Source organism: Chenopodium album, chromosome 6, assembly GCF_948465745.1.
Source record: "Chenopodium album chromosome 6, dcCheAlbu1.1, whole genome shotgun sequence".
NCBI lineage: Eukaryota > Viridiplantae > Streptophyta > Magnoliopsida > Caryophyllales > Amaranthaceae > Chenopodium > Chenopodium album.
The window spans coordinates 38,427,030-38,571,208 of record NC_137839.1 but is presented as its reverse complement, the minus strand read 5'-3'; the positions used below and the strand labels follow the sequence as shown (position 1 = coordinate 38,571,208).

Below are 144,179 nucleotides of genomic sequence, written 5' to 3'. Positions count from 1 at the left end.
TGACGCCTTCAAATTCCAACATTGCTCCGTAGTGTGGCCCCTTCCTTGATGGTACTTGCAATGGGCATTGAGATTCCATTTGGCGCTCCTTTCTTCAGGTTTTGGCTCTGGAAATGGCCCAATAGGTGTGATTAAGCCTTGACTGTAAAGGCGATCAAAGGCAGCATCATAAGTCATTCCTAAAGGAGTGTAAGTTCTTTTCTTCTTGGGCAATGGAGCATCAAGTGCTAACACTTCATTGATATCAACTTGGCTTATATTGTTGGTAGTATTTTTGTGCTTAGAAGACGAAGAAGAAGGATGGTAGTTCTTCTTGTTTTTCCAAGTGTTATTATTGTTACTACCAGCAGTCTTTATTAGCTCATCCTCGATATTGATGCCGATGTCATATATAGCTTCGAAAGTGTTCAGTGGAAGAAATTTGAGATGTTCCCTATATTTATGAGTCAGATTTTGAATAAAGAGGCGAACCATCTCTCTTTCTTTGGGAGGATCTACCAAGAGTGAAGTTGTTTCCCTCCACCTGTTCAGGTAAGCAGTGAAGCCTTAATTCTCTTTCTGTTTGAGAATGGAGAGTTCACGTTCAGAAGTTTTGGTTTGAATGTTACACTTGTAACGATTCATGAAACTGTCGGTGACATCTTTCCAAGTTGCAGTATGCTTCGCATCTAAGGAATAAAACCATTGTTGGCAAGCATGTTCTAAGGAGAGAGGGAACACCGTAGGGAAGAGTGTTACGTCCAATCCCTTAAGAGCCATGGTTGCAGAGAACGCCTTCAAATGTAATATTGGATTGTCAGTAGGCTTGAACTTTGGAATATCAGCAATGGAGAAGTTTTCAGGGAGTCTGTCCTTCACATCCAAAGGATTCGGAGGCCGTTCCACATAAGTGAAATCCTCAGAAATCTTACTCATTTGTTCCTTCAGTTTGTCAAGGGTGGAAACAGTGACCTTGTTTTGTTCCATGGTAGTGACCCTAGTGGTAAGGGTTTGCATCATGGAAGACAGTGCCTCGATGGATTTGTTGATGTTCTCAATATCTTCTTTAGTGGCCATTGTAAGGTGATGAGTAATGGAGATGGCAAAGTTTTCTTTGAACGCCTATTAGATCTGAGAGATTGTTGCGGTAATGACTCGAACCGTATTAATCTATCCCTGTTCCTTGACCAAGTACTGTGAAATAAAATAATTCACTTAATTGTTTGACTCATTGCTCAAGATAGGAAAGGAAGGAAAAAAAAAGACATTTGAAAACAAGTGAGAAAACTCCACTCATTTTTTTATTATGACGAAAAAAAAGGTGCATGACCTAATATACGATCATAAACGACCTGGTGCACGACTCTAGTCGGAACATAAAGAAAGTGTGTGGACTATACTTGACTCTTGAGTGACTAAGTGATGTCATAAGACTCGTGGTATGATCGTAAGGCTAGACATGTGAACAATAACCAAAATGACAGACGCGATGACCAAATTAACACGGAAGACTTAAAAAAAGCTGATTGGACTTATTTCAAGGGCACTGTGACACGGAAAACTGTACCGTGTCACATGACAAGATGTCGTGACGCGGTGGGTTTTTTTTTTTTTTTTTGCTGCAGGTCCACCGGGCCACGGTGGACTGTGCCGTGGCATGGGAATGTTTACCGCGCCACGGGAAACTCCACCGTGGACATGTGAACAATAACCAAAATGACAGACGCGAGGACCAAATTAACACGGAAGACTTAAAAAAAGCTGATTGGACTTATTTCAAGGGCACTGTGACACGGAAAACTGTACCGTGTCACATGACAAGATGTCGTGACGCGGTGGGTTTTTTTTTTTTTTTTTTGCTGCAGGTCCACCGGGCCACGGTGGACTGTGCCGTGGCATGGGAATGTTTACCGCGCCACGGGAAACTCCACCGTGGACATGTGAACAATAACCAAAATGACAGACGCGAGGACCAAATTAACACGGAAGACTTAAAAAAAGCTGATTGGACTTATTTCAAGGGCACTGTGACACGGAAAACTGTACCGTGTCACATGACAAGATGTCGTGACGCGGTGGGTTTTTTTTTTTTTTTGTTGCAGGTCCACCGGGCCACGGTGGACTGTGCCGTGGCATGGGAATGTTTACCGCGCCACGGGAAACTCCACCGTGGACATGTGAACAATAACCAAAATGACAGACGCGAGGACCAAATTAACACGGAAGACTTAAAAAAAGCTGATTGGACTTATTTCAAGGGCACTGTGACACGGAAAACTGTACCGTGTCACATGACAAGATGTCATGACGCGGTGGATTTTTTTTTTTTTTTTTTTTTTTTGCTGCAGGTCCACCGGGCCACGGTGGACTGTGCCGTGGCATGGGAATGTTTACCGCGCCACGGGAAACTCCACCGTGCCACGGTGGATGTTGACGTGGCACGGGAAATTATTATTTTTTTTTGGAAATCCACCGTGTCACGGTGGAAATTTGCTGTGACACGGTAGAGTTCCCCGTCACGGTGGAAAAAACTTTTTTTTTTTTGTTTTGCTAATTACTAAGTGAGTACGGTCCATTGGAAATTGTTAGTCATAAAATAATCCACCATAGACAAAGAAAGATCGTTAAGGTTAGGATCAAAACGACCAAACATGAAACACGTAGGCACAATGATGCAAAGAATAGTTCGCAACCTAAGGTCAAGTTCTATGTTCGACTATGGTCAAGTTTATTTGGTGTCAATAGGGTACCATGGTTAAAAGTTTGGACGCATTAGCAAGGCAGCCTCCCTTGAGGGTGGGCGGCTCCGCGAGTTCGTGATGAAATCGAACTCGACTCCATGGTTTGGGTGGATTTAATAACTCGGATGAACCCTTATTGCCATGAGCGTTTTTGGGTTGATAGAGCTTAAATCCCCCGGGGCTAAGACGTATGTAGAACACATACGTTTTTTCAGAAAAATCAAAGAAAGTTGACTGTGAGAAGAAAAAATAAGCCACCGGACTGATTTTAGGACCGCCATGACACGGCAAAAATTCGCGTGCCACGGTACTGTGCACAGTCAGACGGTGCACTGTACCGTGACACGGCAGATTTTGCCGTGGCACGGCAGTCAGAAGATCTGACTGGTGCCCTGTTTTCCTTCGTGCGCAACCAAGTTATTCAATTTTTCCTACGGGACAGACCTAAATGCGACGTTAAAACGTCTATGCATATCCAAAAATGCCAAATTAATCACAGGAATATTTTTTTCAAGAATCTTTCAAGTCTCATCCACTCATCTTAATTAAATACCGATCATTCAAATCGATAAATAACCAAGAATCCTCCCCAGTGGAGTCGCCAAATTGTAGGCGTCGTTCGAAGTGCGCCTACGTTAAAGCATGTGTGAATATGCTTGGCACTCATAGGAAGTGGGAATTGACATTACGATTAGGGACAACGATTAGAGATAAATAAAGTAGGGAGCTGCCAACAAGTTTTTAAGGAACTTGTAAACCGTTCACGGATCATAAAAGGCAACCACGAATAAGGGGCAACGATAGGCAACAACGATTGACCCGTGAAGGTTACACCCCATTCATAATCCATGAGATTACTAACTCCATATGGTTCGGAACCACGAAAGGAGGATCGGGGATGATGGTACGAAGTGAGTCATGGAGTCACATTCGCCCGTATTGGCCTCTACTCGATTCTTATAGTGAAAAGTGATTCTTGTGATCTCAAAGGCATACAAAAAAAATATTCAATTCGCTCCAAACTATTATTTAGCTAAATTGGTTGAAAATTTACGCACACATTATTCTAAAATATTGGTGATCACTTTAATTAATAACAAGATTAAAAGGAACCTAAACCGGTTGTCCAAATTATCTTATTAGGCGTGATTTTCAATTACATATTCCCTTTAAACATGCAATATGGTGATCATAAAATATAATAGAATAAAAATAAATATTGGAAGCAATTTACAATAATTCCAACAATATAAAATCGTTAGAAAAATAATAGAAATAAAAGGAACATGATTCTTACTTTGATTCTGTTTGTTTGCAACTACAACATAATAAACGAGTTAGTAACTTCAAGGAAATAATAATACAACAACAATTAAATTAAATTAAACAAAGTAGAGTTGATTTGGGACCAAACCCTCAAACAACGCTACCTTTCACGCCTTCGCTTAAGGACAGAACCACGAGTAAAGTATGGACTCCTTTGAACACTTGAAGAAGGAATTTTGAAATAAAAAGGGTAGGCTAGTGTTTAGGCTAAAGCATAAAAGAGAGAAAAATAATCTAGAGAATTAATTGATGCCCAGTACATCATAAATGAGGGGGTATTTATAGGGAAAATGTGTTGAGGGAGCACACGGAACCCTAAAATGATAAAAACCCTAAAAAAGTATCCTGTGACACGGGAAGTCCCACCGTCAGACGGGAAACATTCCCGTGACACGGTGCAATTTTGGTGTGACGCGGGAAATTTTCAGAAAACGGAGAAGAAAACGCGTCAAGGGTTTACGCGGAAAAGACACGGAATGTCCCATGTCACGGCAGATTTCCCGTGTCACGGGAAATTCCACCGTCAGATGGGAAGGATTCCCGTGACACGGTGGGTACCTGCCATGGCGCGGGAATTCCCAGCCCACTTTTCCGTTTAAATACATTTTTAACCCTAATTTCATTCGTCATTTTAAGTGTCGATTGATAATTTCGGGCTTTTTCTGACTTATTATTATTTTGGCTAAAATAAGAAAATATTTAAAGAAAATAAATAAAAGGTTTGGGCCAAAAATTAAATAATAAGTTTAGGCTGAAATTAAAACTATGGTTTTACCAAACATTAAGACTAATCCATGGACTGTTCAAAAATATGAATTTAATCAAATACGATTTTTTAAGCACTCTCGGGATTAAATACTGAACCTGATTAATAGTGGCGGTGAAAGGTTGTTCATCATCGGGTTTGGTTTTGGGGAGACATTTTTAGGTGTCTACTGTATCCTATGCTTCACGGGTTGTTAGTGTTTTTGTTGATTTTTTAGCACTAAAGACGACCAATTGAAGCCTATGGATGATGAACCAAGGTTTAAAGCAAGAAGATGATGGAAAGAAGCCAAGGCAAGGGAGCCTAGTCAATAAAAAGGAGAAAGCTGTCGTGGAGAGGCCTCTCCACAGAGTGGCGCGACCTCTCTTAAGGGGCGACCTCTCAAGTTCAGTGGAGAGGCCTCTCCACCTCGCTGCTGTAGTCGTTGCCTCCTTGGCAGAATGTAAGAATTTTGTGGGGAGAGGCCTCTCCAACATAGGTTGCGGCCTCTCCACCTGGAGAGACCTCTCCATGTCAGCGGAGAAGCCTCTCTACCTCGATGCAAAAGTTCTTGCCTCATTCGGCAGATTTAACATAGAAGAGCGACCTCTCCACCTGAGCAGCTCCCTATCCACCTTTTTGGAGAGCCCTCTCCATCCTGCTACGGAACATTCTGCCCCAATTTCTCTAAGTTTGGAGCGGCCTCTCCAAAATATGGAGCGGCCTCTAAAGGATTAGGAGAGGCCACGCCTGATGTGTCTCGCGAACTTTCTATTGCAGAATTTACTATGCAATTGGGGGTTATAAATTGTTTTTGGGGGGTCATTTTTACATTTCTTCTTCTTCCCTTTAGTTCTCTTAGACCCTTAGTTTCTCTAAACCCTCTTTAATTAGTTTACATCTTCTCAAACTCAATCATTGTAATTGTTAATTGAAGATTATTCTTTCGAATTCAACATTTCCTCAACTTTGAAGCATTTTATGTAATCTTTGTCATCTATCTCTTTTTCTTTATTTTTTACTTTTTACTTTGAATTGCTAATTTCTTCCTTAATCTTGTTTAATTGTTGATGCATGTTCAATCTACCTTGTTATTATCACTTTTCTCAACTTGTTAGATTAATGCTAGAATTAGAATTTTGTTTTGATGTTCTTCACCATGATTAGTGAGTAGTGTTAATTAGCTAGGGGTTAGGTGAAGACCCACCCAAGCCATGGGTTGATTGATGTTTGTGCTTGGATGTTCATTTTGGGTTGATGGTTAAAGAATTGGTTAATTGCATGTGTAATTGGATGGCCACTTATTGTTCATGTATTCTCTTCTATGCTTGCATTGAGATATGGTGTTTAGTTGTGAGCCTTTTCTTATATTATTATGCTAAATTCCTCTTGATTACGGTTCCTTGTTTGAATGATGTAGTAATCTTAGTAGCAATAATTTGGTGAGAAATCCCAATTACTTGTGCCTTAATGCTTTCTTGGACTGATCGAAAGACAAACATGAGTTAGTAGTCTACTTCCCATCGTTAAGACTTGGTTGGCCTATCTTGTTAGTTAAGTTTGGTTTAGGAATACTTAGTGTTGTGGCTTCAAAAGGAGGAAATGTTTAGTGCCCTTTTTATCACCCAATTTTTGTTCATGCTTGCCTATTGTTTTGATCCGTTGGTTTGGTTGGTGTCGGTTCCTATTTCCCCTAGTGTTTGTCTCTATAGTAGTTATTTAATCAAAACCCCCCAAATTTGTGACCGAGCTAGTTTACAACCGTTTCATACTCTTGGTGTTCTTGACCCATTCCCTGTGGATACGATCCTTTACTTACCCTAACTTGTCTTAGGTTGGTTTAGGTAGAAATATTGTTTGGGTTTAGGGTGATTATCCAACGACCGATTAACCCTCTACTAGTTACACACCTATTGGATGTAAGTGGATTTTCAAATTGAAAACCGACAAAGATGGAAATATATTCATTTACAAAGCTAGATTGGTAGCAAAATGTACAGGCAAATTCATGGTATTAATTACGATGAAACCTTTTCTCCGGTCGCAATGCTTAAATCTGTTCGGATCCTCCTAGCGATTGATGCATATTACACTTATGAAATATGGAAGATGGACGTCAAAACCGCCTTGTTCATTGGGATTTTGGAAGAAACTTCATACATGACACAACTTGAAGCTTTTGTCAACCAAAACAATGCTGGGAAAGATTAAAAGCTTAAAAAGTCCATCTAAAGTTGGAATATGCGTTTTAATGAAGACATAAGTAAGTTTTGTTTTATCAAGAATCCAAATGATTCTAGTGTTTAAAAGAAGGTAAGTAGGAGTGACATCGCCTTGCTTGTCTTATATGTCGATTACATATTGCTAATTGGAAACAACATGTCGATGTTAGAGTCTGTAAAGGCTTGGCTTTGAAAATGTTTTTCAATGAAAGACATGGGAGAGGCTCTTATATATTGGGTATTAAGATCTATAGGGATAGATCAAAAAGGATGATTGGATTGAGATAGAGTACTTATATTGATAAGGTACTGGCACGACTCAACATGGAGGAGGTCAAGAGAGGTCACCTACCCATGTCATATGGCATAACCCTGAGCAAAAAGCAGTGTCCAAAGACTCCTGATGAGCGAGAAAGGATGAATCAGATTCCATATGCTTTGATAATCAAATCGATCATGTATGACATGATATGTACTAGGCCAGATGTATCTTATGCCTTGAGTGCTATGAGCCGATACCAATTAGACCTAGGAGAGGCGCATTAGACTGTCACCAAGAATATCATAAACTACTTGAAAAGGAACAAGGATAAATTCTTGGTATATGGTGGCTTTTTAGAATTAGTTGTTGAAGGTTATACCAACGCAAGGTTCTAAAAAAACAGAGACGATTTCAAATCTCAATTTAGATTTGTGTTTTGTTTAAATGGAAGAGCATTTAGTTAAAAGAGTGCCAAGTAGAGCACAACTGCAGATTCTACAACTAAAGCCGAATACTAGGCAGCTGCCAAAGTGGCTAAGGAGGTTGTTTGGATTCATAAGTTTGTTGGTGAACTTGATGTTATACCCTCTATCAATGGTCCAATATCCCTCTTATGTAACAGCAATGAATCTATTGCTAAAGCCAGAGAGCCAAGGGAACATCAGAAGGTCCAACTAGTCAAGCGGCGATTTCACATGATAAAAGAATGAAAATCAGAGGGTGAAATCAGAATTTGCAAAGTTGGAACGGATCACAATGTAGTCGATCCACTTACTAAACCTTTGCCTGAAGTGAAGCACAACAAGAACATTGAGGCAGTGAGAATCAGGCACGTAGGAGATTGGCTTTGATTTCCCTGTTTAGTGTTCTAATTAATTTTGAACATTTTAATGTAAGACATTAAGATGAACCGTTAAGGTTTTGGAGTAATTTGCTCCAAACAAATATTCAATTTGCTCCAAACTATTATTATGCTAAATTGGTTGAATATTAATGAAACATATAATTCTAAAATATTAGTGATCACCTCATTAAACAACAAGATTAAAAAGGAACCCAAATCGGTAGTCCAACTTATCTTATTAGGCGTGATTTTCAATTACATATTCCTTTTAAACATGCAATTGGTGATCATAAAATATAATAAAATCCACATTAATATTGGAAGCAATTCAATAAATTTAACAATATAAAATCATTAGAAAAATACTAGAAATAAAAGGAACATGATTCCTTATTTTGATTTTGCTTGCTTGAAACTATAAAACAATAAAAGAGTTAGTAACTTCAAGGAAAGAAATAAAACAATAATTAAAATTAAATTAAATAGAGTTGATTTGGGGCCATACCCTTAAACAGTTCTACCTTTCACACCTTGGTTTAAGGACAGAACCTCGGGTAAAATACGGACTCCTTGGAATGCTTAAAGGAAGTATTTTGAGAGAATAAGGTAGGCTAGTGTTTAGGCTAGAGCATAGAAGAGAGAATTAATTGATGCCCCGAACAACAGAAATGGGGGGGTATTTATAGGGAAAATAAGAAGAGGGGACACATGGATCCCTAAAATGATAAAAAACCCTAAAAAAAATATACTGCAACACGGCATAGAATCCTGTGACACGGTGGAAACTGGTGTGACGCGAGAAAATTTGTTGTGACGCGGGACAAAAAACATATTACAGAAGATAAAATACATTTAGGGATTACGTGGAGAAAACATGGAGCAATCCCATGTCACGGTATATGCACCGTGGCATGGGAAAATATGTCGTGGCGCGGCAACATTTCCCGTGACGCGGCACAGTTTTCCCTGACGCGGGGGATCCTACTTCTATTTTTACGTTCAGATACATTGAAACCCTAATTACGCCCAGCATTTTTAAGTGTCGTTTCATAATTTTGGGCTATTTAGGTTTATTATTTATTAATTGGGCTGAAATAATAAATACTATGAAATGAATAAAAAGGTTTAGGCCAAAATAAAAATTAGACTATTTTTTGACTAAACATTATGACTGATTTTATGAACTGAGTTTGCTTGAATATGAATTTTAAGCACTCCCAGGATTAAATACTTAACCCGACCAATAATAGCGGTGAAGGATTGTTCATCATCGGGTTTGGTTTCGGGGAGACATTTTTAGGTGTCTATAGCTTTTAGTGTATAGACTTATTTTAAAGCGTTCCCAGCACCGCCCTTAGGTATAATCCCTCCTCTGCCAGTAGGGCCTAGCTTTCTTTTTCCCTTGCTTGTTCTTATTCGATTATATGTTCACATTGAGGACAATGTGAAGTTCAGCTTGGGGGAGGGATTACTTTTTGCTTTGGGTTCTTTATAGAATATGCCTCAATGATGATTTATAATATATGTGTAATTTTAAAAATTGAAAAATTTGTTTTTGAAAACCCATTCACTGATTGGTTTGGAATTGAACTTGTTTGTGGCTAGAATGGTCTCCCCGCTCGACCAATATGGATAGCTTGAGTACCTATGTGAGACTTTTGAGCCATTGTTGACTGATACATCTTATTTCAGTCATTCTTTTTTCATGTGTTTTAGATTTTCCTTCATATAATTTGATTCATGGATTTGCTTTGCGATTATTTGAGACTTATGATGCAATGTGGAAGAGTGATTGAAGTTCCTTTTAGATAATTAGAGCCAAAACTTTCTAGGTGCTTGATGCTTATTCTATTTTCTTTTTATTTTACAATAACTCTTAAGATGAACAAATTTGAGCCATGATTCCCCTTCTTTGACGCCTTACATTTTATGCCTTAGAGCCTTTTCGTAGGTTTATTTGATAAAGAATCAATGTATTATTTATCCCCTCTTAAGTTATGTTTGGAAAATAAAAGAGAAAGAAAAAAAAAAGAAGTTAGAAAAAAGAGCAAAAATGAAAAAAAAAAAGTCAAAAAAATAAGTTTGTGTATGCTCTAAGTTCAAAGAAAAAAAGAAGTTGAAAAAAAAAAGAAAAAAAATGAAAAAATGAGAAAAATGTGAAAGTTCCATGAATTCGAGTTGGAAATCCAGAATAAGAAAGAAAGACAATATTTGTCATGGAAATCTATGTTGTCTTGTGATGAAAAGTGAGAATAAGGGCATGCTTACATTGTGTGTTGTGCGGAGGATATAAGGTTGGTTTGAACCGGACATTTGGCTATGTAGTGGGATAAGGATTTTTGTTATTGTCAGCACCACATTCCCAAATGACATCGTCTAACCCCATATAACCAAGCCTACCCTTATTTAGGATCTCATGACTTCCATACTTGCATCATCGGTTTACAAGTGGACTAAATCTATAAGAATATCTTAAGAGGACAATTTCATGAAATCGATGTGCATAATTGCAATTAAGATGAGTGATTTCTTATTCAAACCGTTGTAAACACATGAGAGGCTTGTTTGTTTTATTTGCACAACTAAAGTGAGATGCTATTCATATATGACTGAGTTGGTTAGGGGAGATGTGTAGAAAGATTGATTGTCAATTCTGAGTGCTTGAAGTTTATGGTGGTTTTAAAATCAATAACTTGCATTTCTTGATTTTGACTTGGTTTTGATTTGTTCGCACATATACTCTTGCTTGAGGGGCTATTATATTCTTCTTGTGTTCCATGTTTCAATGCTTGAGGACAAGCATTGGTCTAGCTTGGGGAAGTTTGATAAGTTGTATATTGAGCGTGTTTTTAGAGTCCATTTAGGTAGTTGTAGAGTCTAGATGAGTTATTCATAGCTTATCTTAGCTTGATTTGGTTTGGTTGTGATCATGTTATGCTTTTATGGGTAGTTTTGTTGTTTTTGATGTATTTCAAGATGAACGAGACTAATTTGGATGGTCACAAGAGTTTGTTATGATGGAGGAGTGATTTCCCATGTCCACCCTGACAGGACAACATTGCCCCGGCAGCCAAGGCAAAGGAAGGAGAAGAGAAGAGCAAAGTAGTTCATAGATGTATCTTACTCCCATCGCCTTGGCAGGGCAAGGTTTCCTTGGTAGACTGGGAAAGTGAGGTTATCAACATTATAAGCTTCGAAAGTAAGATTTTCTACTTGTTTCTTCTCGCGCCCAACTGAGCAACATTGCCCTGGTTGCCCGGGCAGAGTTTCGCGAGGTGTAATTTTACTATTTTCGGGATTTCTTATGTTAAGGGATATAAATTCCCCATCATGAACCCCGATTAACAGACAAAGTTATTATTTTCTAGGTTTTAAATTCTCATTAGAACCCTAATATTCTCTCTAGATCTAGATTAATTTGCACTTTCAAGTTTTTATCTTTGTTCATCAACAAGTGGTACTTTTCTTCATTCAAGTATTTGATATTCATCTTTACTTTCTCTTTTACTTTTAATTGCCTTTTAATCATGTTTTCTTCATTGAATATTGTTTTTGTTTTCATTAATATTTGTGAGTAGTTTTCTTATTCTAAGATCTAGCGGAACCCGAATTTGATTAATGCATGATTTAATTCTTTAAATTCTCTAATAACAATTGTAATTGATATGCTTAATTGATTATGCTTATGCCAATACTAGATTAGGGATAATTGGTATTGTTATTAATCCTTTGTTTTAATCACAACGGGATTTGGATTTTGACGGATTTGAATAAATCAATTAAGGTTTGAAATTCATCACGGGAGTAGTTGAATGGATGATTTGGAAGTCAGAGTAATGTGGTCAAGGTCTTTAATTTACGTGATTCCACGGAAGTAGGCTTGATTGTGATTAGAAAGCCACTGATAACTCGGGAGTGACCATTGGTATTATTCAGGGATTACTTTTCCTCTTTAATCAATTAAATTATGTGTTAAGGGTAGAACGACTATTGCATTAATTGTATTCGTGGTGATGCTTGATCTTGGATGTTTTTAGCATTGATTTGTCATATTGTTTTTATTTAATTGTTTTAATTAGTTCTTTAGTTATTGATTCTCACTTATTTGATTTGGTTACTTGATTAGTAATTGCTTGAGTATATTAAATTAGTTGAACCATAGTCTCTTGGGATCCGACCCTTTCTTGCCCATCTACATAGTAGTGGTCTAGGTAGCTTTATTTTTGTTAGGTACGCGACACGCCTTTCATGTTAGCTTTTAATGCTCCCACTCAGAGAGTCCAAAGGAAAAAGAGGGTTTACACGCCTTTGGGAATGATCTATGATGCTGCTTATGATAGCTTGCATAGTCAAGGATTGATCATGCCTTGGGCCCTTTCTAGAACCTCGATTAGAGAACCAAACTTCTAGCTATGATCACAATGCTCATTGCAAGTTTCATCAAGGAAAAAGGTCATACTACTTAGAAATGTTGGAGGTTGAAGGATGCGATCCAAGACCTGATTGATGCTAATCAGCTTCCTGTCCCTTCAAGGGGCAAGAAGCCAAATATTCAAACAGGTCCTCTATTTGATGTTTTGGCTATCACAGAAGATGAACTCACCTTTGATCTGTCACTACTCATTCAACTTGTGAATGAACCTGTAACACCCTAGAAATTCCTTTCCTTTAAATACACACTTTACTCTTTTTAAAATACGTTTTAGGAATATCTAAGACATTACCGCCACCGTGAAAACGGCTAAGGCAACTATCAAAGATACACAGCGGAAGACTTGAAAACCAAAACTAATTAAATAACCCAATTTAAAAACCAAACCAACGAAAGTAAAGTTGAAAATCAACAAACCCAAAGTCAAATAAAATCCACTACAACTTGGAACCATTTAAGGCCCTTATTCAAAACCGAAACAACCAAACCTTTGTGTTAGTCCATAAAGTATTATAATAAAATATTTAATGCATAAAACGCATCATATCCTAATGGAAGCTAGCATGATTCTCTCTTCACTCATGCCCCGTCCTGAACATGCTTCAATACCTGAAAAGTGTATCTCTACTTGCCCCCACTACTCCCCATTAAAATGGATCATCGTAGGGCCAAAATAAAGACATGGCCAGACACAAACAATACACACAATCAGCAAAGCTGAGTACATAAGCGTAATTAAACACACTAACATGCATTCTCATATCATCACACACACTTACCTCATTGCACCTATTTACAAGCACACACAACAATCAACAAGACACTCTAACTAGACACTAAATAATTCATTTAGCGTTGATCACGCATCGAACGGGTTTCCAACTATACCTATCCCAAATAAATTGGGGTTAACTGACACGGGAGCTAACCGTGCCAGCAACAAACCTGTGCCACACATAGGTGGCGGAATTCCAGCGCATAATAATAAAAAGGAATATACAACGTCCTGTACTCCGTTAGAAGTTATGATCAAATATAAAGTCACATAACTCCCCCCATATGTTCATACTCAAGGTATATACGTTCCAAGAGTTTTGGTGCGTAATCTCTTTCACTTTACGTTATTTACACATTATTAGACTTGGTGATGACTCTCAAGGCATAATAAGTCAATCAACAATAATTATTCAATCAAACAAATATACCAATTTAATTCTTGAATCATTAGTGACCACATAATATTTAATGTTGAACCCTTTTAAATTCTACCTCAGTGTCGAAGACACCTTAAACGCATAAAGCGCCAACAATCCTATACCTCGGTGTTAAAACACCTTAAGTGCACAAAGGCACCAACATACAATTTATTCCTTGTGTACATAGACACTTATATAGTTCCTTTCTCATGCTTAAAGCATCAATAAAAATTATATGAACCATAATAAAATTTCTTTTCAATATTCCAAACATAATTAAACAATTATTTTAATTAAACATGCTCTCTATCATGCCATAAATAAATATGTAGTCCATATAATCATGCCAAAATATAATTTTTCCAATCCATAAACCTTCACAAATAATTCATGCTTCACAATTCAATCACCAACACCAATAATTCACGATTCAATACATAAACCTTAGCATGATACTACTTGTAATTGATTGAAATTATACCTAGCATGATTCTACATCATCAAAATATGCTAAGTACGCGAACGTACCTCAAATAAGCTCTTAAAATAATCGAGTGCTCTACAACAATTCTCGAACCAAGTCTCCTACATAAAGGGACAATAATACTATATTAATTACCCTTGTATACACAATTTCCAGCAACTTAAACTCGCTTTAAATAACTTATAATAATCTGAAAATTATTTAAAAACCCCTAATTAAACTCCTTTTTAATGGATAATAACACCCTTTTATTAAAAATCACAATTATACTACTTTAAATGAAATTCCAACATTTTAAACTAATAAAAAATCCTTTAAAACTTCATCAAAATATATCTTTATACTTAAATTATCCATAGAAACATTAAATTATCTCTTACCCCTTTTAAACTCAAAGATAAAATTTAAAGCATAAAAAAAAACTTCGTTAAAAATCAAAAACTGCTCGAAATCGTATTTAGAGGCTGAATTTGGCCACGAGAAGGTGGTGCTCACTACCAGTGGTAGTGAGTCGTTCTTAAAACGTTGTTTCTACTCGAAAAACACTACTATTTTATCAAAATCGGAGGAGTTTAGAACCTGATCGGGATTAAAACGAGATTAATATTAACGAACGGAAATCTAATTATTGAAACATGAATTTTGCGTGTTCAAAATAAATCTGGAATTAAGTTAAACTAATAATTAGTTATAATCACCAAAATTTCAAAACATCATTACTATAAAATCCCTAAATCAATTATTCATAAAAACCCTAAAATCATGATTTTCAATAATTAAAATTCCTAGGTTATAAAATTTACAAAATCTGAAAATTATAAAGTTCAATCATCAAAATACAATTTAATAAAATCAAAACCCATAAATCAATAATTATAATTACACAAATTAACAAAACAAAGGAGAGAGAAAATAAGACTAACCTTTTTGTGTGGGAAATTTTTGGGGATTCATGGGGTATTTATAGAGTAAAAAGTGTAGGGTTAAGTTTGGGCTTATAAAAATGTGGGCTTGAGTTATGGGATAGGGCTTAAGTTATAGGTTTTGGAATGGGTTATTCCAATAAGAGTATGTAGGAATAATTTACATTGCCCAATAATTAATAAATGTTTGGCCCAAAACATATTTTACTTTTATAAAACTTTATATTTAAAATACTTTAACCCTTTAGAATATTTAATTAAAATACTTGAGCCCTTGACAATACATTTTATTAATACTTAAATACTTTATAAAAATACATAAAAATATGGGGTATTACAGATCTTTACAAGAAGTTGTTTTTGTTTCAATCTATGAAGAACTGAATGGACTTTGGGATAGTGACGTTGAAGACGTCTATCTCAAAGATGTAGCATGTTTATCTCTTGGCACTAGCAAAGATGTTTGGGGTGACCTTGAGGTTGATGTTCTCACTAGGAATGGGAGGCTGCAACAACTAGTCCACCTCCACCACAAGCACAACCAATAGTTGATCCCATTGACCATGTGAGCAACGATGTGATCAAGCAGCTACAAAAGAATAAGGTGGAAATGAATGTATGGAAGATTTTGGCTAGCTCCCATGAGCATCGAAAGGTTGTGATGAATTCTCTAGTGAAGATAGAAGTGGATAGTGACATGACTCCCCAAGGGCTAGTCAGCTTTCTTACTACTGAATTGCCAATTACCAACAATATGATTTCCTTTTCTGATGAGGATCTGCCCCAAGAAGGGGATCAACATAACAAGGCCTTACACCTCATTGTGGTGTGTAGGCAAATGAATTTTCCAATGAGCCTAGTTGATAATGGCTCAGCAATCAATGTATGTCCACTACGCACTATAAAGAAGTTGGGCATAAAAAATGAAGAATTGATCCCCTCAACTTAACGGATTCGTGCTTATGATAATACTCGCCATCAAGTCGTGGGTACTATCATGTCAAACATAACTACTTGAGCCATTGAACATCGCACCAAGTTTTAGGTGGTGGACATTAAGGCCTCTTTTAATCTGTTGCTAGTTCGTCCTCGACTTCATGAGCTAAGGCGATCCCGTCATTGCTACACCAAAAAGTAAAAGCCATAGTTAGAGGGATTCGAATCACCATAGATGCCTCTCCGATCCCATGCGTTTTCAAGTTATCGACACTCCCATTGTTCATGTCAAACATGATGAGGAAGATGAGGATCTTTGGGGGTTTTCTCTAGACGATGTTCTGATGATCGAAGAAGAGGACGGAGAAGTGTCACCTCGATTTTGATCCCTATTCAAATATAAAAATCAATGAAATCATGAAGAAGCAAAGGAATTTCCCAAATATGACTCTTGGACTTAAGAATAAGATGGCTGAACTCTGTGGTCACCTTAGTGCACCTAAGAAAGACACCTTTGGCTTGGGGTTCAAACCAACAAAGGAAGATATGAAACAAGCTCTCTCAAAGATGAAAGCTCGCAACAATGCTCGAACTATGAAGACGGAAATAAATGGCTATAGATCCTTATCCCTTCACTCTCAATGGCTAGTACATCAAATAAGGGGAAAACTTCCCATGCTATGAATTCCCTAAGCCATTCGTGAGCCAGGTTTCCAGATGTTCTTCGATTGTGATTTCATCGACGAAGGCGATGAGTTCTCAATAGTTGAGAAACTAGTTAGTCCAAGATCTGATGATATGAACATTAATCTTCTTTTTGGGCTGGAAAATAATGAACCTAAGCCTATCAACAATGACAATTTTGAGCTTATTCAAGCTGTCATATCGAGCAAAAATTTCGACCCCTATGTGTTAATTGTCCTAGTTGATGGTGTTCTAAAGGGATAGCGGAAGACGGTGAAGATCAGTATGTCGAGTGGAGAAAAGCTGGAAGTGACCACTGGCGAATTGAAGGTCCTATGTTTGATGAATCTGAATCATCTAGGTATGAGTCTGAGTCTGAGTCTGTTGACAAGTCTTTAGGATCCCTGGACGACCCCCTTTTTTCTATTAAGTCTTCTTCTGTAGTTCCTCCTAGTGTTGAGCCTCCTTTAGAGTCTCCTCCCTCTATCCCAAATAATTTCGGCGAGGTCGCAGCTGACCTTGCCCTCTTTGACGTAATGACAATGAATTCAATGAAATGAGTACCAATGCTTACGATGCGTGTCATTCTCCTAACCCTGATCAATAATTCTTTGCTAATAATAAAAATTTCAAAGAAATAATAAAGGCAATGAAAGAACACGAAAATAAAACGACAATTTTTGAAGATACAGAAATAGTTAATATTTCCAATGATACGATTATCGAAGAAGTTATATTTCGATTAACACTAAGTTAAGACGAACGAAAATTAACTTTCTTAGTGAATTTGTTGAAGTATTTTCTTGGTCATACCAAGATATGCAAGGTATTAACAGGGATATAGCTCAGCATACAATACCACTCATTACAGATATAAATCCTATCAAACAAAAGCTACGCCATATGAAACCGAATGTGGCTCTTGATATCAAGGAAGAAATCAGAAAGAAACTGGCAGCAGGTTTCAACAAAGTGTCCAAGTATCCAGAGTGGATAGCTAATGTGGTCCCAGTTCTAAAGAAAGATGGAAGGGTCTGAATGTTTGTTAATTACAGGGATCTTAATAAAGCAAGCCCAAAAGATGGGTTCCCTCTACCTCACTGGACTTTCTAGTTGACAACACAACAAACCATGAATTCTTATCTTTCATGGACGGTTGCGTACGCTGTATATAATCAAGTACTTATGGCTGAGGAAGACATGGAGAAACCACAATCATCACACAATGGGCTACATATTACTATACGGTAATGCCATTTGGGTTGAAAAATGCCGGTGCCACCTATGAAAGAGAAGCTACAACATTATTATATGATATGATGCATAAAGAGGTAGAGGTCTATATTGATGATAGGAACGTCAAGTCAAAAGATCGGCCAGGCCATATCATTGCATTTCCCAAATTCTTTGAAAGGCTCAGCAAGTATAACATGAGTTTGAATCCAACAAAGTGTGCATTTGGAGTCACATTAGAAATGCTACTTAGCTATGTGATCACTTCTCGGGAAATTTAAATAGATCCCACAAAAGTCAAGGAAATCATGGCCATGCCACCACCCAAGACTGAGAAGGAGATTTGAGGTTTTATCGGAAGGTTGAAATATATAAGTAGGTTCATGTCCAAACTCACTGCGATATGTGAACCTATATTCAAGAAGCTAAAGAAGAACGTTTTAGTTACATGGAATGACAATTGCAAAAAAGCTTACAATAAGATCAAAGAATGCCTGGTAAATCCACCAGTTCTAGCACCAACAATACCTGACTTTCCTCTTCGACTTTACCTTACGGTCACAAGAGAAACGATGGGGGAAATTCTAGCACAAGAAATCAAGAGAAAAGAGAACGCAATCTATTATTTGAGTAAAAAGCTTCAAGGTTATGAGACCAGGTACACACCACTTGAAAAGTTGTGTCTCGCACTCGTGTGGGCCGCACAAAAATTAAGGCATTACATGCTCAGTCATACAGTTCATGTTGTGTCAAAGATGGATCCTCTCAAGTACCTGGTCAAAAAAGCAACACTCAATGACAAATTATCTAGATGGATAGTCAATCATCGTACTCAATTTGACTTGAAATTCGTACCACATAAGGCAATAAAAGGTTTTGCAGTTTCTGACTTCTTAGCTGATTTCCATTGAAAGAAGCTGATAAAAAAGAAGAAAAGTATGATTTCCATGACGAGGATCTACTAATGACCGAGGATGATAGCTGGACGGTCTATTTTGATGGAGCTTCTAACTGAAAGGTTTGTGGTGTATTAGTCTTGCTCGTATATCCCAATGAAGATCACATCCCAATTTCCATAAAGCTCGACTTTGATGTCACCAACAATGCTGTAGAATATGAAGCATGCATCTTAGGATTAGAAACAGCTGTGGCCCTTGGAATTAAGAAGCTCAAAATCTATGGCGATTCATCACTCATCATCAACCAAATCTTCAAGAGATGGAAAGTGAGTAGTGAAAGTCTCGCTACGTATCAAGCTCATTTAGAAACTCTCACGGAGCAACTAGATGAAGTGGAATACACATATTTGCCTAGAGAAGAGAATCAGGTTGCCGACGTACTAGCTAAATTATTGGCATCAATGGTGCCAATTCCTAGAGAAACATTTGAAAAGCCATTGACCATAGAACGAAGATATGAACCGGCTTAAGTTCATGCGCTTGATGATGAACATGATGTAGGAGTTTATAGGTACTACGCTGCGGAAAAACATGAATCATATTCAATCAAGTACCAATCCCAAGATCACATGCATAACACACAAGACACATAATCATACCTTTGACGCATGAATTCCACGAAGCTATTCGACAGGCAAATCAGGGAGAGAATAGAGCCCCAAGCGTTGCTCCTCTACTTAGTCCACGAGATTCGAACGAGCCGTCCACCAATACTAGATTGGTCGAGTGATTGAGGAAAACCGCGATCACCACCTTTACGGACAATCGACCACCGCACGAACCACCACCACCGCGACACACCACCGGCGCCTAGGAGGAGGAGAGAGCCGTGAGAGAGAGGACTATGAGAGGGGTTGGGTTTCGTGTTTGCTAATTAGGGTTTGATCACACTGATCAGTTAATTTCTTCCTTACATGCAAACCTAGGCACCTAGTCTATTTATAATCTCATTATAATTAGACTAGGGCACGAAGCCCAAAACTCTCATATAATCCCCATATGGCCGGCCACCTAGAGTGATGAGGCCCATGACGGACCTCGTCCTCTAATGCTCGATCTAGCCCCTTTGTGTGACCTTATAGGATCCGTCCAATAGGGCTTTGGGCTATTTTACTAGTCCAAAGATCGTTAGTACCTCTAGCTATGGCAAAACGACGACCGAAATTTACGAACTTAATTATCTCCACAATTTAATCCAATTATATATCTAGTAATTGCACACGACGAAGACATAACTCCTTCAATCTCCCACTTGTCCGAGACAAGGGTGCAATATTCAAATTCCTTAACTCAATATATGTGTCGATTTGATAATATGATTGCATCACATGTCGAGATCATATTAATCTACAAATCGTTTCTTGAAATTTGAGTTAGAATTACAAAACCAAATGATTACTGTGTAATACATTTGAACGCGGCCACGTATTTTCTGAATTCTCCCTCTTCAAGCGGCCATGACACATTTCCTAATTTAATAGGTAGACTCTATCCAATCTTGTGGTAACATGACTCCCACTCAACTTCTGAAATAACCGGGAAACACCCTTTATAATCTCCAGTTACGGCTAGACGTTTGAGTGTACCACAGTCACAACATCCATTGAATGAGATCAATGTTCCACTCATGTCAAAGGAATCCACTAATATATACGGAAGCTCTATACTTGAACTTCAAAGTAGGTCAATAGTTCGATCATGCATCATTCATGCATATCCAAGTGATTGACCGAGCATCACTATGCCCCTATAGCCCATGAAACTGCACTATCCAATCAATCTTACATGCTAGTTCATTTATTGAAATCATTTATGTCCACTTTAATGATTTCGAACTAGGAACTTTAAATAATATATGAATTTTGTTCACCTGTGGGGTTTCAATTCACCAGGTCATCAACCTGATGAGCCCATCTTTTTATAATTATTTTGGACATTTTATTTAATTTCCAAAACCATAATTAAATAAGAGAAATAATAATTTCTATTTTAAACATAATTCTGCAAATTGATACATTTCTCATGTAATATGTTTTCTCAAAACATATACAACTTAAATTACATAACTTGCTTCAATCCTAGGACTTTAATATGACTCTCATACCTTAGTCCATGGAAAGGGTTTTGTGATTTCTCACTCATAATAAAACTTTGCAGAGCATGACCTTCCGCTAGTCAATGATCTCATAATTGAGGCGATATCTCATATCCTTTTGTTTGGATTTGTGATGTGACTTTGGCTCCTTTGTTCTTGGGCAAAGGTGACCTATTAGTCACATGACATTCTAATCCGAACTTCCTCTGTAACTATCTCACTATAGTTTAATACACATATTCTGACATTAAGTATGCAACAGTGCTCTGCTTTGAACTCTTCAAGCTCACTGTCCTTTTCCATCCAGACACAAATATGCAATTAGATCACCATCTAGAATCATCTTGCCTGTTTGGAAAACTTGCATTCGTGTAACCTTTTGACAACTTGCTTAAATTACCATTTAACACAACAGCTAGAAGAATTCCTTTTAGTGCTTCTCAAGTACTGAAGGATATGTTCCTTGTAATTCTCCATATGCTTATTCTGATTTTGCTTGAAATCTGCTACACATGCACAAGTCATATGCAACATCTTGCATTGTACATTTTCATGGCACATATAATGAACCTTTTGCAAAAGCATAAGGTACACTATCCATACAACTCAACTCTATTAGCTTTTGAAGGCATTGAGTCTTACTGAGTGTATTACCATGAAACATGGGAAGATATCCTATCTTAGAGTCTTGCTTCATGAACTTGTCAAGATCCTTATCAACATAAGTCTCTCGATTCATTCCAATCATTCTCCAAGATTCACTTCATGGATTTTAATTCCCAATGTGTACTCAACATCTTCTAAGTCTATCATATTGAAATAATCTTTCTAACCATTGCTTGACTTATTCAAGCATTGATATATCATTTCACATGAAATGTATGTCAACTACATACTAGACTAAAAGACCAATTGCTCCCACTAAACTTCATGTCTCTACAAGAATTCTTTTGTTCTACTAAGGAAATCAAAGTGTTTGACTGCCTAATCAAAACGAATGTTCCAACTCCCTGGTGCTTACTTCAATCCATAAAATGAATTTCTGAAGTTTGCAAAACTTTCTAGAAATTTCTGGATTTCAAAACTCTTAGGATGTATCATATACATTCTCATCATCAAGAACATTTCATGAAAGTAATTTTGATATCCATTACTAGAGTAATCCGAATAGGCTTACCCAACTAATAGGTTTGACCCTATTTGTAAGACTATTATAGACTAACACATTTTTACAAACATGGAGTCCATACTGGATTTCATGGCTTTAAGCCATTTCCTGAGTTGGTATTTATCCAAAGCTTGCTTGTAGGCCATGGATTCTAACCGTTCTAATACGAAAATTTTAGAATCCACCTTTTCTCAGAATTTCAACAAACTGTTTGTTTTGATCCCAAGTAACCTACGATAGGTATGAGCGACAATAGAATTATTCTCTTCAACTCTTTGAAGCCTTTCATTCTAGTGGGACGATAGAAGCCTCGCTAGTGGAATTAGCTTTCTTCAACACATGGCTTATCAAATTAGCTGATTTCATATGCCTTCGTCTCTGATGTAGTGTTATCCACATCCATTTGTTGCTCGTCTCGATTCTCATCGAGATCTAACTTTACTCCCACTTTGCTTTGTAGGAAGACATTCTTTCTATAAAGACACTATCGCGAGCAACAAACACTTTGTTTCTACGCGATTGTAGGAATAATACCTCTTAGTTTCTATGAGAAAACTCATGAAGAACTACTTTTCTGATTTAGGGTGTACTATGTTATCTTTGTAAACATTTTACATTGATTTCATAACCTTTAATACTGTTTAGAAAAGATAACTTTTGGAACATTTCCAAATCATAATTCTTATGACATCTTTTCTTTTGCTTTGGTTAAGTTTCCTGTTTAGTATATTCGCAATTGTTGTTGTTCTAATGCATATCCTCAAAACGATATTTGTAAATCATTAAATCTTAGATCGAACAATGGCAAGCAAAGTTTGGTTCCTTCTTTATAAACATACATTTTAATTGTAATGTTTCTGGATTGTGAATTAATTCAACAATTCCCTTTAGATGATCATTCCTTTTTGAGTTAAATATTTATCACAACAATCATATTGTGGTGTTAATTGCTTATCTCAAACCGATTTTAGATTTCATTTTGGAATTTTGAACTTTTCAATTGTTCCAAGCTTTACTTTATTAAGTAATTATCGATATATTTACTTAAATCGTTAGTAAAAGCGATGAAATAGTTAAATCTCAATTTTGAACTTATTGATTCACATACATCATATGTATGAGTACCAAAAGGTCATTTTAGCTTCTTTTACCCTTTATACTAAAAGGCAACTTGGTCATCTTAACTTTTATCAAGCATGACTTCTAATTCTCAAGTGATTCATAATCATATAAGAATAAGAGTCCATCCATTACTTAGGATGTGCAAATGGTTAGTGTGATCTAACTTTACTTGTTATAAGTAAGTGTTCTTTAAATCATCTAAATTTACTTTTGTGATCTACTTATATCAATGTCATAAAACAAAATTAACTCATATCTAGCAAAATGAAAACAATTTATTACCTTGGTCATGGATCAACACTTGTCCAAGCCAAGTAAACCAAATTCAGTATTCAAAACAAGAAAACCGAAATATTGTCTCATCAAAACTAGAAATTGTTCTAAAATCATGATAAACTAATCAAAAATTTAAAACTATGAAGCTATCTCTGGCCACTCAAACACTTCTAGTGCACCTTCATGCTCCATTTCCATGCTAGCTTCACTTGTTTGCAGTTCCTGCGCAACATCACTATGTTAAGCACTGCAACTTGGTATCTCATACCTAAGTGAAAGTTAAAATGTTTATAACATTATACCTGAGGTTGATGCTCCATTCTTCTTGAGGAAGTCATGGTATTTCTGGCAATTTTGCTTCCAATGCCCCTTTTTCTTGCAGTAAAAGCATTCACTTTCACTTGTAGCCTTGGGCTTTGGAGTCATCTTAGGCTTTTCAGGAGCCTTGGCAACTTGCTTTCCCTTGCTCTTGGCACTAGCCTTTTGCCCCTTCTTCTTGAACCTCTTTCCCTTTTGAATCATAAGAACTTCCTTCTTAGGTTCCTTAGGGATTTGTTTCTCAGCACTAACCAGCATTGCATGCAATTGATTCATAGTCTTTGCAGTGGCAGTCATGTTAAAATTCATGATAAACTGGTTGAAACTTTCTGGTAGTGAATGGAGAATGATTTCTGTTGCCAAATCATCACTGTATGGGTGCCCCATTTTTTCCATACTTTGAATTAGGCCGATCATTTTGAAAACATGATCATGAACTGTGGCTCCCTTCTCCATCCTACAATCCAGAATCTCACGATGGAGCTCATACCTTTCAACTCTAGCTTGTTTCTTAAACAAAGCTTTGAGTTCTTGCATGATTGAATAGGCATCCTGGTCCTCAAAACGCTTTTGAAGACTAGGCTCCATGGTAGCAATCATTAAGCAAGTGATAGGTATAGCTCTGTCATGAGCTTCCTTGTGCTTCTTGATCTCTGCAGCAGTTGGATTTTCTGGCAGAGGTCCTGGTAATGGGGTATCAATGATATCCTCTTTACCCTTAGATTTCAGAACAAGTTTTAGCATTCTTTCGCAAGTGGAAAAGTTCTCCCCTGTCAACCTATCCTTCTCAAGGAATGGTCGAAGGTTGTAAACATTGTTGTCATTGTGATTACGGCTGCCCATCTATGTCAAAATAAGACAAAGTTTAATAATTATGTTTAATTTAAAATTAAAGTACCATAAACGCATTCATTTGGTAACTTTAAAACACTTTATTCAATAATTAATTGATCCCAATTGAATTTAAGTGATTCCAAGATCCTTTATTTGTGTAATAATTGACCGGACTGAGGCCCTACCATCAACCATTACATTTTCAAGGTGAGTAAACTCTTTACTGATTACAACTCTTGTAACTCTTGGTTGAATAATTAATCATCACATGCTTAATTATTACCCTTAGCTTCAAGGTTCTAAACTCTTTAGGTAACCTTGTTGAGTATAACCAATTAAAAGTGTAAAACGTGATTTACCCCCACTCCCCTAAGATATAATATGACACCCAGCTGAGGCATGACCTATCATAAAATATCAAAGGTTTCATCGGGTTTTAAATTGGAAAAGCTATCTCAATATTACTGGGACCTAGATTTATTATGTTGTGATTATTTAGTGAACTCTAGCGCATCATCGATCAACATAAATAAAATCTAACATGCATAATCTACTAATGCAATAAATCATGACATAGTATGACCCCTTAGTCCTAAGAAAAACTAGAAATGAAAAAGCTCCCACTTGAATCATCATGGATCTCCATCCACCTTGCTCCTTTGGGCCTTCACCTCATGAGCTTCTTTGGACTAACACTATTTAAATAACTATTCTATTTACTTTAAATAAAAGTTACAAAAATACTTAACAGTACGCAGACCGTATTTAGATTACAAAAATATATCACGGCGCGCAGATCGTATTTCAGAATCTATAGGCCATACTAGTATACATATAGCAACATAATATCATATATTATAAAAGTGCCATATAATAAATCACTCAACATGCTTGTCTAAACTACATCATCGAATGTTCATCCCTTTCCTATGAACCATTGCCAATGAACTCTCTCAAAAGCCTATAATGCTTTTTTACTCCTTCAATGAATATACTAGTAATAAGCTCAAAGGAGTCCAAAGAGTCATGGATTGAAGGGTCACAAACATGGAAAGTAGACTCATCAAGATGGGGAATGGGGTTGGAATCCTCAAAATCAAAATTTTCTTCATTCTTTACTCCTCCACCATCACTCAAGAGACTCTCAATCTTTCTTGGTAGCTCAAACTCATCATAATCATCCTCATGAAATCCTTCATTCAAAATTGAAGATGGCTCACTCATATCCTCACCAAGGGTAGCTATAAAAGGGGGTGAATAAGGGGAAGGATGCCCACTCAAGCTCAATAGGGGAATGAAAAGGATCAAAATCCTCAAAAATCCTTTCATTACAAGAAAATCTCCCCTCACCATCACACCCTTGGCCCACATCATCCTCAAAAACACTCTCACACTCCAAATGAGGTGCCTCACATCCATTTACATCAACCCTAGCACTCATCACTTCGGCAAGGCTCACTTCTCTTAGTTTTTGTTCCTCTTGAAGCTCTTGGAGTTGTTGGGTGAGATATTATATTTGGGAAAGGATTTGGGCATCAATGTTATTGGGTTGAGGTTCATGATCAAAATTAAATTGCATATCATCAAAATTAGTACAAACCTCATCACAATGAGCATATAAGGGAGAGGGGTCAGCATGCATATTTGGATCATCAAAAGGCATATAAGAAACATTAAGAGAATTCATGCAAAAATCAAAAGAATCTTGACATTGAAAATCAAAACAAGAAAATCCGTCGAAAATTTCCGACGGGATTCCGTCGAAAAATGTTTCAGCCGAAATAAAAAAAAATACACCGTACCACCTCCGGCACGGCGTATTACCACCTCCAACCCCTAACTTACTTTAACTCCAAAAAGACCACCACCTCCACTACCCACCATCAAACCACCAGGCCCCACCGCCAAACCACCACACCGCAACAAAAAAAACATCAAAAAAATCCCCACCCAATTTAAACCCCACCTACCTGTAGACACCCATTTGTGTCTCCCCAAAACCAAACCCTGTGATGAGTACCTTTCACGTCGAATCATAATCGAATGAAACGAAAGTGTGGAAAGGTCTAGTGTTGCGGAAAGTGTATATTTCTTTTCTCTTCTCTCTGTTTTTGAAAACTTTATTTTACGAAAATAGTCAATCACGTTTGGTTGGTCCATGATATGGGTCCAATATTAGTGTAGTTGGATGGGGCATGCCAAGACCTTTCCAATGGTATATTATAAGCCCAATTCCGATGAATATCGAGGAAGTTATGGCCAAAATACTAAACTAGGCCCGATTTGGTTTTTATATGCGGCCCAATGATCTAGAGGAGGGCCTATTATTAATAATCATTCCTAAAGATATTAGGATTGATTATAGTCTTAGAATACTCTAGAAGGTTCTTTTAAATCCTAATGGAGTTAGGATTGATAATTATGTTTTAAAGAGTTTGAAATTGAATAAAACTACTCCTTTTAAGAATCCTTAATTTGTACGAAGTGGAATATATTCAGATTTTATTTTCGTGTCTCATAATATTTATCCAATTTTTATATGGTTGGATAGATCTTGAAATTATCTTTCCAATGATTTATTATAATATTAATTCCAAGTTATAACGAAAAAGATATGAATGAGACATGAAACTTTATCCAAAATTGACACCCTTCCACTATTTTGGTCATATCTTTTTATCTACAAAATATTTTAATCTGATTTTAATTGGGTTAAAAAGTAGACTTTAAGAGCTTTCCAACGACAAATTATATGCCTCATTTGGACTTCCGGATCAAAAGATATGATAAAAACAAAAACGCGTGAATTTATGAAATCAGCGCCTGGAACCAGGCCTGGCGCTTGGCGCCATCAATTGGCGCCTGGTGCTAGCCATTGGCGCCTGGCGCCAATAAGCTTGTGCTGGCGCCAGCTCTGTTTTAGGTGCGCCAATATCTTTTTGCGTGCGCCAAGTGCTCTATTTTGATATTTTATCTTTTTGGCTGATTTTCTCTATAAATAACATATTAAAAACTCCGTTTTCATTCATCAATTCTCACCAATTCTCATCAAGTTTTCTTGATTATTCTTTCTCTCTTTCTCTCTTTCTAAACTTTGTTTTTACATACAAAATTCCGCATTCATTAGATCTAGAAACACTGACAAAGGAATAATCGTGTCGTCGAGCGACTACACCTAAGTCAAATTAATTTATAACACTCTACCAACCTAATACGTGTATAGGGTAAATAGAGGGGTCGAACCACAGGGAGACATGCATAAACACCGCATTCACTACTTAAGACTTTAAGCTATCTCGGGACAAGAAGTATGAATAACTAAGAGATTAAACTAAGGATTAAGAATGATTAAAGATCAATATAACTAAACACCAAGGGAAGTGGGTAGATGTAGATGTCACTTGATCATGCAATAACACAGAAGCAAAGCAATGGTAAACTAAGCATGCAAGAATATCGAAATAAAGCTCGATCTAACCGCCTTCCGGGGTTAATCGATTTCTCCTAACATAGCCTCTATGTTTCCACATTAGAACCATATATTAGAAGGTGCAAACAAAGAATTATCGATAGTAATGAATCTCAACTAAGTCAACTCCCGTTACTTGTTAGTAAGGACTCATCTTTGATCAACTAACAATGTGCACTTGCAAGAAATATCAAAGAATATCAAGCATACAAAGACTTTAATCACCATTAACATAACCCCCAACATCATAAGCATGAATCAATTAACAACTACACCATCCCCACACCCTTGGCTAGGTGACTACTCACAAATCATATTGAAGACAATATCAATCATCAAATCAATAAGCATCAACATGATAAATAAGCAAAGAAGGAAAATCAAAATAAGCAAACAAAACTAGATACAAAAGTAAAGAAAGAGAGTAAGAGATTGCTCATTCATTGAAGATGAAGATTTACAAAGATTCAATCAAGCTCCTTCTTCAATATCCAAGTTCATCAATAGAAATCCACACTTTCTCTCTCTCTACTAATGAAGTTTCTCTCTCTAGATTAAGCTAAAAAATGTAGAAAATTAAAACTAAGTTAATCCCCCAAAACATTCTAAAAAAGGGACTTATATAGTCCGTACAGAGTCAGCTGAGAAAAGGAGAGGTCCGACCGAACAAATGGGAAGGTTCGGCCGGACTACAGGGTAGGTTCGGCCGAACCATGGGTAGGTTCGGTCGAACCTCCCTGATCCTGGTCTGGTCGAACTCCTGTGGTTCGGCCACTCCTGCAAAACTGCCAATTTTCATCTTGCCCCTGCCTCGAAGTTCGGCCGAACCACTGAGCAGGTTCGGCCACACCTTGGTTCGGCCACACCATCAGGAGGTTCGGCCGAACCTCTTCTGAATCATGCTTCCTTTAGCTTCCTTTGAGCTTAGCTTCCTCCTCCTGAAAATCTCGATGGTTCCTACAAAGCATAAGCATGAAAAGCACAATAAGAGCAAAGCGGGAAGACTAAGAAAAGGGAGGATAAAGGAGAAAGAAAAGAGAAAGCAAAGCTAAGTAAAAATGCTTAGAAAGAGGGCCAAACAAGTGCAAACGAGGGGAGAATCCTTAGAGAAAAAGGATAAAAGAGTGGCATAAATGCCACTCATCAAACACCTAGCCATATTCGAAGTTGCCTTCGCTCTAGACGTGAAAGGTTTAATTTTTGAGGGTTTGGTCCCAAATCTCTATTTCAATTATTTAATTTAATTGTTTGATTATTATTTTCCTTGAAGTTACTAACGTGTGTATTTTGTTATTAGAAAGAGGTACGAAGCATCAAAGTAAGTACTTTAATGGTTTTAATTGATATTATGATGTAGAAATCACGTTTATATAGTTATTATGATATTCCTTGTATCATATCTAGGGTATTTTTAATATTAAATATGATTATTACGATGCTTCCTGTTTGGGGTATTTTTACCCTAGACACGTGGACCAATGAGAGGTCGCCACGTGTCGAGCTCAGGATTGCCCATGTGGCTCAACATCCTCTTGACACTTGGCGCCCTCAGATATGCCTCTAAAACGGCGCAGCCCACTAAAATCTAGGTCAAATGACCTAGATAGGGGCACATTCTCCAACGACCCTATAAATAGGGAGATATTCCCCAATTTTGGGGACACATTCAATCATTTATTACACATTTATTCTCTCACATCAGAGAAAGATCTGAGCTTGGAATCTGAGCAGATACCCACCTAAATTTCCGTTCTCTTTATTCCGTTTCAAGTTACTAACTTGACTGTCAGAGGCGGAGGTCCAACCACCCGGAGTCTCCGTTATTTTGCAGGTACAGCTCAGTCGGATCAGACTTCATGACGTAACTCTCCCAAGGGACAAAAACACCCAAAACATTTGGCGTCGTCTGTGGGGAGAGTACCTCAAAGATGGTTCAAGAGTCTGTGCCACCCCTAACCGTCTGGGCGAAGACCCAGAAGTCTTTACAGACCATGAGGATGAAGATCCTCAGGTCGAAACCTTTACAGCCGAAGACAGCTCGCTGAGAATCAAGAGCATCCGGCCCAGAGACACTCTGGAGCGGGGTGCCTCCCAGGCGGGTCCAAGCCGACCCTCTGGGCAGCCGGAAGGGGAAACCCAAACGGCCGCAGGATCAGCCTCTGTCACCCGAGACGAACTCATGAAATTCATGACAAGTTTCAAGGGTGAAATTAAAGAGCTGATCACCAAAAGTCGGGCTGGCCCAAGTAAAGGTCATTCGGCGAAGAAGACTCCTCCAGAGAAGGGGAAGTCAGTCAGAGACCGGCAGCCCACTCCTCATCCAAAGGAGAAGGCAGCCGGGACCATTGATTGGTCAAAAATTCTCCTTCCTAGGAGGAACAAGAACAACACCCGCCGGACTCAGCAGCCGGTGGGAAGCAAAAAATCAACTCTTGATGCCCGGGAGATCATCAACCGGAAGAGAAACCAATCGCTGTCTGAGTCGGCTTCAACGTCGAACTTTCCAGACAACTTCAACAACATTTCTGCAGGGAGTGCACCCTCCTTGCATGAGAGCCAAACAGGCGGTAATACCGTTCATTCTGGCCCCCACATGATTGGAGCTGTACCGTATTTGCCTATTCAGGTTTACGGCCAGTATCCTCCTCACTTCATGCAGCCGGCCCTCTTTGGAGGTCAGGCGGCATATCCAAATGTCCAGCCATTGGACTGGCAGCTTCGTCTGTTGCGCCTGGGTGAACAGCCTTCTGCGTTCACCCGGGAGATAACCGAGGCGGCCCAGTCGGCCAAGGTTAAGAATGTATTGGTTGGTACCTATGATGGTACCACCAATCCGGAAGACCATCTCATGGCTTACACCAACCTCATCTATCTGCAGGGGTTGGATGATGCCACTTGGTGTCGGTGTTTCCCGGCTACATTGAAGGGCATTGCCCAACAATGGTTTGGTAAACTGCCAGCCGGGTCCATCGATAGCTTCAGGAAGCTAGCCTTCCTATTTGCTTCCAACTTCTCAATGAACATCCCTGCTAAGAAAACAAGCCTTGATTTGAGCACTGTTAAGCATGGAGAGAGAGAAGGGCTGCGCTCATATGTCAGACGGTTCAATCTGATCAGAATTCAGATTTAAGGACTGTCTGATGAGGTAGCTTTTACAGACTTTTTCAAAGGTCTGAGAGACGGGTCGACCTTTAAGTTCGACCTAGTCAGAAAAGGGGCTTTCACCTTACAGGCGGCCCTGAGGGAGGCGGAAAGCTACATTAAAGCTACCGACCTCTGCTCGCCTGGTAGCCAGTCGGACTCTAAGAAGTCCGACAAGCAGAAAGACAACCGGCCCGCTAAGCCGGCTAAAAAGAAAGAAGAGAGCAAAAAGAGAAAAGAAATCTGGGCGGTTAGTGATTCTGACCAGCCGTCCCAGAAAAAGAAGAAAGAGTTTAAACCGTACGTCCCCAAGTACGAGTTTAACAAGGACTGCAATTCCATCCTCATGGAAATTAAGAACCGGTTGTCCCTAGAGAAGCCGAATCCAATGAAAAGTTCCATTCATTCAAGGAACAAAAATAAATTCTGCCAATATCATGAGGAAGTTGGCCATGACACCAACGACTGTTTCAGCCTTCAAAGGGCGTTGGACCGTCTGGCTGACAAAGGAATGCTGAAGTCCTATATTTCTAAGTCCCCAGCCGGGGCAAAGAAGAAGAATAAGGGTCAGTCCTCTAAGACTACCCCCCAGCCTACTAGTAGCTGGGATACCGACAAGGAGCCGGTCTACACAATAGCAGGCGGGTTCTCCTGTGGTGGCCCTACCATCCGGGGCACCAAGAGCCATCTTCGAAAGATGGACAAGGATGATGATGAGCAGACGTCTGCAAGCACCTCCTTCCCAGATGTCTTGATCACTGAGAAGGACAGGGGCAGCGTCCGCCGTCCGCATGATGACCCGGTTGTCATTGAATGTAAGGTTGCCAACCAACTGGTTGGAAGAATCCTTATTGACACCGGCAGCTCATCAGACATCATCAGCCTCCGGTGCTTGCAAAAGCTGAAATACAATGTCAGCAGCATGCATCCGGTCACCCACCCCTTGGTTGGTTTTGGGGGTGGGATGGTCTACCCAGCCGGAAGAATTGACTTACCCATCCGGCTGGGAGATAAGGGCCAAGGACGACATATTGTCGTCAGATTCTTGGTCGTTGAGGAGTTGACCGCCTACAACATTATCCTTGGCCGGCCAACCCTCAACGTAGCCAAGGCAGTAATCATCCCATCTCTCATGCTCATCAAGTATGAGAGGGATGACGGCACTGTTGGTTCCCTGAATGGGGATCAGAAGACGGCCCGGGAGTGCTATCTCTCAGCCGTCAAAGATACCGTGGCCCCAGGCGGCCAAGAGCCAATAGACCTTGACAATGTCAAGGAGGCCGATCCATCACCAGCCCCACCAGCAGCCGGAAAGAAAAGAAAGGCACCTATGCTGGTGGAGGTGAAGAAGGAGAAAAAATAGCAATCACTAACCGGTGAGCGGTCAGATGAGCTCCGTCCCCAACCGGCTGGTGAACATATTGACATACCTCTGGACGACAGCCGTCCAGAGCGTACCGTGAAGGTTGGGACGGTTGCCTTTGCTAAGTTAGGTGCAGACTTGCACCATCTGCTAAAAGAATTCAAAGACATTTTTGCCTTTGAAGTGGAAGAGATGTCAGGCGTCAGCCCGGATCTTGTTGTCCACAAACTCACCGTGGACCCTAAAAAGAAGCCCATCCGGCAAAAGAAAAGAAATCACGGCGAGGAAAGAAGTCAGGCGGCAGCTGCCGAAGTAAAAAAGCTGTTGGATGCTGGGTTCATTCGGCCATGTAATTTCCCCGACTGGGTGGCGAATGTTGTGCTTGTAAAGAAGCCGAATGGTACCTGGTGGATGTGTGTTGATTACACAGATCTCAACAAGGCATGTCCCAAGGACAGTTATCCGCTTCCTAAGATCGACAGTCTGGTCGATTCAACAGCCGGGCATGCCTTGATGAGTTTTATGGATGCCTATTCCGGCTTCCACCAGATACCCCTGTGGAAAAAAGATCAAGAAAAGACGGCCTTCGTTACTGATCAGGGGCTATTCTGTTACACGGTGATGCCGTTTGGTTTGAAAAATGCGCCGGCTACGTTCCAATGGATGATTATTACTGTCTTTATTAATCAAATTGGGAGGAATGTAGAGGCATACATTGATGACATGATAGTCAAATACAAACAGCGGGCGGATCACCTTGCTGATCTCCGAGAAACCTTCACCACACTCAGGCGGCATAAGGTCATGTTGAATCCTAAGAAATGCGTCTTTGGTGTTGAGTCTGGGAAGTTTCTTGGATTCCTGATTGATCAAAGGGGGATAGAGGCTAACCCTGAGAAGATACAGGCGGTGATTGACATGAATTCACCCCGCACTGTCAAGGAAGCACAGAGACTAACCGGTTGCCTGGCTGCCCTGGGGAGATTCCTCAGCCGGTCAGGTGATAAATTCCTTTACTTCTTCCAAGCAATCAGGAAGAAGACCAAATTTGAATGGGGGGATGAGGCTGAGGCGGCCTTTCAACGGCTGAAAGAACACCTCCACTCTTTGCCAAGATTTGTTAGTCCACTGCCTAGGGAGGTGTTATACATGTACTTAGCCGTCTCAGATCATGCCCTCAGTGTCGTTCTCCTTGCTGAGAGAGACGGTGTTCAGCTTCCGGTCTATTTCATTAGCCATGTCTTAAAAAATGCTAAGCTCCGGTACCCCATGGTAGAAAAATTTGGCCTTGCCCTGTATATGGCATTCAAGAAATTGAAACCATACTTTCTGGCTCATCCGGTGGTAATCTACACCGACCAGCCTCTCAAGAGGCCAATGTCTACTTTGGAGTCATCCGGCACAATGTTGAAATGGGCTATTGAAATGCAAAGTCTTGAAATCACTTTTGAACTTAGAAAAGAAGTGAAAGGTTAGGTGTTTGCCGACTTCATTGTTGAAATGACACGACCGGTGCAACCGGATAATGTTGACCAGGTTTGGAAAGTGTATGTAGACGGAAGCTCAACAAAGAATGGCTGCGGTGCAGGAATTATATATGAGTCCCCTGAGGGGGACAAATTTGAATATGCACTACGGTTTAAGTTTCAAGCCTCAAATAACGAGGCGGAATATGATGCCCTGCTAGCCGGAATCCGCAAGTGTAAGGCAGCAAGGGCAACTAAAATTGACGCCTATTCTGATTCACAATTGGTCGTTAGCCATTATGAGGGAGCATATGAGGCAACTCATCCGGCTATGATCAAATATCTTCAGGCAGTCAAAGAAGAAACTGAGGCACTTGAGGAATTCCGTCTGAATCAAGTGCCTAGGTCAGATAACAACCAGGCGAATGCATTGTCTAAATTGTCTTCTTCCGCCTGCTGTGATACTCCTCGGTCGGTCTTTTGGGAAGTTCTTGAAAGAAAAAGCATACATGAAGAGCCCATTGGAACCTTAGATCGAAGCTCTACCTGGATGGATGGCATCCGGGCATATTTAGCAGACGACACGCTTCTTGATTCATCACAGGAGGCAGCCGTCCTGAAAAAGCAAGCAGCAAACTTCGAGTTGAGAAATGAAGAACTCTTCAAGGCAGGTTTTCTCAAACCTTTATTGAAGTGTGTTACCCCAGAAAAGGGGAAAGAAATTCTCAAAGAATTGCTTGCCGGATACTGCGCCTCTCATATAGGCGGCAGGTCTTTAGCCGTCAGAGCCTGGCGGCATTACTTTTGGCCTACTCTTGAAGCAGATGCCAAAGAGTTAGTCAAAATATGCGACAAGTGCCAAAGGTTTGGCCCACTGATTCGCCGCCCGGCTACTGATCTGACGGCAATCCACAGCCCAGTCCCATTTGCCAAATGGGGCATGGATATCTTGGGTCCATATACACCTGCACCAGGCGGAAAGCGCTACATTTTGGTGGCTGTGGATTATTTCACCAAATGGGTAGAAGCTAAGCCGGTTAAGAACATCAAGACAAAGGATGTCATCTCCTTCATCTGGAAGAACATTATCACCCGGTTTGGGGTACCTATGTCTATGGTGTTTGATAATGGCCCTCAGTTTGAGACCCCCCAGCTCAAGACTTGGTTGGGAGATCAGGGTATCTCACATTGTTTTGCATCAGTCGGCCGACCCCAAGCAAACGGCCAAGTTGAAGCCTTCAACAAACTCATCTCAGACGGCATAAAAAAGAAAATTGAAAGAGCCGGTGGTTTATGGGCAGAGGAATTAATTTATGTCCTGTGGGCCATCCGGACTACTGCTAAAGGGGCAACCGGAGAAACCCCATTTCTTATGGTATACGGTGCTGAAGCCGTCTTGCCCATTGAGCATTATGAGCCGACTCTCAGAGTTATGCTCTATGATGAAGAGGCAAATTGGGAGGCCATGCGGCTGGCATTGGACTCCCTCCCGGAACGCAGGGGCAACGCTGCCCTGCGCCATGAGATATACCGTCTGAGAATGACCAGAGCTTATAACAAGAGAGTGCACAAGCGTCCCCTGAAAGTGGATGACTTCGTGTTACGGAAAATGGAGGCAACCGGTAGGGCCAATGAGGCTGGGAAGCTAACCCCTAATTGGGAAGGCCCCTACCGGATTTATGAAGAAGTCAGGAACGGAACCTACCGTCTGGAAACTCCGGACGGTCGCCGCCTGCCTAGAACTTGGAATGTAGACAATCTAAAAAAGTACTACTTCTGAGAATGTATAACTTTTGTACATAGTAAGTCAATTAATGAAAATTCAGGCTTTGTTTGCAGAGGTATTTTGCCATTTTTACTGTTCGTCCGCCTGGGCAATACCCAGACGGACCCTGTGTTTAACTTACTAAGTTTGATACTTAGTTTGGTTGAATATTATAACTGCCTGTCCGCCTGGGTAAAACCCAGACGGACTCTTTATTTATTTAATTACGTTTGATAGTGTAATTTAATAACTGCTGGACCGCCTGGGTAATACTCAGACGGACTATTCGTTCAACAAACGAAGTTCGATATTTAGTGTAAATCCAATAATCCGATTAAAAAACTAAGCACAAAAACGCTTAGTAGCTATACAACCGGTCTCAAACAAGACCAAAGGCCAACATGGCCGGATGGTTGCTTATTTTATAAAACCGCCTGTCCTAACATGGACAAAGGCATCCGGCGACACCCCTCCGGGCGCAATCGTCGTAGAGAACAGACTATTTGTCGATTCTACGTACCCATGCAGACAGCAAAAATTGAACGACCAAATTGGTCAACTCATAGTTGTCTGACCAGAATAATCTACGAAGAACAATTAAGTAACCAAGTACCGGATTCCCTAAGGCATCAGTCGGTCATCGGTTGAAATTCTTACCTGGGTTATTAATTCCAAAGTTGCACTCATTTCCCCTATTGGGGAAAAAGATTGTTTAATGGCTACGCGTTAACCCCAGACGGAAAATAACCGCCTGGGTAAGAAGCTCAAAGCACCCGCTTTTATGGCCGGCTGTGCACTTGGTTTGGGGCAATCACCATTGTGATTGATTGGCCTAAAAACACTCCATACTTCTCCTAGTATCAAGTGTTTTCAAGCCAATCAATCAGCTTGAAATAAAACCAACCACACAGCCGCCCAGGGGAAAGAGCACCCGGATTGAAAATTGCCGCATGCTTTTTTAAGTTAGGCAAAATATTAATGAATTGCAAACATAACGCAAAATTCAAAATAAAAAATTTGAAACGCAAACATATATAAACACGGACTGAGTCGGAATACTTCATTAAATATTAAGAAAGGCACAAAGGCCAGAATAAATGTTAGCCGGAATCACATCCGGTGAAGAAACCAAAAATCAATTGTTGACCCAACCCCATGGTTGGTAAAGATACAAGATTACACGGCATACAAGCCGGTAAAGATCATGATTGGCATACTGCCGCAGAAATTGGGAAGGCCCGCCTAAGGCTGAGGTGGAGTCTGCTCCGGCTGAGTCTGGCTGGCTTGGCCCTCGTGATGATCATCCGCCGCCGGCTCCTCATCATCAGATACTTTATATCCCTGCTCAGCAGCCCAGTCTTTGAGGCGAGGCGGTGGAGCATCACCTAGTTGCTGGGCATAATACACTGCAGTGGCGTAATCATACCTCAGCTTATAGACCTCAAAGTCTATTTCTGGGTAAAGGAGGCTCCAGGTGATCTTTAGCCGGGCCAAGTTGTCCCGCTCATTCTCCTCAGTCAGCCGGGTCTGCTCCTGGGCCAGCTCGTCCGACTGCTTGTTGCGCAGATTGATGAGCTCGACCCTCAAGCGGTTATTGTCTATCCGGAGTTGGGCATTCTCCTTGTCAGCATCCTCTAATGCCTTGAGATCTGATTTGGCATCTTTCAGCTTCTTATCAAGGTCATCAGCTCGGCTGTTAGCTTCATCGTTTGCAGCCGTCAAAATCCGGATCAGCTCCTCCTGTTTCAACTCTACTGCTTTAATCTTTAAATTACACATATAATCAGAATGTTCAGCAAAGTTGAGGTTTTCTAGGGCCCTCCGTTTGGCGTCATTTACCTCTTCTTGCTTCCGCCTGAAGGGGCCTTGGAGACTGTCCACTCTCACCATAGCCTGAGACAATAACAGCCGGTTTGTGAGATACTTAGCCAAATTAAAGATAAAAGATGTCAGGGTAAAGAAATTTTTTACCTCAGCCAGAGAACCCATTATCCGGTCGAAGTCCACGACCTGCAGATCAGGTATGGAGTTCTTCTCAGACCGGGTGAAGGTCCTCACCATCCGCTTTGCGAAGCTTGCAAGATCCGGCTAGTCAGAACTCAGATCTGCATCAAAAGTAGTGCTTTGTGAGATAGAAGAAGCGTAGTCGGCATTTATCCGTTGCCGGCTGCTGACTGACCCTTTTGAAGGATCAACCTTGGTCTTGACTCTCATAAAATCAAGTGGCCAAGGTATTTCAGTTCGTTCCTTACCTTGAACTTCCGGATGGGTCTCCGGCTTACTCTCCTCCCCAGCGGTTGCCGCACCGCCTGCAACCTCAGGTGGCTCGCCACCCTTTGATGCCGTATAGACATCCGACGCTTTCTGCTGTTCTGAGCTTTCGCTCAGTTTTTTCAGTACAGCAGGGGATTTGCCCCCAGTCGTTAGACGACCGGATTGGACAGATGTTTGTTTCTGAGGAGGATCCTTCCTGGCGGCTTTCGCAGCCGGAGTCTTTTCCATATCATCTCCTTGCCTTTTGAGCATCTTGGAGAATGATCGTGGAATTCTCTTGACGGACTCCTGAGAGAGAAGCAAAATGTAAGTATACCCAACCGGTATATAAAAAAAAATGCAAACACATAAAGTCAGGCGGTCTTACCCCACCTTAGCCTCGACGGCTGCCTTTTTGGCAAGTGCCGCCTCCTTGCGCAGTAGCGCCGCGGACTTAGCCGGAGTTTTTTGCTGGTCAACCATCCTCAAGGCTTCGTCTGAAAAAACAATAATTTAAAGTTAGAGAAAATTAAGGCAAGTACGCAATTAAAATAAAATAACAATCATTTCGGATGAAGAGAATTCTACCCCTTGGAAACATGGTACTTAGCCCACAGGCGGACAAGAAGCACTCGTCCTTGAAGAAGTCCGGATGGGGGATCCAGTTCTTGGGTACAATAATATGAGTCCCATCCCCCATGGGCTCAGTTGTTGTTTCGAAGAATCCTGGCTCCATGATTTGCTCCCGGGCCTTAGTAGATAGTGCTGGGAGAGGGCATTTACGTCCCAGGAGAGCCGGTTCAGTATTGTACCAGCGCAGTGTCCGGTTGTGTCTTAGGGTGGGGGAGGAAATCAAATAAAACTTGTCCTTCTACCCGGACCATTTGGACACCTTGTCCAAAGTCATTAAGTATTGGGGCAAGGTAGTCAGAGTATACCATGCCCCATGGCCGCCTGGAGCCTTGCTCAAATAGTGCATGTGAGCGAAGGCGGAGAAACTGGGGTTCAAGTTCTGAAACTCGCAGGCGGCGATGTAACTTAATATATTCACCCACGAGTTAGGGGTGAGCTGCCAAACCCCCAGATCGTACCCCTTGAGGATTTTCCTAATCCTGGGGTGGAGGGGGAACCGGAGGCCGGCTTCGATAACCGCCTCGTAGCAGGTGAAGTAATCATCTGCGTGATCAATGTCGTCACTCCAGGCCATTACAGCATCAGCCGGAGGGACAATAATCTCCCAACCCCTTCCAAAGGGGTGCTTCTCTTTAAAAGCCCTGAACCCGCTATTAAGTAGGGCGATATTGCTCGGCAGCATCCGGGTCTTTTTGGGGTTGGGATTGTCAGCAACCTTAGGCAGCTGCTGATAGTCAGCCGCAAAATCGTTCTGATCGGAGCCGGAAGATTCGGCTCTTGATCCTTGGCCGGCCTCAGCAACGCCGGCTTCATTAGAGGAGGCGACTCCCTCACCGTCTACCTCTCTTATTCCAGAGCTCCCGGAGGTAGAGGGAGCCTCTTCGTCAGATCCGCTCTCCTCCAAATCCCTCTGTTCCCCTTCCAAAAAAACCTCATCGGCTGGCACTCTCATAGTGCGCCGGCTCTTTGACCGCCTGGCCGTCTGTTTCGTTCTGGCCATTGTGTCCTGCACAGACACAGAGAGGGAGGAATTCGAAGATGAGTGTAGACACCCATTTGTGTCTCTCCAAAACCAAACCCAGTGATGAGTGCCTTTCACGTCGAATCATAATCGAATGAAACGAAAGTGTAGAAAGGTCTAGTGTTGCGGAAAGTTTTATTTCTTTTCTTTTCTCTTCTCCCTGTTTTAGAAAACTTTATTTTTAAGAAAACAGCCAATCCAGTTTTGTTGGTCCATAATATGGGTCCAATAGTGGTGTATTTAAATGGGGCTTGCAAAGACCTTTCCAACGATATATTATAAGCCCAATTCCGATGAATATTGAGGAATTTATGGCCAATTTACTAAACTGGGCCTTGTTTGAGTTTTAAGTACGGCCCAATGATCTAGGGGAGGGCCTAATATGATTTATCATTCCTATTGTAATTAGAAATGGTTTTGGTCTTCTAGAACATTCTAGAAGGTCTTATCATTCTTAATTTAGTTAGGACTCTTCAGAGTTTTAATTAGATCAACTAGCATTTTCGACTGAAATTATATTATTTTATCTTCCAGTACGGGAAATTTATCAGATTTTCAAAAACGCGTTGAAAGCCGGTTTGGCGTCCAACCCCAGGCCTTGGCGCCTGGAATCAGGATTGGCGCCAGACGCCAGCATTGGCGCCTGGCGCTAGCCACTGGTCCTGGCGCCAATGAGCCAGGGCTGGCGCCAAGTTAGTTTTGTGGTCTTCAGACTCTGTTTTGATAAATTATCTTTTTTGGATGATTTTCTCTATAAATATCGTATCAAAAACTCCGTTTTCATACACGGATTATCAATATTCATTCACCAAGAATCTTCAATTCTCTTCTTAAAAAAATCTTTCATTCTTTTTTTTCTAAAACTTTGTTTTCTCGAATACAAAATTCCGCATTCACAAGATCTAGAAACACCTAGCCATATTCGAAGTTGCCTTCGCCCTAGACGTGAAAGGTTTTAATTTCTGAGGGTTTGGTCCCAAATCTCTCTTTCAATTATTTAATTTAATTGCTTTGATTATTATTTTTCCTTGAAGTTACTAACGTGTGTATTTTGTAATTAGAAAGAGGTACGAGGCATCCAAGTAAGTACTTTAATTGGTTTAATTGATTTATGATGTAGATATCATGTTTAGATTGTTATTTTGATTCCTAGTATCATGTCTAGGGTATTTTTAATATCAAATATGATTGCTACGATGCTTCCTATTATTCTCTTCCTAATATTTATGATGTTAGTATCATGTTAGGGTTAAAGATTTGATTTTTATTGCTTAGTGACATGCTAGGGTTTGTTATTAATCTTGTTAGTATCATGCCTAGGATCTTGCTATGCTTTAACATGATTATGATTATTTCAATTATAATTTATTTTTATGATTGATATTATTTTTTATTCATGATGTTGATTATTTATTTATTATGTTGCTTGATATGTATCATATTTTATTTATTTATTGCTTGATCACCTTTTATGCATGTTAAAGGGAATTGGTATTTGCAATCACGCTTAATAAGATAATTAATAATCTTGTTAGGTTAATTGTGATTATAATTTCAAGTGATCGCCAATAATAGGTTTATTTGTGCATTAAATTCAACCAACATAGATTAAACAGGTTTAGGGTTAATCCTATTGATTGCATGTTAATCAGAAAGCGCACATGAATACAAGCAGAATAAAGTAGAGGCCTATTATTAGGGCAGGTTCAATCTCTTTTAGGTTGGATTTGTACCATCATCCCCGAACCCTTATTTGGTTCATAACCTTATGGAGTTGACGATCTCTTGGATCGTTAAGGGGTGTAACCTTCACCTCGTGAACGGTTTACAAGTTCCTTAAAAACTTGTTGGCGACTCTTTTGCTCTATCTTCTTCCCTTTTGGGCGCCACCGTACTTTAGTGTATGATCACAGTGGTGTTCAAGCTAGTGGGATTTTAAAGGCTTGAAATTATTCCCTACAGTTTTTGGCGACTCCACTGGGGAGGATTTCTATTTTAATTCCTGAATTTGTTTCGGCAATGATTTAGAATGAGTGGATGAGACTCGAAAAGTTCTAAGTATTTCATGTGCGTAATTTTGATTAACATTATTGTCATATGCATAAAAAGGTTCTCATTGGAAAGACCATCCGTAATGAGTCAAAAACATAGGATTTTACACGTAGGAAATTTGAGAAACGTCTTTCACAACTAGGACTGAAATAACACCACGCGAAACTGGATGATTTTATTGAGCACAGAAAGCTGCTGAGGCATGTGGGAAGTAGCGTCAGGGGCCAGAGCTTGGCGCCACACTTTTTGCCGTAGCGCCAGACGCCAATATTGGCGCCAGGCGCTACAGTTAAAAGTTGGAGCCAGTCTCTGTTTGTTGGCGCCAATTTCCCCCAATACCGAGCCAGAAATATGCGTTCTAATTTCGACCGGTTTTTCGTATTGTTTGCTCGATCCTACTTCCTGATTGAATTTTTTCTCACTTTTCTGAAACCCATATGTGTTCTACATATGGACATAACCCTCTGGAAATTCATGCTCTATCTACCTGATTGAACGCTCCTGGCAACAAAGGGTACATCTGAGAGGTTGAATTCACCAAACCATGGAAGTGAGTTTTTTCTAAAAACTCGCGGTGTTCTATCCACACGCGTTAACCCTTCACGGTTTGGCTTCTACGCGGTGCATCTGAACAATTAACCATGGACCCTATTTGACTAAACCATATCCCGAACTTTAGAGAACTAGAGCCATGGTTAGGTTGCGAACTCATTGCATCATATTGTGCCTACTTGATTAATTGTGCATTATTTGTTGTGCATATATATCCTATGCTCCTCCTAACCGTTTGTTGATTTGTGTTGAGATTTAAATTAATGACTTAAAGAGCTTTGCCTAATTAATTAATTAATTAATTAATTAATTCGAGTCCATAACGTTTTTTCTTCTTTTAATCGGAATTGACCTAGTACGACTTTAGGCATACCCCAGTTGACTAATAATACCGAAAACAGTCCCGGATCGAGGCTCCAAAGTTGGTGCCAAAATCTGAGCTGTAGCGCCACTGTATGGTGTGTAGCGCCAAACATTTACTAAAAAGTCTGGCGCCAACCACCATATTGTGACGCCAGTCCTGTCGCTTGGCCGACAGTTCGGATTATTTGTCGAGTCATCACCTAGTGTCTAATTAATCAGTTTCCTGTTTAATTCGGTTAATTTTGCCGGCAATAATGCTTATTTGAATTAATATTCGAGTTTAGGCACTAAGTCCCATGGTCTTACACAAGAGTCCAAGCATGTCACTTACACTCAATACACACACCAATACACATGTCTTGACCATGATTAAGGGAGTCTTGTGTGCGCGCGTTATTTTTTCGTCATTTTTTTTAGGGGGGTAAGTCGGATATTAATCCTCCAAATAAATAATAGTACTTAAGTTCCCTAAACACATGTACATTATTGCTCCCTAAAAATATGCATACTTTCTTTTTTTTTTTTTTAAATAAAAGCCATAAAGTCAAACTGATTCGAGTCAAGTAATTAAAACGCAAACTGGCTTAATTTACAGTGCGTGGTCAAGAAAGGAAGGACGATTAATCAAAGATAACCTCTTCGTACAAGTCCAACTTTTCGACAAATCTATAGCTCGCAAGAGGAAAGCAAGAGTTATAATGGCAACTCAGGAAGAAGTTAATGATCTCAAGAACCAACTGGCTACTGTAACTGAGACACTGAAACTTCTCGCACTTAAGATCGAGGATCCCACGAAGGAACAACAAATGGACCTCATGCAAGAAAGCCTAAGCAAGTTGTCCAGTGACTACAAGTTTCAAGAACTCACATCCCAAGGGGTCTCGGTAGATAAGGATCTTCTTCCACAGAAGTTCAGTGCCAACGACATCCCAAAGTTTAGGGCAATCGACAACCCCTACTTCCATCTAAGGGCATTTGAAACAATAATGAGTATCAAGGGTATCGATAAGAAAGTCTTCCCTTCTTTGTTCTCGCTATCTCTCGAGACCGTTTGCCAACAATGGTTCTTTTCTCTTGAAAAAGAAAAGACCTCTACCTGGGAATCCATAGCAAACGCTTTCGTCGATAGGTACAAGTGCAACGTTCAAGTCGAAACTGACCATAGAGAACTTGAAATCCTCAAACAGAAGGAGAATGAGGGCTTCACATCCTTCTTTAACAAGTGGAGAGAAACCTCAGCTAAAATGATTGAGGTACCCAGTGAAAAAGAGTCCGTGAGATTGTTCATTAAAAATCTCCAAGAAAAATATTCAAAACATCTTAAATATCAAAACAACCTTCATACCTTTAAGGCTGTTTATGATATCGGGATTAATATTGAAGATGACTTAGCTAAATCTAAAGCTGCCAACAATAACTCCAACAGTGGCTGGAAAGGAAAGAAGAACGACAATCCTTCTTCTTCCAAAACCGTCCACTCAAATAATGTTAGCACCTTTAATCTAGGAGAAGTCCTCGCCATGAACAATCAAGGACAAAAGAAACCCTTTAGGAGAAACTTCACTCCTATTGGCATGAGTTATGACACCGCGTTTGATTGGCTAAATGCAAAAGGTCTTATAACTCCTATTGGACCATTTGGAGATCCACCAGTCGAGAAGAGGTCGCCTAATTGGAACCCTAATGCGCATTGCAAATATCATCAAGGTAGGGGCTACTCTATTGAAAGCTGTTGGAAGCTTAAGGAAGCTATTCAAGACTTAATTGACAGTAACAAGCTGCCGGTGCCTCCTGCCAGTAAGAAACCGAGTATTGACAATGCACCTCTAGCTCACACATTGGCTATCTCCGATGAAGAAAGCGAAGTTGACCCCTCATCCCTCATTAAGCCTGTCAAAGAAACTAATGTCGAAGAGGAGGAAGAAGAGACCTTTTTAGATATCGAAGATAATCTTCCAGAACTAGCAAATGAGGTAGAGATACGAATACTCACACTGTATCTGAGGGAGACGTCGCAACTGTTACGTGAAAATCTTAAAATTTTGAATGAACTTCACAAGGAATATGATAAAGAACCTAAGAGAGAATTCACACCAGTAAAAATGACTTATGAGGCAAAATACTTTCCCTTACAAGTCACCGAAAGACCCAAGAAGAGCAATAAAGTTTATACTCCAATTGGGATCCCGTATGCACAAATGTTTAAAATGCTCTCCGAGAATGGCAAGGTCAAACCTCTCGAACCGAGACCATTTGAATCATTAAAAAGGACAGATAGATATTACTGTCAATACCATCAGTCAGGAGGACACACCCTAGAAAACTGCTTCAAGTTCAAGGATTTGGTGCAGAAAATGATTGATAGAAAGGAATTAGTCCAAGTTCAGCAAGAAGAGGACATAAATGTTAATGGAGTATGGGACAGTGATGAAGAAGATGTCTATCTAAAAGACATATTAGAACCTTCACCTTCTGTATCATACACCACGGACGACATTTGGGCTGAAGAAGATTCATCAATAGACGTCCTCACAAGATCCGGGAGAATACAATCTCCCGTTTCAACACAACCCATGCCTACTGTACAACAAGTTCCCATACCTATCATCGAAGACAATGACATCGTTAAACAATTCAAAAAAACAAAAGTGGAGATGAATGTATGGAAGCTTCTGGCAACATCTCGAGAACATAGGTTGGCTGTGATGAATGCCTTGGATAAAATCAGGATAGATTCTGACACTACTCCTGAGGGACTAGCTAACTTCCTCACGAGTGATCTCCCTAGTCCAATTAATTTAATCACCTTCTCTGATAAAGATTTACCCCCGGAAGGTGACAAGCACTACAAGGCATTAAACCTCACAGTAGTCTGCAAAAGAATGAATGTTCCCATGACTCTTGTAGACAATGGATCGGCTATTAATGTCTGTCCACTTAGGACTGCAAGGATGCTTGGCATAAAAGATGAGGATTTAACTCCGTCCACACAAGGAATAAGAGCTTACGATAACACTCGACGTCAAGCTCTTGGCAAAATAACTCTAAATGTGACGGCAGGAGCAATAGAACATGCTACTACTTTTCAAGTGGTAGACATCAAAGCCTCATTCAATCTGTTGTTAGGACGCCCTTGGCTCCATGACCTAAAGGCCGCCCCTTCATCTCTCCACCAACAAGTGAAATCCATAGTTGGAGGAATACCCATCACTATTGATGCTTCGCCAATGAGGATCAAATCAATAGAGCATGACGAAGATGATGAAGACCTATGGGGCTTTAACGAAGAAGTCTCCTTAATCCAAGAGGATGAAAGGACATCTCTTTGCCACGACCCCCATTCCAACATGATTATCAACACTATGCTAAAGAAACAAGGACACTTCCCTGGGATGACCTTAGGAAAGAAGAAGGGGATAGCAAAATCGATAGAGTCACCTGGCCTCCCTAAACTAGATACTTTCGGACTTGGTTTCGAACCGACTCGGAAAGATCTCAAGCGAGCCCAGGACAAACTGAAAGCACGTAGGGACGCTCGCATTCAAAAGAAAGCAATTCCAATGGATCAGTACCCTCTTACACTTAATGGACAGTTTATAAAAGAAGGAGAGGACTATCCATGCCATGAATTTCCCGAACCATTTGTTGTAAATGGCATACGACAACCAGGATTCGAGATTTTCTTGGATTGCTACTTCACTGACGAAATCCCAACTCCTGTCCACAAGGAGAAAGCACCCCCATGTTTTGACTTTAACGTCATGGGATTACTGTTTAGGCGAGAAAAGATTGAGCCAGTTTATGAGGAAGATAACTCCTCACTCATTCAAACGGTCCTACAAAGCGAAAACTTCGACCCCTCAAAGCTAATTACTCCAGCTGAAGGATTACTGCAAGGGTGGCGCAAGACTATCAAGGTAACCACTCCGAGTGGGAGGAAGATATCAATCACGACAGGACAAGGGCCAATGTTTGAAGAATCGTCAGAGTCAGAGTCTGAGTCAGAGTCTTTCCCTTTAGAATCTTCTGAGTCTTTAATGCCTCCCCTTCTTTGTTCCTCTCCTAGGATAGTTAATGATCCAGTCCCTGAGGACATATCACTCTTTAATGTAATGATCTCAGAGTATAATAATATCGCTCATTCTCCTTACTTCTCGTGTTCTTCCCTAACCCAAGATGATGAACTTTGCTTAGCTAACGATGAAAAAGATAAAGAATTTATTAAAGCAATGGAAACACTTGAAAAGAAAACACCAGTAATTGAAGAGACTGAAACAGTTGACATCTCAAATGATTCAACTCATAAAAGAGAAGTTAAAATCGGACTAACATTGAATAAACAAGAAAGAACCGATTTAATTAACTTGCTTAAAGAATATATCGATGTATTTGCTTGGTCATATGAAGATATGCCAGGCATCAACAGAGAAATAGCTCAACACACTATACCATTAATTCCAGGAATGAAACCTGTAAAGCAAAAGTTACGTCGAATGAAACCCGACGTAGCACTTAAAATAAAAAAAGAATTTCAAAAACAAATAGCTGCAGGTTTCATCAAGGTATCCAAATACCCCGAATGGGTCGCCAACGTCGTCCCAGTTCCAAAGAAAGACGGAAGGGTAAGGATGTGTGTCGACTATCGAGATCTAAATAAGGCAAGTCCAAAGGACGACTTCCCTTTGCCACACATCGATATTCTGGTAGACAACACAGCAAATCACGCACTTCTCTCATTCATGGACGGATACGCAGGGTACAATCAAATTCTCATGGCGGAAGAAGACATGGAGAAGACAACTTTTATCACACCATGGGGCACTTACTGTTACACGGTAATGCCATTTGGGTTGAAAAACGCAGGTGCTACTTACCAACGTGCAGCAACCGCCTTGCTCCATGACATGATGCACAAAGAAGTTGAAGTATATGTCAACGACATGATTGTGAAATCAAAGGACCGTCCAGGCCATCAAGTAGCCTTATGGAAATTTTTCGAAAGGTTAAGAAAATACAATGAGGTTGAATCCATCAAAATGTGCTTTTGGAGTCACCTCAGGCAAGCTCTTGGGGTACGTCATAAGCTCTAGAGGAATAGAGATAGATCCAACCAAGATTAAAGCAATCATGTCAATGCCATCGCCCAAAACCGAGAAACAGATTCGAGGATTCATTGGCCGGTTGCAATACATAAGTAGGTTCATATCAAAACTAACAACGATATGTGAACCAATCTTCAAAAAGCTCAAGAAGAATGTACCAGTAATATGGGATGACGAGTGTCAAAAAGCCTTTGACCGGATCAAAGCCTATCTCGCAAATCCTCCCGTATTAGCGCCAACACTTCCCGGAATACCTCTTAGGTTATATTTGACGGTTACCAAAGAGACAATGGGAGCTATGTTAGCACAAGAGGTAGAAAACAAAGAGAATGCGATCTATTACTTAAGTAAGAAGATGCTCGAATACGAAACACGCTATACACCACTCGAGAAATTGTGCCTCGCTTTGGTGTGGGCCACAACTAAGTTGAGACATTACATGTTGGTGCATACCGTTTTCGTGGTATCTCGATTGGATCCACTCAAATACTTGTTCGAGAAATCAACACTCAATGGACGTATTTCAAGATGGATAGTCAACTTAGCCCAGTTCGATGTACGGTTTATGCCACAAAAAGCTATTAAAGGATCTGTGGTGTCAGACTTTCTGGCAGATTTTCCAATAGAAGACTCGACACCAATACAGGACAACGAATTTCCAGATGAAGATTTGATTGTCACCGAAGATGATACTTGGACCTTATATTTCGATGGAGCCTCAAACCAAAAGGGATGTGGTGTCGGAGTGCTACTAGTATCACCCAAAGAAGAACACGTCCCAATCTCAATAAAGCTTGATTTCGACGTTACCAACAATGTTGCTGAATATGAAGCATGTGTGGTAGGCCTTGAAACAGCTCTGGCATTGGGAGTAAAGAAGTTAAGGGTATTCGGAGATTCCTCTTTAATCATCAATCAAATATCTAAAAGGTGGAAAGTAAGGAGCGAAAGCCTAGCCCCTTACCAAACTTATCTGGAAACTCTTACCGATCAGTTAGAGAAGGTGGAATACACATATCTACCTAGAGAAGAAAATCAATTTGCTGATGCCTTGGCGAGATTAGCCTCAATGGTTAGGATTCCCACGGATATCGAGCAACTGCCTCTAACTATCGAAAAAAGGCACAAACCGGCGTATATACAGGCTATAGAAGACGACGACCCAGTCCAAGACGAAGATGAAGAACAAGAAGAAGAACCATGGTATACAGACATTCTCAACTATGTCACCAAGGGAGAATACCCTCCTCTTGTTGGCAAAAGAGCAAAACGAGCCTTGAGACTTTTGGCTTCTCAATATGTACTCATAGACAACGAGCTACATAAAAGGGTACCTAAAGGTCGAGCTCTCCTATGTGTAGGGAAAGTGGATGCACAAAGAATAATGAGAATGGTCCACGAAGGAATTTGTGGAACTCATATAAATGGCAAAATGTTAGTCCAGAAAATAATGCGAGAAGGGTATTATTGGACTGCCATGAATAGGGACTGCCATCAACATGTAAAAAGATGCCCTAAGTGTCAAATTTTTGCCAACTTACAACACGTTCCTCCATCTTTGCTCTACACCTACACATCACCATGGCCATTTTCTACATGGGGAATTGACATAATTGGCAAGATCGCTCCTCCAGGGACAGGAGGCCATGAATTTATTCTAGTAGCAATTGATTACTTTACGAAGTGGGTTGAAGCGCAATCATATGCTAAACTCACCACAAAACATGTAGCACTCTTTATCGAAAGGAATATCATTTGTCGATATGGAGTCCCGCATGAAATGATAAGTGACAATGGAACTCATTTTCAAGCCGAATGTGAAGATTTGCTACACAAATATGGTATCCAACATCATCATTCGTCCCCTTATAGACCTCAAGCAAACGGAGCAGTCGAGGCAGCTAATAAGAATTTAAAGACTATCATCGAGAAAATGACAGAAAATTATAAGGATTGGCCTGACAAGCTTCACTTTGCATTGTGGGGTTATCGCACGCCAATCCGTACGTCAACAGGAAATACACCATTTTCTTTGGTATATGGAATGGATGTCGTACAACCTGTCGAACTAGAAATACCATCTCTACGTATTGCGCTAGAGAGTAAACTCGATGAAGTCGAATGGACTAGGGCACGATATGAAGAATTGATCCTACTCGACGAAAAACGACTAGAAGCTCTACACCACACTCAGTGCTATCAAACTCGTATGGCTAGACATTTTAATAAGAAGGTCAAGACAAGAAATATCAAAATAGGAGATTTAGTATTAAAAGCGCTAAGGAAAAATGTTTTAGATCCAAGGGGAAAGTTCAGACCTAATTGGTCTGGCCCCTACATTGTCAAAACAATCCTGTCCGGTGGTGCAGCAAAATTAACTGACATGGATGGCAATGAATTCTCAAACATGACCAACCTTGACCAACTTAAAAAATACTACCCATAATTACTTGAGTAGGACACTCAAGAGAGCTACGTTCGGCCTGATTCCTTAGTAGGACATCTCCGCGTTCCAGAATCAACAAAAAGTCAACAAAAGTCGGAAAAGCAACTGGCGTCACAGAACAAAGCCTGGCGCCAGCAAAAAGCCATTAGCGCCAGACGACGGTATTGGCGCCTGGCGCCAGACCTCAATAGCTGGTGCCAATCTGCAATTATTGACGCTAATTCAGTAATAAAATCTGGGCGAATTTCGGTGTTTTTTTCGGAAAATTTTCGACTTCCGTAATCGAAGAATTTCTGGAAAATCAATTTTTTTGGTTTTTCATTGCTTTAATAAAATAAATTTAAAGTAACAATTTAATTGAAAGCTGAAATTTCATTAATGAAATAAAATTGCATTGTTAATGGAATTTAAATAAGGCTGAAATAAATTAACTTTAAATAAAAATTAACAATCTAATAAATCTAAAGCTAAGCAATGTTCTAGTCTTTCTTCTCCTTCTTTGCCCTTTTCCAATTCTTTTCCGTTTCCTCCTCTTCATCCATTACTTTAGCCAGTAGGCATCCTTTAGAGGACCTACATTCAATTTTAGAATAGATTGTTTCTCCTTTAGCTAGCACCCCATGCTTCTTTTCCACCCACGTCTTCTTGTCTATAGCTTTCCTTTTCCCCTTGTCTTTAGTAGTATTCTTCTTCTTAGGCATTGTAGGTGTCTTGAACTCAATTCTTGCACCTAAGCGTTCCTTGGCCGGTGTCACCCTGTCACCTAGACGATTCTTCACATCGGTTCTACCCTGATCAATTGAAGACTTCTTCAACAACCACTTCTTTACATCATTAGGTAAAGAAGGAGGGAACCTTTTGGGTAATCACTTCCCATAAAGGTCTAGCGCTCCAGTAAGTGTCAAATTTATCTACTTCTTGAGATATGGGATACTCATAGGGAGGACGAAGATCCCCGGAAGGAATATTTTGAAGCAAGCCATATTGTCTCCTTACTCTGCAGGGGTAATAATATGTCATGCGAGACAAGCTTGGAAGACGGCAGAAAGGTTGCTTGTAAACACCAACCATCCTTTTTATTTTCCACCATGGGATGACCCACTTGATAGCAAAATCACGTGATTCAAAGACTTTCTTCCACCCATGGCGCCCAATTTTAGGGATGCGCTTCTTTCTTCTCACAAAGCAAGTGGGCGTATAACTTTCAATGTCGTCCGGAGGGCTAATTAATCCTAACCTTTCCATTAGCCACATCTGTAAAAAAATTCTAATGCAAATAAATTAATATTACAATACAAAAATATATTTTTTTGATTTCTGTAATTAAAAATATTATTTTTCTACCTGTAATAAAATTGGAGAACCGCGAAGAGGTGCTTTTGGGTCCCTTTTCAACTCATCTAGACTAATCATAGTCTCTCCAACTATCAATGGCATTGGATTTCTCCCTGATTCAATTTGTTCTAGCACAGTGGTTATAATTGATTGACCCTCGTTAATTTTACCACTACTAAGACAATATTGATTAAGCATGCAGAATAAAAACGCCCTTCTTCTATATATGTGAAAAGATTCAGAAAGCGGTTTATCAAAATAATAGCGTGCGAATTCTTTTAAGTTCACTGCATTGCCATCTACTATTTTTGATAAATCCCTTTCCTTCAAGTTAAAGAAGCGCTCGAAATCCTTATAGTAATATGCATCTACCCTAGGGATTACTATCAGGTCTATTGCAGGGAAACCTAAAATAGCACCAAATTCCTCTGGCAAAGGGCTAATTTCATCATACCCTATTCTAAAACAATGTGTATCAATGTTCCAATATTCTAAAGCGGTATGTATGAAGTCTATGTCTAAATCTACCCCTTTTATGCCATATATTCCCCCCAAGTGAAATAAATCCAATTCTTTTCTTTCTCTAGCATTGAGAGATTGAATGGGAATATTGGCGTCACACACCCGAAATTGGCGTCACCCATCTGCTATTGGCGCCACACGCTAGAAATAGCGCCTGGCGCCACGAGCCACAGCTGGCGCCAAGTCAGCAGGACAGCCGCGCGTGCTCAGTTTGCGTTTTTATATTAAATTGGAGTCGGTTAATGGCTTTATGACCCCGCTTTAATTTCTTCTAAACATTTTTCTACCCTTTTATTAATTAATTAACTATAGCGATTATTTTTAGTTAATTTTTATTTTCTCTTGAGTTTATATTAAAATTCAAAAATCAGCCTTTTTCTCCGTTTTGTTTTTCCTTTTTATTTTTCCTTTTGGGGGAGAGAGTCGGATAATACCCTCCATCAATAATAAAAATGACGGAATTTTTGCGCATAATTGTCATCACATTTGCACACACTAACATAATAGTAGATAAATTCGCAATAACAGAATATAGTAGATAAATTAGAAATAACAGAATGTACAGAGTGTCTAAATAACAAGTCAAAGGCAAAGTTCTATAAAAAGTCAAAATAAAATGCATATACAGAAGCAAACTATGGCACCGGAGGACGTAGGCCCATCATGCCATAAAACTGCGCCGTCCGAGGAGTCACCTCTCCACCAGCTCCGGCCTCAGCACCAGCTCCAGTCTCCGTAGGAGGAGGGAAACTCAAAATAGGACCGCTCCAGCCAAGGTCAACCTGAGGCTGAGACCACGGAGGCTGCTGCGATGATGAGCCAACCTCGTACATCCCACCACCTCTGAAAGCCGAAGTAGCCTCTCCTACCGGTGCAGCAGGAGCACCCTCAAAAGAAGACCCGGAGCCCTCAGCAACATCGGCTCGAGCAGCCTCAGAACGACCACCTCTACCTCCAGACAAAGTACGACGACGTCTCGAGCTAGACCTCGCCGGCTCTCTCCGCCCCTCAGGCCTCGTACGGGTGTGAGAAGCAATCGGCTGACCCTGCAAAAAGAATTAAATCAGGAACAAGAGAAAAAACTGAAGCCATAGTGCAGAAATAATAGGTAAAGAAAAGTTACCTCTCGGACAGCGTCGTCTCGACGACAGGTAGCCGTGTTCCTCATCCGAACGAGTTGGCTCCGGAAGGCATCTATGCATCGTGCCATAGCCGAAACCACCTCGCGTGAGAACTGTCAAGGAAAGTCAAGTCAGTAAAAATGCATGATAACTAAATACAAGATTCTAAATTAGAACTAGACTTACCCTAGTCTGGTGACGAGGAATCGACCGCTCCACGAAGCGCTCGCCCTCAGGAGCCGGAGAAATCATCTCCTCAATCGGCCCGTACATCCCCTGGTAGTGGATGGACATACGAGGTGGCACAAACTCAGTGGGACCATCCTGCTAAGACAGAAAGAAATCAGCAAGGTATTACTTGGGGGCTACTTAGCGAAAAACAAGAAGTTAAGAATCTTACCCTCACATCCTCGGCCGGCACAGGGGCTGGAGCCAACAAAGGAAGTAGCTCCTCAGCATAACTCCGCCCAAGGATCACATGGGACCGCCAGAGGGAACCAGACTCCTCAGCTATGCTCGACAACTCTCTCTCGTCGAACATGTGACGTGGTGGAGGAGCAGGAACAACAAAAATATCGGAAGAGTGCTGTTTAGCAACTCTCTCTCCTAAGTATACAACCGCTCCGTAGGTCCCCAAAAAGTAGCGACGCTCGGCAGAGTACCGTGCGGCTAATCCAGGGACTGTCCAACCACCCCATGGTCGGTATACTACCTCAGGTCCCTATAAAAGCACCAATCACATAAAAACATATTTAAAACGTCGCAGAAGAGCAAGATAAACACTAAAAGTCGTACCGAGATGATCCGACTCCGGACACGTGCAGTAGACAAGTCCACATGGTGGCCGCCCCAAGAGGCGCTCACCGGATACCCCCTCGGCGATGGTCTCGCCGGCGCAATGGAAGGAAAGTACTCATAGAACCAGATCTACAAAAAAAGCTAAAGCATGAGTAAATGCTGCCTAACATATAGGGCTAAACTTTATAGGGAATAATGTTTACCTCTACGACTTTCCAGAAAGCAGACAGAGCAACGTTCGTTCTAAAGGACCGGTGGCGACACGAGTCCCTCAGTGCGCGAACGAAGTCAGTATAGGCTAAGCTGGCCCAATCATAAGTCCCGATCCGCTGGAGATCGCGAACAGCAGGGAGGTAGTAAAGCAATGCCCTACTACCCCTGTCAGGGGAGAATGTCCCTGACAACAACATCAGCACAAAGATGCGCACCCGCTGCTCTCGGGAGGTCGCATCGTCATCAAGAGCCGCTGCCAGCGTCGAGCGGCGAATCCCCCTAGCACTGAACTGAGTTGTCTCGACCTCAGCTCGGGCCCGAACAGCAATCGGCCCCAATAGTTCCTCGACCTCTGGAGAAAATACATCGATACTGCCGTCGAATGGTAGTGGCACAGAAGAGAACTCCAGTCCTGTGATGAGACTGAAGTCTGTAGGAGTGACCATCATCTCACCCCAAGGAAAATGAAAAGTGTTGGTGGTATCCCAGAAGAACTCCACCAGAGCACGTACTACGTGGTGACCCCCGCTGGAGGCAACCATAGCCTCGGAGGTCTCAAACAGGGCAACCAATCCGCAAGACTCCCATAGGATTCTCGTCTCTCGATCTCTGGCGATATGCATCCTGTACAAATTGCCTAGACCATCACAGCCAGAGCCGTGATGCCGTGTCCTCCCAGGCTCTGTTCCCCGTCTCACCCTCTCAGAAATGTGGTGGACAGGGGCAAAGAACAAGGTCTGCTCATCCCACTCTGGGAGCTGACCAAGCGAAGTGGACGGTGTAGTGTCGTCCTCCACGGGCTCATGCTCCCGTCTAGTGTTTCGGGACCGTGAACCTGAGCCTCGTTGTCTAGCCATGCTACATTGTGCAGAATCATCATAAATTAAGGTTCTATAGTATCTAAAGGTTCGTCTAGCCGCATGATACTATGTTCGCAAAAAAACAGAGTACGTAGTACTAAAACAGAGCACAAATTCAAATTGAGCATGATAGCATTTTTTCAAGCAATCAAACAATTTCTTGCAATACTATAGTGATTATTGTGACAAATTGAACAAGAATTGCTAGCAAAAACAACAAGAACGAGTTACATTGTTCTTCACGACCCTAAGAGGTCCAACAATGGTGGATTGCTCATTTTTTCACCAAATTGGGTCAAACAAGTCTCAAATTACTCCCAAGGCAATATACAAACATAAACAAGCAATTTCATGGCATAAAACTTGATAAACAAAGCAAATTGAGCATCATAAGTTTCGAATTTTCATGAAATTCGTGAATGAACATGCCAAAAATTCATAAAAACCGGTGTGAGTTGGAGGAAAACTTACATAGATCGGGAATATGGATGAAAAGAGCTTTGATTTGAAACAAATTTGAGCGAATTCGGTTGAGAAACGAATGAGCAACGATCAATTGAAGTTTTCGGACTTCTCTCGGGCTGTTTCGTGACGAACAGAGCACGAAATAAAACGAAAAACCGTTTTTAAAGAAGAATTCGTGCTGGCGCCAGTCCCTAGGCATTGGCGTCACATTCTGTGTTTGGCGCCAGACGCCAATTTCAGCGCATGGCGCTAGTGCAATAAAGCTGGCGCTGATTTATTTTCAGCGACGCCAAAGCAGCCAGCCACCTGATGGGGTTGTGCTAGCTTCCTGCAACATATTTTGGGTTCCTTGGTACGCCAGTTAGCCCCTCTAAGCAATTTGACATGATTAAGTAATCGGCTTGATTACATAAAGTGATCGACTTGATGAAAAGATCGTCTCACTTAGCTTAAAGCGCCTAAGCATTGGCTCACTAGCAAAAAGCACCGACATACAGGTTCAAGAGCAAAGAGCACCGACATACAGGTTCAGAGCAGAAGAGCGCCGACATACAGGCATAGCAAAAGCAAGTTCAGGCGAACTTTTAAAGATCGACAGGCGTGGATCTTCGGTATTTTCCTTTGGGAGATTATCGCATCAAGTGAGGATGACTTCAAGAGAAGATGTCTTCGGCATCATTCCCTAGCTGGCGGAAAGTTGTCACAAACAACTGAAGGTAATTTCAGGGCGAAATTGTCTTCGATCATAATTCCTGAGGCATGGAAGATGATCAAAATGCGGATGAGAATTATTTTAAGAGAAATAATTTTCGATGATATTCCCTTGGACGTGGAATATTATCATAGCGGAGAGGATAGTTTCAGGCGAAGCAATCTTCTAATTGGAAGCAGTTACAAGGCATAGCGGTTTTCAAGCGGGATGGCGTTCTCTAGCTTGCAGGAGATCATCAAAAAAAGCAGCAGCAGCAACAATCGGTTACTTTCAGAGACGTGTGCTCGACGGTGCAAGATACGCGTTTCTTAACTCTCTTATCTGTTTAACTAATGCTAGTTTTGCAGGTATCGGCGTTACAAGATTGATTTAGGATCGCAGAACGTTCTGAATCATTCTCCGTCCCTATCCCTACTTTGAATTTCGTTTTCGAAACTTGCGTTTCTCCAAACTCAGTCAAAGTGGGGGCTTTTGTAGACACCCATTTGTGTCTCCCCAAAACCAAACCCAGTGATGAGTGTCTTTCACGTCGAATTATAATCGAATGAAACGAAAGTGTGGAAAGGTCTAGTGTTGCGGAAAGTTTTATTTCTTTTCTTTTCTCTTCTCCCTGTTTTTGAAAACTTTATTTTTAAGAAAATAGCCAATCTAGTTTGGTTGGTCCATAATATGGGTCCAATAGTGGTGTAGTTGGATGGGTCTTGCAAAGACCTTTCCAACGATATATTATAAGCCCAATTCCGATGAATATTGAGGAATTTATAGCCAATTTACTGAACTGGGCCCGGTTTGAGTTTTAAGTACGGCCCAATTATCTAGGGGAGGGCCTAATATGATTTATCATTCCTAATGTAATTAGAAATGGTTTTGGTCTTCTAGAACATTCTAGAAGGTTTTATCATTCTTAATTCAGTTAGGACTCTTCAGAGTTTTAATTAGATCAAATAGCATTTTCAACTGAAATTATATTATTTTATCTTCCAGTACGGGAAATTTATCAGATTTTCGAAAACGCGTTGAAAGCCGGTTTGGCGTCCAACCCCAGGCCTTGGCGCCTGGAATCAGGATTGGCGCCAGACGCCAGCATTGGCGCCTGGCGCTAGCCACTGGTCCTGGCGCCAATGAGCCAGGGCTGGCGCCAAGTTAGTTTTGTGGTCTTCAGACTCTGTTTTGATAAATTATCTTTTTTGGATGATTTTCTCTATAAATATCATATCAAAAACTCCGTTTTCATACACGGATTATCAATATTCATTCACCAAGAATCTTCAATTCTCTTCTTAAAAAAATCTTTCATTCTTTCTTTTCTAAAACTTTGTTTTCTCGAATACAAAATTCCGCATTCACAAGATCTAGAAACACCTAGCCATATTCGAAGTTGCATTCGCCCTAGACGTGAAAGGTTTTAATTTCTGAGGGTTTGGTCCCAAATCTCTCTTTCAATTATTTAATTTAATTGCTTTGATTATTATTTTTCCTTGAAGTTACTAACGTGTGTATTTTGTAATTAGACAGAGGTACGAGGCATCCAAGTAAGTACTTTAATTGGTTTAATTGATTTATGATGTAGATATCATGTTTAGATTGTTATTTTGATTCCTAGTATCATGTCTAGGGTATTTTTAATATCAAATATGATTACTACGATGCTTCCTATTATTCTCTTCCTAATATTTATGATGTTAGTATCATGTTAGGGTTAAAGATTTGATTTTTATTGCTTAGTGACATGCTAGGGTTTGTTATTAATCTTGTTAGTATCATGCCTAGGATCTTGCTATGCTTTAACATGATTATGATTATTTCAATTATAATTTATTTTTATGATTGATATTATTTTTTATTCATGATGTTGATTATTTATTTATTATGTTGCTTGATATGTATCATATTTTATTTATTTATTGCTTGATCACCTTTTATGCATGTTAAAGGGAATTGGTATTTGCAATCACGCTTAATAAGATAATTAATAATCTTGTTATGTTAATTGTGATTATAATTTTAAGTGATCGCCAATAATAGGTTTATTTGTGCATTAAATTCAACCAACATATATTAAACAAGTTTAGGGTTAATCCTATTTATTGCATGTTAATCAGAAAGCGCACATGAATACGAGCAGAATAAAGTAGAGGCCTATTATTAGGGCAGGTTCAATCTCTTTTAGGTTGGATTTGTACCATCATCCCCGAACCCTTATTTGGTTCATAACCTTATGGAGTTGACGATCTCTTGGATCGTTAAGGGGTGTAACCTTCACCTCGTGAACGGTTTACAAGTTCCTTAAAAACTTGTTGGCGACTCTTTTGCTCTATCTTCTTCCCTTTTAGACGCCACCGTACTTTAGTGTATGATCACAGTGAGGTTCAAGCTAGTGGGATTTTAAAGGCTTGAAATTATTCCCTACAATGAGCATATTGGTTCCGACAGTCCAGAAGAGGCACCCCCTGTTCTAGACTCAGCCGTTCCGGGGGATCGGCTGAGTGTCCTAGGCAGTGCCGAGTGGGTGGATTGGGAACTCATTTATATTCTCTTAAAAAAGCCGGGTATACATGCGGAAAAAATGGTTTACAAATTGAAAGGGAGAAATGCTAAAATAGTACAGGCGGTTACCTTGCTTTTACTCTGGAAATCTGAAAATCGCTACAGCCGGTGAACCGGGTGATGTATTGCTAGCACTCGGAAGCTTGAAACTTGCTGTGATGCAGGCAGGAGCAGAGAAGTCTCTCTCTAGAATCTCTCTTTTTCTCTCTGTAAAAAGTCAATGTGAACGTAAGGTGTGAAAAGGAAGGGGGTAACTTTCTATTTATAGAAAGTAAAAGTGGGGGGAAATTTTTTGATTTGAAATTCAAAATTTTACCCGTTACTGTTCACCTATGAAAGGTGGACACATGTCATAGGCCCCACGTGATATGCACGTGCGACCTGTGAGGGGCAAATGTTTGGGGTATTTTTACCCTAGACACGTGGACCAATGAGAGGTCGCCACGTGTCGAGCGCAGGATGGCCCATGTGGCTTAACATCCTCTTGACACTTGGCGCCCTCATATATGCCTCTGAAATGGCGGCCTTCAAGGGCCCAAATCCCTAGGACCGCCGTAAAATGGCGCAGCCCACTAAAAGCTAGGTCAAATGACCTAGATAGGGGCACATTCTCCAACGACCCTATAAATAGGGAGATATTCCCCCATTTTGGGGACACATTCAATCATTTATTACACATTTATTCTCTCACATCAGAGAAAGACCTGAGCTTGGAATCCGAGCAGATACCCACCTAAATTTCCGTTCTCTTTATTCCGTTTCAAGTTACTAACTTGACCGTCGGAGGCGGGGCTCCAACCACCCGGAGTCTCCGTTATTTTGCAGGTACAGCTCAGCCGGATCAGACTTCGTGACGTAACTCTCCCAAGGGACAAAAACACCCAAAACACTTCCTATGTTCTTCCTAATATTTATGGTTGTTAGTATCATGTTAGGGTTAAAGATTTGATTTTTATTGCTTAGTGACATGCTAGGGTTTGTTATTAATCTTATTAGTATCATGCCTAGGATCTTGCTATTATTATGCTTTAATATTAACATGAACATGATTATGATTATAATTGTTATAATTTATGATGATATTATTATTATTATTATGATTAACATGATTATTATTTTAATATGATTTTTATTATGATTATAATTTTATTGTCATGATATTTATTATTATTTATTATGTTGCTTGATATTAATTTATATTGCTTAATCACGCCTTTTATGCATGTTTAAAGGGAATTGGTACTTGTAATCACTCTTAATAAGATAATTAATAATCTTGTTTAGGTTTAATATGATTATAATTCAAGTGATCGCCAATAATAGATTTATTTGTGCATTAATATTCAACCAACATAGATTAAACAGGTTTAGGGTTAAACCTAATGATTGCATGTTAATCAAAAAGCGCACATGAATACGATCAGAATAAAGTAGAGGCCTATTATTAGGGCAGGTTCAATCTCTTTTAGGTTGGATTTGTACCTTCATCCCCGAATCCTTATTTGGTTCATGACCTTATGGAGTTGACGATATCTTGGATCGTTAAGGGGTGTAACCTTCACCTCGTGAACGGTTTACAAGTTCCTAAAAAACTTGTTGGAGACTCTTTTGCTCTATCTTCTTCCCTTTTGGACACCACCGTACTTTAGTGTATGATCACAGTGGGGTTCAAGCTAGTGGGATTAAAGGCTTGAAATTATTCCCTACAGTTTTTTTGCGACTCCGCTGGGGACGATTTCTATTTTAATTCCTGAATTTGATTCGGCAATGATTTAGAATGAGTGGGTGAGACTCGAAAAGTTCTAAGTATTTCATGTGCGTAATTTTGATTAACATTATTGTCAAATGCATAAAAAATATCTCATTGGAAAGAGCATCTGTAATGAGTTAAAAACATAGGATTTTACACGTAGGAAATTTGAGGAATGTCTTTCAAAACTAGGACTGAAATAACACCGCACGAAACCGGAAAATTTTATCGAGCACAGAAAGCTGCTGAGGCATGTGGGAAGTAGCGTCAGGGCCAGAGCTTGGCGCCAGCAATTTAATCGTAGCGCCAGACGCCAGTATTGGCGCCAGGCGCTACAGTTAAAAGTTGGCGCCAGTCTCTGTTTGCTGGCGCCAATTTCCCCCAATACCGAGCCAGAAATATGCGTTCTAATTTTGACCGGTTTTTCATATTGTTTGCTCGATCCTACTTCCTGATTGAATTTTTTCTCACTTTTCTGAAACCCATATGTGTTCTACATATGGACATAACCCTCTAGGAATTCATGCTCCATCTACCCGATTGAACACTCCGTGCAACAAAGGGTACATCCGAGATGTTGAATTCACCAAACCATGGAAGCGAGTTTTTCCTAAAGCTCGCGGTGTCCCATCCACTCACGCCAACCCTTCACGGTTAGGCTTCCGCGCGGTGCATTCGGACAATTAACCATGGACCCTTTTTTACTAAACCATATCCCGAACTTTAGAGAACTAGAGCCATGGTTAGGTTGCAAACTCATTGCATCATATTGTGCCTACTTGACTAATTGTGCATTATTGGTTGTGCATATATATTCTATGTTTCTCTTAACCGTTTGTTGACTTGTGTTGAGACTAAATAAATTAATGACTTAAAGAACTTTGCCTAATTGATTAATTAATTAATTAATTTGAGTCAATAAAGTCTAATATTTCGATCGGAATTGACCTAGTACGACTTTAGACATACCCCAGTTGACTAATAACACCGAAAACAGTCCCAGACCGAACCTCCAATATTGGCGCCAAAGTCTGAGCTGTAGCGCCACACTATGGAGTGTAGCGCCTGACGACAGCTATGTTGTCTGGCGCCAAGCTCCAATGTGTGACGCCAGTCCTGTCGCTTGGCTGACAGTTCGAATTATTGGTCGAGTCATCACCTAGGGTCTAATTAACCAGTTTGCTAATTAATTCGGTTAATTTTCGCTGTCAATAACACCTTGTTGAGTCATTAATCGAGTCTTAGTCACATAGTCTAGCCACATGGTCATGACACGAGTCTTAACGCACCATCTACACTCACTTGTCTTAGCACACACTTTGAGTATATGTCACCATGACCATGTCTTAGCTAGGTTCATGTATGAGTCGGTCTTTTCCGTCATTTGAGTTGGGGGGTACATTCTACTCCTAATTCTTCATATCCCTCCATCTAAATCTTCTTCACATTCTATTCCAATCTTTCTTCACTTCCTCCATCCATTGCATGTTGAATAAAGTTTGAGTCAAATAATTAACAATAAGTATCCCCAAATTCCTTTTCCACAGTACTTGGTCGAGGAGAGAAGGGAGATTAATCAAGGACAACCTCTTTATTCAAGTCTCACTTTTTGATAAACCCATTCGTCAAAAGAGGAAGGCTAAAAAGATAATGGCAACTCAAGAAGAAGTCAATGAGCTTAGGAACCAATTGGTTACCATGACTGAAACACTGAAGCTTCTCACCCTCAAGGTCGATGATCCCGTGAAGCAACAACAAATGAACCTCATGCAAGAAATTTTAAGGAAGCTATCTAGCGACTATAAGTTTCAGGGCATGATTTCACAAGGGGTCTCGCTGGACAAGGAACTTCTTCTGCATAAGTTCAACGCCACTGACATCCCTAAATTCAAGGCAACAGATAACTCTTACTTCCATCTAAGAGCTTTTGAAACTATAATGAGCATTAAGGGTATCGATAAGAAGGTTTTCCCCTCTCTGTTCCCACTATCTCTTGAAACCGTTTGCCAACAATGGTTCTTCTCCCTTGACAAGGAGAAAACCTCTACCTGGGAATCGATAGTGAACGCTTTTGTTGATAGGTACAAGTGCAATATCCAAGTTGAAACCGACCATAGACAACTTGAGATGCTAAGACAAAAAGAGAATGAAGGCTTTACTTCTTTCTTTAATAAATGGACGGAAACTTCCGCCAAGATGATTGAGGTCCCCACCGAAAAGGAGTCTGTGAGGATGTTTATCAAGAATCTCCAAGAAAAGTATTCAAAGCACTTAAAATATCAACACAACTTGAATACTTTCAAGGTCGTTTATGACATCGGAATTGAAATCGAAGACGACCTCGCAAAGCAAAAAGCTACTAACAATAGTAACCACGGTGGCTAGAAAGGAAAGAAGAACGACAATCCTTCTTCTTCCGAAAACGCCCACTCTAGTAATAATGTTAGTACCTTTGACCATAATGGTGTCTTAGCCATAGATAATCAAGGATCTAAAAGGAAACCCAGGCGAGAGTTCACACCCCTTAAAATGACCTACGATGCTGCTTTCGATCGTCTCTATGATCGAGGATTAATCAAACCTATTGGCCCTACCGAGGATCCAACACCAGAAAATCGATCTTCGAGATGGAATCCAAACTCCTATTGCAAGTACCATCGAGGGCGCGGTCATACTACTGATGAATGCTACAGGTTTCAAAACCTCATTCAAGATCTCATAGAGGCAAATAAGATCCCATCGCCTCTAGCTAGCGAGAAGACTGGATGATGTCGGAGCAAACAACACAAGACAAGAGGCGAGCTTCAATGACAAGATTTCATGACCTCTTTTTCTATTTCTTTTTCATTTTTTCCTTTCCCCAATAAGTCTAGCATAGGCACCTTTTCTTTTCCTTTAGATTATTTTTGTAGTTTTTCTTTTCTTTTCCCTTTTTAATAAAATGAGCATTTATTTCCTTATATATGATCATTTCATTATTTTGCAACAAAAAAAAATGTCGAATTAAGCACAAGGTATACCAATGATTTGAGTCACCCCTTGTAGCCACATCATGTCTCCTTTCACCTTTCAATTTTACAATCCTTTCTTCATAAACCACTTTGAGCCTCGTCTAACGATAGACCCTTCTTGTTTCAACCTACATCCACCTAACCTTGGGATCGGATGGTGTGCAACTTATGCAATTTTCAAAGAACAAAGCTTGAGTGATTTCAGAAAATCAAAATAGCAAAAATAAGCAAAAAAAAATATAATAAATAAAAGTGTACAAAAGGGCAAGTGTTCCAATGTCTTTGATATGAAAATATCTTTGATATGAACACGTCTCAGATTGCGTCTCTTATCGAGTGCTCGGTACCGTGCCTGAGAAACATGAATGCCAAGTGAGTGATAGACCGCATGATCGGGATTGTCCACACTTATAAAAATAAAATAGATGCTAAAAAAAAAGAAAGAGCTAAAAAAGAGTTAAAATCCTCAAGCATAAAAATACAAAGATTCAAAAGCGAGGTTGCACACCTTAGGGGCTTATCTAGGGTCTTGAGCCTTTATCCCCTTCTTCTTTAAACCTTTAGCCTAACCATGTTACAACCCTTAAAAAGACCTTTTTGAGGTATACACACTTATGCGAGGTTCGGCTAGAGCTACGTTCGGCCTGATTCCTAATGGATACGTAGGCAACCTCACATCGAGGTGCGGCCGTAATAAACATGCATTCATATTCACATTCACACACTCACACCATGATCATATCAAGGGATTCCCTATGCTCATCCCTATTCATTTAGAGCTAGACTTGGGGGCTTGATCCCTATATCATTAGCTTACCTAGCCTAAGAGTCACCATCATTTGACTCTTCTAAAAATAATATTTTCCCACACACTTAGCTCTTGTGGCCTAACTTTAGTGTCACTTTCACACACTGCACAGATACATGACCAAATATACTTCCCTTAGGAACCCTTTGTCATAAAATCTTAACACAACATTGAAGCATGCCTTATCATATCAACATCACTCATCAATCATAATCGTCATTGCATCGAAGTATGAAGTACTTAGCCTCCGTGCCTGATATGTCCATTTTATATAGTATTTTACCCCCGTCCCTTGGTCATAATTAGTAGTGTTTTTGGCTCTTTAAGGCCACTTTTATTACTAATATGTGTTTTCTAGTGTTTTCGTAGTTTTGGTTGAGTTTTGCAGGGAATTGCACCTTTGGAGAATTTTCCCGGGATTTTTATGAAGCAACTACGAGCATTGGAGGAACACGACCATTTTTGGAGCCCAAGGCCGGCTAGAGCCATTGAGCCGGTGACTAAGGGCTCGGTGATTTGGATCACGAGGCATTTGGACCATGTATTCGAGACCCGAGAGGAAATATGGATTGGGCCGAGAAATCTAGCTCAATCGAAGTCCAAGCCTCGAAGGAGAAGACCGGGCCCGATCGGGCAAGCATAGACCCGATCGGGCGGATGCATGCAAGGGCAAGATGCGCAGCAAGCCAAGGCGCGCCCGATCGTGCGAGGCTTAGCACGATCGGGCGGTGCTGCTGAGAAGAGTGTGCTAGCAAAAAGGTGCGCCCGATCGAGCGGCCTCTAGCCCGATCGGGCGCGTGTTTCTGGAAGAACTCTTTTAACGAGCAATTAGTTTCTAATTAGGAGTGGTTTGAGTTAGCTTTTAAGTACGTTTTGGAAGACGATTAATTTCACTTATCTTCTCTCTTAGACTTTCTCTCTCTACTTAGTTTTCTCTCTCTTAAACTCTTTCTAAACTTTTGTTCTTAATTCTTTTCATTAATTCCAGATTATTTTGGTAACGATTTCTCTTCCTTTAATCTTGTTTATTTTATTCCTTTCATCATGATTTATTTTATTGCTTTGGTTAGTTTAGTTTTTATTATGTGTGAGTAGTTTAATTTCTAGGGTTTATGGGGATCCATAAATAATATGAAGGGGTAATTATTGTTGTTGATTATCAATGCTAGATTAATTTCCTATTGATTGGATTAATGCTCTGTGACTAGATTAGGCCTATCTTTTATGCATGAGTTTGACAATATTGATTCAAGAATCGAGAGATGAGAATTAATGTTTAGGTCTAGTTCAATAGGCAAGTTAATTTATAAATGGTTAAGTCAAGATTCGAGAGATGAGATTTAATACCGATAAATTAATTGTGTGATTGTAATAAGTAGCGAGAGCCCTTTACAATCTGGTTAATTGATGCGTTGATGATTGACTATTATTGATTATTGTTGTTGCGTGATGATTTCTTATTGGATTGTTTTAATGTTTTACAATTGCGGCTTGTAAAAGTATAGCAATATTAAATTGATGAATCGAGCAGATGTTAGTTTGATATTAAAGGCTATTTTCAATAAGAACTTAGATCTAGTAAATTGCGAGAGCCTGTTAGGTCTATGTTGATTAATAAATTGCGAGAGCCTGTTAATCACGTTATTTATGCAATGTCAATGATTGATTACTATGTTTTAAAGTATTATCTATTGGTGAACCTATGCCCTAGATCCTTTCATATATTGTTTTCTTCCCATTCTCAACCTTAGTAGTCTAGTCCTTTACTTAATTATAAATATTGGTTACTTAAATAATTTAGATTATAATATTTAATTAGAAGTAAAAAGACTTGTTTCCCTGTGGAGATCGACCCTACTTCCCTATCTACTGTAGTTAGTGATTTAGGTAATTATTTTTTATTAGGGGATACGACTTTACCCTGTCAAAATTTGGTGCCGTTGCCGGGGAAACGGTTTTATTTTTATTTCTAGTTATTATTAGAGTCTAGATTATTTTTAATTTATTATTATTATTATTTTTTAATTTTTAATTTTTTTTTTTATGAGTTGAAAATATCCATGCTTTTTTGCATTTTTGAGTTGCACGATCACATTACTATGCACACACGGGTCACGAGTCACATGTGTCATTTTACTTTGAGTCGAGTTAACCTCGAGTCAGTCAATCACAGAGAGTCAAGTTTATACCTTGAGTCGTGTCAAGTCGATGAGTCAAGCAATATTAAACCTTAGGTCAACCCTAAGATAATTTTAAGCCTTAGGTCAACCCTAAGATGGCTAAAGAGATTGGCAAAGTTCTATAGTCAAAAATATAACACAGGTGCAGCAGAATAGGGAGGACCCTACTTTAATTCTTGGCACCAAAGATATTTTAGCAACGACAGAGCTCGAAGCCTCTCAAAAATGTGATTTCAACTTCATACAGCGATTTCGGGTTCCTTAGTACGCCAGTTAGCCCCTATGAGCAATTTGACATGATTAAGTAGTCGGTTTGATTACAACAGCAAATAAGTGATCGACCTGATGAAAGATCGTCTCACTTAGCTTAAAGCGCCTAAGCATTGGCTCAAAAGCAGAAAAGGCACCGAGGTATAGGTTCAAAGCAACGGATACACCGACATACTGGTTTTAGCGGAAGCAAAGTTCGAGCGAGCTTTAAAGATCGACAAGTGTTGGTCTTCAGTAATTTTCTTCGGAATATTATCGCAACAACTTAGGATGACTTCAAGTAAAGTTATTTTCGACAGCGTTCGCTAAGATTTTGGAAGTTGTCACCAAAGATTTGAGAAGATAGCACGAGATGGGCGGTCTTCGACGGCATTCGCTAAGATTGTGGAGGTTGTCACCCAAGATTTGAGAAGATAGCACGAGATGGGCGGTCTTCGACGGCGTTCGCTAAGATTGTGGAGGTTGTCACCAAGATATGAGAAGAACGGTTCATGATGAGGCGGTCTTCAACGACTTTTTCTATGATTGGAAAAGTTGTCACTATGATTCAAGAAAAGGCTCGAGATGTAGCAACGTTGATCGACGGCGTTCCCTAGATTGTGGAAGATCGTCAAAACAAGCAGCAAGATGGCGTTCCCTAGATTGTGGAGAGTTGTCACAAACAACTGAGGATTGTTTCAAGAGAAGCAATCTTCGATAGTATTCCCTTGGATGTGGAGTATTATCAATGCGGATGGGGATTGTTTCAAGAGAAGCAATCTTCGGTAGTATTCCCTTGGATGTGGAGTATTATCAATGCGGATGGGGATTGTTTCAAGAGAAGCAATCTTCGGTAGTATTCCCTTGGATGTGGAATATTATCAATGTGGAGGAGGAAAGTTTCAGGCGAAGCAATCTTCCAATTTGGAAGCAATTACAGGCGTAGCGGTTTTCAAGCAGGATGGCATTCTCTAGCTTGCAGGAGGTCATCAAAACAGCAAATCGGTTATCTTTCAGAGACGTGTGCTCGACGGTGCAAGATACGCGTTTCTTAACTCTTTTATCTGTTTAACTAACGCTAGTTTTGCAGGTATCGGCGTTGCAAGAATGATTTAGGATCGCAGAACGTTCTGAATCATTCTCCGTCCCTATCGCTACTTTGACTTTTGTTTTCGAAACTCGCGTTTCTCCAAACTCAGTCAAAGTGGGGGCTTCTGTAGACACCCATTTGTGTCTCCCCAAAACCAAACCCAGTGATGAGTACCTTTCACGTCGAATCATAATCGAATGAAGCGAAAGTGTGGAAAGGTCTAGTGTTGCGGAAAGTTTTTATTTCTTTTCTCTTCTCTCTGTTTTTGAAAACTTTATTTTAAGAAAATAGTCAATCCCGTTTGGTTGGTCCATGATATGGGTCCAATAGTAGTGTAGTTGGATGGGGCTTTCCAAGACCTTTCCAACGATATATTATAAGCCCAATTCCGATGAATATCGAGGAAGTTATGGCCAAAATACTAAACTAGGCCCGATTTGGTTTTTATATGCGGCCCAATGATCTAGAGGAGGGCCTATTATTAATTATCATTCCTAAAGCTATTAGGATTGATTATAGTCTTTTAAAATACTCTAGAAGGTTATTTTAAATCCTAATGGAGTTAGGATTGATAATTATGTTTTAAAGAGTTTGAAATTGAATAAAACTACTCCTTTTAAGAATCCTTGTTTTGTACGAAGTGGAATATATTCAGATTTTATTTTCGTGCCTCATAATATTTATCCAAATTTTATATTTTTGGATAGATCTTGAAATTATCTTTCCAATGATATATTATAATATTAAATCCGAGTTATAACGAAAAAGATATGAATGAGACATGAAACTTTATCCAAAACTGACACCCTTCCACTATTTTAGTCATATCTTTTTATCTAAAAAATATTTTAATCTGATTTTAATTGGGTTGAAAAGAAGACTTTAATAGCTTTCCAACTACATATTATATGCCTTATTTGGACTTCCGGATCAAAATATATGATAAAAACAAAAACACGTGAATTTCTGAAATCAGCGCCTGGAACCAGGCCTGACGCCTGGCGCCAGCCATTGGCGCCTGGCGCCAGCCATTGGCGCCTGGCGCCAGCCAATAAGCTTGTGCTGGCGCCACCTCTGTTTTAGGTGCGCCAATATCTTTTTGCGTGCGCCAAGTGCTCTGTTTTGATATTTTATCTTTTTGGCTGATTTTCTTTATAAATAACGTATTAAAAACTCCGTTTTCATTCATCAATTCTCACCAATTCTCATCAAGTTTTCTTGATTATTCTTTCTCTCTTTCTCTCTTTCTAAACTTTGTTTTTACATACAAAATTTCGCATTCATTAGATCTAGAAACACCTAGCCATATTCGAAGTTGCCTTCGCTCTAGACGTGAAAGGTTTAATTTCTAAGGGTTTGGTCCCAAATCTCTATTTCAATTATTTAATTTAATTGTTTGATTATTATTTTCCTTGAAGTTACTAACGTGTGTATTTTGTTATTAGAAAGAGGTACGAAGCATCAAAGTAAGTACTTTAATGGTTTTAATTGATATTATGATGTAGAAATCACGTTTATATTGTTATTATGATATTCCTAGTATCATGTCTAGGGTATTTTTAATATTGAATATGATTATTACGATGCTTCCTATGTTCTTCCTAATATTTATGGTTGTTAGTATCATGTTAGGGTTAAAGATTTGATTTTTATTGCTTAGTGACATGCTAGGGTTTGTTATTAATCTTGTTAGTATCATGCCTAGGATCTTGCTATTATTATGCTTTAATATTAACATGAACATGATTATGATTATAATTGTTATAATTTATGATGATATTATTATTATTATTATGATTAACATGATTATTATTTTAATATGATTTTTATTATGATTTTAATTTTATTGTCATGATATTTATTATTATTTATTATGTTGCTTGATATTTATTTATATTGCTTGATCACGCCTTTTATGCATGTTTAAAGGGAATTGGTGCTTGTAATTACGCTTAATAAGATAATTAATAATCTTGTTTAGGGTTAATATGATTATAATTCAAGTGATCGCCAATAATAGATTTATTTGTGCATTAATATTCAACCAACATAGATTAAACAGGTTTAGGGTTAAACCTAATGATTGCATGTTAATCGAAAAGCGCACATGAATACGATCAGAATAAAGTAGAGGCCTATTATTAGGGCAGGTTCAATCTCTTTTAGGTTGGATTTGTACCTTCATCCCCGAACCCTTATTTGGTTCATGACCTTATGTAGTTGACGATCTCTTGGATCGTTAAGGGGTGTAACCTTCACCTCGTGAACGGTTTACAAGTTCCTAAAAAACTTGTTGGCGACTCTTTTGCTCTATCTTCTTCCCTTTTGGACACCACCGTACTTTAGTGTATGATCACAGTCGGGTCGGTTTCGGGTTGGGTTAGGGATTGTCAGCCCTACTTCTAACCGACCCACCCTCCTAACCTTTTTTCACAAAGAGTGACCCACCCACTTAAATACTTGACCCTTTAAATGAACCCAGACCACAACCCACCCATCTAGCCTCTTAAACTGACCTAGACCCACCCACAACAACCCTAAAACCACCAACGAGCCACCACCACCACCACAACCCAATTTTTTTTTTTAAAAAAAAACTTTAAAACAAAAAAAAAGAACATAAAAAACACCAAAACATACCTTAAATTATGAAATTAACTTCGAATTTCACCAAATTTAGGTAAATAAGGCTAAATTTGACCATAAAAACTCTAGATCTAGAGTTTTGATGGTCGACCTTGACCTTAAAAACCTTAAAAAAAAAAATCAAAACGAAATTAACCTTTGAATCTTAGCTTGCGGCCCAGCAAGGGGACTTATCATGGTAACAGCGGTGTTTAATTAGCTTGGGTGGTGAAAGGGAGGATGAGAAGAGAAATGGAGGACGAGAAAAGAAAAGGAGAAGAAGGAGGACGGAGAGAGAGAAGGCCAGACGACAAGAGAAAGAAGAGGGAGAAGGAGAAGAAGACGAGAAAAAGGAGGGAGGACAAGAGAACTATGAAGGAGAAGAGAGGAAAGAAGAGAACAGAAGGAGAAGATGAACAAAGAGAGAAGAGAAGCAGAGGAGAGAGAAGGAGAAGTGGAAAGAAGAGGCAGAAATGAAATTGTAAAGGGTACTCACATCAAATTGTTAGGATTTTTTATAAAAAAAAATTGATTTCGACGGAATTTTCCATCGGAAAGTACATATTTTTCGGCGGAATAATTATCCGTCGGAAATTTCCGACGGAATTCCGAAATTTTTTAAATTTGTCGGAAAGATCTGATAGAATATAAATCCATCGGAAATTTCCGTTTTTACGACGGAATTACATGTCCGTCAGAAATTGTCCGTCGAAAATCGGCCTAATTCTTGTAGTGGATGAGAAAATAAAAATGGATAACTATTTTTGTTATGTATGTGCAAATATATAACATACATTAAAATATGGAAAATTTCATATTTGCTACTAGGGAAAGCGCCCTAGTTCACATTTGCTACTCCTTTAATTTTTTATTTTATTTTACTACCACCCAAATCCCAAAATTTTAGATATCACTACCATTTGACGGATGCCATTACTATTTCCGTTAGTGAAGCCCAACCGCCGTCCAACCACCTCACCGCCACCGCTCCATCTTTAACTACCCTCATTGCCACCATCCAACCTCCGTTTCCCAAAGAAGCCCACGCCAGCTACGAACTCCACCAGCATCCCACCTCCTTCCCAAACGCCACCAACACCTCCTCACCTTCACACAGCCACCAAAAGCGAACCCCTTTCCCAGCTCGATTCCAGCAAACACCTTCACACAACCACGAATCGAAAACGGCCCCATTCCCAGCGCGAACCCTAGCCACCCATTAGCGCGAAGGTTCTCCAGCCAACCACAAATTAAATCACAAACCCTAGCCACCCAATTAGCTACCAACCCTAAATTCATTTTTCTTGGTTTTGGGGTGGTGGTTTAGGGTTAGGGAAGGCCGAAAACGCAGTAGGGGAAGGGGAGGGGGTCAATTCAGTGGGGGGAACGGGGCTAGGGGCGGATTTCAGGGGTGGTTTTGATTTTGGTTCGAGGTGGGGGTCGGGGCAGCGAGAACGGGGAAAGGGGAGGGGGGTTCGCGTTGGCTACGTAGGGGTGGGGGAAAGGGAGTGGGGTGGGTACACGCCGGCGCCGGTCGCCGGCAAGGGGTGGCAGTTGAGGGTGGTTATATACTTCCTCCGTTCTTTTATTATTGCACCACTTGTCTTTTTAAGAAGTTTCACAAATATTGCACCATTTCTTCTTTAGGAAAAAAATTATTTGTGTTCACACTGCAAATACCCAATATACCCTTGATTTTTTCACACTTATTTTTTAGTTTATCAATTTGTCACATAGGCAATTTTGTATTCTTACCTTTCTCTCTCTTACTTTTTTCCACTACCAAAATATTTGTACTCAATTCCTATGGTGCAATAATAAAAAAACGGGGGAAGTATATAAAATTATTTTTTAATTTATTTTTTATTTTTTTTTAATTAACTTAATGGAAATACTAATGAATTCCGTTAAGTGGTAGTAATTTTTAAAAAACTTTGATTTAAGTGGTAGCAAAATAAAATAAAAAATTAAAGGGGTTGCAAATGTGAACAAGGGCACTTTCCATGGTAGCAAATGTCAAATTTTCCTTAAAATATTGCAAAAGCACAGAGAGAGAGCAAGAGGGAGAGGAAGAAAGAGAGAGTTAGGTGAGTGGATTCATCCTAATGTGCAAAGGCCACAATCACAACACTAGCATGTTTTTAGCGCCTTTGTTTTGGTTAAGAATGCCACAGCCTACGCTTCGCTTTGGAGGCATCTTCCTGGAACAAAATGCAAATATAAAGGCACTTTGTGGACGTCTAACCTGAAAAAAAGTTAATCTAACATGATTTCAGGGCTAAATTGAAGAGGACAAAGACATAATAATCACTCACGACTTACTAAATGTAGATAGAATTGTTCGAATCCAATTCTTTCTATGTAGCTATGGTGTTAAGCACAACTAAGCTTTGTTCTAATTCAGAAAGACGTCGAAAGCAAATCAACAGTGCGATATCCAGACACAAGTTCACTCAACTTCTGTTGGATAAATTATACGGTATTTCAGATTCCCTAGTTCAGAGAGTTCCAATCAGCTAGCAGATTACCAACCATAAGAAAAATATTTCTATACAGAATTTTACCTGATAAATGAGGAAACTGAAACATGAAATATATGATTCTATTAGCTGTACACTAGTTTATGAAACTGCAGCAACTTCTCAAAACCCAGCCCCTCAGTTTACCCCTAGTATAGACCATGCCTGCGACGAATACGGATTACATACATAGATGTAGCACTAATACATAATTTATAATTAATGTACACAAGAAGTTTATGAAGCTGCGGTGGCTTGTCAAAATCCCGCTTTCAGCTTATCCAAGTATAGACCATGTCTGCGAAGAATACGTATCTGAACAAAAAGGAAAGAAGTAAGATTTAAAAAAAAAGAAATATGTGTAAACTATAGATGTAAAAAAGTTTGCTAGTTTATTGTACAACAAATTGTTATATGACACCACACCATCCTTTATTATGTGACGCTTTTTGAAGAGGTTACTAATCATGCAAAGTGGGTTAACAAATTACCTAAGGTGGAGTGTAAATAGGATTACTATAAAGAAACGGAGGAAGTTTATTACAAATAAAGATTTAGAATGGTCACTAGTAATAGTTTAATGATAATGATGCCCAATGAATTGAGTGTGTGATGAATTGATGATCACATAGAAGAGTTCTGTATAGCTTGTCAAAAATCGAGTTTATATATTGAGCAACTAAAATCACAGAACATTTTCACATGACAAATCAATAAAAGCATCATCAAAATCTCTGCTAGTAAGGCATCCATCAATTGTATTCTTTACAGCTTTTTACAATACAAAAATTACATGACTAATTAAAAACCAGGCATACACTTTCATCTAAGAAGCATCATTTCATGACAGATCCATAAGAAAAGGTACCTGAGCCAAGGCATAAATAGCTTGCAAAATCCTGATATAATCAGTCCCCAACATTTGAATGACGACGTCTGCCAAAAAAGTTCCCCACACCCTAAGAACGACCACGACAGGGGGAAGAGAATATTAAACATACATTCTATGTGTTGTTTCAATTGTTCCATATAAACTTTTTAAACTATTCATATAATAATTTTTTACTATATTTGTTTACCACAAAGTAATAGATAAAAACAAATGGTACGTATAAATTGCACCATTTTCTTTTTGGAAAGTTACGTATCGGTTAATCAATTGCACCATTTCCTTAATTGATATGCTTTCATAGAATATCCTATCATTGTTCACATGTGAATGTGATAACAACTATTATCACTCCGCCTTTTTTCTCTTTCATATGTTAGTATCGCATGGGCAAAGTTGACATGTCCCACCTTTTCAATCTTTTTTCTTAAATATGTACCCATACCAAATGATGCAATCAAAATAAACAGAGGAAGTATTATATTATTGAGTTTGTTTAGATGTATGTAATTAAATATCAGCATTTCTTAATTTTACTAAAACACATTAATGGTAAAAGTGCATTGGCAAAATTACATTACATTGATTTCAATTAGTACAGATAGTCACAAAACATAGTTCATTTAGGAAATGTAGGGCAATAATCACAAAACGTTTATGATTATGCTGAAAATTTCATCATGATGATATTCAATAGTATAGAATATAGATCAAGAATTCTTATTGGACCTTGATTAATCTCTAGTGCTTCCCACATGCATGATTCACATCTTTCCTATGTATGACATAGGGACTAATCTTTTTAATATGATTCATTACACATTTAACTTCAGGTCAAAAGACTCTCTAGTGCTTCTCATCTTCCGAGAGAGTCTTCGGCATGTAAAGACTTTCTCGAAAATGATTTCTCTCTCTAACTCTGCAAAGATGTGTTGAGAATGAATTGAAGTGAACAATGAAAAGCTCCTTATATAGAAAATGAAGGCGGAGATCCACAAAATCAATAGTGAAACTCAAACAAAAATCGAAGAATAAATTTCTATTCTAATACGGAACGAATAAATTTCTATTCTAATACGGAACGAAAAGGACAATATATACAAGACGGATAGAAGGAGTTCGTATACTTGACTTGATATACACAGCCATAGTCCGAGTCTTCGGAATATGTAAAAGAATTTACGAATTCTACCAACCCTAGGGATCCGTAGGATTAATTGTAGATCCAAAACAATAATAGTAAATTTGAGTTGTTTAGTATTTAAGGTTTGTATTTAAGATCTTGCCTGTATATCTAATCGAAATAAGTCTCGATAAATAGAGGGATAGAATATATCTACAATAATTGTATTCGGCAAATCACTGCCAAGTGTACAAGCCATATTGACAAAGATGATTTTGTGAGGACACATTATCTAGAAGATTGAAGTCAAGATAGTCAAAAATCATGTTCAATAATCAACCTTTCACAAAGACGTGACTGTCAAATGCCCTCAAAAAATCTTAAAACTTAAGTGTTTTCACTAAACAACCTAAAAGATACACACTAATAACCATACCCATTATAGGATGAACAAAGAAAACAAAACATTGAAAGACACATCCCTAACATGGACCAAGAGAAGCCAAATTAACAGTAGAGATGGACCAAGAGCACAGATCATAAACATTGAAGAGAACCCAAACTGGCAGTGACAGCGAAGGAAACTCGTGATGGAAATAGATGGGAGACGAAAGAACCCGAAATATGCATCCTGTTGCTGAAGAACGAACCTAGAACTCCATTCCACTCATAGGGGTTGAAAAGCACATCTGCATCCTAGGAGTCTGGGAACACAACCTATAGAGTCATTTTCTTTAACGACTCTATGAGAAACCATGCATCCAAATGCAGGTTCTCTTCTTGCAACTCCACCAATAGAGAATGCAAGAAAATGGAGGGCTTTGCTTGACCCAATCATCAAAAATGGGTAGCCTCTTTCAAGATATGAATTAACAGCGATGACTGACTTTGTCATCACCCAAACTAACAAGAGATGATAACAATTGTATGAATGCCCATATCATCCCATAACCATGCAACAAGACCTACACACCAAACTCTTCCCTCAAAACCACACTCCTCCTACAAACTCCATATGCAGAGAAACCTATCCATTTGCGCTAATAACTTCACTCCCTGGGAAAATTGTTCTAACCACTGGGCAACATGATCACACCCCGACAAAGCTACTAGAAGGGCCACTGAAAGGAATAGTGTCCTTTGAACAAATGTATTATTTCGATGGTGGGTTCAAAATTATTAGAAAGCTAATATGTTTGGTAAGGTCAAGTGATCGGAATGCCTGGGTGGAGGCCGCTTCCGATCAGTAATATTAATGCATAATTAATATCACAGCTTAATCTTGACTGAACCCTTTGGGTCGCATCCAAGCAACCAACGAGCCGAAGCGACGAATTAATTCGGAAGGAATTAATGAGTCGACCGAATAATAAGTATTTAGATGTCGGAAATTGGAGCTTAGAGCGCCGAAACCGAGTGTCGGAAGTCGAGTCGAATATAGTAAAAGACGAGACAAATAGTAATAAATCAACGTATTTCCCAAAATACCCCTAACATCGGAGTGCCCCGAGAAAACCGAGTGCTAGGGGCACAATGCTACAAGCCAAGTGCACGCACAAGGAAGCAGACCTCGGCACCAAGTCTCGGCAGCAGCCCGCACTTGGGGTGCGTGGCTTGTTGGCCGAGAACAGCGGCAGCCCGCACTATGTGGTGCGGGGATGGCTGGCGAGGCTAGGGGCAGCAACAAATGAGAAACCCACTTGGGTGCCTTGGTGCCCAAGTGGGAGTTGCCATGTGGCGTAAGGTGACGGAGAGAGTGGGGAGCAAGTTTGGTCCCCTCCCCCCCCCCCCCCCTCTCCAAGTGGTCCTCACTTACTCTCTCATGTATGATTGCCACTTGTTGATTTATTACTAGCTCGCTTAAATAATTTTATTTTAGATTTAATATAAAATGTGAAAATCTCATTGTCCCACATAAATCATACTCTCATCATTTCCTATAAATACCCAACTGGGGCATTGGAAATGATGCTTGAGTAAGAGTTGGAAAAGGGGTCACTAGTAGTGAAAACCTTTGAACTCAAGAGTTGAAAATGGTATCACCTTTGTGAAAGCCTTTGAACTCAATACTCGGGTTTTTCGGTCGGGTCTTGCTAACCCCAAGACATTGGACCTAGTCGGTGATCGTGTTGCGGGTGGATCATCGTTGGAGGCCTTCGTAATTTCGAGGCTAGCTTTCAAGTAAGAGCCCAAGCGGTCAGGCGAAGCGCGCTTCAAAAGTTATCTTATTATCTTAATTTGTCATTAAATTAATTATGTTTATGGTTTTATTTATTGCGAGTGCAATCTTGTTTTTCGGTTTGTTTCCGCGGTGAGTCGGACTCACCAAACCCCAACAGCGGTATCGGAGCCTCGCTTGTTTATTTTTAAAATCATAATATTTTTCAAGGTGTTTTAATGGCTTATTTTTTCTTGTTTTAAGTTGCTAATTAGATTGGTAGCTCGTTTTATCCATTTTAACCTCGTATTAGAGCTGACTTCAGCTCCCGAACCCAGATTTCGACCCAAAAATAGTGTTTAAAAGCTTGGTTATATTTTTTCACATAATTGCAAATAAATTGCATTGAGTGTGAAATTGTTGTTCTTTAAGGCTTCTAAGTACCAACGATTCAATCTTTAATTAAGTTAAGTGATTGAAACTTTGAGTTACTAAATTCCATGGATTTTTGTTGAACTTTGTTGATTTAATCATTTTTAAGTTGATTGGAATCATAAAGTTTGAAACTTGTGATAGAAAATTGTTTATCTTCATATTGGAAGATATAATTTTTCAAGGATTCACAAGTATTAAAGTTGGAATCTTTATTAAGTTGGAATCTTTATTGAACTTATGTTCATTTTTCCAACTCCCTTTTATTTTGTCAAAATCTCAAGATTAATTTAAATTGATTAAATTAATAGTGAGTAATTGCCCTATTTTATTTTGTTGCACCAAATTAAACCAATTTTATTAAAGAATGGTTCTTGGATATAATTTTGGTTACATGCACTCGGGTGATTTTATTTAAGTTAGACTTGTTTAAAAATTTCAATTTTGCTTATTAAAATTAGTTCTAAAATTAATTTAGAATTAATATATTGTCACGCGAAATTTGGGATTGAAATCCCAAGGCTATGGCACGCAAATCGAGGAAAAGCCTCCCTTGGCTAGCCGTGCAGCCATGTGCGTGGCATGCGCCCCCAGCCACAGCAGCAACGCAGCAACACATGGTTGTGCTACGTGCGTGCGTGCTGCCGCCGTAGCGCAGCACATGGCTACTGTGGTGTGGTAGGGTGTGCGAGCGTTTTGAGAGCATGTGTGTGCTTGGTGTTTTGGTGTAAAGGGGCAAGCAGTCATGGCCTTGTGCCTAGAACCTTGTAACCCGTAGCAAACGCTACTAGGCTCTACCTAGCTAGTGCTACGTGGGGTGGTGAAGGCACGTGCGCCAAGCCGTATAGTACGGGGTTGTTAGACAACCTTGACTTTCATATGGCACGTATGTAGTGCGTGAACCACTTGAGTATGGTTGGCTTCGTGTTTGCTTATTTTGCCGTTTTAATTATTTTATTAATTTAATTTGGTTTTAATTATTTTAATAAATTTTGGAGGCTAAGCCTCGGTTTAATGAGCGGCATTTGCAAAATTTTATTTTGGCAAATAATTGGGTTTTACCGGCTTAATTAATTGGATTAATTAAGATGAATGCGGAATTTAGTGGGAGCTTCAAATATTAATTGCGCTTATTTACATAATCGGTTAAAACAACTTTGACTAGTTATAATTAGGCGTGTTAATTAACCACCTAGATTAGTTACTAGTTATCGCGTGTTTATACATTGTTACTTGTTTATCGTTGTAAAATGCATGGGCCATTCACAAATAGTGAATGGATGAATGGAATGTATATTCTCTCACGGGTTTTATAAAATGGCAACTAGTGGGGCCCGATTAGGATAGAAAATACGGACTACAATCCGTGATGTATTTTTGTAAATTTAAATACGGTCTGCGTACCGTTGAGTATTTTTGTACCTTAATATTTAGATTAGTCCTAACCGTAAATAATAGTAGTTGCATAATTTTGGTCAAGTCTTGAAGACAGAGGTTCTTGGAAGACAAAGCCATAAAGTTGCAAAACAAGACCTTTTGAAGACTTCAAGAATTCAAGGAATCATGCTAGTTGCCAATATGCATAAAAATGCTTATGCTTTACATATTTATGATCATTTCTATATGAATTATATGTTAGCATGTTTAGGATTTCAAATGTTGCGATGATTAATTAAGTTCACTTAAATCAACCAACATAGAAACCCTAGGTCCCTAAAATATTGAGTGAAATTGTCATTCCAAAACAACACTTATCGACCTATTGAGAGTAGTGATGGGCTACGCCAAAGCGAGGCATCACTATTACTCCCTACACTCATAAGGCATGTCGGGTATGCAAGTTGGTTTTGGTTGTACTCAACGATATGAGTGATGGAGTCCTAACATGTCGTGGCAAAGTGAATAAATTGTTAGAGAGCACGATTTATTCAAGCAAGAGTGGCTTAGAGCCATTAGCAAAGCGTAGCTTACCTTAGGAGATTGATTTATTCAACCAAGAGTGGCTTAGAGCCATTAGCAAAGCAGTGCTTACCTTAGGAGATTGAGTGTTAAGGCAAGCCAAAGCATGCTTAACCACTCTTTGTTTATTTGTATCTTGGAATCGACTTATTCTTGCCAAATGGGGACAAATTTAATGCGTGGATAAGACGTTTAATAATATTGAAAATTTGCATGAATACCTTTTAATTTTCAAACTTATTATGTTATTTACTTGATAAATGGTTATACTTTGCACTTATATTTGTAGAATTCCAAATCAAACTGTATGATTTTCCATGATTGGTAAAGGAAATCTTTGAAAATGGTTCTCAAAGAAAAGTAAAGCATTTCTAAAATACAATTCTCATAAATGTATAACAAAGTCCGAAAGGACGGTTGGACATCATGTATTCAAAATACTAGGTAATTTTGATAAAACATGAAGTATTGAGTTGCAAACTCAAATTGTCAATATTGACAACCAACATATCTTTTCGCTTAATACGTAGATGAGTAGGACTCATTGATGTAGTAATTCAAGCGTGAATTTAAGGAAAAGATGGAACTTTGTTTTACGGCGCATTAGATGCTTAACTATGCCTAACAAAGTATAAAAGTCAAAGACTTTTAAAGAAATGGTTCTTAAAGATTATGACATAAAGTATGATAAGAAATATAGGAAACGAGGAACAAAGAAAAGGAATGAGATTCCATTTTACTAAAAAATCCATGTTATTGAAGTTAACTTAGCAACTCATTATCTTCACAAAGTATCGGATACTGCTTGAGTGTTCCACTTTGAAAGTGACCTCAAACTATTGAAGATAAGCTAAGTTATTGACTTACAAGCTTAGAATGAAGCAAGTGGTGCTACATCAGTTGTAAGGTCTTATGCTTTGTTTAAAGACCTTTAAGCTAAGGCTGTAACAAATAAATGGTTATTGTGTTCCATAATCAGCAATTGATCCGTTTACACACGGAAAGACTCACATTCAAAGCAATGAGCAATAGTTGCAAATTTATTTGAATGGCATTGTTGTCTAAACCATGAGTCAAGAATGCTTGATTATAAACAAACATTTTCTTAACATGAGCAATAGTTGCAAAAGCTCAAAGTCATGGGCATGATTTGCGTTCCGAACATCTTTAGCAATGTCACATCGACATGGTCGTAATCAAGGCTCTATTAGATAGGCTCTTGATAGTTGATCGATTCGGAATCGTTCTAAGACAAGCAAGTCTTACTTGTTGAAACCGACAAAGTAAAGAGCTATTGTTCTTGGTATAGACAATTTACTCCGAAAGCTAAAGAGGATTCATTTACTTCAACGTTTCAAATTTGAAAGAATATGACTATATTCATCAAATATGAACAAACTTGATCTTGAATAGTTCAAGAGTTTAATGAAGTACATAATTGACTTGGCCAGACATCAAAACGTCTAGATTAAATCGAGCGATGTTTGCTTCAGACAAGCGTGACCATCACAAAGTTATGAAATTAAAATTTTCATAAATAACTCCGCAAAGAACATCACAGAGACCTCGATGCCATTTAAAAATGACTCGAACAATGATGGATCACATCCCTTCCTATAAAGTTCTTAAGATTTGCACGAAGTACTAATGTTACACTAAACAAAATGTCGAAGCTAAGAAAGGACGCCATACTCAGTTATGGATAGAATTAACTTCTAAATGTCTTTTCAATTATATGTCTAAAACTCTTAGCCAGAGTGGGAGATAAGTGACTCAGTGGGAGCTCACCGGCTTAGCAAGAGCTAGGTGGTTGAGTGGGAGCTTAATGGCTCATTAAAGGCTAAGATAGCTCAAGTGGGAGCTAATTGTTTGTTTTACAACGAACTTTTACCCAAAGACAATATACATGTCTCTTTGTAAGCATTCAAGTGAGACCACGGGCATTACCCTCACAACCTAATTTGAGAACATAGCGTTTGTTGCTCTAAGTGGTATCAAACTAGAAAGTAACACATTTCCAAAACGACAAGTGGGAGGAAAATGAACTCAGATGAATCGAGCTTAGCAACAAACTAGAACTGAGAATTTCGAAAGACCTTAAAAGGGTTTCGTGACAATACTTGATCAAGAATACTTTAAGGAACTTTACAAGTGCCTTAAAAGAGAATTCATTTCTCACAAAACTTTTGAAAAGTTAGAGTAAGATCAAGAAAATCAAAGGCCTTTGGAAGCGCCTTAAAACTGCAATAACCCCGTATAGGTATAGAATTCACCAAAGGCTTGGATTGAATCCTATAAATTTTCTATTAAGTTAGAAATAAACCTAAGACTTACCACCATACTATTTACTATTAGATAGTAAGGGAAAAATGTCTTGTAAAATAGCTACGACAAATCCAAATTCCAAATAATGGTTAGAGGCCATAAAAATCCGAAATAGACTCCATGTTTGAAAATCATGTTTTAAAACTTGATTAATTTGCATAAAGGGTGAAAGGCCCATCGATTGCAAATAAGTTTCAAGGAGAAAACTAACAAATGTGGAAATGTATATGTATACATAGCTAGATTGGTTGAAAAGGATACAATTAAATTCAAGGAGTTGATTTTAATAAAAACCTATTCACCAATCGGAATGCTAAATTCTTTTCGTGATTGTTCTAGCAAAATTGCACATATGAAATATGACAAAATAGATACCAAAACCGCCTTCCTAAAATAGGATTTTGGAAGTGACTGTGAAAATAGTCTAAGGGTTTTGAAAATCTGAATAATGCTAGATTTGAAAGCAAGCTCAATGAATCCATTATGGGATTTAAGGAAGCATTGCATATAGGAATTGGAACATGTTTTCTCATGAAGTTAATAAAAGGATTGACTTATGGAGAAACATAGAAATTCTTATGAATAAGAAGTTTAGTGGGAGCAAAAGTAAATTATATAAAGGTCCACCAAAAAGTTTACGAACTCTATTGTGAAATAACGGTCAAACACTAAATGCTTAGATTTGAAAGTATTTTCGACAATGGACCAAACAAAAAACGATACCTAGTACGTATTGGGTATTAAAATCTATTGTATAGACTTAAAAAAAATGTTTGAACGTGTAAAGGAATTTACCGTGTTAAACATGAATTGAAGGATTTTGAAAGACTATCGACCCGTATGTATAAAACTAAGTAAATGTTTGAACTAAGTATAAGCTAGGCTAAATATTAAGTCGAACAAGAAAGACTCTAGTAAGAGACTTTTAGCCGTATCACATAGCGAACAATTTAAGCAAGAATCAGTGAAACTGAATGAGCTAAAATGTCACATGGATGGAATAAGATTGAGAATTACTCTGCAACTTAATCCATCATGTACGCTATGATATGGAATCGTCGCAGGACTTACTTGCTTAGAGCATGTGAAGTATGTATGTAATACCAATCAACTTGTATCTATGTAATAGATCGTTAGATTATGGCCAAGAACATTTAAGTACTTGGATAAGTAACAGAATAAGTTCTTGACTTGTGGAAACAAATACAATTTGAGAATTGATGTTGCAAGCACAAACCTTAACAAGGATTAGATCCTTAACAAGGAAGCCGTTTATAAGCACGAGCTAAAAATGAGTCGTGGCTTGAGAATGGTAACATGGACGTGCATCCATGTGTAATGTGGGAATTTAAGGAAAATTTCCATGATCACAAGTGATTAGGGTATCCTAAATCATTGTGAGCCGTTTTGTAATCCCCCTTATTTTTAAATATTTTATAAATGAAAATTTATTTTATTTATAATATTTATTTGTTATTTTTCATAATTTAATTTTAAAAGTTTCAAATTATTAATCTGGGTCGAAAATTATTTGAACAAATTATTTTATGCACCTTTATTCTACAATTTATGTCCAATCACACAAGCCAAACCCATTTGTTTACTTAATCGACCCATTATTTTTATGAGGCCCAATCTTCCTATTTACCCTACAATTCTCTCCTATAAATACCCCATGAATCCCCAAAAATTTCCCACACAAAAATGTTAGTCTTATTTTCTTTCTCCTTACTTTTATTAATTTGTATGATTATAATTATTGATTTATGGGTTTTGATTTTATTGTTTGAAATTAATTTAATTAGTATCAAGTTGTATTTTGATGATTGAACTTTATAATTTCAGATTTTATAAATGTCATAATTTTCAGATTTTGTAAATTTTATAACCTAGGGTTTTTAATTATTGAAAATCATGACTTTAGGGTTTTTATGAACAATTGATTTAGGGCTTTTGTAGTAATGATGTTTTGAAATTTTGGTGATTATAACTAATGATTAGTTTAACTTAATTCCAGATTATTTTGAACATGTAAATTCGTGTTTTAATTTTTTAGATTTTCGTTCGTTAATATTAATCCCGTTTTAATCCCGATCAGGTTCAGAACTCATCCGATTTTGATGAAAAAGTAGTGTTTTTCATGTGGAAACAACGTTTTAAGAAAGACTCACTACCTTTGGTAGTGAGCACCACCCTTACGTGGCCAAATTCAGCCTCTAAATATGATTTTCGGACACTTTGATTTTAACAAAGTTTTTTTATACTTAAAATATTATCCTTGAGTTTGATTGATAAAATTAATTATGTTTAAAGTTAATTAAGCATAAATATATGTTTTTATTGAAGTTTTAAGTGCTGGAAATAGTTTCTAAGTACTACTTTTGATGTTTTATAAAGAGGGTTTAATCACCCATTAAAAAGGGAGATTATTAGGGGTTTTTAAATAATTTTCAGATTTTTATTAAACTTTAAACTTGCTGTAATTTCATGTATAAGAGTGTATTTTAAGGTTTTTATGAAGAAAATTCAAAGAACTATATATAAGCCTTATATTTTAACTAAAGGGAAGGTTTTAAAGTGTTGTTTGGTTTGGATTTTGAAGATTTTAAAGTAAGTTAGTATTGTTGTAAATTTGATTGATTGAGTATTGATTGAGATGTTATTGTTTGGTTTAAGAGAGGAGTTTATTAAAGGTGATTTCTAGTTAGTAAAGTGGCATACCAATTCGTTTGCTCAAGGTACGTACAAGTTACGAAACCTTGCTTGTAGGTGCATGTTTAAGGACGGATCGAGAACTTAGTATCATGCATAGGAATGACTGGGTTAAATTGTTTGGTTATACATTGTGAATTTCATATGATGTGCACTATTTATATTGCAAGTATTATTTGTGCTCTAATTATGCAAGGTGCGCTTAGAGGCAAAGGTATGTGATTGGTGTAAAGATTAATTTATTACTCATTCATGATTATACAAACAGGATGAGTAAAGGAAGAATTCAAGTCTTATAAGACGAGGTTGAGGTTTTGGGGTGCCTTATGCACTCAAGGTGTTTATACAACGAGGTAGTAAAGGAATAAATAATAAATGTTGTTTGTCACTAATAAATCAAGAATTGAAATTGGAAACTTGCCTTATTTGATTGAATTGTGTTTGGAATATTTGTATTGTTATGCATATGAGTCATCACTAAGTCTAAACCTGTAAATCACGTAAAGTGCAAGATGGATGAGCAATAAAACTCTGGATTGGTGCACATCTAGAGTAATGACAATCAGTGGGGTACATGGGGTATTAGCCGTGTACTTTTATCGAGGCCGTCTGATCTACGAGTCTCCTATTTCAAATATTTTTTTTTTTTAAATTAGGAGTTAGGTGAGATCTCATACTAACTACGGTCACGGAGTCGCGCCCATGGTCGTTGGATGTTTATTGATGTTTCCGAAAGGAGGCATGGGGTTTTTCTTTTATTGATGTTCCAAATGGGACATGGGTTGGGCAACCTTGTCTATTGCTAAATCCAATGAAATAAATAAATGAGTTAGTTAATATCAACTAGTGAGGTCTTAATAAATTTGATAATTGAGCCATGTGCTAAGTCTGTATTTAATGATGCTTATGCTTGATTATTAGTAGCATATTAGGTATTTCTTAATTTATTCCGCAGCTTGTATGTACTCAGCTTTGCTGATTACGTGCTTTGTGTGTCTTTCTTTGGTCATGGCCTTCGCCTTTCAATGACCCTGTGACGATCCAATTTTTACACTTGTAATATTGGGGAGCAGATTAACCACAGGTTCTTACATACGCAGCATTCGCATCTGGGGGATTTTGAGTAGAGAGTTGGTTATTATTCGCAGTTTATTTCTTTTAATAAGTTTGAATTTATTTAAACTTTGGTTTTATTTATTTACTACTTTTTGTGGGGTTTTGAATAAGGGCCTTAATGGTTCCAAGTTGTATCACTTAATTTGATTTTGGTTATTGGTTTTAAAACTTATTTATAACTGATTTAGTTTTTCCGCTGCTAATTTCTGATATAGCCTTAACGTTTGAACACGTGGCGGTAGCACGCCAGTAATTCTCTTGGATTTTGTTCGGGGTATTTACAGGTTTTAAGAGAGAATTACTGGGGTGTTACACGTTTGGAGTGAAACCCAAGCAAAGCATCATTAGGAAGTCTACTAAAATATATATTGAGAATATTGTTGTCTTAAAGGCAATAATAAAGAAAATGTTCTATGGAAAGTTCGTTGTTGAACGTTAATGATTGTAGGTTGTCAATTTGAAGATCTCAATCATGAAAATGAGTGGGAGACATCACGTGGACAATAAATCCTAAATCAATTATAACTAGACCTATGGAATAAGTGAACGACAACATTCACAATTGCATGAAAGAAATCAAGCATATTAGATATGGGTGTGATTTCTGTAAATGTTTTATAAAGAGTGTTACTCTTAAAACATTCGAAAAAACCATTTATCATAAGATGAACCATTCAGGTTTTGGAATAATTTAATTTTTCATGCAATTTAAATCACTCCGTTGACTATTTAATTGTGGTTTAGAATTAAATAATGAGTCCATTCGATTCTTGGAATATTCAAAATAGGGTATCAAGACCAGTCTTGGTAAGGAAACACTTATTAAGTGAACATTGAATATTATAATCGAAAATTATCCCTAATCGAGGTCATTTAAACGATGGACGATTAATGACCATTTGAGATTAGTGTGTAGTTTGATTTATAGCACCGTTTCTTGTTCTACAAGGACATGATCGTCATGAATCATTTGCATAGATATTGGTCTAACACCATACTGGACCGACCTATGAGAATACTTTAAGAGATTAAAAAAAATCGTCATGAGTATACTTCTCATTATTGCTATCGGAACCTCTTTCCTCGACCATGAGTATTGTGAGCTTTCTTGTTTGAGTACTAGCCCGCTTTGATGATTGTCAAACGTTTGCCGTAATAGGGGATTATAACGCATCACTCGGGTAACTAGGTCCTCGTAGTAAGAGAAGCTACATTACAAGACTGAAAATGTCCCCCTACATAAATAGGGAAGGTGCCTTTGTTGTTTACAAGGCCTCTCGTAGAACGAGACTGTAAAAATGCATGGTTGTGCTTGGATGGATTTTAGAAATCATCTGTTAATTGACAATCGGACTCGGAATCGAGAAACACTTCTGGACGTAATAGAATGACAAATAAATCTTACCTTATAGTTCATGAAGAGGCATTAAGCGACATAGGAAAAGAGCTATACACTAAAAGCACACTTGTCCGGAAGGACAAGTGAGTGGGAGATTGAAAGGAATAGTGTCCTTCGAACAAGTGTATTATTCCAATGGTGGGTTCAGAATTATTAGAAAGTTAATATATTCAGTAAGGTCAAGTGATCAGAACGCCTGGGTGGAGGCCGCTTCTCAGTAATATTAATGCATAAGTAATATCACAGGTTAATCTTTACCGAACCCTTCGGGTCACACCCAAGCAACCAACGAGCCGAAGCGACGAATTAATTTGGAAGGAATTAATGAGTCGACCGAGTAATAAATATTTAGACATCGGAAATTCGAGCTTAGAGCGTCGAAACCAAGCGTCGAAAGTCGAGTCGAAAATAGTAAAAGACGAGACGTGCAAATAGTAATAAATCAACGTATTTCCCAAAATACCCCTAGCATCAGAGTGCCCCGAACAAACCGAGTGCTAGGGGCACAATGCGTAGCATGGTGGCTAGCATGCGCAATGATATGTCCATTTTATATAGTATTTTACCCCCGTCCCTTGGTCATAATTAGTAGTGTTTTTTGCTCTTTAGAGCCACTTTTGTTACTAATTGGTGTTTTCTAATGTTTTCGTAGATTTGGTTGACTTTTGTAGGGATTTGTACTTTTGGAGCATTTTCCCGGGATATTATGGAGTTTCTACGAGCATTGGAGATGCACGACCATCCTTTATAGCCCAGGGCCGGTTATTGAACCGGTGATTAAGGGCTCGGTATATGTGATACCGAGGCATTTGGACCAAGTAATCAAGACCGGAATAGGAAATCCGGATTGGTCCGAAGAATTAGAGCCCAATCGAAGTCGAAAGAGTAGCCCAAGAGTGCCGCCCGGCCAAAGGAGCTTCCGCCCGAAGGCGCACCTGGCCGAGCGGGGAAGAGTAGCTGACGCCCAAACTCGCGCCCTGCCGAGCGCGAGAAACATGCACTTGAAGAAAAAGGCGCGCCCAATCGGGCGCGTGTCATTGTTAAAAGATTTAATCGTCGTTTAAGTTTGTTTTAGTTTAGCATTCTTGCTTAATATAAATACTTCTCCGTTAAGCGAGTTTAGGATCTTTTTTACTCTTTCTTAATTCTTCTCTTAGATTTTCTCTCTCTACTTAGCTTTTAGATTAGTTTCTCTCTCTACAACTTTGTTCTTTACTCAATCCTTAATTCAGATTATTTGGTAACGATTTCTTCTACTTTAATCTCAGTTATTTACTTTAATTCTTTCATCATGTCTTATTTTATTGCTTTGATTAGTTCAGATTTAATTATGTGTGAGTAGTTTCTTTTCTAGGGTTTGTGGGGATCCATAAATAATATGAAGGAGTAATTTATTGTTGTTAATTATCAATGCTAGATTAATTTCCTATTGATTGATTTAATGCTCTGTGACTAGATTAGGCCTGATCTTTTATGCATGGGTTTGACAATATTGATTCGAAATTCGAGAGATGAGAATTGATGTTTAGGTCTAGTTTCAATAGGCAGGTTAATTTATAAATGGTTAAGTCGAGATTCGAGATATGAGATTTAATACCGGTAGATTAATTCTGTGATTGTAATACGTAGCGAAAGCCCTTTATGATCTGATTAATTTATGCATTGATGTTTGATTATTATGCTTTACCCTGGAATGTTATTTATTGGTGAACCTATGCCCTAGGTCTCTTATTCATTGATTTTCTCTATTCTTATTCTTCCCTACTTTTACTCTCCGTAGTTTAGTTTCCTTTCACTATAATATTATTTTGTTACTTAATAATTTAGATTGCTTTAATTAACTAGGAATAGAAAGACCAGTTTCCCTGTGGATTCGACCCTACTTCCCTATCTGCATTAGTTAGAGGATTTAGGAACTACTTTGGATTGGGTGATACGACTTTAGCCTGTTGCGCTTGGCTGGTGCGTGCTAGCGCACCAATGCTAGTTGCCAAGTGCACACACAAGGCACAGACCTCGGTAACAAGTCTCGGCAACAGCCTGCACTTGGGGTGCGAAGCTTGCTGGCCGAGCCCAACAGCAGCCCGCACTATGTGGTGCGGGGATGGCTAGCCCGATGCTAGGGGCAGCAGCAAATGAGAAGCCCACTTGGGTGCCTTGGTGCCGAAGTGGGAGTTGCCATGTGGCGCATGGTGAGGGAGAGAGTCGGGAGCAAGTTTAGTCCCCCAAGTGGTCCTCACTGGCTCTCTCATGTATTACTAGTCACTTGTTTATTTATTACTAGCTTGCTTAAATAATTTTATTTTAGATTTAAAATAAAATGTGAAAATGTCATTGTCTCACATTGATGGGAGAGATAATCATACTCTCATCATTTCCTATAAATACCCAACTGGGGCATTAGACGTTATGCTTGAGTAAGAGTTGGAAAAGGGATCACTAGTAGTGAAAACCTTTGAACTCAGGAGTTGAAAAAGGTATCACCTTTGTGAAAGCCTTTGACCTCAATTACTCGGGTTTTTCGTTCGGGTCTTGCTATTCCCAAGACATTGAACCTAGTGGGTGATCGTGTTGCGGGTAATTTCGAGGCCTTCGTAATTTCGAGGCTAGGTTTCAAGTAAGAGCCTAAGCGGTTGGGCGAAGCACGCTTCAAAGGTAATCTTATTATCTTAATCTTATCATTAAATTAATTATGTTTATGGTTTTATTTATTGCGAGTGCGGTCTTTTTTTGGGTTTGTTTCCGCGGTGAATCGGACTCACCAAACCCCAACACCACCAACCCAACCAACGAGGGATTGTGTAAGTGTACAACCCCTAACACCGGCCAACACGGCTCAAAAGACCACGTCAACACTTCATTAACTTCCAAAACTAGAACTACTAAACAGAACGTTAACTCATGACCAAGCAGAGAAAGAGGATTATTTAAACACAAGAACCTAAACAACCAAATAAGCAACTTATACAAGAACAACATAATAAATTTAAAGCAAACCAAAACAAATCAACGAAAACAAGCAAAAAAAACAGTGTGAGAACACAGGGGAAGATAAACCTCACCGGCAGTAACCAAAACTAACACCAAAAAATCGTCAACGGCAACGCAGCAAGAACCCCTCGTTGAACCCAACCTTGGTTACACAAGGAAACCCTAGTCTTAACTTCACCTTTACCGTCAAGAAATTAATTAACCAAAACCCTTTCGACGGCGACGTTAAGAGTAGCCTTTGGTTCCTAAGTCGCTGAAATTAGCCCCAAAATACATGACGAAATACCGGAAACCACGAACCCACCGAAGAAGACGCTCTGCATTCCCCTGGAATTTTCACCTACGGACCTTATAAAGCAAAATAAACCACTAGAGAAGGGAACTGACGGACAGACTAGGCTCGCCGACGACGGCTATGCAAAACAACCCAATCGCCAGCGAGCAGGAAGTGAGAAAAGGGAGGGCGGTGGAAGCGGTGGGGAAAAGGATGGGGGTTTAGAGAGAGAAAGGGTCGAGCTAAATGAAAGGTTGTTTGGATGTTAAAACTTTAAGTGTTGAACAAAAGAATGAAGCATGGCTCACACTTGAATGGATGAAGCATGACTTCAAGGGTACTTTACACCCCAGCTAAAAGCAATGCAAACCCTATGCCTAAGTCATGCAATTTAGGATGAGATTCTTAGTCTTCATAACCCTTTGACCACAGAGCAAAGGTCACGGCCCAAAATACAAATGCCTTGTGTGTTACTGACTACCAACATCATGTAATGAGATTATGGCCTAATCCAAACCCTTAAATACATAAGCATGTGGCAAGGCCTTGCAACTCCTCAATTCTAGAAAACTTAGAATCTTAAAGCATGATAAAGGTCTTTTTTCGCAATTTCATTGGCCAATGAGGGTTTGCACCGCATAGATCTTCAAAAATAATACACGGTTTAAATATATGTTTTCTTCAATAAGACACCCAACTACACGTCTGCTAGCACGCCTAGCCCCATGTTGTGTGGTAGTTGCACACCCGCCAGCATGCCATGGCCTATATGACCCACATGCCCATGCAAGTACGACAACACACTCCTAGCCCCAAGCCATACAAATTAGATACACAAATACAGATTTAAGAGGGAAAAGAAGAGGAAGAGAGATATACATTGTATGCTGAAGAAGAAAGAAAACTAACAATGCAATATTATTATGATGTTATCTAGGGGAAAGTAATTACACCAGCAATACGAGAGGCTAATTTTCCCTGGACAAAAAGGAATTATTACAGACTTTTATGATGAATTTCTCTTCTAAAAGTAGCTTTTTTACCAAATAAAAAAGAGCATTTTTCTCAGCATAACTAACATCCTCAGGTATCACTTGCCTCCTCATAACAAACAGACTGACTAAGACTCTTTGTTGCACCGCCTATAGTAAGGCGAATGGGTGGGCTTTTAGGTGGATGCAGTACAACCACCTGTCCCAAAATCAAACCAACCACAACCATAAGCCACCAAACAATTGGATCTAAGAGAGAGGGAGTTACCATGAATTAAGGGGAAGGGTCGCGGCGAAAGAGAAGGGAATCTAGGGGGAAGATAGGGGCAGCAACAATGGAGGTAGTTGTAGAGTAAAAACAGGGGTAGTGGTGGTGATGGTTGTATGTTAGGTTTCCCATCCTTTGTTTTTAAACAAACATGAGAAATCTGAGGGCTTGTCATTCTATTTTCTCCTTGTATCTGTTTCCTTCTTAGAAACCAAATGCCCCCTCAATGAAGAAGTAGGACATCTTTAAACCTATTTCATTTGGATGATGACACTTCCACAGGGCACAAGCTATAGACTCCTAACTAAAAAACCTTTAATTTTAAGTTGGGATATTTAAATCTAGGCTACCTAATCAAAACTTCTTGTGAAAAGGTCCAACTATTTTGGGCATCTATGAATTGCATGGATTGATTTTGCAGGCAATAAGGAAACTAAATGTATGCTTCACAATCATTTTTGGTTCATGTAGCTGACCCCACTTACGTGATTAAGGCTTTGATTGATTAAATGAATTTTGTGTGGGTAAAAGATTAGGGGAAACATTTAAAATCAAGAAGACACTGATAAGGCAAAAGGAAAACCTCGTGTAGAATAGAAAATATAGTAATGAACAACAAGAAGTAACAAATCCAGAAGTGAAAATAACCCCCCCGCCCCCCCTTCTATCCAAGGAATCTGGCACACTAACTGTAGCAAATGGCAGTCAATGTTAACTCTATTAGACTATTTCGCAAATTCATGTCTTCTATAATCAGAAAGAAAAAAAATGAAAATGAACAAAATTTGTATTGCAATTATAGAGAATGAAGAGTAAAATATGTTCAATTGCATCATCCTAAAGGAGGGGTAATGGAGTTCACTGAATAAGTGAACATATCAGATCCTGAGAATTCATCAAACATAAAATTGAAAAAAGAAGAGTAAGTAAAAAATAAAAAATAAAAAAAGGAAAAGAAATCTAGGGCACAGTCACTTACATTGGACCAATGAATGCAGCTAGACTCTGAAACCCAAGATACTTTGATGCAGCCCCAGTAAGCCCCTACAAAAAAAAAAAAAACCACACAGAGTCTAAGTTTAAATAATGGAATAAAAATTGATAGTTAAATAAGCCATGCCATTACTTGCAAATACAAAGGGAACAAAGATGGATATATACAAAACTTTTTTTGATAGATAATTGAGCGTTTAGTGATTCACAAGTCATTGTGAGGTTTAATCACACTTTGAGTGAAGCTAATAATTAAGAATTTGGGGGGGGGGGGTACTTGGTAAAAAAACTTAGAGGGAACGTGAAAAAACCAAAACACACTTTTAGGCTCTTCATAAATATTGGTTCCTATAAGCCCTTTAGCAATTAGCACTTAGCAGTAACTCTATGACATTTATTGACATGGGTAATTATACTCGTACAAGATTAGATAATATACCTACCAGGCATTTACACATTTACGCCATAAATTGTTCTACAAAAACAGCTATCAACAAAAGAAATATGCGTAATGCGTTCACCTTGACGAATTAACCATTACAATCAGTTCAGCCAGGGCTACAATTTTAGTTCAGATAAATATTGGTCAAAGACTTAGCATTGATTTCATATTTAATAATAAATGTGTACACGTCATATTTGGATCATCTAATTTGAGTATATTTCAGTTCTGTTTGTTTTTATCAGTTTTGGATTCAAAAATTGGGCATCCATGACAGTTTTCCCAGGTGCCTACAGCGTAGGTCTACCCAAGCTCTACTTAGGCAGCCTCTTCCCATCAATTCATACATATGCAGATTGCTTTAAAAAAACTACACATCTAATGACCAATTACTGCAACAAATTGACCAAGTTGCAAGACTGGCAGTAATTCTAGTTCACTTTGACTACATATGGCAAGCAAAATAAAACAGCCTGCAATTTCAACCTTGGCCTTCTTCCACACAGAATAATTGTATTTCTACCAACATAGAGAAATATAACAGTTCAGCACTCAAGCATCACAATATTTACTGAACAAACTTGACAGGAGAAGTGACAATGTTGGAAATGATGCTCATCAGTCTCTGCACTACTAAAAAAACAGCAGAAAATTGTGCAGAGAATTATTTATATATAATACTATATCCAGTATCCACCATGTACTTGATACTAATCTATGTAATAAAATAATAACGTTAAAAAGAACTTAGAGGTGCAATTGAAGCTATAAAGTGAGAACTGAAATGAATTTTTAAACGTGAATATGCAATAAAAAAAAATGAAGACAGAGAGTAAGACTGAAACAGCAAGCAGAGCAAATTCATGAAACCATACCACCTTCCCCTAATCATCTCATCTCGTGAATGACAATTCTAAGAGATGTAAATTCCGATAGAGAAGGTATTGGGTGCGGCAAGCCGCGCCCAATATTTCGTGCGGCAACAAACATCCTAGCAACAACAAATTCAACAATCATCCCAACAACAACAATCACAAGCTATGCAATATACAATTGAGCGGTCAGAAACTCGTTGGGATTTTTCAAAAATACCCAAAAAAAAAAAAATCGAATTGGGGCTTTTTTGTATGATTTATAATTGTTGATATTGATTGTCCTATGGAATTGTGTGATGAATTGTGAGTGTTTTGATAACAAATGCATGTATTTTGGTTGAGAAATGAGCAAGTTATGTTATACCCATGAGCTTAGTACGGGACCTTCAACGGTGGTTCCTCCATTGCTGACCTATTAATTTTTAATTATTAATTTTTTCTTTAAAAATAGTTTTTTTTTTTAAATTTAAATTTTTTTTATTTTTTATTTTTAGAGATTACATACAATTTGATTGAGGATATGCACTATGTTACAGAACCTGTATAGTTCGTTAGAGGATACGTATAATTTGTTGGAAGATATATATTATTCGATAGAGGATATATAATATGTTAGAAAATATGTACATTTAATTAGAGGATATATAGTTTTGGATATAGGATACGTAAAGTTTATTGGAGGATATGAATTATTTTATGGAGGATATGTACAATTTGTTAGGGGATATGAATTATTTGATGTAGGATATATACAAATTCTTGGAGGATATTTTTTTTTTTAATAGAGCATCGGATGTGTATAATTTATTAGATGATATATATTATTTGATAGAGGATATGTACTGTGTTAGAAAATATGTATAGTTCATTAGAGGATATATATAATTTGATATAAAATATGTAAAGTTTATTGGAGGATATGAATTATTTGATGGAGGATATGTACAATTTGTTAGAGAATATGAATTATTTGATGAAGGATACGTACAATTTATTAGAGTATATGTTTTATTTAATAGAAGATATGTATAATTTATTGGAGGATATAAATTATTTGATGAAGGATATGTATTATTTAATAGAGGATATGTACAATTTGTTGGATGATATGTATTGTTTGATGGAGGATATATATAGTCTATTAGAGGATATTACTTGATAGAGGATAGATACATTTTGTTGATAATATGTGGTATTTGATAGAGAATACGTATAACTTGTTCAAGGATGTGTGATGAGTGACATTTATGTCACTCTTAGGGAGTAGTTTTAGAGTCGTTTTCATGTTTATTTTGTTTTATTTTATCTTGTTTCCTCATTAATAAAGTTTCTTTTTATTTTAGAGTGTTTTAGTTTAATTTCTTTATTTAATTAGTTTTAGTTTATTTTCGTATTTTATTTGCTTTTGATTTGTTTTATTTCGTTCTTTATTTTTCCTCGAAAGTAATCTAATTTACTTTTAGTTATTTTAATTAGTTTTGAGTCTATTTCATAGTTTTATTTGTTTGTGTTTTATTTAATTTTGTTAGTTAAGTTTTATTTCTCTTATTTCTATTATATATTTTATTTTCTTTGCCCAATCCTCTCCTTAGTCTTGCTCGTGTTTGTAGGTGTGTTCGAGGTTCAAGGCATATGCTACAATATCCAAATGGAGTGAGTTTCTGGTTTGAGAGAAGGACATCATAAGCTGCCCTGCTTCTTGCTGCCAGCTTATCCATCACCCCCACCATACCTTATCCTCCACCGCGCCCAAGCACAACAAATCCCCTTCTCCCTCACGCATACAGCAGCCACCAATTAACCTTCAGCCACCCAAACCAACCCAACGGAACACCGATTTCAGCAAAACCCGCAACATCCAAGTCAACCCCTGCTCCCGTATTCCACCAACCGCAAGCAACCTCCAACCGCATCTCCACGGCTCCACCTCCCATCAATTGCCACCAAATCACAGCCACTCATCACCTGTTCCCTGTTCAGCCACCGCAACCAAAACCGCACAGCTACCAATCAATGCCGCACACCCCTCGCTGCTGCCATCATACAAACCCCACGAACAGCCCAAATCAGCACCCGCACCTGGCAGTAACCACCAGCCACCGAAATCACTAATTAACCCAGACAAACATCACCGCGAAACCCACAACAGCTCCCTTGCAGCCGTACCGCACCTCTACACCAACCACCACCAAGCGACAACCAACAAAAACCGAGCCCATCTCCACCGCTGCAACACCACACACCTTGAGCCAATTTGCACAAGCAACAGCCCCAAATCAAAGCAAATTCAAATTAATCGGGTTCGGGCAAACAATTAAGGAGTTCGGTCAAAGTGCTAAAAGAGTCGGACACATTGGAAGTTTTCTAATTTGAAGAGGTGTGGTCGAACACACCCATGGTTCGATCGAACACACCCATAGTTCGACCACACCAACCCACGGTTCGACCGAACCATTTCACAAGCCTTGCGCGTGATTTTTAATTAAGGTTTAAACGGCCGCAATCGAAGATGAAAGATGATGCTTGATGATTACCGTTGATGATTGTTGTTGATGGTTGATGAATGTTGGTGATGAAACTAGCAGCCAAATATCAAAGAGGAAGAGGATTTAATTCGGGGGTTCTGACATTTTGGTTTTGGGGGATTTGCCTTTTTTATATTATTATTTTTGTTTTCCTTTACCTTTTCCTTTTATTTATTTTCCTTTTCTTATTTCTAATTTAGCTTTATTTTATTCTATTTTCCCTTATTTTATTTTTCTATTTTCTTAAGTTAGTATAAATACCCATTTTTGGGGTAATTAGAAGGAAACAATTTTTCTATTCTCTTAATTAGTTTAGGAGAGATTCTCTCTCTAGGTTTAGCTTAGGATTAGAGTAGTTTAGGGAGAGAAAGCGATGGTTTCACCATTGTTCAGCTTGGATTTTGAAGAAGAAGATTGATCATCTTGTTTGTAGACTTTCATCAACAATCAATGAGAATCTCTAACTCTCTCTCCTCTATTTTATTTGCTTTTTTTTTATTATTGTTTTAGTTGTTAGTGTTGCTTGTTAATCATGTTGATTTTTGGTTATTTATTAATTAATCTTGTTATTATCGTGATTAGTGAGTAATTTCCCCATTAAGGGGATAGTTGTGTAGTTGGATCTTGAACATGTTCTAGGGTTTGGAATTGATTTATTTATTATTAAAGTCTTTATATGCTTGATATTCTTCAATCTACTTGCAAAATGCATGTTGTTAGTTGATTGGGAGAGACTTATTGTTAGAAGATGCGATAACGGACCTAGCAAGATTCATTTGTATCGATTGTTATTTGATAGCACCTCCCAGTATATGGTTCTAATGTGGAAACATAGAGGCTATGTTAGGAGAAGCCAATTGACCCCGACGGGTGACTAGATTGGACCTTACTTTGATATTCAAGCATGTTTAGTTCATGATTAATTCAATCTCTATACCTTTGCTATGCTTTAGTGGATGTTATTCTTAAACCATTTCCCTTAATGTTTTATTTCTTGTTTTAGCATTTTTAGACTTTAGTTTATTTATTTCCTATTCCGGACTAGATTAATTGTTGATAACATTTGGTAGTGTTTATTCGTTCCCAGTGGTTTAACCCCTATGCTTGCCTTATACTCATATTAGGTTTGTTTAGGTAGTATAAATTGTATTTGATCTAGAGATAGGCATTTGACGACGCGTTTATTCCCTTTGTCAATGTGTTATTTGATAGAGGATACATACAATTTGTTGAAGGTTATATATTATTTGAGGTAGGATATACACAATTTATATATGATATGTATTGTTTAATAGAGGGCATGTACAGTTTGTTGAAGGATATGTATTATTTGATAGAGGATATGAACAGTTTGTGACAGAATATGTAGTATATGATAGAGGATATGTACAATTTATTAAAGGATATTTTATTTGATAGAGGACATGTACAACTTGTTAGAGGATATGTATAACTCTTTGGAGGGATATATATTATTTAATGAGTATTATGTACAATTTATTAGAGGATATATATTATTTGATGGAGGATATGGATGTATAATTTGTTAGATGATATATATTATTTGATAGAGGATATGTAAATTTTGTTGGATTATGTATTATTTGATGCAAACTAAAAATACAAAGTTAAGCAATTAAAAAATTATTGGAGAAAAAAAAAAAAAAAAAAAAAAAAAAAAGAGGATTTTATTTTGAAGGAGAATTGAAATAGTTTTTTTTATTTTAAATAATAAAAATAAAAATAAAGGTTGCTTGATCCCTTGACAAGGACATGTCGTTGGACACATACAGTCTTCACCTTGACGAACAGGGGTTCCTCCCCTTACCTCTCCCATGCAATTCACCTAGTGAAGTTGCAACATTTCCCTTTTAATTTATCGCCTAGAGGAGATATCATCCATCGTATAGATAATATTATAGACACAATACATGGTATCATTTAACTTATGGAGGATATCATCCAATGATGATATCATCCAACTTACAGATGATATCATCCAATTTATAGAATTTATTTTATAAAAATTAATTAAAAGGTCAATAATGGAAGAACCATCATTGAAATCCCGTACTAAGCTCATTGTTATAACATAACATGCTCATTTTCTAACCAAAATACATACATTTGTTATCAAAACACACACAATTCAACATACAATCACATAGGACAATCAATTTCAACAATTATACATCACACATGAAAGTTCCAAATCGATTTTTTTGGGTAATTTTCAAAAAATCCGAGAATCTCAATCAATTATCAAGCCAATTCAAGCATAAACCACGGATAAATATAATCAACAACATTTTTTCTCCATCCTCTTCAATTCAAGCATAAAATCATGGACAAGTAAAATAGAGGAATTTAGAGGAGAGAGAAAATAGGGGTGATTTAAAGGAGAAGAAGGAGAGAAAGTGAAGTAGGATTGAGTGGGAGTATTGTAGGTGATGGTAAGTGGAAATGAGGGAGTGAGAAGTTTATATTGCCGTACAAATAATAGTTGGACCGACGAAATGCCTGGACCAATAGTTTGTGATTCAGATAAAGGAATTACCACCATTGATATGGATCCAAAATCTTATTCTTTGCCACATCTAAATTCAAAGCAGTGAGTTCAACATGATTTGTGTCCAAACCGTCAGCAATTTGTTTCTCCACAGGTAACACGTGTATGTCTAAAGATGGGGAGGTAATAAAAAGAAACAATCTCATAGTCTCATTAACAAATAGCTATATAGATCTGTTTAAATATGAATACACACCTTTTTAACAACTTTGCTATCCAGCTTATGTTTAGCTGCTTCAAAGAGCATTTTTCCTGATAGCCTAGTTGTAACCTAGCAAGGGACACACAACTGCAGACTATTAGGAGGAAAGCGAGGAAAATTGCAATAGAGGATCCAAATTCCCTGATTACCTATATGATTGTACATGTCTTACCAATTCGGAAAGCTTCAACATCGAAATCAATTGACCACCCTAAACACAAAACTAAGGAAGAAATTACACAATCCAATATTAAGTATAAAAGAAATATACAAATTTAGAGAAAGATGTAAAAGACGCAATACTTTAAGAAGCACAGAACATAGTTCTGCTGATCCAACTTTTAGTGCAGCAGCAGTGTCCCCGTCTCTGAAATGATAATCAAATATGAAAAAATCAAAAGAGAAATGGCTAAACAACAGTCAAGGTATCAAATCATGCTCATAAAAAACAAATTTTTATTAGCAGTTTATGACAGCACACAGCATGTCCATATAGTTAAAGTATTGGATTACTAAAGAAATACAATCTGAAATCTGACGACATATTTCTAGTTCAATAAACCTGGCCTATACTTAAAGCAAAAGCCTTATGCACCAGATAGCTTGCATACTGCTTATTAAATATACGGAGTACTTTAATTAAAAACAATCATTGCCCACATTAAAAGAAAAATGCTTTTACCTACTGTAAAAGTTTATAAAATCCTATCTTATCTACAAAATGCTTCCACTTCTAAAATCCTATATTATCTTATCTACAAAATGCTTCCACTTCTAAAGAGGTTTACAAGATTTCCTATATTTCTATAAAGCCTTCGCTTTTTTCTACTTTACTATGGTTCTTGTATTTGAATGTGGTAGATTCCTTTAAGAAAATGAATGGGCAGTTAGTAAAAATCATGTACTAATAAGTTAAATAAGCTTTCTTAGATTTATAGAAAATCAAAGTAGACATTCTATGTGGAAACAAGTTAAGTGAATAAGACAGCAATCACTCATAAAGCGCCCTAATAAAAGGTTGCATGTAGGTTGCTTTATGTCTTAAGAACATTAGACTTTGACATCACAATGGCCTAAGGTATACTACACTACTGTTTCTTTCTTAGTAGTGAAAGGCCTTGTTTAGTTTAACTTATTTTTACTTATTTTAGAAAAAATAAGTTCATTAAGTTCATATCAGAAGAAAAAATATATTCAGATGAGATCATCGTTTTATATGCGGATTTTATCGATAAATATCTTTAATTTTGTAATGAAAAAAAATTATAAAAATTATAAATTAATAAAGCACACATTATTACAAATCTAACCAGATCCCACATGACACATTTTTTCTTTATAGATTATTATCCACATAAGGTCAAAGTTTGGTCAATTCAAACCATCTGACCGAACTGGACCGGCGAAAATAAGGTGAACCAAATGAGCCCTTAGTCACAATACAATCTCCACAACTCTCTATTTTCAATCTAGCAAAAACTCCAAAGGCCCCAAAGCCCAAATTTAAACAAGATAATAATTTTTTTCAAGTATAATATTGTTGTACTTTCATAGTTAAATAAGACAGTAGCTTCGTATTATTTCTATAAATTAACATCATTTACCTTGAACATTCCCCAAGTATATGAATAAAGATTTCCACCTCCAAGTCCTCGGTCAATAATTTTGTAGAGCATGGAATTTTCAATTCTTTTCTCACATCAAGCAAGACATTTCTATATGAAGGCCTCCACCCTCTGTTCACATATACAAGATAATGAGTCACATCACTCACATGTATTGAGTAACTATAATATTCAAGGACTTAAGGAGACAACTCCACTAAGCATTTATTTATGTTTCATCATATCATAAAGTGTAACCAAAATAAACAAACATTTGTGACTTCTCAGCGAATGAACAATAACAAACTTCATGGCAAACCTTTATTTCAAAATGGCTGCAAAGTTATTGGAGCAATAACAGGAAAACTAAATAAATAAACTACGTTATCACAAATATTGTTCCTATCATATCACATAACTTAAACGCATGTTTTTCTAAGCACAAGAGCACACCACTTGGCATCTTATAGAATAAAAAAAGTATTATGCCACTCTAAATATTAAAATGATGCCACCTAAGCTATCATCTAAACCAATAAATAATTTTAATAATAAGAGATTGTAATAGAGTTTAAGTTTTGTTAAATTACTAGCATTTGATTTACATCAAACAATCAAACAACCAATCAATCACACCTTAATCCCATAAGTATAACTTTTGCTTTACATAAAACAATTTATAACTTTATAACAAGTATTATAAACTAGTATATTTAATATCATCAGATTCATATACAAATTTACTTTAAAACAAGATTCATTTTTAAAGTTGTCTAATGTCAAACAAAATATTGCTTACATCAATATTAATACAGTATTATGTTTGATTGTTTGAATAATGTCATTAAAGTTGAAAATATAAACTACTAACACATGATGTAGTAACAATAAACCAATATTGGCACAAGTGTGGATATAGTTTCATCATTTCCCTAAAACGGAAACATCATAATTGTCACGCCACGTCCTTATTCAGTATGGACTCTTTTTTTTACTATAGAATGGCTAATATGCTCTTATTTTCACATGGGAACAAACTCCACTTGCCTTAATCCATGTAATTTTCTTTGCTTCATATTCCCCTACTTTTTCATTTGAAACTATAACCTTTAAAAAGCCACAAGTTGGCAATTGGAAAACTTTATGAATACCTTTCACCCCTCAAAATGTGTATTTAACTTTTTCTCCTTTACATGCTTTAATTGCTTAGTTTAAATAGCTTGGCTTGAACTGATTTCACTCTCATATCGATCTCTTCTCTCTCTCACTCTTTCTCTTTCACCATTGAAATGGCTTATAAGGTAAGATTTTTGGGGAAAAGGGAACCACACTCTTTCTCTCTCCCCATTGCATTTTAAACAAAGCTTTCAAACAAAATTCCTTCAATTCATTATGTTTCACTATTCCTCCGAGCTAGCTATCATATGTATTAAAGCAGTCAACTATTTGGGCTTCATATACTATATACTCCCTCCGTCCCAAATTACTCGCAACGGTTTGATTTTTTGCACTATTCACACATCTCCCTTTGACCATCTTTTTTAACTAGTATATGAAAGTCAATGTAATCATGTAAGATGTTGTTGGGTCTATGTTAATGTATAGTTTCTTAATATAAACTTTTTATAACTTATATAAATATATAATAAAAGATATCAACGGTCAAACATGTGCGTCGGCAAGTGTGTCCAATCAAAATGTTGCAAGTAAACAGAGGGAGTATGTGTTTTATATCTTTAGGGCATTCGAGCCTTTCCATCATATTATAATGGCTAGCTTAATTGTCATATATGTTCTCGTGTTGAGTGTCATTTATAGCACTCATAGGAGCAGATTTTAGGTTATTTTTGTAATCATTTTCATTTATTTTACATTGTTTTCTACACTTTTACTTTCTCTTATTTCATTTAGATAAAGTAATCAAATGCTTGTAGCATTTTTAATTCTTTAAGTCAGCCCTATTCACTTCATCTAATTTTTACTGAACTGAAATTATTATTTCTAAACTTAGTTATTTTGATTAAAATGAATTATTTTACTAATACTCTATTATATTTCTTAATTAAAGTTACTGATTTTTACTAAACTAAACTTATTTCTTCTTAACTGAAATTATTTTACTGAACTAATCTTATTTTTACATTATTTTTACGAAATATTATTTTTTTTAAGGTGAAGTTAATAAGACCTTACTTTGTATATAAGATTTCCTTCGCAACCCACTCCTTATTGTACACCACAAAAGCCTTAATTTTCTCACCCATCATCAATCATCTAACAAGTAACGTACTCCACAAGACACCTTATCATACACCACCCTAGCCAGCGTTACCTCACTGTTGTGTGATTGATTCAAAATAGTTACGCCTAATTATTAGGAGTAGTCGTTACGTGTGCTTGGTCATGAATAAAGGCTTTAGGAGTATGTTATTAGTGGATCGATTTGTTTATTAGTCAACTGTATGTTTATTATAGTTAAGAAACACAGATAGTGGGTTTGTTTTCTTTAAAGCATATTTTGTTAGTGGAGTCCTGCTCCTATTATTAAGTAATCATTTGGCATATTTTTAGCTTTGTTTTGTCCATGATATTGGCCTATATAAGGCAAGTCAGTGATGTTTGTTTAAGGAAAAATGTAATTAATGAATTAGATTTTAAAATGCTTCTCTTTCTTTTTATGTTAAAATAACCAACATGGTATCCGGCTAATCCAGGTTCGGTCTTAAGCCAATAACACATTAAAAAAGAGTCGTGAGTGTTTCATTAGTGTTTTTCGTAGTATTTTTTTCGAGTAAGATTAATGAGTGAGAAAGTATGATAAATGGTGGTATAAACTCATTGTCGCAGCCCTTAATTTCCATGTTTAAAGGAGAGAATTATCACTTATGGAGTCTCAAAACGAAGATCTTGTTCAAGTCCGAAGAGTTATGGGATTTGGTGGAGTATGGTTAAGATGAGCCATACCCGACACCGGCTATTCTCGATCAATATTTACAGGAAAATCGTATGAAAGATTTGAGGCTCTATTGTTTATCCAATCAGCATTGAAGGATGAGATTTTTCCACGAATTTCCATTACGTCAACATCCAAGCACGCATATGGGAGATTTTGAAGAAAGAATTCTTTGGAGATAAGAAGGTAATAGGGGCAGCCAAATTACAAACACTTCGTAGTAGCTTTGAAAGTTTGGCAATGCAAGATAAAGAATCTGTTAAAAAAATTTATCTAGAGTAACAAAATTTATGGTGATACTATCACGGATGAAACATCTGTGAAAGGTGTTGAGAACCCTTAACAAAGTAAAGAATTATAAGCATGTTGTCACTGCAATATTGGACTCTAAGGACTTGTCAACTTATACATTCGATGAGTTGATGAGTTCTTTGTCGGCTCATGAAGAAAGAATTGATAAGAGTGATGATGAAGGAGAAAAAAAAAAAAAAAAAAAAAAGCATTCCAAGTGCAGGCAGCTTGCAAGACTAGGGAGCATATGATGGTGGTCAAGGTAGGAGTGGCTTTGGTGGTTGCAATCGTGGTCGTGGTGGTGTTGTACAAGGCGGGGGTCAAGAAGAAAGTAGAAGAAATGGTCAATCCACAAGAAATATAAGCAACGTTCAATGTTACTATTGCTAAAGGTATGGTCATAAAGAGGACCTTTGTTGGGATAAACAAAGAGATGAGCAAGGTGATTAATCTAACTATGCTCAAAAGGGCGAAGAGGAAAAGACTAAGCTCTTCTAAATCTAGTGTTGTGGTTGTGTCGTGAAAGTAGGGGTTGAGGTACCTTGAGTGTCGAGATCGTTAAAGTGTATCGAGTTCAAGTCGAAGTCCATCGTCGCAAGAGCCGTTGAAGTGTCGAGTTCCATTGTCCCAAGTTGTTGGACTTAGTAGCAAGCTAGTTTAATAATTAATTATGATTTTGAATCAAGGGGGAGTGTTGTGTGATTGATTCAAAATAGTTATGCCTAATTATTAGTAGTAATTACGTGTACTTGGTCATGAATAAAGGCTTTAGGAGTATGTTATTAGTGGGTCAATTTGTTTATTAGTCAACTGCATGTGATAAATCCTATGAGATAGTGGTTTTTTTTTTTTTCAGAGCATATTTTGTTAGTGGAGTCATGCTTCTATTATTAAGTAATTAGTTGGCATATTTTTATCTTTGGTTTGTTCGTGATATTGGCTTATATATGGTGTAATACCCCGTATTTTTATATGTATTTTATTTTAAATAAGTATTTTGTGAAATATTTAAATAATTTGAAATGAATTATTTATGGCATTTTAATCATTTATTTTAAATAAGATTGGAAATATTTTATAAAAGGAGAGTTTTATTTGATTTAAGTTTTATAAAAAATGGGATTAGGAAAGATTAAAAAGGAAATTTTAGGTAAGAAGTGTTTCTAGAGAAGGGGTATAAATATTCAACACTTGACAAGTTAAACTTTGCACAAAGTGGAGAATAACCAATGTAAACTTTCTCTCCCTTCTCCTTTATTTCTTTTCTTTTTCTATCTTTTCCCCTTCCCCTTTGCACGCACCACCGTCGGCCACCACCAAACCACCGGTGGGCCGCCGAGAAGCCGGCAGCAGTGCCAGTACACCAACAGCACGACAGCAGCCGGCTGTGGTGTCGTGGCTGTGCGGCTACCCTTTCGAAAAAAAAAAATTATTCTTTTTTTTATTTTCTCTTTTTTAATCCTAGATCTAATTATTGATTATGAGTTTTATGATAATTGATTTTCAGTATGGTGCAAATTAATTTTCAGATTTTAATTTTAATTAAAAAGCCCCAAATTTGAAACCCTAGATTTACAAATAATTGATTATTGAAGGAATATGATTTAGGGTGGTTTAAACCTTTAATTTGAGGGTTTTAAACCATAATTACAGCAAGTTTTCATGAGTTAATATTGCTAGAAATTTTGTTAGTAAGCTAAAAATTAAGTTTCTTGAAGATATTTTAATTACCCATTAATTGGGATAAAAGTAAGAGGTTTTAAAGTAATTTTTAGCTTGTTTTAATTAAATTGGGAGTGATTTAATAAGAGTATATATTGCTGAAAATTTGTGTGGAGTAGATTTTAATGCCATATTATGATTTTGGATTCTAGGAGACTTCAAAGTGAGTGATTTATATTAAACGTGGCAATTTTTAGATTGTATTCAAGGTACGTTCGCGTACTTGGTATTTATTTGGTAATGTAGGAACATGCTAGGCTTTGAATACTTGATTCCAAATAGTATTGTGAAAGTTTTGGTTGGAATTTATTATTTAGTTGATGTTGGTGATTGAATTATGAAGCATGAATTATTTGTGATGTATTATTGAATGGAAATAATTATTTTGACATGTTATATACGAACCACACTTTTAGTATTGGCATGATAGAGAGCATGTTTGATTAAACTAAATGTTTAATTTGGTTTGGAATATTAAAAGGTAAATTTTTTTTTTAGGGGCAAGGTTATACGGTTGCCTCTGATTCATAAAGGTGCTACACATCGGATAATCTTGGTTCGGTAAAATTCAAAACCGCATCATCTCGGCCGATACGTTACAATGCGACCGCAATTTTATACCCAGGTTATAAGTTGACTTTGTTTTATTTTGGTTTGACTTTACTTTTGTTGGTTGACTTTTTAAGTTGAGCCGTTTTGAATGTTTTATAAGATAGTCTTCCGCTGTGTGTCTTTGATAGTTGCCTTAGCCGTTTTCACGATAGTGGTAATGTCTTAGATTTTCCTATTTTGAATTTTAAACAGAGCAAAACAGGTATTTTAAAAGAAAGGAATTTTTATGGTGTTACATAAGGCAAGGCAGTGATGTTTGTTTGAGGATGAATGTAATTAATGAAATATATTTTCTTATCTTTCTCTTTATATCAAAATAACCAACACTCACATAACCTACACTCACAACAATACTAACATCTCTATACTTCCACACAAACAAATAGCAAAGCAAGTAGGACTTTCCACCATCTAAAACCAACCTCAAGCCCTGAAGTCCTCATAGCCTTGCCTAACAACATCAACTCGAAACCTTCACTTTCTTGCCACACCCCCCGCATTCCACGTACAAAATTCCATACTCCTAACAATTCACCTATGCTACAGTTCACCCACATTACTAGCTCTTGCTCACTTAAGCAATACCACAATAGCATCACCTCACTTCACCTCACCACCGCGGCAGCCAATCAACAACCAACACCAATCCCACCAAATCATCACACATCCCATCTCGTCCTTGCAGCAACTGGCCCACAGCGCCCTCAACTGCAGCTCCAGCATGCAGCAGCAACAAGTTGCGCTCATAGTTTGTTAGTTTTGACGAGCTTTGTGCCTTGAATATCTGCTTCCGCGCCCGCAACTTACACCCTCTTTCCCATAATTGATTCCCTGTTTTGGGCTGGATTTCATTCAAAGAGATCATATGGTCTTGTTTATTGATCAATAATAATGGGGGATGACCATTGTGCAAGGAATCAAAATTAGGGGAAGGGTATGTTAGTCATAGCCTATTAATAATAGCTTGGGGAATAAGTTAGAGTTTGTTATGAGAGTTTTTCTATATAAGGCCTCATTAGGAGGAATAATCATCATGTTGAATATTGTTGAGAAGTTTTGTTATTGGAGAGCACCTTCCTCTCGAAAGAAGGCACTGTATTGTTGAACAATCATTTGATAATACAAATTATCCCCCTTAGCTACTCTTTTATATCTAATTAGCTTGCTTACTTACTGTTTTGGGTACTAATTCCTAGCAAATGGCATCAGAGCAGTCTGTCTTGGTAGATTAAGCCACTGCATTTCTGTTTTCAAAAAAAAAAAATGGAGGTCACCAGAGCTCCGATTTGGTCACAATCACTTGAGCAATTTTCCGAAAGGATGGAGGAATCCACGAAGAGAATGGTTGATAACCTTCAAAGAAATCTAGAAAAATATATTGATGATGTTTTTTCTCCGATTTTCTCTTCCATGAAATTTGAGTGGAAGGAAATGGAAGACGGGCTTGAGGAAGAAGAGAACCAGGCAGATTTAATGGAGGAGGAGGAAGTGCCAGCAGACATCCACGCCGGCGAGGAGTTGCAGCCAGCCACCATTTCCATAGGTGAGGAATTTTCCAGATGTGAGCAAAACTTTTGCTCCATCATTAGCAGCTTCTCCGGTGGCGCGATGGTGGAGAAATTTGGTGGAGGATCTCGTGGAGGTTTTGGTGGAAGCCGTGGTGAGTTTGCAGGTGGATTTACTGGCGGAGGTCAAGATGATCGCACCGGCAAAACTGGTGGTGTGCCTTTTGCGAGTGGCATTAGCGGTGATTTTGAGAGCAGAAGGTTGAGAAATAAGATAGGTGGTTTGGATGGTGGGATATTTGAGAGAGGTGGTGCCGGATGCTGTGACTCGGGTGGTGGTCCAGGAGGTTGTGTCCAAAATTGTAGTGGTGGTGGGATGTTTGGCTTCAGGCCGAAGAAAAGCTCAAATCAGGGGCCGTTAAAGATGGTGAGTGGGTGTAGATTTGATAATTCCGGCGACGGCAAATCCGGTGGCGGTGGTAACATCGAGCATGCTGGTGGTGGAGATTTTTCGTATGACTTGCTGCCAGAAGAGGGTGAGTATGGGAGAAGCTTCAATGACTTGGGAAAGAAGACAATCCTAGAAGATGCTAGTAAGGGCAGCATAGAAAATGAACAACATGTTGACAAGGGTAGTAACAATAAGATGACAGCTCTTCTGTCGGGGTCTCGTTCAGCTAAAAAAGAAGGGAGTCAGCAGGAAAATCCAATTAAAATGGGTGGAACAGTTAAGCAGGGGGGTAAGACCACCGCTGGTGGTGGCCTGAATAGGGAAGGTGTCTTCGTGAAGGACGGGATGGTGATTTTTCTAGTGGTTTTACCAGTGGTGGGATAATGATCGGAGGTGGACTGGGCTTTTTTACCGGCGGTGAAACTGATGGTGGGAAGTTTCAATGGAGGTGGCTTCACGGTGGTTTCCAAAAGTACCCACAAAGAGAAGTTAATGAGAGATGCCTTGATGATTCATGTGCTAGCTTGGAGAGGAAGATAGTAGAAGGCACTAGAAAGGGTATAATAGTACTTAGTCTAATTTCATTAATCATTATATTACTTAGTCTAATTCCTTTTATAGCTTTCTTTAAATACCCAATTGGGGTATTAAGAGACTTTAAATTCATTTTTCAGATTTTCATTTTTAGTTTTAGCGAGAAAACATTAGAATAGATTAGGCTAGTTTAGGAGTGTATTTTTTTAGGGTTTGTTCTAGCCCTTTAGAGAGAGAATAGCTGAGGTTTAGAGAAAAAAAAAAGTAGTAATTCTCACAATAATGCTAGGAATATGAAGAATCTAACGAATAAACGAGGGTTTTAAAGACTCTACTTATCAAAGGACATTAGATGGCGAGAGTTTATTTCAGTTGGTACTTGCATGTTGTTTGATCTTAGGAGGTATGTATAACGGCACAAAATTTCCTTCATCATCAACACATCAAGCTTTGAGCAATTAACCACAAATTGTCTACAAACAAAACTAACTCTCCATAGACATAGATCTTTCAGTCAATGCAGAATTAAGAATAATATGCATGCTTGATTATTTTGTAAAACATACTTGAACAAAATATTAGTGCAAACATACATTTATGAAGATTTTTTGAAATCAAATTTAGAATAAAGGGAAATGGAAGGGTTTTTTTTTAAAGGGAAATAGAAGGTTTGAAATTTGTAATAGAAGAAATCTCACACACACACACAGCACAAAGTATAGTGGTGCAACTACTACTGAAAAAAGTAAGCTTGTAAGGTCTCTATTCAAAGTTTGACATAAACCACAACAGACAAAATGAAAGGCACCAATAAAGTTATTTAAGAGCAAACACTCAGATAAACAAAGTAGCACAAGAACGAAAAAAATGATCAGTTCTAAAGAGGACCAACCTCAATGTAGAACGAGCGTCAGCCGCAAGATATAAAAATCGAGACTCAAGAACTTCAATGAAAAGTTCTCGCTGTTCAAAGTCCTCCTCAATCATGAATCGATCCAATTCAATCCCATTACTTAATGATTTTAGCAGGGGACTAAGGTAGCTGTGACACCACAGCAAAGGGGAAATTATTTTTTGGAAAATAATTAGAGAATTACATACCTAAATTATCATGAAATTCCTACAAAAAAAAAATATATATATATAGGGAAGGGATCCGGTGAGAATATGTCCATATGTGAGAATTCATACTTATATGAGAACTGGTTTAAAATTTAGAACATGTGAGTAAAATTTTAGAACATGCGAGCTAAAATTTAGAACATGTGACTTAAATTAAAATTTTGAACATATGAATAATAATTTAGAACATTTATGTGAGTAATATGTTTAGAACATCTAATTTAAGAATTAGAACAAGTGATTAAAAATTTATAAAATTTACTTTATGAAATTTTAAACATATGAGTAAAATTTAGACATCTGATTTAAGATTATGAACATGTGAATAAAAATTTAGAACAAATTGATATAGAATATAGAAAGTGTGAGTAAAGAATTTAGAACATACGAGTAAAAAAAATAGAACAAACGCTTTAAAATCTGGAAGATATAATTGAAAATCTTAAAACACACGTTTTAAAATTTAGAACTATAAGTTAAAATTTTGGAACAAGTTATTTAAAATTTATGACATCAAACTTAATTAATTTATGGTTTAGAACATGTGAGTACTAAATTAGAATATTTGATTTAATTTAGAACACTTAAAGAAAAGTTTAGAACATCACATTTAAAATTTAGAACATACGAGTAAAAATTTAGAACATGAAGAAAAATTCTCACATAAGAAAATTTCTCATATGCTCCCTCCATTCTAATTATTATATCAAGAACATCTTCAATGCCCACCCATTCGAGTAAGCAAATTTTCAAAGTATCATTATAAGATTCTTGTTAGGACATTCGAATAAGCAAATTTCCAAAGTATCATTAGAAGAGTCTTGTTATGAATGATCTCTAACCAAATGTGACATATTAAAGTCAAATGGAGTATATGATTTATACATACTTCGTATTTGACATAGTAAATCCCTTAGCATTAAGCACTGAATATATTTCAAAAGTCAATATTAACTTTGAAATGCAAGACAAAAGCAAGTGTAGTTAGTGCTTGATTTTCACTATATGTTACCATGACTGGCTCCTTATATGCAACACACATAATTTTATGCCAATGCAAATTTGAATCACACACTGCTTATAATGCCCAGAACTTGAATAATAACATTTTTAAATCAAAACTTCATATACTACTAAATCCCTGAAAAATGCAGTAAAGCCGAAATATAATACCTGGGTCCAAAGAGGATTTTTTCAATCTCCAAAAGTTCAGAATTTGTAGCAAGCTCAAGAACTGCCCTCAACTCAGAATCACTAGCACCTGCATCACAGAAGGAAAAAAAAAAAAAAAAAAAAAAAACAAAATAAATAAAAAATTAAAAAATCAGTAAAATTGAATTGAGAAGAGAGACTATAAAAGAAAAAAAAAATTAAAAAATGAGAGAGGGACAAGAAGAAAAACCCACCAGTGGAATTGCGCGGAATTGAGGGTAAAGTGGTTGAATTTGTCGAATTGCGAGTGTGTTGTTGGCCTTGATGGTAGTTGGAATTGTTGTTAATTTGGATGGAATTGTAAGCTTTGAAAAGATGGAGTCTGGAAGAGGAGAAGGTGGTTGTTGTAACGGCGGAAGAGGAGAGAGAATAGCCATGGTTGAAGGAAAGATGGTGATGGTTAATGCACGGCTGTGCAATTGCTGCTGTGCTTGTCATCCTAAGCTCTTCCCTTTTGCTCTCTGCTAAACGTGGTTAGGTTCGCTTCTTGTATTTAATTACTTACCATTTACCAAAGCAATCAATCCAAGTTTATGTATAGTTTGTAACTTTGGGTCTGGTCTCCTCGGCTTATTTTCAATTCAGTTTCTAATTTTCTTCTTTCATAAAAATTTTAGTTCAGTTTATTTCGATTAAGTTCAGTTCCGTTCGATTAAGTTTAGTTTAGTTCAGCTCCAATAAGTTTAGTTTAGTTATGCTCTAATCTTCAGCTAAGCTCCAATCAGTTCAGTTCAGTTCATTTTCTAATTTCCTTCTCTCATAAAATATTCAGTTTAGTTCAGTTCGGTTTAGTTCATTTCAGTTCAGCTCCAATCAGTTCAGTTTCAATCAGATCAGTTCAGTTCAGCTCAGTTCAGTAAATCAGAACAAGCCCTTTGTACACTCTCTTGTACTCCGTATTAAGTCTGCTCTCATTCACCTTAAAATAGTACGGAGTAATAATAATAATAATAATATAGGATCAAAATTTAGTATCTACATAATGCCTCTTATTGATTGACTTTGAATAAAACGATAATCAATGTTTAAGAAAAAACACAAAAGTTTGATTTATGAAATACAATTAATTTATTAGCGTTAAAGATATAAACAAAGTTTAATGAAACTTCTGTTAGATTTTTAATTAATTGAAACTTAAACGTCGGTTTCGATGCAGTTGAAAAACTAGCTTTCAAAAATGAAAATCCCACTTGATTTTCAATGAATTGTAACTTAACTATTGGCTTAGGTGAAGTTGAAAAACTAGCTTTGAAAAATGAAAATTACACTTGATTTTCGATTAATTAATTAATAATATATCACTACAAGAAATATGTTTTTTTGGCAACTAAATATATTGTTGCTAAAATTATCTTCGGCAAAAGTTTGCATTTATTGCAACGACTTTTGCTTGTTATCCATGATGTTGTTACCAAAGGTATCTACAACGACTTACTTTCGTTGCCAAAAATTATTCTTTTGCTACAACATTTTTGTTGCCAAAATATAGTTGTTGACAAATCTTCAAAAATATTAGGCTTGTATAACCTTGTTTTTTTGCTCTCCTTAAGCCCATGATAGTCCTTATTCAATCTTTCTAAAGAAGTCCAATTAGCATCCTTAATTTAGGGTTTTGCTTGGTAATCACATGTTTTGCTTGAGCCCATATTCTTCTCTTACTCATAGCTTTACCAGCAGGTAAGTTGTTTCACAAATTTAGCCTAGTAACCCCTTCATTACACCTTAATCAAGCCCTAAAACTCTTCTTCCCCTCTCAATCACGTATATATAAACCTTGACCATTGGGTATGTATTGTTACTGCATTTTATCATCAACTTTCTCCTCTCCAACTTTCTCAAATTTTTGTGTATTCATCAACAGATTTTCGTGGGTCATTGCTGTCATACTTTACCCTCTTATTCAAGCACTTAAGCACCCTTGAACATCATCAACCAAGGCTAACAAGAGGCGTGACTTTGGAGCAACTCCGAGTGATCCAAATTATGATCTTTTCTTTCTTTTATATTTGGTTTTTCTTGCCTCCAATCAAGGTATTATTCCATGACTTTAGAAATCATGGTTAGGTTAAGGAGATATTAAATTAGATGCGTTTATATGATTTGTTGTTTGAGTTGGGGGTTGCCTAGTTAATCTCTTTTATTACTTTAGTTTGTCAATCTATTTCACCAACTCAGCAGTTGGAGTTAGACCCTGATGAGTCAGCAGTCGACATGGACAAATAGGCAAGCGAAATAGGAACGCCACACCTTACTTTGAGCACACGACGATAGAGTGCCTGTTTGTGCAAGTTGCTTGAATCTGAAGCTTGGTATTTATAACAGTTCATTTAATTTAGGTAGTTATTAGTTTAGGGACTTCAAAGGATACCTCTTGTTCATCATTTCTTGCACAAGAAGGTAGAAAAGTGTAAAAGTCCGAGTGTCCTCATACAAATGGCTGGATTTTGATCCGATGAAGAAGAGACGATGTTTGTGAATAATTCGAAGCAGATTTAAAGGCGTTCAACAAACAGTTTTCCGGTTAGTGCTCATTACCTAAATTTTTAAGCAAACTTTTGTGTTCTTTGCTTAGTTTAGAAGTAATAATAGTGTATGATAAATATATTTATTATGTCTACTAACATCCCATTTAAAGATCCCATTTATAGAGTGAGAATTAAAACATGGTTTCATGTGTGATAAAAACAAATTTAAGATTTGTAACTAGTTTGCTGAGATGATATAATTTTTTTTCAACGTTATGGGGTTTTTAACAATATATTAAAACTTTCAGGTGATCCAAGAAAGTGTAATATAGCTGACAAATTAGGCGTAAGTATCATTATAATTAAGTAAAACATTTGTGTAAATGCATGGATGTCTGATGGAGGAGGGATTCCACTGTTTACATTTAAATGAATATTCAAAACAATGATACATAAGGGTGCAATGATCTGCATGTTTGAGGAGTATATACACACTACAAAAAATTACTTATAGAAGCAAGTAAAATATGCCTCTAGTAATAATGATGATGCCTATAATACCTTTTAGAGATAATTAATCAAGTGCCTCTAAAAATTCCGTCGCTAATTGATACTTGCCCCTAAAACCTCTTTTAGAGGCAATACAATGCATTGCTTCTAAAAACCCATATATTTAGAGGCAGCCATATAACCTTGCCCATAAATATAATCAGAGGCAACCGTATAATCTTGCCCCTAAATATATTTAGAGGCATTATATAAATTTGCTTCTAAATACCATATATATTTAGGGGTAGCCATCAAAATATAATTAGAGGCAGCATACCTATTTTCTTCTATGTATCATATACATTTAGAGGCAATCATGTAATTTTGTCTCAAAATATAATTAGATGCAATCTTGTACATTAATACTAATGATATTTAGATGCAAATCAGAAATTTGACATGAAAGGCTCTTATAGGCAAAATGCATGATATATATGCCTCTAATGTATTGATTCTAAATGTATAGACATTTATATTACAACAATATTTCATTTTATGATATAATGTTTGTACAATTAATAGACAAAATCATTTTAAAGAATAACCATGTCAGCATAGCATTATAAAGCAAGTTGATTTCATTGAATCAAACAACGATGATATTATTAATAATTTAATAGTTATTACATAATTGATCCCAAAAAATTTAATGGAGTTACTAAACTACTTAACTTCAAAACATGCATGCATATGAATAAATAAATAAATAAATAATAATAATAATAATTTTTTTTTGATAATGTATTAATGTGAATAAGAAGGAGTTTTCATCTAAAACTATAAGCTTGAAAACAACATTATTTTCTTCAATTTCTTCTAATTCGATCTCTAGCCATCTTCATTATATAATTTCCTATCATTAAAAAGTATGAAATTAATATTTTTCATAATGACGAAAAAATTAAATTAAAACAATTATAAATCACTAATTCATAAATATATATATATATATATATATATATATATATATATATATATATATATAGAAATGGGATCATGTGAGAACCTATGTCTAAAATAGGAACTAGGAACTCATCTGTACCAATGATCGCGCTTAATCCAACGGTCCTTGCTTCACCCGTCTTTTTCATTTCAGTAATGGCATTTTGGTAATTTCTCCACTTTGAATGACCTCCTTTCTTTCTCTCTCTCTTCCTTTCATTTTCTCTCTCTACGCGTCCTCATTTTCCCTCTCTAATTTCGAGCTCTCCGCCGCGATCTGAGTTCTTCATTTTACCGAATTTTTTGCCCAGATTTTTCGATTTTGATCTTCAATTACATCATATTCTTCGATTATTTTCATTCATTGAGGTAATTTTCTAATTATATTTGTATTTTCTTTGTTTATTTTGCTTTCATTGTTTATCTTGAGCTGAGTTTTTCGATTTAGGGTTTTTTATTGTAATTTTTCTAAATTTTTACTTTTTTTTTGTTTTTTGAATTATTCTATACAATTTAGTGTTTGATTTTTGGTTTTTTATCCTATTTTATGGTTTTACACTTACGGATTCAATGTAGTTGTTTTCTGCATATAGTTGCTATATTGCATGCTGTTATTAATCTAGTAATATAATTTGTTGTTGTTTTAAATTTACCTTTTGCATTCAGTCATTAAGTTTTCATGATTAGTTTTACTTAATTCTTATAACTTCATGTTTTTTAGTTTCTTTAAGTTTTTTAATTTTTTTTTATTTACTTTATGCTTTGAGTGATCTACTTTTTAGTATATCTTTAATAGTTTTTATTAGTATATTTTTTAAAAATATTGTTTCCTTTTAGTTATAGTTTATTTACTTTTAATTATTGTTTATTTACTTTTTACTTCTATTCATTTACTTTTCAGGAATATGTCTGAAAGCGTAGAGCATATTTTTAAAAGATATTGTTTACTTTTAGTTATAGTTTATTTACTTTTATATATTGTTTATTTACTTTTTTCTTCTATTCATTTAATTTTTCAGGAACATGTCTGAAAGTGTAGAGCATTGTTCTTCTTCTGTCACTACTGAAGATAGCAATGTAAGAATTTTCAAAACACCCACTCAGCCTTTGCTTCCTAAAATATATTATAATTCTCGAGGTGATAAAGAGTATATGCCATGTTGTTCTTCTGAAAACAAACCTTTTCTTGGTATGATATTTGATTCTCTTCAAGATGGTATTGCCTTTTATTACAAATATGCTAATGAGTGTGGATTTAAAGTCCGTTCTAGTACTACTAAATCACAAAAGAATAAGGATGATCCTACTGGTAAAGGAGTTACTTTAATAAAATATTTATTATGTAGCAAAGAAGGGTATGTGACAAATAACAAGAAATCTGGTAAACAAGTTGAAGGTGCTTGTTTAAAGAGAAAGACTGTGAAGAGAGTTGGTTGTCCTGCTAAGATAAAATTTAGGTTTTGTAATGATGGGAAGTATATGGTGTATTGTTTTTATGAATCTCATTCTCATCCTTTTTCTACACCTATTACTAGGCAGGTTACTAAACATGAAGTTGGTTTAAATTTTGCTCATAAGAATTTCATTTTTGCATTGACAATTCAAAGTTAAATATAGGGGCTGTTATGTCTTATAGGATTATGAAAGAACTTTGTGGTGGGTTTCAAAATGTCAGGGGCAGTAAAAATGATTTCAAAAATTTTTCTAGGGACTTGAAAGTTTATATCTCTAATGCTGATGGTGCGATGTTTGTTCAGAACCTTGAACAAAAAGTGAAAACCAGTAAAGGGGGTTATTTTTTTGATTACTGTGTTGATGAAAGTAGGCATTTGACCCGTGTCTTTTGGGCTAATGCTATTGGTAGAAAAGATTATCAATTATTCGGGGACTCTTTATCTTTTGATTCCACCAATGATACAAATAAATATTCATTGGTTTTTTGTCCTTTTACTGGTGTTGATAATCACAAGAGATGTGTTACATTTTGTGCTGCTCTATTATCTAAAGAAGACATAGATTCCTTTGTGTGGCTATTTCAAACTTTTTTGAAGTGTATGGGAAGAGAACCTTCTTGTATTATCACTGATTAAGATCCTGCAATGGGTATTGCCATAGAAAAGGTTTTTACCAAGACTAAACATAGGCTGTGTATGTGGCACATAATGAGGAAGGTACCTGAAAAGGTTGGAACTGATTTTTGTAAAGAAACTGATTTCCTGAAAAAGCTAAGTGCAGTAGTTTGGGATAGAGAGATTGATCCTCATGTATTTGTTGATGGCTGGAATAGTGTTATGGAGGAGTTTAACCTTGTTGATCATGAGTGGTTTGCATACATGTTCAAGATTAAACATCTTTGGATTCCTGCATATTTTAGGGACTTATTTATGGGTGGGTTACTGCGTTCTACATCTAGGTCTGAAGGTGAAAATAGTTTCTTTTGTAACTTTACAAACCCTCATGTGACCTGTGTTGAATTCTTTGTCCGTTATGAAACTGCGCTTGATGCTCAAAGGCATGAACAGGATGAGCTGTACAGGCTTAATAAACTTGAGCCTCAATTGGTTACTAATTTACACTTGGAAAAGCATGCTGCTGATATTTATACTCATGCCATATTTTATGATTTTCAAGAAGAATGCCAGGGACCCTGTTTTTCATGTGGAGTTGAAAGTTGTAGTTCTTTGTATGGAGACGGTGTGGAGTTTTCTGTTATTGTTGATCATGAGAAAAGGAAAAATTTTGATGTTAATTTTGATTTGGCAACATATGAGTCAAGTTGTACTTGTAGAATGTTTGAGAGTCAAGGTGTTTTATGTAGACACATTTTGTTTGTTATGAAAGGCAAGTGTGTACGTGAAATTCCTGATGCTTACATCTTGAATCGTTGGAGAAAAGATGTTTTGAAGAAAGCTTCTGTCATAGATGTTGCTCTAGATGATGCTTCTAAGTATGATAAGAAGAAGCAATTGGTCAGTATTGTATGGTCCAAGATTTTCAGTTGTGTCAGTTTAACTGAACAATCTGAGGATGATTTATCTGAGCTTATTAAGACATTATCTTCATTTGAGGAGCAGATGATATCAAAGAATAATCCTGAAAATGCACCTAGTTCAAAAGAGGTGAAAGATGCTGATATTCAGGTTTTGGTTGGGTCAAATGAAGTTGATGTAAATTTCTTGCCTCCAAATCAGTGTCTTAATAAGGGTTCTGCCAGAAGTTCAAAGAGGTTAAAGAGTGCAAAAGAAATAGCTACTGAAGAAAAATCTAAAAAAGGCAGAACTTGTAGAGCTTGTGGGCAATCTGGTGTTTCCCATGACAGTAGAAACTGTCCAAACAAGTAGTCTTTCAGGTATTTTACTCTTAAGTGTGTTCTATTTACTTTAAACTTCTATTTATTTACTTTAACAATAACTTCATTTACTTTTTATTTTGTGCAGGTGTTATTATACTTGGTATTTTTTTATTTGGTATTTTACCTCTTTACCTTTTTTATTTACTTTAGGTTTTAATTTATTTACTTTACATTTTAATTTATTTACTTTAATTTGTGACAAATAACTGATGTTTATTTTTGTGCAGTTATTTTAATACTTGGAAATTAGAAGATGTTTTGGAAGATCAAGATGAAGATTTAATGAACAAATTTTTTCTATTATTTTTATTAATGTAATATTTTTACATTTACTATAAGTAATTGTACTGCAGAACTTAAGTTTAGTTTGTTTACTTTTAGCTATTATACTTTAACTTTATGAAATATTTCATTTACTTTTATCATATTTTATATCATATGAATTATTTGATTTATAAAATGTTCTTACTTACAAAATTAAAGATAATTGCTTGTATTATTCCCTTTCTTCTAGAATACTTGTTACCATATCCATTTTTTGTTCTAAAATACTTGTCACATTTTTCGTGGAACCCGAGTTGACAAGAGTATTTGATATCGATTTTGAACATGAATTAACGTGTAAATGACCCGACCCAAATGTAACCCATATATTATTGACTTGTTGATTTCAACTTGATTATAACTCGTAAAATTATTGACTTGAACCAATTTGACTAAAATTCTAGAATGAGTTAATTTTCTAACCATTAATTATTGACTTTACTTGAATGTAATTTGACCGGTTATCAAAATCACCTAAACTTGTAGTAAATCAGATACCGATTTTGAACGTGAATTGATGTGTAAATGAGCCGACCCAAATGTAACTCATATATTACTGACTTGGTGATTTTACCTTGATTATAACCCGTAAAATTATTGACTTGAACCAAATTTGACTAAAATTCTAGATTGAGTTAATTTTCTAATCATTAATTATTGACTTTACTTGAATGTAATTTGACCATTTATTAAACTCACCTAAACTTGTACCAAATCTAATAAGATGTAAGGCCGATTGTAATTCGATTAACATAGGCCGGATGTTAGCGAGGCAAATGAAGTAGAAGACTTGACCCATCTTCAGTTTGTTGTATGATCACATTTGAGTTGGTTAAACACTTCAGGTCAAACACTTCGGATCATGTTCGAATTGGTTAAACACTTCGGGTCAAACTCTTCAAGTCAAATTCAAGTTGATCAACTTCGGGTTAGGTGAGTTCGGGTATATGGTCAACATTAGGTCAACTCCATTTTTGTCTTGGTTATAGGTTGTGTTGGGTTAATTTTGGGTTTTTGTCATTTTTTGGGTTAATGATTTTGGGTCAATTTTGGGTCATGCGTCGGGTCATTTGAGTTAGGTCAACTATTATTACTTGAATACTTTTATATCCCATTTTCTATTAATTTAACAACATTTTTTTGTACTTAAAATTGAACACCTTATTTCATAAAGATTTTTTTTAAAACTTTTTTCCTTTTACTTTAAACATAGTATTATTTACTTTAACATTTTTTTCATTTACTTATAACCGAATAACATTTTTTTTTTACTTTAATACTTTTTCCCATCTCCACCTCTACTTTTAATTCATTTTTTATTACTTTAAATGTATTTGTCTCTACTTTAAAATCAAACACCACATTTCAGAAAAAAAAATTTTAAAAACTTTTGTATTTACTTTAAACACATTGTTATTTACTTTAACAGTATTTACATTTACTTTTATATCTTCCATCATTTTTGAGAAAGAACAATCCTAGTAATTTAACTTAGATGTATAATATGTATTATTTTTTTAACACAAACTGGAAATATTATATTAAGTGGTTAAACCCATAGTTTTAATTACAAATAGCATCACATAATTTTCACATTTATAATTGATGCTAACCAAAATAAGGCCTAACATTATACTAGACCTAATATCAACATAGGTTATTGTATTAATTTGATTAACCACCTTCAACTATGGATATAAGTGAGGCAAATGAAGTACAAGATTTTATCCATCCTTAGATCGGTGTATTATCACATTCAAGTTGGTTAAACATTTCAGGTCAAACGCTTCGGATCATATTTAGGTTGGTTAAAGACTTTGAATCAAACTCTTTGTGTCCAATTTGATTGTTCAACTTCGGGTTGGGTGATTTCGAGTGTGTGGTTAGGATTAGGTTAACTCAATTTTTGGGTCAAGTATGGGTTGGGTTAATTTTGGGTTTTGGGTCTTTTTTTCGGTCAATGATTTTGGGTCAAATTTGAGTTATTCGGTTTGTGTCAATTATTTTGATTTGAATACTTTTTCTCATTTCTCCCTTTATTTAATTATAACCATTTTCTATTAAATTAACAGTATTTTTTTTGTACTTTAAAATTTTTTAAAAGTTTTTTCTTTTTACTTTAAACATTGTATTATTTACTTTAATAGTATTTTCATTTACTTATAACATGTTTTTGACTTTAATACTTTTTCCAATCTCCACTTCTACTTTTGATTCATTTTTTATTACTTTAAAAGTATTTATCTTTACTTTAAAATCGAACACCATATTTCTGAAAGCTTTTTTTTTAAAAAAATTTTCTTTTACTTTTAACATATTGTTATTTACTTTAGCATTATTTACTTTTAATTTTATTTGTGTTATCATTTTTGAGAAAGAACAATCCTAGTAATTTAATTAACATATATAATATGTATTCTTTTTTTAACACATACGGCAAATATTATATTAAGTGGCTAAAGCCATAGTTTTAATTACAAATAGCATCATATATTTTTTACATATATAATTGATGCTAACCAAAATAAGGCCCAATATATATACCAGATTGCAATACAACAGTCCTTGAAATTCATTTCCCTAAACCTGCACTAACCCAAAAGTTATTTCATCCATCACAAAAAAAGACCTAAAACTACAGAGACATAGTAGTAGCTACTGTAGCATTTCTTCAGATTCTTTCTTTTCTTCCCAATCCTCAACATTTGTTAACAGTTTCTGTTTCATTTGATTTTTTTCACTGTGAAGTAGGTCAAGCACTGTTCTTACATGATGGTGATTCAGTCTTGCAAATTCCTGTAAAAAATATAAATTATAAATAAATTATACACTAAGTATAGCTTAGTTCTAAAGTATAACGACTTCAAAAATAAGTATGTTAATTACCTCTGTTATTGTTCCTAATCCTATACCATTTGCACCATCATAAATCTTCATATGCAGCAGTAGATAGCTTGCTGAGAAGTTTTCCTCTCTTTCTTTTTGGAATGGAAGTTCAATTATTCTCAGCTTGTAGGTCAGTATATCATTTGCTTGTGGATGCTTCCTTTTTTTAAACAACTTTTGCACTTGTATCACCTGCAATGCAATGAATATTAGTATAATAAAACATATTGAAAAATGAATTTAAAAATATTTTTTTAATCTACTGATTCTTTACCGTTTCTAAGATAAAACTCTGTATAGGCTCATATTCTTCATTTGTCTCGTACAAAGTGCTGTCTAGATGATCAATTGTTTCATCTTTGAAGTTTATCACCGCAAGAAAATAATGCTCTTATAACCTCAAAGGCAAATATACCTGCATATAGATTTGTTTTTTATATATAGTTATTACTTTAAACCTGTTTTTAACTACTTTAAACATATATTGTTCTACTTTAATATTAATTTTGTCTTACACATTGAGCTGCATCCATGTCCAATGATTGTGAACTGTTCCAATCAATCCATAGCTTTTGCAGACTTGTTACTCCCTTTTTTCCATGAGCATTCAAACACATTGTTAAAGCATCCTTTCAAAAAAAAAAAAAAATCCAATTATTATTTCTAATATTTATTTAATGTAGAATTTTAAATTATAAAAGTTAATTTGAAAAACTTACCATGAAGTCAAATCCAAAAAAGTATCTGACCAAGTCATTTTCAGACCTGTCTCTTTCCATTTCAATGTTATTCAGGTGGTTTGACCAAGCAGTGATCACATTACTTACAACATACCTCTTGTTTGGAAAGTTTTCACCATCATTGATTGCTAAGTAGTTAATCACTTGGTGACATTGCAAACTCATGTTATGCATTACTTCCTTGTGTTTCTTCAAGAAATCAGAAACACAAATCATATCTTCCACTCCTTTCTCCTTCTCTAGTTTTCTAACTACCCTGAACCTTGAATTTTTTTTCTCAAGTTATTTTCTTTTTGTGTTTATGTCTGCCAAAGCAAGAGCAGCACATATTTCTGCACGATACACCTTTCTCCTATTTGCTAGATCAAGGTCAGAATCAAAAGTCTCTCCAGAGAAACACAACATATGGATCATTGCAAAAACACCACAATCAAGAGTATATCTTGGTGTCTTCCACTTGAAGTTAACTTCATCAAACTCATATTCAAGAATTTCATCAGCTTTTTCATGATTAATTCTCTTCAGAAAGTTTGACATTTCCTCCACCTTTAACATTTGTAAAGCAATATATAAGTAAAACAAATTTATAGTATAATTACTTTAATAAACATATGATTTACTTTAATTAAAACATCTGTTACTTTATATTTTATATTATATATTTATAGGAAATACAATGTGTACTTTTAATAGCTATTCTTTAACTTTAATAACAATATTATCTACTTTAATCAGAACATCCTTTACTTTATATATTATCTTATGTTTTAACTGTCATTATAATCTATACTTTTAATACATATTCATTTACTTTTATAGTATTCTTATTTACTTTAATAATTTACTTTTTATAATCCAAAAAAAATCTTACCACAATGGATCCAAGAATTTTGTAGAAAGACTTGTGCCTATCATCATACTCCCTGTTATCCAAGTATTGAATGGTCTGATTCATAAAGTTAACCACTATCAAACTATAGTGGTTACTCATACAGATTGGAATAAAAATCTGTCATTAAAATTACAGTTATTAGTCTACAAATTCAAAATCATAATTCCATACAATGTATTTTAATAAACATGAATAATAAAACATACCAACTGAGCTGTTATAATTTTCTCCTTTGCATCACATAGGCACATCCAATCGTACCATGCCTGATTCAATTCTTGTGAGTGTACTGAAGGAGACTTCACCTCTGTTTTATCTGTTGGCTGGGAAGCATCTTGTGACCTGAGAGACAGCTCTAGAGGTCTTTGTGTATTAATGAGAACATAAAACACATTACTTTATGAGATCATACATATTTAATTATGATTTAACTTAACAGTATTTTAAAAACCTTACACTGTGATCAATGCCAAAGATAAAGCATGAAGGATCTTCTATCAATCGAGAATCGTTCATTAGAAATGACCAACATTGAACAATATTAGATTTTATCATTTGAGCAGGGGCTGTAGGAGATATGGATGTTGTGTCATCTCTTGTTATCATGAGAGGACCTTCAAATTTCACAATCTCTTCACTGTGCAAAATTAAACATTTATAGTAATTAAAATATTATTTAAAGTAAACTACATATAATTTAAAGTAGATAAAATATGTTTAGAATTAAATAATTTATTACTTACTGCTTGAATGGGCTATACTTCACAAAGCAGTAATCAACCACTACTTGATAAAGCTCTGGCATTTCATTCATTCTTGATTTGTTTGCTTTCATTGTCTTACAAACAAAACAATGTCAACATCTTTCTCTCCACAATCTAATCTGATTTTAACTTTTGAAACTATCTCCTTGTGAATGTCCTTATACTCAATTGTAGTTGTTTCTTCCTGAAGTTGTTTTTCAGCAACAACTGTAATAAAATAGCACATATAGTTACAAAATTATGATACACTATTGACTATGTATTGATTAAATATTTACTAAAGTTAACAACTTACCTTCAATTGGTTTTTGTGTTGCTTCCTTTGTAAGTGTTTCCTGATTTAGTATACTCTCAATGATTGAGTGTACAACATTAGAAATATCAAGATCAACACCTTGATTATCAACATCATCTTCTTGATTTTCAGAATCTTTCTCTCCTTTCTCTTCATTATCAGAATCTTTCTCTCCTTTTTTCTGACCCTCCTGTAGTTCTTTGTCTTGCTTATTTTCTTCCTCCTTTTCTTTTTTGTCCTCATCTTCTTTTTGTTCTTCTTCGTTGTCATCTTTCTTTTCTTCCTCTTCCTTCTTTTTCTGTTTTTCTTCCTCCTCCTCCTCATCATCTTCCTCCTCATCCTGTTCTTCCTCTTCCTTCCTTTTGTTTTCATCATCTTTCTTTTTATTCTTTTCTTCCTCTTCCTTCTTTTTCTGTTTTTCTTCTTCCTCCTCCTCATCATCTTCCTCCTCATCCTGTTCTTCCTCCTCCTTTTTGTTTTCATCATCTTCTTTTTTGTCATCCTTCACTTTTTTTCCATCATCCAGATCCTCTATATCAAAATCTTCATCATCAACATCCAAATGGACAGTTTTAGGATCAACTGCATCTTCTTCAATAGGATCTGTTTCTGTTTTATGTTGCTCCTCCCATGTTGACAGAATCACACTAGATACATCTCTTATATCATCATAAAGCCTAAATATTTCATCCATAACCCTTTGTACTCTAGGATCTTCCATCAGCCTTTGGGTTTCAGAAACTTGTTGAGAATTAGATGCATTCACATTCATTTTTTGCCTTTTCATCTTTTCTCCTATGGCAGCTATACGCTCAGCATGTATCATTGCAAAGAGTTGTGAATCTCTTGTCAACAAATGCAGTTCTTCTTCAATTTCCTTGAAAATGAGTAACCACAATTTATTAGTACTTTATTTTTTAACACAAATAATATTTACTTTTAAAGTTAATTTGTTTACTTTTAAGTCAACATTATTTACTTTATGTTTATCATTAACTATATATTATTACTACTAGAAACAGAGCAATTCAATACAATAAAAGTAAACAAATATGAGATAAAAGTAACTGCATTTTATTTTAAAGTAAATCATTGTAACTAAAAAAAATAAGTACTCACATCTTTTGCAGCATCATGTCACTATCTGTCATCACACCTTCTGGTAGGTTGAATGACACCAATATTTTCTCTCTATCAGAAAAATTTCTATAAGAATTCTCAATTACATCTCCCAAGAATGCTTCCTTTCCCTTTTTTCTACAAACTAGATAGTCATTTTTTTGAAGTTCTCCTTGTCCAAAAGATGCCTTTGCCTCTTTTGCAATTCTTTCTTTGACTTTTTCATCTGTCCAATGTTGGATCAATGGCAGTGTTATAGGTTCAGGCTGACCTCTGAATTCTAAATGATAAAAGTAGACAAGTTGAAGAATCAGGACACATCCACTGATTCCTGGTCTTGAATCTTTGTTTTTGTTGTTCTTGAAGCTCCTCACTGATTTGCACAGATTATTCATCACATAACCACACCAATCTAGGTTATGTATTTCTTTCACATTGTCTGCATAATTGATTATCTTGTAATCAATCACTCTGTTTGCAACAGGGGCTAAGAATGTGCTGCAAACATACATCACAAAAAATCTTTTAAAATCCTCCCCTCCTTCCTTTAGTGTCTTTAATTTGGTCTCCAAATTATTCACAATTATCTCATCATCTTCTAGAATTCCTAGCTTCTTCTTCCACTCTTTTTGAATTAGCAAGTTAGATAGAGGTTGCTTCCTTAACTGAAAACTCACCTTTTTCTCAGTTACATGTGGAAGCAAGAATATATCTTCAACATCAAAAGAACTAACTGAAAATTCCTTCAGCATGTCAATCTTGAACATGCAGCTGCTTTCATTGAAATGGTGACAAAGCCATGGAAGCATTTTTGTTGAAATTCTTGTTAATTTTAGCTGAAGCAGCCCTCCAAAACCAATACTTATGACATCTTTTTTTTGCTGCTCACTAAAATCCTTGATCAAATCAACAACTGCATTGGGTCTGCAGTGTGTTTTCTTGATTTCTAGATTACCATCATTATCATCATTAATATCAATAACTTCATCTACATCATGTTCAGAATTGTCAAGCTTCAATTTCTTCTTTAAATGACCTTTTCCCTTTTTTCTGTCTTCTTCTGATGAACCATCAGAGTTCTCATTCTGATCTTCTTCTAGTTCATAATTGCTATCTTTCAATTCAGATTTTACCCTTTTCTTTGTTCCTATAATTTGTTAAAACATGTTAACCAACTTTGATAACAATAAACATCATAGACATATAACAGTAAATAGCTCACTATATAACAATTTATTTTATAAAAGTTTCTATTTACTTTAGAAGAGTTTCTAATTACTTTATAACAGTTTCTATTTACTTTATAACAATATCTATATATTTACTTTATAACAGTCTCTATTTACTTCAATATTTACTTTATAACAGTTTCTAATTACTTTATAACAGTTTCTATTTAATTTATAACAGTATCTATATATTTACTTTATAACAGTTTCTATTTACTTTATAACAGTCTCTATTTACTTTATAATAGATTAATACATTGCTGTAATACATAACATATGAATTTAATTTTATAAACTTTTATGAACCTTTTGATGCTTCTAGTTCCTTAATTCTTCTCTTCATCAATATTTGCTTTTTTGAAATCCTTTGAAGCTTAGCACCTATTACATTTAGTTTACACAATCAGTTTATAAGTATAGACATATTAAAAAACTTTTAAATCATATTCATTTACTTTATAAGCTTCAATTTCTTCTTTAAATGACCTTTTCCCTTTTTTTTTGTCTTCTTCTGATGAACCATTTGAGTTCTCATTCTGATCTACTTCTGGTTCATAATTGCTATTTTTCAATTCAGATTTTACCCTTTTCTTTGTTCCTATAATTTGTTAAAACATGTTAACCAACTTTGATAACATTTATATTTACTTTATTAAAGTTATCAATAAACATCATATAACTACAAGAAAAATCACTTTTCGTAGCGATTATTTCGTAGCGATTGTACATTCGCTACAATATGCAAGTATGTTTGTGAAATAACTAAGGATGTCGTATCATTTTTACAATCGCCATGGTTTTCCCATATAAAATCGATACGAAAAACATAATAATACATATCCACACTATTTTTACACATTTATATAATTTTGAGAAATCGTATCATTTACAATCGCCACTAAATCCTAAAAATCGATACGAAAAGCCTTTTCAACACTAGATATATAAATATTGTTTGACAAAGAGTACATAAAATATGTCATAGCTTATTGGTGAAACATATAATATAAGAGTTTGAGGTTGCATGTTCGAATCTTGTAAAGATCATACGCATGTTTTTTTTTTGAAGAAAATGAGTTAAACATTTATAGCAATTGTAATCGCTACAATAATCACCACGATTGGATGTAGTTTTTCGTATCGATTATTGAGGGCAACCCCGGCGATATTGAAAACCACTACTAAAGGCTAAGGCAACGGGGGATATTGTATCGAATGACCATTCGTTGGGAAAGCTTTTTGTTGCAATTACAGTTGATACTAAATGTTAAAATAATCGCTACGAAAATGTTATTTTCTTGTAGTATAGACATATAACAGGTAATAGCTCACTATATAACAATTTATTTTATAAAAGTTTCTATTTACTTTAGAAGAGTTTCTAATTACTTTATAACAATTTCTATTTACTTTATAACAGTATCTATATATTTACTTTATAACAATCTCTATTAACTTCAATATTTACTTTATAACAGTTTCTAATTACTTTATAACAGTTTCTATTTACTTTATAACAGTCTCTATTTACTTTATAATAGATTAATACATTGCTGTAATACATAACATATGAATTTAATTTTATAAACTTTTATGAACCTTTTGATGCTTCTAGTTCCTTAATTCTTCTCTTTATCAATATTTATTTTTTTGAAATCCTTTGAAGCTTAGCACCTATTACATTTAGTTTACACAATCAGTTTATAAGTATAGACATATTAATAAACTTTTAAAACATATTCATTTACTTTATAAGCTTTTTTTATTTACTTTACTACACTAACCATTTACTTTTTATATTCAATAATGTAAGGCAAAATTGGCCTCAACACTTTGAACTTTGGCTTGGGTGCACTCAGCACCTTGAACTAAGAAAAATAGCCAAAACACCCTGAAGTATTGGCATGGGTGCATTTAGCACCATACAAGAAATTTTCCGGCCAAAAGTGGCCGGATTCTGGCGACTTTTTTTTTTATAATAAAAATATGTTTTTATTATTATTATTATTATTATTATTATTATTATTATTATTATTATTATTATTATTATTATTATTATTATTATTATTATTATTATTATTATTATTATCATCATCATTATTATTATTATTTAATATTTTTATTGTTATTATTATTATTATTACAAAAATACCTCGATTTGCGTATTGTTATTTATTTTTTTACGAAAATTGTTCGGGTAAGGTTTCGGGGGTCATTTTTACCCTTTATGGATCCAAATTAAGCTCGGAATTTACAAAAAAGTAATGGAAATACCTCGTTTTGCGTGTCGAGGAATATCTCGATTTGCGTATTGTTATTTTTTGTGACGGAAATTGTTCGGGTAAGGTTTCGGGGGTCATTTTTATCCTTAATGGATCCAAATTAAGCTCTGAATTCGCAAAAAATAATGGAAATACCTCGTTTTACGTGTCAAAAAAATCTCGATTTGCGTGTCTTAGCTACTTAGATATTTCTCGACACGCAAAACGAGGTATTTTCGTTTTTTTTGCAAAATCTGAGCTAAATTTGGACCCATTAAGGGTAAAAATGACCCCGAAACTTTACCTGCACAATTTCCGTCAAAAAAATAACAACACGCAAATTGAGGTATTTTCGTAAAAATAATAATAATAATAATAATAATAATAATAATAATAATAATAATAATAATAATAATAATAATAATAATAATAATAATAATAATAATAATAATAATAATAATAATAATAAGAAAAAAAAACATTTTTTATAAAAAAAACATTTTTTATAAAAAAAACATTTTTTATTAAAAAAAACATTTTTTATTAAAAAAAAAAAAAAGTCGCCGGAATCCGGCCACTTTTGGCCAGAAAATTTCTTGTATGGTGCTAAGTGCACCCATGCTAATACTTCATGGTGTTTTGGATATTTTTCTTAGTTCAGGGTGCTGAGTGCACCCAAGCCAAAGTTCAGAGTGTTGAGGCCAATTTTGCCATAATGTAATAGTATGCATTATTTGTAACACAGATTTATACAGATAAATGATTTACTTTATAACTGTTTCTATTCACTTTATAACAGTCTCCATTTACTTTATATTATATACCTTTAATTGGAGATTGCTTTGTATTTGCAGGAACTTTCTTGGCTGTAGGACTCTTTTTGGCTGCAGGAGATTTCTTGGGTGCAGGAGTTTTCTTGGCTGCAGTAACTTTTTTATTTGCAGCAGCCTTCTTTGGTGAAGCAATATCCTTTGGTGGATCTGGTTTTTTCTTTGTTCTTTTGGCCATTTTAATATGTGAGCAATTCAAAACAAATATAATATGATCAAGAATTATGTATAGGTTAATGCAATGAGCAAAGATTAACATCATTTTTGATATACACGTACATTTACTCAATTTCTGTATACTTTTAACACATTTCTATCTACTTTTTACAAATTTCTAACTACTTTTAAAAAATTATACACTCAAAACTATATAAACTCAAACAACTACTTATAATTTACTTTTAGTTAATTTTTACTTACTTTTAATAATTTTTTATTTACTCTTAGCAAATTTCTGACACTCAAGTAGAACACAAATATTATAGCAACAATAATGCAGTAAAAAATTGCTCATAAATTAAAAAAAATTATTATAAATTAGTATGAGCTTAAATAAAATTAATCATAATTTGAACAATAATGAACAAATTTGCGATAATATCTGATTATGAAGAAATCGAAAAGAAAACACTAAAATTAAACTTCAAATACTTCGATTCAAGTTCAGCTACTTCAATTCCAACATAATCAAGCAAAAAAAAAAAAAAATGCAAATATAAGTAAAAATTTGAATAATTTTCATGCATGTCGATTTTAACCTAAATTACAATAAATTTTGCAAGAAACGATAAGTATATTAATCATAATTTGAATAAAAATGAACTAATTTGCGATAATACCTGATTATGAAGAAATCGAATTGAAAACACCAAAATTGAACTTCGAATTTCTCCGATTCAAGTTCTGCTACTTCAATTTCAACATAATCAAGCAAAAAACACAAATATAAGTAAAAAATTGCAACAAAAATAAACAAAATAGTATGAACTTCGAAGTTGTGATAAAATACCTTATTTTCGTCAATTTTCGCCAATTTTCGAAAATTTTTGTTCCAAAATTGAAAATGAAGACAGTTGAACATGAAATTGTTACTTTATAGCAAAATTGAGCAGTTGATTTTTACGGTTATGGCGGTTTTCGAAGGTTTTTGAAGTTGAAAATGGCGTGGAAGAGTGAGAAAATGGTGGAAATCGAGAGAAAAATGCGGAAAGAAAGAGAGAGAGAGAGAGAGAGAGAGGAGAGAGAAAAGGCGCTGAAATGAATTTTTGCATTTAATTTGTCTGAACGAATATGAGCCGTCAGATCGCGCGCCTCTTCTCCTAGATCCTCTTCATCTACTTGCATTTCATCATCCTCTTCATCGTCATTCTCATTGTCATTCTCATCATCATCCTTATCGTCATCAACGTTATCATTAACCTTCAATTTCATAATTAGTATGCAATGACATTGGTGGAATGAGATTGTTCGTTCGACCCCTTTCTTTTATCTGATTAATTTGAACTTGAAATTTTTTATAACAAAGAGCAGGTACCCAAATAAAAGATAATGTATAATTATTACTTATTAGATAGTGTCCAAGAATTTTGAGTTTCATTCTTATACTCAACTTCCTCATTCTCATCGGGTAAATCAATCTCTTTCTCAAGAGATGCATTACACCTTTGTTTACTTTTCTTAACTTTTGAGCTATCTACTATGCTTGTTAAAGAAGCAGCAATGCGCTTTATGCCCAACGTTTCATCCTCGTCTTGTTAGCTTCAATTATCTTGAGTCTTTGTAATTCATACTCATTTTCAGTTATGTAATCTCCTTTAATTTGAAAGAGTCTTTCCTCTTGATTTCGACATTTTGGAGCTAAAAAAGAAAAAAAAAATTAGAAATCAAAGTTTTGATAAACTACGATAGATATGTGCATTAATCAAATCATTACAGTAGATTAAAACTTTGTAGAATTCCGATTTAAAGAAAATAATATTTTAATTACTAGATTAGTTTGTTAATTTGACACATATAGAAACCTATAATGTCATATATTTGTCTATATATATGTATTTGACCCATACATATAAAAGTAGCACTAGTAGAAAAAGTCAATTTGGCACCGAGTAATGACCATCGGTTTTTAAAAACCTGTGGGGCAAAAATGGGCACCGAGTAATTGGCACCGATTCAACCCAAACTGGTTCCATATGTATTAAAGGCCACCGGTTCAAACCGGTGGCAATTAAAAAAAAAAAACTGCCCCTTACTTTTTCCTTCACTTTCCCCTTTCCTTTTTCATTTCACTATAGTCTATTTCCCTCCTCTTTTGAAACCTCAGCTCTGTAAGGAATATTTCAATCCATGCCACACTTGATCCCCACTATGATCTGTAGACACCTACTTTTGGCCTCTTGTCCCGAAAGGAAGTACGATGATGTTACAAAAATTCGTTCTTCATGTTAGATCAAAGTTGAAATGTTTATGGATGAAGTAATTTAAAACCCATATTTGAGACCAAGTTATCTTAGAGCCTTGTCTGATTACTAATTAGGCCTAAAACGTATTCATACATGTTTAAACTTGATTAATAACGGACCCAAATGTGTCAACTGCAATGATTGGATCAAATGGAACCTACATTGTTGAAAAACCGAGCCAAACAATTGAACCAACTATCAATTTCCCATGAAAGGCCTATACAGGTGGATAGCCCTTTCAAAGAGATTTCCAACGGTATAATATAAGCCCAATTCCGAGCCAAAACAAAGAAGTTATGATCAAAACACTAAACCGAGCCCTAAAACCAACACCATTGCACTCCAATGGCCATAACTTTTGATCCATAACATATTTTAACCTAATTCTAATGGAATTGGAAATTAGACATTCAGAGCTTTCCAGTGATATCTCACACGCCTTAATCCGACTTCACAATCAAAAGTTATGGAAGTTTTAAAAATATGTTTTCGTATAAGGCAAACCGCAAACCAGCGCAACTCAATCAGTTGCGAGCGCCTGGCGCGCGCGACTCATTGAGATGCGCGACACCCAGCACGACTCAAAGAGTTGCGCGCGCCACCTGACGGTGCGACTCTAAAACCCTAAACCCAGATCCCTACCCCTATAAATAGGGGTCTTCGTTCAGCATTACTGGGACCGAAAAAAAATCAGAAAAAACCCTAGTATTCTCAAAACCCTAATCTCTCAACTTCTCTTACTATCATACTACTTTTTCTTCTCTCTTCCCAAATAATTTCCAACCCTAATTGAATCCATTGAAGTCCTTGGAGGTACAAAGAAGAAAGAAAGTCCATAAACACATTAAACGGAGATTTAACATAAAAGAAGAACGGTTAGTTTCCTAAGCACTTAGATAAATCACTTTTCTTTATTGTTTAAATAACTTTAATTGATTAATTTGTGTTATTTTATCACTTTAAACAAAATTTTAATTAACTAATTCACATTAAACGGAGACTAGAATTGGAATAATTAATTGTTGTTTTATCACTTAAGACAAGGCGAATCTTGTTTATTTATTGTTCTTTCACGAATATTATTAAATAAGAATAACGACTTTTGCAATGTAATTCCTACGTGATTAATGCTTGTAAATAAAATCAACTAACTTAGTCTTTAGATATCACGTTGCATATATTGTTTGGTAATGAAATTGTGAAAAAGGAAGAGCTAGTAGAGGCCGTACTAGGGCCAGAATAGCGATTCCTCCCTAAAAGGAACATTATTTTAGTACCCTCGCTCCCGAACTCATTTTTGGTTTATGTAGACCAATTTGGCCATGGGTAAATTTATGATTCGTGCTAATTATCCCTTAAACTCTACTTGGGAGAAAGGCAAGAACGAGGTTTTGAGTTTTCCTAAAACTCATTGGCGACTCCTACTTGTTTCTTACAAAAAAGCGTGATGAGAGTATCATTTCTAATTCAAGGTCTCCCAAACAGTCAGGAATTCAAATCCTAATACACCCTAACAAGTGTAAAGTCCTAGGCTTTTAAGCGGCCATGGGCATCTAAGGAAGGATCCCCTACGATGGGATCACCCTCCGTACATGATCATACACTTAAGCATGGTGGCGTCCAAATGGAAGGAAGCTAGAGTAAAAGAGTCGCCAACAAGTTTTAGGAACTTGTAAACCGTTCACAGGGTGAAGGTTACACCCCTTAACGATCCAGGAGATCGTTAACTCCAATAGATTTGGAACCATGACTGGAAGTTCGGGGATGAAGGTACAAATCCAACCTAAAAGAGATTGAACTTGCCCTAAAAATAGGCCTCTACTTTATTCTTCTCGTATTCATGTGCGCTTTCTGACTAACATACAATCAATAGGTTTACCCTAAACCTATTTATCTATGTTGGTTGAATATTAATGCACAAATAAATCTATTATTGGCGATCAATTGAATTATAATCATATTAACCCTAAACAAGATTATTAATTATCTTATTAAGTGTGATTACAAGTACAAATCCCCTTTAAACATGCATAAAAGGTGTGATCAAGCAATAACAATAATATATCAAGCAACATAAATCATAATCATCATCATAATCATAATTAAAATAATCATGTTAAAACATAATATTATTAGCAAGATCCTAGGCATGATACTAACAAGATTAATAACAAACCCTAACATGTCACTAAACATCAAAGATCAAAGCTTTAACCCTAACATGATACTAACATGATATTAAGAAAGAAATAGGAAGCATTCTTTTAATCATACTCGATATTAGAAATATTAATTATTACCCTAAACATGATACTAGGAAGAAATAAAACATCCTAACATGATACTAGGAATCAATAAAACAATCTAAGCATGATTTCTATATAAAAGGAATAATTATACAATTAAAGTACTTACTTTGATGCCTCGTACCTCTTTCTAATAACAAAATACACACGTTAGTAACTTCAAGAAAAATAATAAACAATACAATTAAATTAAATAATTGAAATAGAGATTTGGGATTGTAGGGAATATTTCAAGCATTATCCCTAGCTTGAACCCCGCTGTGATCATACACTAAAGTACGGTGGCGTCCAAAGGGAAGGAAGATAGAGCAAAAGATTCGCCAACAAGTTTTAGGAACTTGTATACCGTTCACAGGGTGAAGGTTACATCCCTTAACGATCTAGGAGATCGTCAACTCCAATAGGTCTGGAACCATGACTGGTAGTTCGGGGATGAAGGTACAAATCCAATCTAAAAGAGATTGAACTTGCCCTAATAATAGGCCTCTACTTTATTCTTCTCGTATTCATGTTTGCTTTCTGAATAACATGCAATCAATAGGATTAACCCTAAACCTGTTTATCTATGTTGGTTGAATATTAATGCACAAATAAATCTATTATTGGCGATCACTTGAATTATAATCAAATTAACCTTAAACAAGATTATTAAATATCTTATTAAGCGTGATTACAAGTACCAATTCCCTTTAAACATGCATAAAAGGCGTGATCAAGCAATAACAAATAAATAACAAGCAACATAATAATAAATAAATAATAATCATAAATCACAAAAATAATCATAATCATAATCATGTTAAAGCATAATAATAGCAAGATCCTAGGCATGATACTAACAAGATTAATAACAAACCCTAGCATGTCACTAAGCAATAAAAATCAAAGCTTTAACCCTAACATGATACTAACATGATATTAGGAAGAAAATAGGAAGCATCGCAGGAATCATGATTGTCATATTTGATATTAGAAAGTATAGTTATTACCCTAAATATGATACTAGGAAGATCAAAACTCCCTAACATGATACTAAGAATCATAATAACAACCTAGACATGATTTTTATATCATAATAACAATAAATCAAATAAAGCACTTACTTGGATGCCTCATACCTTTTTCTAATAACAAAATACACGCGTTAGTAACTTCAAGGAAAATATAAAATAAACAATTAAATTAAATAATTGAAATAGAGATTTGGGACCAAACCCTTAGAAATTAAAACCTTTCACGTCTAGGGCAAAGGCAACTTCGAACTTGGCTAGGTACTTCTAAGTCTTGTGAATGTGGAATTTTGTATGCAAAAGGGTTGGTTTAGAAAAGAGAGAGAGAATAAGCTTTAGCTTAGAGAGCGAAGAGAATTAGAAAACTAGAGAGTTGATGATTAAAAACGGAGGTTTTAGGAGGCTATTTATAGAGAAAATCAGTCGGACGGATAGAAAAACAAATCAGAGTTTCGACGAGAATAAAACAGGTTAGCGCCAGACGCTGGACATTAGCGCCAGGCGCTAAGGCAGCGCCAGGCGCCAATCCCTGTCGTCAGGCGCTAGTAATTATTTTCATGCGTTTTCTTAGTTCTGATAAAATTTAGCCGTACAGAAGGACAAAATCGTATTTTCTTGAAAAACACTCTTTTATTCTGATTAAAACTCTAAAAAGTCAACCAAAGTCAATTTATCAATGCTAATTGAATTAGGAATGAAAAGAACCTTCTAGAAGAATCTAGAAGACTAAAATCAATTTAAATTGCATTAGGGATGATAAATCAATATTAGGCCCTCCTCTAGATCATTGGGCATCATGTAAAGATCAAACCGGGCCCAATTTAGTAATTTGGCCATAACTTCCTCATTATTCATCGGAATTGGGCTTATAATATATCGTTGGAAAGCTCTTTTCAAGCCCGACCCAACTACACTGTTATTGGACCCTTATCATGGACCAAACCAAACTGGATTGGCTGTTTTCTTAAAATAGGTTTTCAAAAACAGTGAGAAAGAAAAGAAATAAAAACTATCCGCAACACTAGACCTTCCACACTTTCGCTTTAATCGATAATCAAATGACGTGAAAGGTATTCATCACTGGGTTTGGTTTTAGGGAGACACAAATGAGTGTCTACAGAAGCCCCCACTTTAACTGAGTTTGGAGAAACCCAAGTTTCGAATACAAAAGTCAAAGTATCGATAGGGACGGAGAATAATTCAGAACGTTCTGCGTTCCTGAATCTCTCTTGTAGCGCCGATACCTGCAAAACTAGCATTAGTTTGAAACATATAAGAGAGTCAAGAAATGCGTATCTTGCACCATCGAGCACACGTCTCTGAGGTAAACGATTTGTTGCTGCATTTGCTATTGTAGTGATAACCTTTCGCAAGCCAGGGAACGCCATCCTGCTGTTTGTTTTGACGATCTTCTGCAAGCTAGAGAATGCTACCTGAAGATTGCTACGCTTGTAACTGCCTCCAATTCCGCCGTGATAGACTTCTGCAAGCTAGAGAACCCCATCGAAGATTGCTTCGCTTGAAACGACCTTCTAGCGCTTTGTGATCATCTTCCGCAAGCCAGGGAACACGATCGAAGATAACTTCTCTTGAAATCACCTCCAGTTGTTTGTGACAACTCTCCGCAAGCTAGGGAACGCTGTCGAAGATATCCTCGCCTGAAGCTATCCTCATTTGTTGCGACAATATTCCGAGGAAAAATTATCGAAGACCCACGCTTGTCGAGCTTTAAAGCTCGCTTGAACTTTGCTTCCGCTATGCCAGTACGTCGGCGCTTTTGCTTCTTTTGAACCTGTATGTCGGTTCCTTCTGAGTTGTGAACCAGTATGTCGGTGCCTTTGCTGTATGAACCATTATGTCGGTGCTTTTTGCAATGAGCCAATGCTTAGGCGCTTTAAGCTAAGTGAGACGATCATTCACCAGGTCGATCACTTTTTGTAATTGTAATCAAGCCAATTACTAAATCATGTCAAATTGCTTAGAGGGGCTAACTGGCGTACCAAGGAACCCAAAATTGCTGTAAAAGGTCGAAGTAACCGCTTCTGAGTGGCTGAGCGTGCTGTCGCCGCTGAAATTCTGCTGGCGCCACAAATTTGGCTCTAGCGCCAGACGCTGAAACTAGCGCTAGGCGCTAGACCTTATCGTCTGGCGCCAAGGCCTGTCGCTTGGTGCTAGAGTTGGGATTTCTATATATACCCCTCATCTTCGTCATTTCCGCTGCTGCTGCTCGTTTTTGTTCGATAATCGCCGCTGAGCTTCAACTCACTCGTTCTTGCTCGTTTCTCAACCGAATTCGCTCAAGTTTGTTGCAAATCAAAGCTTCTTTCATCTACTTTCTCGATCTATCTAAGTTTTCTCCAAACTCAATCTGATTTTGATGAATTTTGCACATGTTTGTTCACGAATTTTTTGAAAATTCGAAATTTAAATTGCTAAATTCGCTTTGTTTGTCAAATTTTATGCCATGAAATTTATTGATTATGTTTATATATTGCCCTGGGAGTAATTTGAGACTTATTTAACTCAATTTGGTGAAGAAACGAACAAATCACCATTGTTGGACCTCTTAAGGTCGGGAATACAATGTAGTTTGTTCTTGATATTTTTGCTAGCAATTCTTATCCAATTTGTCACAATAATTACCATAGTATTGCAAGAAATTGTTTGGATGCTTGAAAAATTTCGTGTATGCTCAATTTGAAATTGTGCTCTGTTTTAGTACTACGTACTCTATTTTTTTCGCGAACATAGTATCGTGCGGCTAGGCGAACCTTAGATACTATAGAACCTTAATTCTTGATGATTCTACACAATGTAGCATAGCTAGATAGCGAGGTTCGGGTTCACGGTCCCGAGACAAGCGACGGGAGCATGATCCCGTAGAGGAGGACGTCGACCCGTCCACTTCTCTTGATCCCCTCCCTGAGTGGGATGAGCGGACTCTGTACTTCTCCCCCGACCACCACATTTCTGAGAGGGTGCGACGTGGGATCACGGTTGGTAGGACACGTTACCATGGCTCGGGTTGCGATACCCTGGGCGACCTGTACAAGATGCACATCGGCGTCGATGGAGAGGTGATACTTCTCTGGGAGTCTTGCGGGTTGACTGCGCTGTTCTAGATCTCGGAGGCCATGATTGCCTCTAACGGGGGTCACCACATGGCTCGCGCCCTGGTTAAGTTCTTCTGGGACACCACCAACACTTTCCACTTCCCTTGGGGCGAGATGATGGTCACCCCGACCGACTTCAGTCTCATTACGGGACTAGAGTTTAGTTCTACTACGCTGCCGTTCGGTAGCAAGATCAGTGTCTTCTCTCCTGAGGTTGAGGAGCTGTTGGGTCCGATTGCTGTTCGGGCTCGTGCTGAGGCAGAGTCAACTTAGTTTAGTGCTAAGGGCATTCGCCGATCGACTCTGGTGGCGGCTTTCGAGGATGATGCGACCACCCAAGAGCAGCGGGTGCACATCTTTGTGCTTATCTTACTGTCAGGGACGTTTTCCCCTGACAAGGGTAGTAGAGTGCTGCTTTACTACCTACCCGCGGTCCGTGATCTTCACTTGATCGGGACTTATGACTAGGCCAGCTTGGCATATTCTGACTTTGTCCGAGCGTTGCGAGACTTGTGTCGACACTGGTCCTTCACGGGAAACGTCGCTTTGTCCGGCTTTTGGAGAGTAGTAGAGGTATACTTTATATCCCATAAAGTTTAGCTCTAAGCTTTGGTTAGCATTTGCTGATATTTTTTTGCCTTTTGTAGATCTGGTTCTACGAGTACTTTCCTTTAGTTGCGCCGGCGAGACCGTCGCTACGCGGGTTTCTGGTGAGCGCCTGCTGGGGAGGCCGCCGCCCTGGGATGTCTACTACTTATGTCCGAAATTAGATCATCTCGGTATGATTCTTTGCATAGTTGAACACTTTCGTATTACCTTTAGTAGATTCTTATCTCATAGGCGTTCTTCGTAGGAGCCTGACGTGCAGTACCGGCCGTGGATCGACTTGGTTGTCCCTGGATTAGCTGCGCAGTACACCGCTGAGCGTCGCTACTTCTTAGGGACATATGGAGCGATTGAATATCTTGGAGAGAGGATTGCTATTCAGCATTCCTCAGTCACTTTCGTCGTTCCTGCTCCCCCGCCGTGTCATATGTTCAATGGCGCGAGGCTGGTGAGCATGTCAAAGAGGCTGGCACCCCTTGGCAATCTTATACGATCCCTGGGCGATGCTATGAGGAGGAGCTGCTGCCGCTGTTAGCTCCAGCCCTTGTTCTGGCTGAGGAGGTGGCGGTATGTTTTTCTTCTTTTATTTTTTGTTAAGTAGCCCCCAAGTGATATTTTACTGACTTTGATTTGCTTTCGTCAGGCTGGACCTATTGAGTTCGTGCCACCTCGTATATCTATCCATTACCAGGGGACATACGGGCCGATCGAGGAGATGATTCCTCCGGCTCCTAAGGACGAGCGCTTTCTGGAGCGGTCGATTCCTCGCCACCAGACTCGGGTAAGCTTTATTTATTTGCAATTTTGTTCATGTATGTTATGCATTGTTATTGACTTTATTTCCTTGGCAGGTCTCACGCAAGGTGGTCACGGCGATGGCACGGTGTATAGATGCCTTCCGGAGCCAGCTCGTTCGGATGAGGAATGTGGCTACGTGTCGTCGCGACGACGCCGTTCAGGAGGTAGCCTTCTTTCTTATTTCTGCATTGTTATGTCTATTTTGATTGTTTCTGACTTAGTTTCTTCTTGCAGGGTTAGCCCATTCCTTCTCGTACCCGGATGAGACCTGAGGTCCGGAGAGACCCGGCGAGGTCTATCTCGAGATGTCGCCGTACTGGTTCTGGCGGTCGGGGTGGTCGCTCTGAGGCCGCTCGGACCGAGGCGGTGGAGGGCTCGGGCACTTCATCTGAGGGTGCACGTGTTGAGCCAGTAGGCTAGGGAGAGGCTACCTCGGCTCTTAGAGGTGGTGGGATGTACGAGGTCGGCTCGTCATCGCAGCAGCCTCCTCAGCCTCAGCCTCAGGGCGATCTTGGGTGGACGGGTCCTGAGTTGAGTTTTCCACCTCCCGAGGAGACTGAAGCTAGAGCTGGTGGAGAGGTTACTCCTCGTACTGCGCAGTTTTATGACATGATGGGTGTCTCTCATCATCTGCGTCCTCTTGCGTCGTAGTTTATGCCTGTGTTTTATTTTATTTTTGACTTGTATAGAACTTTGCCTAATTGACTCACTTATTAGACATATTTGTATATACATGTTATTATGAGTTTATCTATTTAACATTTATTTTTCATTTTTATGTGCATATTTGTGTGTGCAAAGAATTGTGATAATTAATAATTTTGCGCAAAAATTTTGTCATTTTTATTATTGATTGAGGGTATCCGACTTTCTCGCCCAAAAAAAAAAAAGAAAAATGAAAATTATGGAAAAATTGAAAAGAATAATCCCACCTTTCGCCCATCTGCTCAAAATAATCCTACCTTTTTCGAATTTCAGAAATAATCCCACCTTGTAACCCCATCTTCCCAAAATGAACCTTTTTCATTTAATGACCGGTTGTTTGAATTGGTAACCTGTTTTAAAAGGTAATTTGACATGTGTCACCTTTTAATTGGGTTTTAAAAAAATTAAAGAATTTTTTTTAAAAAAAAACCCCTCTTCTTCTTACTTCCCCTGCCACTCTGCCAGAGCTCCTTTCCCTCGCCGGACCAGCCACCGCCGACCAGCCAGACCCAGCTGTCCGCCAGAACGACCAGACCCAGCCGGCCAGCCGCCCTCCTTGATTCCCTCCCACCAAATTCACCAATCACCACCAAATCGTTTCTCCGGTACGGTCTCTCCAAACCAACCACCATTGAACCCACACCCACCAAATCGCCACCAATCACAACCCCTCTTAACTCCCGAGATACGCCCAGCGACACCAACAACCCCACAACACCACCTTCAAATCATTTGTTGCCGCATTAATCAACCACCGCACCACCTACAAATTCGCCCAACATACCCCATAACAACCACCAGTCCACCATTGCACTAACTCCGCAATTACCCCAACTCAGCCACCGTGATGTCGCAGCTCCATAAATCGCAGCCACAAGCTCCAATTCAACCCATAACGCTGCCACAAGCTCCAATTCAGCGATTGAGGTGGGGTTTCGGGTTGTATTAGCGGTGGTTAGGCAGGGTTGAGATGGTTTTCGGGGAGAGAGAGAAAGGGGGAAGGAGGGTTTCGCCGGTATTGGTGGGGCAGGGGTGCCGACGGCTAGGGTTAAGCTGTCGCCGATGGGGGGACTGGCGGTGCCATGGTGGGGTGGGGCTGGGTTACGGTGTTAGGGGATTTTTTTTTTCCTTTTTCCTTTGTTTATTATTTGAACAAAAAAAAAAAAAATTACTTGTTGAAACGGTTGTAGGTAAAAAGGTTCATTTTGGGAAGATGGGGTTACAAGGTGGGATTATTTCTGGAATTGGTGGGATTATTTTGAGCAGATGGGCGAAAGGTGGGATTATTCTTTTCAATTTTTCCAAAATAAAAATATTGGACTTACAAATAAAACCCAAAAAAATATAATTAATATAATCAATATATTTAATTAAGAAAAAGGGTATAAAAAGGATAAAAAAATCGTAAAGCCATTGTTCAGACTCGAATCAGCCAGAAAAACGCGATTTTTGAAAACTCGCTCGATAAGACATGTCAGCGCCACCTGACGCCACGCATATTGAGTTAGCGCCAGACGCTACTGCTTGGCGCTGGACGCCTGGCGTTAGGCGCCAGACTTTGTCATCTGGCGCTGATGAGCGCTGACTTCGAATCCTTTACGGATTGAAACTGTGTCGATGTTGTGTATAAATAGCCCCCTGGTCTGCCGATTTTCTTCATAATTTCAGCAGACTAAATATAGTCTTAGCTTTTGAAAAAATAAATAATCATGTCTTTAATCACTAAGAGTTTTACCAACTTCACTCATGAATGGTGTCGGTCTCTAACTGCCAAGGAAAGAAAAGAATTGGACTTTTTTCATATGGGGGGTATTTATAGTGTCAAGGGGGTAGATCTTGATATAGACTTCATTCATACCGCCTAAGAATATTGGGATGTGGATACACATTGTTTTAGACTAGGGTGTGATGAAATTAGCCCTTTACCGGAGGAGTTCGGTGCTATTTTAGGCTTCTCTGCATTAGATCTTGCAGTAATCCCTACAATAAATGAATAATATTATAAGGATTTTGAGCGCTTCTTTAATTTAAAAGACAAAGATCTAACAAATATAGTAGATGGTAGCATAGTTAAAATGAAAGAATTTGCACGCCATTATTTTGATAGACCTTATTCTGAATCTTTTCATGTTTATAGAAGAAGGGCTTTTCTCTTTTGCATGCTTAACCAATATCTTCTCACTAGTGGTAGAACTAATGAGGGTCAAGCAATTATATCAACTGTTTTGGAGCAAATTGAATCTGGGAGAAATCCAATGCCATTAATTGTTGGAGAGACTATGCTTAGTCTTGATGAATTGAAGAGGAATCCAAAAGCACCTTTTCGGGGCTCTCCAACTTTTTAACAGGTAGAAAAATAATATTTTTAATTACAGAAATCAAAAACATATTTTTGTATAGTAATATTAATTTATTTGCATTGAATTTATTTGCAGATGTGGCTAATGGAGAGACTAGAATTAATTAGTCCTCCTGACAATGTTGAAAAATACACTCCAAATTGCTTTGTTAGAAGAAAGAAACGCTTCTCTAAGATGGGGCGCCATAATGGAAGAAAGTCTTTGCCTCTTGCAACTTTGCCATCAAGTGGATCATCCCTTGGTGGAAAATAGAGAAGATGGTTGGTGTCAACAAGCAACCCTTCTGTCGTCTTCCAAGCTTAACCAAGATGACTTTTTATTATCCCTGCAGGGTAAAAAGATAATACGACCTACTTCAAACAATTTTTTCTGGGGATCTTTGTCGTCCCTATGAATTCCCTGTTTCTCAAGAAATAGAAAAATTTGATGCTTATTGGAGCGCTAGACCTTTATGGGAAGTGATTACCCAAAAGGTTCCTCCTTCCTTGCCCAATGATGTGAAGAGGTGGCTTCTCAAGAAACCTTCAAAGGACATGAAGAAAAATCAGAGTAAAACTGATGTGAAGAGTCGTCTAGGTGAAAAAGTGATTCCCGTTAAGGAACGTTTGGGTGAAAAAGGTTGAATTCAAAACACCTACGATGTCTAAGAATAAGAGCTCTACAAAAGATAAAGGGAAAAGAAAAGCTGATACTTCAGAGAAGAAGGCTTGG

At 37.1% G+C, this 144,179-nt stretch overlaps 3 protein-coding genes across 5 annotated transcripts; 2 read left to right on the top strand and 1 right to left on the bottom strand.

The window, feature by feature from the left end:
• Nucleotides 1-73,225: 73,225 nt before the first annotated feature.
• Nucleotides 73,226-112,117, bottom strand: LOC145636034 (uncharacterized). 3 transcript variants are annotated; one of them, XM_081687468.1, is made up of 10 exons: nt 111,655-112,117; nt 111,422-111,509; nt 110,019-110,168; nt 101,059-101,190; nt 99,758-99,821; nt 99,627-99,665; nt 99,449-99,523; nt 92,828-92,892; nt 74,079-74,146; nt 73,226-73,525 (listed from the first exon to the last, which is right to left on the bottom strand). In XM_081687468.1, exons 1-9 carry the CDS (start codon nt 111,896-111,898, stop codon nt 74,119-74,121), a joined length of 885 nt encoding a protein of 294 aa, XP_081543594.1. In that variant the 5' UTR covers nt 111,899-112,117; the 3' UTR covers nt 73,226-73,525; nt 74,079-74,118. The 3 variants fall into 3 exon arrangements, with proteins under 3 accessions (XP_081543594.1, XP_081543593.1, XP_081543595.1); XM_081687467.1 differs by having other exon boundaries at nt 74,079-74,169; nt 111,655-112,114; XM_081687469.1 differs by lacking the exons at nt 73,226-73,525; nt 74,079-74,146 and adding an exon at nt 92,498-92,733 and having other exon boundaries at nt 111,655-112,116.
• A 3,455-nt stretch (nt 112,118-115,572) lies between these two features.
• Nucleotides 115,573-117,506, top strand: LOC145636898 (protein FAR1-RELATED SEQUENCE 5-like). Its single transcript, XM_081688435.1, has 3 exons — nt 115,573-115,583; nt 116,436-116,955; nt 117,024-117,506. The coding sequence occupies exons 1-3, from the start codon at nt 115,573-115,575 to the stop codon at nt 117,504-117,506; spliced, it is 1,014 nt and encodes a 337-aa protein (XP_081544561.1).
• A 9-nt stretch (nt 117,507-117,515) lies between these two features.
• On the top strand, nt 117,516-118,757 carry LOC145636897 (protein FAR1-RELATED SEQUENCE 5-like). The gene has a single exon (XM_081688434.1). It carries the CDS (start codon nt 117,516-117,518, stop codon nt 118,755-118,757), a length of 1,242 nt encoding a protein of 413 aa, XP_081544560.1.
• Nucleotides 118,758-144,179: the final 25,422 nt, after the last annotated feature.

Coding starts and splice junctions, on each gene's coding strand:
- LOC145636034 (XM_081687467.1), bottom strand. CDS start 111,898: ATGACAAGCACAGCAGCAATTGCACAGCCGTGCATTAACCATCACCAT. Junction 110,169..111,421: donor AAAATCCTCTTTGGACCCAG/GTATTATATTTC, acceptor GTGGTGTCACAG/CTACCTTAGTCCCCTGCTAA. Junction 101,191..110,018: donor GACGCTCGTTCTACATTGAG/GTTGGTCCTCTT, acceptor ATATGTGAACAG/AGGGTGGAGGCCTTCATATA.
- LOC145636898 (XM_081688435.1), top strand. Junction 116,956..117,023: donor CTACACCTATTACTAGGCAG/GTTACTAAACAT, acceptor GACAATTCAAAG/TTAAATATAGGGGCTGTTAT.
- LOC145636897 (XM_081688434.1), top strand. CDS start 117,516: ATGGGTATTGCCATAGAAAAGGTTTTTACCAAGACTAAACATAGGCTG.